General features: G+C 45.7%; 4 protein-coding genes and 2 non-coding genes across 7 annotated transcripts; 3 read left to right on the top strand and 3 right to left on the bottom strand.

Annotated features, from left to right (window-relative positions):
- The first annotated feature begins 16,102 nt into the window (after window positions 1-16,102).
- Window positions 16,103-16,209, top strand: LOC126013038 (U6 spliceosomal RNA). The gene has a single exon (XR_007497374.1). It is a non-coding gene; the product is annotated as a U6 spliceosomal RNA (small nuclear RNA).
- Window positions 16,210-20,564: 4,355 nt separating this feature from the next.
- On the bottom strand, window positions 20,565-68,591 carry PAFAH2 (platelet activating factor acetylhydrolase 2). Of its 2 annotated transcripts, XM_049774890.1 has the most exons (11): window positions 68,504-68,591; window positions 56,525-56,662; window positions 54,536-54,689; window positions 53,104-53,200; window positions 42,491-42,559; window positions 41,782-41,920; window positions 40,564-40,677; window positions 31,576-31,667; window positions 29,416-29,586; window positions 27,772-27,926; window positions 20,565-21,039 (listed from the first exon to the last, which is right to left on the bottom strand). In XM_049774890.1, the coding sequence occupies exons 2-11, from the start codon at window positions 56,612-56,614 to the stop codon at window positions 20,945-20,947; spliced, it is 1,176 nt and encodes a 391-aa protein (XP_049630847.1). In that variant the 5' UTR covers window positions 56,615-56,662; window positions 68,504-68,591; the 3' UTR covers window positions 20,565-20,944. The 2 variants fall into 2 exon arrangements, with proteins under 2 accessions (XP_049630847.1, XP_049630848.1); XM_049774891.1 differs by lacking the exon at window positions 40,564-40,677.
- On the top strand, window positions 36,940-37,046 carry LOC126012977 (U6 spliceosomal RNA). The gene has a single exon (XR_007497317.1). It is a non-coding gene; the product is annotated as a U6 spliceosomal RNA (small nuclear RNA).
- A 16,794-nt stretch (window positions 68,592-85,385) lies between the features above and the next one.
- On the top strand, window positions 85,386-101,334 carry EXTL1 (exostosin like glycosyltransferase 1). The gene is made up of 11 exons (XM_049774728.1): window positions 85,386-86,406; window positions 93,828-93,918; window positions 94,184-94,291; window positions 95,299-95,418; window positions 95,931-96,063; window positions 96,255-96,361; window positions 98,324-98,413; window positions 99,004-99,090; window positions 99,337-99,497; window positions 100,751-100,922; window positions 101,064-101,334. The coding sequence occupies exons 1-11, from the start codon at window positions 85,637-85,639 to the stop codon at window positions 101,220-101,222; spliced, it is 1,998 nt and encodes a 665-aa protein (XP_049630685.1). The 5' UTR covers window positions 85,386-85,636; the 3' UTR covers window positions 101,223-101,334.
- Window positions 101,335-104,319: 2,985 nt separating this feature from the next.
- SLC30A2 (solute carrier family 30 member 2) lies at window positions 104,320-110,222 on the bottom strand. The gene is made up of 7 exons (XM_049775553.1): window positions 109,871-110,222; window positions 108,895-109,041; window positions 107,341-107,494; window positions 106,288-106,447; window positions 105,510-105,615; window positions 104,906-105,040; window positions 104,320-104,465 (listed from the first exon to the last, which is right to left on the bottom strand). The coding sequence occupies exons 1-7, from the start codon at window positions 110,220-110,222 to the stop codon at window positions 104,320-104,322; spliced, it is 1,200 nt and encodes a 399-aa protein (XP_049631510.1).
- A 1,326-nt stretch (window positions 110,223-111,548) lies between these two features.
- TRIM63 (tripartite motif containing 63) lies at window positions 111,549-139,528 on the bottom strand. Its single transcript, XM_049775552.1, has 9 exons — window positions 139,351-139,528; window positions 138,119-138,291; window positions 133,823-133,991; window positions 133,123-133,218; window positions 130,846-131,079; window positions 130,041-130,063; window positions 129,458-129,582; window positions 125,778-125,849; window positions 111,549-111,685 (listed from the first exon to the last, which is right to left on the bottom strand). The coding sequence occupies exons 1-9, from the start codon at window positions 139,507-139,509 to the stop codon at window positions 111,549-111,551; spliced, it is 1,188 nt and encodes a 395-aa protein (XP_049631509.1). The 5' UTR covers window positions 139,510-139,528.
- Between the last annotated feature and the right edge of the window lie 1,644 nt (window positions 139,529-141,172).

The raw sequence follows: 141,172 nt of genomic DNA, 5'->3' as shown, positions 1-141,172 counted from the left end.
GGGTCACACCCGGTGGTGCTCAGGGGTTACTCCTGGCTGTCTGCTCAGAAATAGCTCCTGGCAGGCACGGGGGACCATATGGGACACCGGGATTCGAACCAACCACCTTTGGTCCTGGATTGGCTGCTTGCAAGGCAAGCGCCGCTGTGCTATCTCTCCGGGCCCTAACAGTTACTTTTAATTTATTTTTGTTTTATCTATTTATTTTTTTGTCTCTGGGAGGGACACCTTGTGGCGCTGAGGGCTTGCTTTTGCCTCTCTGGTCAGGGATCACTTTTTGTTTTTTTGGTTTATCGGCCACACCCGATGGCGCTCAGGGGTAACTCCTGTCTCTGCGCTCAGAAATTGCTCCTGGCGGGGCCAGTGGTGACGCTAGAGGTAAAGTGCTTGCCTTGCCTGCGCTAGCCTTGGACGGACCCCGGTTCGATCCCCCGGCATCCCATATGGTCCCCCAAGCCAGGAGAGACGTCTGAGCACATAGCCAGGAGTAACCCCTGAGCGTCACCGGGTGTGGCACAAAAACAAAAACAAAAAAAAAAAAAAAAAAAAGAAAGAAAAAAAAAAGAAATTGCTCCTGGGGGCTGGAGAGATAACATTGAGGTAAGGCGTTTGCCTTACCTGCAGAAGGTCATTGGTTAGAATCCTGGCATCCCATATGTTCCCCCGAGCCTGCCAGGAGCAATTTCTGAGCATGGAGCCAGGAGTAAGCCCTGAGCACTGCTGGGTGTGACCCAAAAACAAAACAAAACAAAAAGAAAAGAAAAGAAAAGAAATTGCTCCTGGCTAGCTCAAGGGACCCTATGCAATGCCAGGGATCAAACCCAGGTCCGATGTGGGTCAGCAGGATGCAAGGCAAACACCTTACTGCTGTGCTATTGCTCTGGCCCTCAGAGATCACTTCTTTTTCTTTTTTCTTTTTAAATATAAATCTTTATTTAAGCACCATGATTACAGTCGTAAACAGAATACCCCCTTCACCAGTGCAATATTCCCACCACCAATGCTCCCCCCACCCCTGCCTGTATTCACAACAGACATTCTACTTCTCTCATTCTTTTAACATTGTCATGCTAGCTGTTAGTGTAGTTATTTCCCTAACAGTGTTCACCACTCTTTGTGGTGAGCTTCAAATTGTGAGCCAGTCCTTAACTCTATTGTTTCTGGGCCTTATTACAGTAATGTCTTTAATTTTTCCTAAAACCCATAGATGAGGGGCCGGAGAGATAGCACTGCGGTAGGGTGTTTGCCTTGTAAGCGGCTGACCCAGGACCGATGTTGGTTCGAATCCCGGCATCCCATATAGTCCCCTGTGCCTGCCAGGAGTGATTTCTGAGCAGAGAGCCAGGAGTAACCTCTGAGTGCCACCGGGTGTGGCCCCAAAACCAAAAAAACAACAAACAAACAAACAAACAAAAAAGCCCATAGATGAGTGAGACTATTCGGTGTCTATCTCTTTCCCTCTGACTTATTTCACTCAACATAATAGATTGCATGTACATTCACCTATAGAAAAATTTCATGACTTTATATCTCCTGACCGCTGCATAATATTTCATCGTGTATATGTACCACAATTTCTTTAGCCATTCATCTGTTTTGGTTTTTTTTTTTTATTTTTATTTTTTTTTTATTTTTGGGTCACACCCAGCGATGCTCAGGGGTTTCTCCTGGCTGTCTGCTCAGAAATAGCTCCTGGCAGGCACGGGGGACCATATGGGACACCGGGATTCGAACCAACCACCTTTGGTCCTGGATCTGCTGCTTGCAAGGCAAACACCGCTGTGCTATCTCTCCGGGCCCAGCCATTCATCTGTTGAAGGGCATCTTGGTTGTTTCCAGAGTCTGGCTATTGTAAATAGCACTACAGTGAATATTGGTATGGGGAAGGGATTTTCTAATTGTATTTTTTTTTTTTTTTTGGTTTTTAGGTCAGACCTGGCAGCACTCAGGGGTTACTCCTGGTTCTATGCTCAGAAATTGCTCCTGGCAGGCTCGGGAGACCATATGGGATGCTGGGATTCAAACCACCGTCCTTCTGCATGCAAGGCAAATGCCCTACCTCCATGCTATCTTTCCAGCCCCTTGAATTGTATTTTTGTGTTCCTAGGGTATATCCCTAGGAGTGAAATAGCTGGATCATATGGGAATTTAATTTCCAGTTTTTTGAAGAATCTCCATATTGTTTTCCATAAAGGCTGGACTAGACGGCATTCCCACCAGCAGTGAATAAGAGTTCTTTTCTCCCCACACATCCTGCCAGTACTGATTGTTCTTGTTCTTTGTGATGTGTGCCAATCTGTGTGGTGTGAGATGGTACTTTATTGTAATTTTGATTTGCATCTCCCTCTCTGATGATTAGTGATATGGAGCATTTTTTCATGTGTCTTTTAGCCATTTGTATTTTTTTTTTGAGGAAGTATCTGTTCATTTCTCCTCCCCCCCCCCTTTTTTTTTTTTTTTTTTTTTGGTTTTTGGGTCACCCGGCAGTGCTCAGGAGTTACTCCTGGCTACCTGCTCAGAAATAGCTCCTGGCAGGCACGGTGGACCATGTGGGATGCCGGGATTCAAAACAACCACCTTACGTCCTGGGTCAGCTGCTTGCAAGGCAAAAATCACTGTGTTATCTCCAGCCCCTCTTCCCCATTTTTTGATTGGGTACAGGGATCACTGCTGAGGACTAGAGGACAATATGTAGTGCTGGAGACTGAACCCGGGTCAGTTATGTGCAAGGCAAGCATCTTATCTTCTATACTATCTCTTTAGCTCCTGTTATATTATAACTTGCTTTATCCAAAACAAATAACTTCCCTGGCTTCTTATAAGGTACAGGCAAGAAGCCAGGGAAGCACTTTGCTTTGAATAAAACAAGTTGTAATCCAACAAGCTCCTACTTTTATTAAAGTCCCACTCACACTTCATGAATTCATTAACAAATCTTTCAAAAACCTTATGGGGGATAAAATGCAATTTCTGGCTTCTGTGACATTTTACAACATCTCCTTGGGAAATGATTGGCCTTATTCATCTAAGTATTTTCAGTGACCCACACAAAAGGCTGACATATTTAGGCATTTAATAACTACAACTGTTTATTCCACACTGTGCTATGTACTTCCTTAAACATTGGCTCATGTTCTACAACAACTTACTAGGTAATAATAGTATATTACGGGGCCAGCTCGGTGGCACTAGAGGTAAGGTGCCTGCCTTGCCAACGCTAGCCTAGGACGGACCGCGGTTCGATCCCCCGGCATCCCATATGGTCCCTCAAGCCAGGAGCAACTTCTGAGCGCATAGCCAGGAGTAACCCCTGAGCATCACCGGGTGTGGCCCGAAAACTAACAAACAAACAAAAATAGTATATTAGTAGGACTGGAGCAATGGTAGAGTGGTAGAGCTTTTGCCATGAATGTGGCCAACCCATGTTTGATTCCCAGAACCCCATATGGTGCCCAAGCCCTGCCAAAAATAATTCTTAAAACTGAGTGAAGAGGGGCCAGAGAGATAGCACAGCAGTAGGGCATTTGCCTTGCAAGTGGCCAAATCAGGACCAATGGTGGTTTGAATCCTGGTGTTCCATATGGTCCCCTGAGCCTGTCAGAGGTAATTCTGAGCGAAGAGCCAGTAGTAACCCCTGAGCCAGGTGTGACCCAAAAACAAACAAAAAAAAACAACCAAAAACAAACAAACAAACAAACAAAAAAAATCCCTGAGTGAAGAAGAGTAAGCCCTGAGCACTGGCCTGGTGTTGTTCAGACATTATTATAATAAATAATTTCCATTTTTATAGATAAGGAAGTGAGATTCTGGAAGACAACATAATTTGTCCAGGGTAACAGGACTGATAAATAGCAGATTTGGGGTTCTACGCTCAGAAATCACTCCTGGCAGGCTTGGGGAACCATATGGGATGCCAGGATTCGAACCACCATCCTTCTGCATGCAAGGCATAGCTCTACCTCCATGCTATCTCTCCGGCCCAAAGTCAAATTTTAGTCTGTTTTGTTGCCTGGCAGGTTCTGTGATTGGCTGATAGTCACCATCCTCCCTCACTGGTGAGGCCTTGCCTGCTTAGAGTTGTTTCTCTTTTGAACCATACTTGACTTTGCCCAGGATTTAACTCCTGGCTCTGTACTCACAGGCTACTCCTTCAGGACTCAGTGCCCATATGGGGTGCCATGATCAAACTCAGGCTGGCCGTGCAATAGGCAAGTTCCTTACCTGCTGTACTATCACTCAGATCCCTAGAGAGCCATTTCTTTTTTTTTCTTTTCTTTTCTTTTCTTTTTTTTTTTTTTTGGTTTTTGGGCCACACCACTGTGCTATCTCTCCGGGCCCTAGAGAGGCATTTCTAAGTAGAGACAGAGGCCATCTTTTCCTCTCTCATGTGTTTCTCTTTCTGGAGTCCTTTGTCCTTGGTTTTCCCAGTTGCTCTCAATTTCTCCAACAGCAGAACAGTGCACCTACTCTTCTCCCTGGTACCTTCTCTGTAAACCAGAAGTCTGCAAGGACAAGTGACAGGATTTCTTGTCAGTGTGTGGGAATGTGTGGGAAGGACTGAAGAGATAATCTGTACATTGGTTAAGATGCTTGCCTTGTGGGGCCGGAGAGATAGCATGGAGGTAAGGTGTTTGCCTTTCATACAGGAGGTCAATCCCGGTTTGAATCCCGGCATCCCATATGGTCCTCCCGTGCCTGCCAGGAGCAATTTCTGAGCCTGGAGCCAGGAATAACCCCTGAGCACTGCTGGGTGTGACCAAAAACCACAAAAAAAAAAAAAAAAAAAAGATGCTTGCCTTGCAGGCAGTCAAACTGGGTTCAATCTCAGCACCCCATGTGGTTCCTGAGCCATGTTGGAAGTGATTCCTCAGTATGAAGCCAGATGTGAACTGTGAGTACTGCCAAGTGTGGCCCTGAAACAAAACAAATGCATGGGGAAAATTCATAATCTTTAAAAATAACAGGCTATGGGCCTGGAGAGATAGCACGGTGGTGCTATCTTAGGTCTAGGACCTAAGGTGGTTGGTTCGAATCCCGGTGTCCCATTTGGTCCCCCGTGCCTGCCAGGAGCTATTTCTGAGCAAACAGCCAGGAGTAACCCCTGAGCAACGCCGGGTGTGGCCCAAAAACCAAAAATAAATAAATAAATAAATAAATAATAAAAGGCTATGAAAAAAGTAACAGGCTATGTATGAAGACTGAGGTCAGTCTCTGATTTACCTTCAGGATAGCCTCCTACATTAATCTGAACTGTACCTCCAAATCCTTCCCCATCATGAAATGGTGACACAAATGCTGCCCTTTCTTGGGAGGAGGAGAGGCAGAAATGGTGGGGACAGAGAGGAAAAAGCATTCAGGCAGGACTAGAGATGCTGTCATTCCCCAAGGAGTCAAGTCTCTTTTAATTGATGTTTATCACACTGTTTCTCTGGAGTTTCTGAAGTTTCCATTTTACTTATTTTCTTCCTTCTGTAATAAAAGCCAAAAAAGGGGTGATTCAAGTCCAGAAGGTGCATATGTCAAGTTTTTTTTTTCTTTTCCCTATTTGTGGATTGGGACCATCCACAGTACTCGGGGTTATTCTTGGGTCTGTGCATCAGATACTCAAACTGTGATGGCAGCACACAAGGCAAATTATTTGAACCCCTACACTATCTCCCTGGTACATTTTTGTTTTTGTTTTTGTTTTTTGTTTTTGGGCCACACCCAGCATTGCTCAGGGGTTACTCCTGGCTGTCTGCTCAGAAATAGCTCCTGGCAGGCACGGGGGACCATATGGGACACCGGGATTCGAACCAACCACCTTTGGTCCTGGATCGGCTGCTTGCAAGGCAAAGGCCGCTGTGCTATCTCTCCGGGCCCCATTTTTCTTTTTTAAAAATGGGCACCACTCCAGGAGATGCTTGGCTTGAAAAGATTGTGTATTGAGCAAGATATAAGCCTTTGCAAGAGAAACTGGAAATTCAAAGGCTCACCAATCCCCACAAAGGAATGAGGGTTGGTGAAAAATTAGAAGAACCGTGACAGCTTGGGAGGTGGCGTCATCTCACTGCGGGTGTTGGTGATGATTTTCAGAGGGTGACAAACAGGTCGTGGGAGAGAAGCTTGCTCTGAGCAAAGGAGGGTCACTTCATACCTGGTTCTCTTCAGGTCTGGACATGGATTCCAAATCAGACACTCATCTGTGAACCTGTGGGCTTAGCAGAGATCAAAATGGTGTTTATCAGAAGAGAGAAAAATGTATTCAATTCCCAGCCCAGTTATGATTTAGATGCAGCCGTGGGCAGAATAGCAATGAGCTCCTTATTTTAAGTAAGTGGTAGAGAGATGAAAATAGATCAAGTGTGTTGAATCAATCCTGGTTTTTTGCAATCATTGAACTAGATTGAAGACCTACCTACCTTTATCAGATAGGGAGAAGAAAGAAATGTAAGGAAATCAGGAGTGTGTGTGTGTGTGTGTGTGTGTGTGTGTGTGTGAGAGAGAGAGAGAGAGAGAGAGAGGGGGGGGGGAGAGTGGGGGAAAGAGAGAGGGAAAGGGAGAGAGAGAGAGGAGAGAGAGAGAGAAGTTGGGAGAGTGTTGCCAGTGAAGAAACCCTTTATCTTCAGAGAGAGAGAACAATGTTTCTAATGCTACAGAGTGACTTTCCTCCCATCATCTACAGAGAGTTAAATCTCATCTTACTGCTAGATTCAGGGAATTGAGAGACTTCAGTTCTCTTCCTGAGAGCTTTGGATCCAAGAGGGAGTCTTTAAAAGGGAAACTAGACTGGGTAAAAACCTCAAGACAGGGCTGGAGAGATAGCATAGCATTAGGGTGTTTGCCTTGCACGCAGCCGACCAAGGATGAGCCTGCCAGGAGCGATTTCTGAGCATAGAGCCAGGAGTAACCCCTGAGCACCACCAGGTGTGACCCCAAAAACAAACAAAAATAAAAAAACCAAACACCTCAAGTCATCTAGCAAAAATGACTTGTTTACATATTTAGTGCCAGACACTTTGCACATGCCATTTCATTCTAACCTGGCAACATCCTCCTAAGACAATTGCTTTTATTAAATGTTAGTGGAGAAACTAAAGTCAACATCCAGTTCCACAGGTCAAGCAGTAAGAAGTAGAGTCAGGACTGATTGGAGCTTGTCTGTCCCCAAATCCCTTGTCACAGAGGCCTTTGCTCAGTTGTCACTCCTATATAAAGTGTCTGATCACTCTCAGTAGACATCAGTTCTCTCCCAGGCTTTATGCCACACACACACACACACACACACACACACACACACACACACACACACACACACACACACACACACACACACAAACTCCCACTCTCGCCATTCTATTTCTCCTCATAGCACTTCAAAAGCATCCAACTATCTCTGTATGAACTTGCATATTTGTTTTCATGTCTGCTTTCTTCTCTTAAAACCTTGGCTCCACTAGGGCAGAGATTCTTATCTATCTCCTTAGGGCTTAGAACAGTGTTGAAAAATTAATGAGTATTCAGTAAATAAGTGAAAGTTGCAAAACGTCTTGCCTTCTTCTCAGTTGGAAAGCAGACCGAAATGCATAGTGCTTTTAAAAAGCAGCAACCCAGTGATCCTTTAGCAAAGATGAAGGTTCTAGGCTGATGGAGTAAAAGGGAGATAAGCAAGATGACAAGCCAGTATTTTTGGGAAGAAAGGGCATTTATAGCAGAAGATGGAAGCTAGGCTGTCAAAGTGGGTGAGCTGCAGAAATGAGGTGCTAGTTCACAAGTTAATTTGAGTGCATACAGGATCTGTGAATAAGAAAATAGAACAGGTAACTCAAGATGCTGGGACAGACAGGAGAGGCCAGTCTGCAGGAAGAATCAACAAAGCCAGTTCACAGTTTTGTTTGGCAAAGATTGTCTGTGTGTGCTGGTTGCCAATAATGCTTTTTTTTTTTTTTTTTTCATTTAGGGAGGTAAAAGGGGGTGGAGTAAGACTTTCCTGAAGCACAGATACTGAGAGCAAATATCAGAGAGGAGAGCAATGACTGTTACTTTAAAGCTGGGGTTCTTTAACTTGCTCAGATTGATAATTGGGGGCAAATTCCTTGACCTCAGAGGGGATTAAATAGGAATAATGTATGAAAAAGGCTCAGTGTTAAGGCTGGGACATAAAGGACATTTGACATTCTTTATTAAATGGATATTCTTTTATGCAAATCTAGTTAAACCTTACTACTCACTCTCAAGAAAAATGTACATTTGACCATATTCCTAAAACTTGGCGTACAATTTCAGGGGAGAAGGAAAGCTTCTGTAAGTCCTCAGAACCAGAGGCTGAGAACAAATGACTTCAAGAGACAGATGGGGTTCCTTAGCCATTAGCTTTTGGCTCAGTAGCATATTTTTACCTACATGGAGCAGCACTGTGTGGATTGGAACGGGTCAGGAAACCTTAGGCGCACAGAACAGAATTACAAAAGATAGCAGTGCCCATTCTAGCACTGCTAAAGTGGGTGAGATGACTTGGACTAAGACCAATGTCCATGCCAGTGATTCCGACCATGGGGATGTGCACAGTGGCCTGAGCCTGCTATTGTTTATATCCTTTATCCTCCTTGCTCTGACTGCAGTCATATCATCCATCTTCCAATTATAACTTGACTAGACCATTGGCAGGAACTCCATGGAAAGCTCTGGAGGATGGAGGGAGATCTAGTCCCCTCCACTCACATTTTTCATAGCAAGTTAATCACCCACATTTGAGATTTGTAGAACAGTGTGTGACTAAGGCTAATTCCTCTTTCTCTGCTGTCATTCACATTAGTTTTCTCTGCCCAGGAGGCTTCTGGGGGCAATAGCTTGAGCCCTAATATGATGGAATTGAGAGTGCTATTTATTACAGAATTTTCTCTTTTGTTTGTAGTTTTATTTATTTGGTTAAGATTTGGAACCACATCCAGCAGCACTCTGAGCACCATCAGTGCTGGTGATTGAATCCAGGACTTCCTTATGGGAAGCATATGCTCAGCCCATTGAGCTATCTCTGGTCCATTTTACCAGATTTTCTTTTGAATGTTTTCTTTCATAGCCTGTATTAAAAAAGCTCAGAGGTCAGAGAGATTGTATAGTAGGTAGACTGCTTGCCTTGCATACAGTTGACCCTGGTTTCATCCCTTGCCAGGTCTGAGTAGAGTCAGGTATAAGACCTGAATACAACTGGATGTGGCCCAAAAGCCATAAAAAAGAAAAAGAGAAAAAACTTGGCTATCCCTTCTGAGTGTCTTACCCAGAACACTTTATTTATTTATTTATTTATTTATTTAATTTTTGGTTTTTAGGCCACACCCGGCGGTGCTCAGGGGTTACTCCTGGCTGTCTGCTCAGAAATAGCTCCTGGTAGGCACAGGGGACCATATGGGACACCGGGATTTGAACCAGCCACCTTAGGTCCTGGACCGGCTGCTTGCAAGGCAAACACGGCTGTGCTATCTCTCCGGGCCCAGAACACTTTATTTATGATACTTCTGCTCACTAAATACATGGAGGTTTGCCCACACATCAAGCAATTCTAACCCAATCTTTCTGGAGTGCAGGAGACACAGTAGCTGGTTAGCCTTGTTGCGGCTCTGGCCTTACCTTCCTCACCTGCCTTCCAGGAGGGAGAGGAAGTGGGTGTTTGGTGGTGAGACTGAAGAAGTCTCAAAGAACTGGAGAACTGCTGTCAGGCCAACTACTCAGGAGTACCTGAAGGGCAAAAGAGGGCAGAATCTGCATTTGGACTCTGTCTGGCCTGGGCCCTGCCAGGACACTGTGCCCTATCTGATAAAAGTACTGGCCTGCACCTTAGCCCAATTGTGTCTCAAAACAGGGCAGTTTGGCAAAGCCAATTTGATACAGAAGAAATGCTGATATGGGAGACTTTTTTTTTTTCAATTGTTACTGGGAGTTACACCTGGCAATGCTGGTGGGCAGGGAGGTGTGTGTTACTGAACTAGGGAATGAACCCAGTTCTCAAATCTGTAGGTCTTGTCCTGTTCTCGACACCTGAGCCACACCTGGCATGGGAGACATTTTGATAAAATTGAGTCAAATATAAGATTATCATTTAAAAATGACAGAATTGGCTTCTTAACCAGGCCTGGGGTGGGGGGTGCGGGACTTGTAACCACAGCACCCCTCTACCGCCTTGCTCCAGATCTCCAGGGCTTCCCCGGGCCACATGCCTGGGCAAGCCAGCGAGTTGGGTCCCTTGGCGGAGCTTGAAGGTACCCTAGGCTTTCCCCCATTAGGCTCCTTAGGGAGGGTCTGGGTGGGGCTCTGAGCACAAAACAAAAACAAAAACAAACAAGATCCAGGTGGATTTTTTACATATCAAAGGGCTAGATGGAAAAAAAAAAAAAGGAAGATGGAGTAAGCCTTTGTTTTGGGTTAACAGCTAGGTGTCATCTTACAATATCCTACATGGCTGTGGACAGAGACATGGCTCAGGCCTGGCCATCTTCAGAACCGATTTCCTGCCCACCGTGTCCAGTCTGAGATGTTGACATGCCACATGCAGTGCCTATCTCTCTCTGTGAAGTCTATGACATAGTCTCTGGGAGCAAGCAAGTCTGAGATCTTCCATAGGAGTGTAGAACACAAAGATAGTGTGAGTTGGGAGTTGCTGCTACTTCCTATACCAAAAGTTATCTTTCTGCTTCAGCAGCATCATGCTTTCTCTCAGTTGCAGAGTGAATATAAATAAAAATACCCTTATTTATATAACAGAGGTGAGGTTAACAATTGTGCTGTTTATTAATTAAGCTCTACTACCCAGGAAGGAGATTTGATAAACACAGCATTCCAAGTAAGATGTGGGGTATGTTTGCATCAGACAGGATCTACATCCCCTTCTGAATGAACTATGGAACCAACAGAGATCCATGGCGCCTAGAGATGAGTCCAGATCTCCAAAGCATTAGTCACCATCTGCTCCCACTTCCCAGGGGGCCAGCAGGGCTTCGGCTCCAATTACACGGGATTGATGAGGGACCTCTAGGATGATGAAAGGAGGGAGAGAAGATGTCAGGGTATGATAAATCATCCAGCCTAAGGAAGACAGAGCCAGTCTCTGGCCCCTAGGGAGGTGGAACTGGGTGGGGCAGGGGAAAATAACACAAGGTCAATGGCTGGGAGATAACAGGGGTTATGGGGCTTGCCTTGTATGTAGTAAACCTCATTTCAATCTCCAGCACTACATTAGGTATACTGAGAACCATTTGGAAGATGTCCCTGAGCACAGAGCTAGAAATACTGCTAAGAACAACCAAGTGTGGCCTAGAACCAAGAAAAAAATTTTGGTTTTTTGTTTTGGTTTTTGGGCCACACCTGGTGGCACTGGGGAAGTGGAGGCTACTACTGGCTCTGTGCTCAGAAATCGCTCCTGACAGGTACAGGGAACCATATGGGATGCCGGGATTCAAACCACCATGGATCCTGGGTCAGCCACTTGCAAGGCCTATTGCTGTTCTATCTCTCCCCTCCCCAATTTTTTTTTTTTTTTTTTTTTTTGGTTTTTGGGTCACACCTAGCAGGGGTTACTCCTGGCTCTACGCTCAGAAATTGCTCCTGGCAGGCTTGGAGGACCATATGGGATGCAGGGATTCTAACCACTGTCCTTCTGCATGCATGGCAAACACACTACCTCCATACTATCTCCGCCCCCTCTCAATATTTTTAGTTAAAAAAATAATCTCAGGGACTCACCCTTAGCCCCTCACCTTTGCCTTCATTTGTGCCACCCCCTTGTCTCTCCCATGTCCTCCTCTCCGGGTGCTTCAAAAAAACAAAAACAAAAACAAAAACAAAACAGAAAAAATAATCTGGACCTGAGGCTGGCTGGAGTGGTGGCACAGGGCTTTGCACATGCTAGCCTAAGACGGACGGTGGTTCGATACCCCCGCGTTCCATATGGTTTTCCAAGCCAGTAGTGACTTCTGAGCACACAGCCAGGCATAACCCCTGAGCGTCACCGGGTGTGGCCCCCCCCCAAAAAAAATCTAAGTTCAAAACTTAGAGCATTTGGGACGTAGACCCTAGTCCTGGCTCTGTCATTAGCCAGCAGTGAGAAAAACATTTTTTATTTTTGGCTATACCAGGAGTGTTAAGGACTTACTCCTGGCTTTGTGCTCAAGGATCACTCCTGGAGGGGTGAAGAGGAAGGCACTGTGTTGGCCATGCTCAGGGCTTACTCCTGCCTCTGCACTCAACCATTAATCCTAGTGGTACTTGGGGATCATATGGGATGCCAGTGATTGAACTCGGGTTGGCAGCATGCAAGGTAAGCACTCTACCTGTCGTACTATCACTCTGATCCGAGTTTATTTTTAAAGGCCTTATAAGCTTCTCCAACAAATGGCTGCTGAAAATTATGGAGAGTAATAGTGGATAAAGTCTGAGGATTTTCTTTAATAACCTTTCAAAATTCTAACTTTCATGCATATATCTAAAACACTAAACCAGAAGTCAAAAGATGGAGATCTAAAGCCTGTAAACTTGCTGATGCCCTTTTAGCGAGCTCTGGTTTCCTCAAGGAATAGCTCAAGGTTATCTTCCAATTTCAATTTTTAGTTAAGCTATGTATTTTTCAGCTAGCAATAACTTTTTTTTTCTTTCTTTCTAAGCCCTACCTGGCAGCGCTGAGGGGCTTATTCCTGGCTCTGCACTCAGGAACTACTCCTGTCTGGCTTGAGGATGCCAGCAATAAAACTCAGGTCAGCTGATGCAAGGCAAATACCCTACTCATTGTACTATTTCTCTGTTCATTCTACACATACATTTGGACCCTGTACCTTGATTCAGTATCTCTTGATTCAGAATCTAAATCCAGACTTTTTTTTTTTTTTTTTTTTTGGTTTTTGGGCCACACCCGGTAACGCTCAGGGGTTACTCCTGGCTATGCGCTCAGAAGTTGCTTCTGGCTTGGGGGACCATATGGGACACCGGGGGATCGAACCGCGGTCCGTCCAAGGCTAGCGCAGTAAATCCAGACTTTTATACTTCCAAAATGATTATGATGTGCATCTAGATCTGAGAATCACTATAATATATCTGTTAAAACAGGGGGAAGGAAGTTCTACTTGCTGTTTTTGTTCCCTAAATTTGTTAATTTTATGTGGTGGATGGATGTGTGGATAGAAAACTAGCCCATCTCTACAGAGGCAGAAAAGCAAGTCAAGGATGTAATCAGGTCATAATAAAATAAGTATTTGTGAGCCTGGTACATGGCTCAATGATAAAATACCTGCCTTGCCTGTGTTAAGAGCCTCCGTCTGATCCTCTCTTCATCACAACAAAATGAAACTAACAAAACAAAGTGTAGGGCTGAGGAGGTAGGCCAGAGGGTTGGCATGAATGTTTTGCAATGTGGAGGCCTGGAGTCCAGAATCCAGCACTACATACCCCAATCCCCCAAACCTCTAGGTGGTAGCCCTGGAGGCTCACAGCACTGCACTCTTATAGCCAAGTTCTCCCAAGAGTGACTGCTGGTCCTTGTGAACATCACTGAGGACCACTCCCAAAAAAAACCAAAATATTATATGATTCAACTTCTTAGGCCATTCACTGAAATCAAGTTGGGGGTTATTTTAGCCCACCGAGAGTAAAGATCAGCTCCCTTTGTGTGAAGTAGGAATGAACAGGAGTTATGAGCATTGACTTTGGGACCTAACCATTTGAATTCTATTTCTCGTTCCAGTCCTTCTATGATGAGTGAATGTAGCTGCACTAGCAAATCTTTCTAAACCTCTTTTCTGCTCTGCTGTGGGAGGATCACATGCACTACCTTTCAGGAATGCTGTCAGGATTAAATGATACAACATGTGAAACATTTAGCACAGTATCTGGCATGGAACAAGTTCTCATTAAGTAGTAGCACACTAAGGCAAAAACAAAATATGGCACTTTTATTATTAATAGCAACAAAGATTTGTCAAGAGCTTTGTAAATTACAACATACACTTACATCTACTATTGACACCCTGTCCCCTATCCCAAAAATCCTCAAATGGGCAAATCAGTGACCTCATTTTGCAGAAAAAGAAAAGGTCAGAAGGGTCCACTGGCTCCAGATCAAATGGCAAAAAAGTGTCAGAGTCTGAATTCCGCCCTGGATGTAACTGCATGAAGAGTGATTATATATGCACACTTGGCAGCCAAGCATCTAGGGACCATCTGGCTTCGCAAGCCGAGGAGGACTGTATTTCTGAGCAGCTTCTTTTTTTAGATGAAAGCGACATGGGAAAAATAAGCTGGCAAACTGCTTTCCCTCACTTTCAATATTGGTGTGATTTGTGCTCAGTTTTGCTTCATTTTAGCTTGCAAATCCTACATGTCCATGATTCTTGGTTTGTTCTGTCCTTGACTATTAAGTTGCTGGCTCTACCCGAAGACCCCACAGCTGGGATCTGGGAAAACCAAAGGAAAGGAAACAGGGCAGCTGGAGACATCAGAGAGCTGGGCAAACACCAGCTGTTCTTGAGCACAGCCGGGGAAATAAGAAGCCTGCTAAAGGGCCCACAGGGGGTCAGGGGTGAAGGGGAGAGAAGATAGAGATCGCTGTTCCCCGTGTCAGTCATTAGGAGGATACCTTTCCCATCCAACAGATGGATCTTGCCCTGGGATAATATAAAGTTCAATACTAAATATGACACAGGATGCATTTCTCTTTTGGAGCAGGAAGCCAGAGATCAAGTGTTAGTTGAATTTAATCAAGAAGGTTTTCATAGAAGGTTCAAGGAGTGAAAGGAGGACCTGCAGGATTAGCAGTATTTGCGTGGAGAGGAAGGGCCTTTAAACAAGAAAATACCTCGCTATGATGAGACAGAATGCAAGAGTCCTAATGAGTTCAGTGTGGTCTCTCCTGTCCTCTCACACTGTAGGCCCAGGGATTAAGGGGGGGGGTGCCCTAGAAGAAAAAGCTCCCTGCCAGAACACCTCATAAAATTAGCAGTGGCCATTCTGTCATGGTGAAAATGAGGAAGATTACCATTAATCTTGAGGAAGCCAAGAGGACAGCTGTGTTAGTATACCCACTAGAAAGGGGATCAGGGACTGCAAGAATTCTATCAGCTTTAGCCTTGTCAGAAGGATAAATAATCTTTCTGTTCTAACTTACCTTTCTTTCTAATTGATTATGCATATTCTGTGCATAGAAACTTCAGTTAGATTACACCTTGTTTTACCCAAAACAAAGATCACCCTGATTTCTTTGTATCTGTTTGTTTACAATGTAGTTTCACCCCAAACAAAGATCATCCCTGGTTCCTTTGTATCTGTTTACAACTTGGTTTTACCCCAAAACAGAGATTGTTTTACATGTAAACCTGGGCAAGACAGGCTCAGGATAGCTGAGCTATCTGCCCTTACTCCCCCACTTGAGGGTGGTCTCAAACAACAGTTCTGGCAAGCAGTTCGCTCTCACTGTCTGTATGAGGTAGAAAATTGCCAGACTACACGTTTCACCCTCAGCCTGGTTTTTTGTTTTTTTTTTTTTTTTTGTCTTTGGCCACACCCAGAGTGGAGCTCAGGGGATACTCCTGGCTGTTATCTGTGCTCAGAAATCGCCCCTGGCAAGCTCAGAGGAGCATAGGGGATGCTGGGAACTGAACCCGGTCTTTCCTGGGTCTGCCGTGTGTAAGGCAAGCACCCTACCGCTGTGCTACCTCTCTGGCCCCATGCCTAATTATTTTTGTTTTGGTTTTTGGGCCACACCCAGCAGTGCTCAGGGGCCACTCCTGGCTCTATGCTCAGAAATCGCTCGTGGCAGACTTGGGGGACCATATGAGATGCCGGGGATAGAACCCAGGTCCGTCCTACTGCAGTGCTATCTCTCTGGCCCTCAGCCTGTTTTGGATTATTCCGAGCAGTGACTGCTTTCAGACCCACTCACCTGGGGCTGGAAATGCGGTGCATGGGGGTAATTTTACACTTCACAACACACCATAAAAAGGCCTTTGTGGATACGAGAAGAAGGAAATAAGAAAATGCAAAAGAGAGCTAGTAAGGCAGATAGGGTGCTTGCCTTGCACACTTCCTGCCATGGTTTGACCCCTGGCACTCCATATTGTCCTCAGACATCAAAAGTAGTGATCTTGTGCTCGCTTCGGCAGCACATATACTAAAATTGGAACGATACAGAGAAGATTAGCATGGGCCCTGCGCAAGGATGACACGCAAATTCGTGAAGTGTTCCATAGTAAAAAAAAAAAAAAAAAAAGTGATCTTAAGCACAGACCAAGCAGTAAGCACTGCTGCATGTGTAGGAATAAATTCTGAGTACTATTAGGTGTAACCCTAATACCCTCTATGCAAGTGCATGCACACACACACACACACACTAAAAGAAATGCAAAAGAAACCCAAGGTGTCTTTGCTTTTGAAAAGAATCACCAAAAGAATCACCGGAATGCAATTTATTAGCACATGCCAGTCAATATGCAGGATTGCCTGGTTTACTGAAAAGTTATTTATCTGGTGACTTCTCTGGAAGTTACGCAAAAATCAAAGGGCTGAAGGTAGTTCTTCTGAGCAGTCAAAGGTAGTCCTAGTACAACAGAGTGCATTTTGGTTAAGATAAACGAGTTTCTAAAGGGGCTAGAGTATTATTTGTCGGGTAGGGCACTTACCGTGCAAGCGGCAAACCCATGTTCAATCACTGGCACCCCACATGGTCCCCCATATCTGCAGGGAGTAATCCCTGAGTACAGAGCCCCGTGTACCAAAAGAAAGGGGTTCTGATTATCTGGTTTTACATAGCTATAAATAACATGACAAGTCATACATTTGAAGGAAGCAGAGATAGCTGCTAGGATTTGACTATTTATTGATTTATTTATCTTTCCGGCCCTGATTGACTGATTTGGTTTTTAAGCCAAATAAATTTCTGTGCTCAGAAATCTCTCCTGGCAGGCGTGGGGGACCATATGGGATGCAGGGATTGAACCTGGGTCAGTCTCTGTCAGCCGCATGCAAGGCTACTACTGTGCTATCGCTCTGGCCCCGGAATTGGCACTGTAAAGGCAATCAATGATTGGCAGCCTGACCATATGAAAGACAACACAGGCTCTGAAAAGCAAACAAAGAACTAAGAGGACAGCTGTGAGAGGGGCACAGAGATGTACAAACAGCTCCCCCATCTTCATAGACCAAAAAAGCACTGCTACTCTGATCTCAGACTTGGGCACAACATTTTGGCTCTCTTAGGATAACACATGATGTTAGTTATGACCGAGTCACTTGCTTAGGCCAATGAAATGGGAACAGAAATAGGTCCTTTCTGGGCAGGAACTTTAAGAGGTAGTAAGTGATTCAGGGCTTCTTCCAGCACTGCCAGTATAACAGCAACACTTCCAGAGTGGCAGTTTTGCCTGTCTGAGTTCTCAAGGGAAGTTTTGCCTGTCTGGGTTCTCAAGGGAAAATTAAAAACAGTACAGGGTCCACAGAAATCATAACCTTTTGTTGCTTTTGGGGACTGCTTGCTATCTATTTCCTCTGACAAAAATAGCCTTAATTTTGGTCAATGAGAAATGAGTGTATTATTGTTTTAGCATTTTGCCAAAACAGTCAATTGTTTTGTGGCTTAAAGGATTGTTATATGAAAGATTCACCTGGATAAATGAATTATCATCAGAACATGAACTGAATAGGAAAGATGGATCCAGTTTCCAAACTTCTTTCTTCAGTGAGGAGCCAGATCTTTACAAAAATACTGCCTTGTTTATGGGTTCAAGGTAGAAAGTGGGTCTCATGTTGCCAGAATTGATCTCTCAGCCAGGGCAGAAGGGCTCTAGTTGCCACTTGGGGGAATGGCTCAGAAGGCCCTATTATACATTTAGTTGTATCCTCAAATAGAAGCAAATCCATAATGTGCCCGAGTCAGAGAGCTAATAATAGTCTTTTTAAGCATATACAATACATTTGCAAATTTGACCTTACACTGAGGGTCAACAAGTCAATTTTAGGGTGCAAATCATTAGGGGTTATTTTTTTCTATGTAAAGTCAATTAGAAAGATTTGCTATGTTTGAAAGTAAAAATACGGGGCCCGGAGAGATAGCATGGAGGTAAGGCGTTTGCCTTTCATGCAGGAGGTCATCGGTTCAAATCCTGGGGTCCCATATGGTCCCCCGTGCCTGCCAGGAGCAATTTCTGAGCCTGGAACCAGAAATGACCCCTGAGCACTGCCGGGTGTGACCCAAAAAAAAAAAAACCCACACACACAAAAAAAAGTAAAAATATACTTTTAAATTGCCTATGAAATGATCTCTTACTTTATTCTCCTAACTATTAATATGCTGATTGTCACTATAGGTGGTCAGAGATAGTTGAGGGTACTTGCATGCTTGGAGGCTCTGGCAAACCCCGACATGGAATGATTCTCTGAATACCAACAGAAATGATCTCCAGTCTCTGGTAACCCTTGAGTACCACTGGAAGTGACCCCCCAAAAGAACATGCAGAAATCAAGAGTAGAAAGAAGAAATAGATCCAGTTAGCAGTGGAGGAACTAGGAAGGACTCACAACCAGGCTGTAGAACTCTATACTCTAGACCGAGTTTATGTCTGTATGGCTGGAATTGTCCATATTATCATAGGATGTGATGTGTCACCTCTGAGAAGGAAAAGTTGCTAAGGCCTAGTCCCAGCTACCTTTGAAGTCAAGATCGACTATTAATTGTATAGAGATGCATTTCCTTTCTGCTCTCACTGTCTCAGTTCTCTAACTTGGAATGAGGTGAAAGTTTAAAGTAGCGGAGAGAGCATTTCAAATGAAATTTCCCTTTCAGCTCTAGGTCCCTAGGAAGACTTTCTTCTAAAGTTTTTCTGTTTTGTTTTTAAATTTTTCTTCCACTTGGGTACAAGAGATAAGTGAACAAAGAAAGACAGAAGAAATTTTAGATGATTCTCTACATCTTGTACTAATGCAGATAGACTATTTTGACATATCATTGGACAGATTATTTGGGAAGGTCCAGGAGGAGGGTGTTGGCCACACCCAGCTGTGCTTAGGGCTTACTTCTTGCTGAGCTCAGAGAATATTCCTGGCAAGACTTGGGGTGCAAGGGATCAAACCCAGGTCAGCCTGATACAAGGCAAGTGCCAATAATACCCACTGTATTATTTCTCCAGCCCATAACAATTATTAATATTATGCACACTTATGAATAGGACTGAATGGAAATTCAGTCTGTGTCTTGACTTCAATTTTGGGGGTCTCTAAACCAGAAATCAGAATAAGGGAGGTGAATTGACTACATAGCAAGCAAACTGCAGGATCATGACATCTGAGGTAAGAAGCAAAACCAAAGCTTTTCTCATTCTTCCGTGCAGAGTGTCTCCTAAGCACTAAATGACAAAACTACACTTCACTACTAACCACTAAGTGACCACACTCATACCCTCTCTACTTAACACCCTAGGATGTTTCCTTTCTTAGTGTATTTTTAGCAAAATTCCAAGACATTCAGAGCTTTTCGGCTACCTCCTTTGTAACCCCATTTCCCTATGCTAAGAGGACAATGCTGTCTGCCTCTCCATAAGCTCACATGTGTACTAGTCTTAATTCCCTACCCAGAACTATGTGTCATGCTATAAGAAAGTTTAATAATGGGGCCGGGCGGTGGCGCTGGAGGTAAGGTGCCTGCCTTGCCTGCGCTAGCCTAGGACGGACCTCGGTTCGATCCCCCGGTGCCCCATATGGTCCCCCAAGAAGCCAGGAGCAACTTCTGAGCGCATAGCCAGGAGTAACCCCTGAGCGTCACAGGGTGTGGCCCAAAAACCAAAAAAAAAAAAAAAGAAAGTTTAATAAAACAGTAAATCTGATGGGGGTCCAGATGTAAGAAAGTCAAAGTGTTGGGCAGGAGTGATAGTACAGTATGTAGGGTGCTTGCTTTGCACATGGCCAGCCCAGGCTCAACCCCTGGCATTCCATATAGCCCCCCAAGCTCACAAAGAAATGACTTCTAAAGTGCAGAGCCATGGTAGCCCCTGGCACTGCTGGGTTTGGCAAAAAAAGAAAAAGAATAAAGAAAGTAAAAGTGTTCAGAACTCACCAAGAATTTCTGGTAATAAAGAAGGCAGAGTGGTAGGAAGAAAGAGTGCTAAATTGGGTGAGAGGTCAAGAAGGTAGAAATTTCTCTCTCTCTCTCTCTCTCTTTTTTTTTTTTTTTTGGTTTTTGGGTCACACCCAGCAGCGCTCAGGAGTTACTTCTGGCTCTATGCTCAGAAATTGCTCTTGGCAGGTTCAGGGACCATATGGGAAGTCAGGATTCGAACCACCGTCCTTCTGCATGAAAGGCAAACGCCCTATCTTCATGCCACCTCTCCAGCCTGAAGAAGGTAGAAATTTCACTTCTTTCAACTTCTTTTTTTTTTTTTTTTTGTTTAATTTTTTTTTTTTGGGGGGGTCACACCCGGCAGTGCTCAGGGGTTACTCCTGGCTTTATGCTCAGAAATTGCCTCTGGTGGCTCGGGGAACTATATAGGATGCCAGGATTTAAACCACTACCCTGCATGCAAAGCAAATGCCCTACCTTCATGCTATCTCTGTGGCCCCTTCTTTCAACTTTTTTCTTTCACTGCAGAAGCCATATTGAACTCAAGTGAGGGAGTAGTGGTCTGAGGTAACAGAGTTCAGTTTAGAGATTGATTTGTCCCCAGGTTCCATCCTCCTGCTTGTTCCCTTACACTATCAGAATTCAGACACCCAGCAAATCATTTTGGCAATCAGTAAGTGATCCAAGTCCCAAGCAACATATCAACATGTGTTTAAAATAAACAAGTCTAAGATCAAAGTCCATAAACCAATCAGCAGTGTGAGAACAACCTCTCAATCTGTGAAAAAAAGTCATTTGACCACTTCCTGAGAGGAGACTATGGGTGTCCATGGGAAGGTCCCAAATAGAACTCGATGACCTTTCATAAGTGGCCAGTGATGCCTACAGACTGGAAAGACAGTGTGGGGCCCCTGGGATAAGTGATGGTCCAATGCCTTCAATAAGGCTATTCCACTGGTCAAAGTTCTCTTCCAGACCTAAATGGGAAAAAAAAAAGGAAGATATGTAAATTGTTGTAACATTAGATCACAGACTACATACAGTGAGATCACAGCAGATAGTGCAGGGGGTAGGGAGCTTGGCACACAGCTTTTTTTTTTTTTTTTTTTTTTTTTTTTTTTTTTTTTACAGCTGACTCTTGTTCTGTCTTTGATCCACATATGGTCCCCAGCCCAAGCACCACTGAAAGTAATCCCTGAACACAGAACCAGGAGTACAATTGGGTGTGGCCAAAAAGACCCAAAACCTTTAAATTTAACCTATATATGTCTTAAATGTCTTGCTTCATTCAAAGAACTCAATAATGATATTAACAGAAGATAAAATTTATTTCTTCAGGAAAATTCATTCATTCTAAGCATGCAATAAATTTATTTGTTTTTGTTTGGGGCTACATTCAGGAGTGCTCAGGGCTCACTCCTGACTCTGCATTCAGGATTTATTCCTGACTGAGCTTGGGGGCCATTTGGGATTCCATGGATTAAATATGGCTTGGACGTGTGCAAGGCAAAAGTCTTCCCAACTGTACTATCATTCCAGTCCCAACATGCATGGTATTTTATTGAATTTTTCAAATATCCCTGTGACCTCAGTTCTATTTTGTGTGTGTGTGTGTGTGTGTGTGTGTGTGTGTGTGTGTGTGTGTGTGCTCAGGGGATACTCCTGGCTCCATGCTCAGAAATTGCTCCTCGCAGGCACGGGGGACCATATGGAATGCCGGGATTCAAATCGATGACCTTCTGCATGAAAGGCAAACGCCTTACCTCCATGCTATCTCTCCGGCGCCTGATCTCAGTTCTATTATAAGTTCTGACTTATTGCTGAGGAAACTGAGGCTGAAAAAGTTATCCACGGCAATTACAGCTAGAAAGTGATAAAGACAGAATTCAAGCTCTCATCTCTTCCTTATTGTTTCTAAAGGAGTGAGAAAATTGCAAGCCTACTTCCAGGCTCAGGGATGTTGTTGAACAAGAAAAGGTCCCTCACCTAATAACCAGTGGACACAAAGGAGGGCCAAGAGAGGAACAGGACAGCAACACCAGGCAGCAGCATGACCCTGAGTATGATTCAATGGATGGTTGAGAATCAGAACCAGACAGATGATTCTAACTACATGGCCAGAACAGTAGGAAAGGTCCATCTCAGGCTATAGAGTGGAGGACAGACAATGATGTCCCTGCTCAAATCAAACAGTACAGAAGGCAGAGACCCTCCTATCAGCTTCAAATCCCTAGTACCCTCTTTGGAATGGAATAGATCTCTATCTCACATGTCAGTGCTTACATGTTCATGAACTCCAAAAACTACTGAGCACACCCTAATGTTCCAATCTGTTCATGTGTTCATGGTGCTTAAACACATCCACAGACAAAAACTCTCATTCGTATCAAGCTCACCATGCAGCAGGCAGAGATAACAAAAGAATTCATCACAGGGAGTGTGAAAGGCTGTGGTGCTATCCTGTCAGAGACCAGGGAGGGAGGAAGGGTGTTTAGAAAAGGGCATTGAGGGTAGGTCTGGCTAGGAAGATGAGATAGGAGCAGAGGTGGAGAAGGCAAAGTCAGGTGACTGCAGGCCTGCCTCATGTTAGTGGACTTCACTGGGTTTCACTGACTATACCCCACTTCCTTGAAACTCAAAGATATTTTTGTTTTTATTTTCACAAAAGACAGCTCTATGACAATTCTTTGTCCAGCAAGTCACCTCCTGTCATTTTTCTAATATTATATGCTCACTTCATGCTCACCTTTGCTTACACTGGATTATTTTGGGGTTTGGGACTACATATAGGGCTTACTCATATGACCATTAGCCTCATTAGACCATACTCAGGGCTTACTCCTGGTTCTTTGTTTAGAGATTACCCCTGGTGGTGTTCAGGGGTGCTGGGGATCAAATCTGGGTCGGCCTATGCAAGGCAAACACCCTACTTACTATACTATTACTCTGGCCCCTACACTGAAAATTTTTTTTGGGGGGTGTCACACCCAGCAGTGCTCAGGGGTCACTCCTGGCTCTCCGCTCAGATATTGCTCCTGACAGGCACAGGAGACCATATGGGATGCCAGGATTCGAACCACCACCTGTCCTGGATAGACTATGTGCAAGGCAAATACCCTACCTCTGTGCTATCTCTCCAACCCTACACTGGATTTTTTTTTTTTTAGATATAATGCTTTTGCATACTTTATATCTATAACAAAATAATATAAACACAAATTTATAATGCTTGGGAAACCAAAACTTCAGGAATTTTTTTTTGGGGGGGTGAGGTTAGTAGGGTCACACCTGGTGATGTTCAGGGTTTGAGACCATATGGGACACTGGAAATCGAATCCAGGTTAGCTGCACGCATGGCTAGTGCCCTATTCATTATACTATCTCTCTGGCTCTCTGACTTTAGCTGGCTCTATAAATCTGGTGCTCATTGAAGTGATTAAATGACACACAAGCTGGGAAGCTGTTCACAGAGGGATGCTATTTCAAGTTGTGAGACTAAATGACTTTAGGGAATAGAAATACTGAAGAGGTCCCTGCAATAGTCCTGGGAGCAGCAAAGGCCAATGATGACAGTCACTGACAAAGAGCCAAGATGTGGTGTCTGGAAGGCAGACAGGAAGAACAAGGAACTTCGATTTTGTCAGAAGTTACTGACAGTTTCTGCGAGATGAGGAATGAGATGTGACTGCTGGACTTGCAATTGTATTGTTTTTCTTTTGTCTTCTGTTTATTTGCTTAGGGGGTCACACCGGGTGGAGCTCAGGGGTTCCTCCTGGTTCTGCACTCAGAAGTTGCTCCTGGCAGGCTCAGGGGATCATAGAGGTCGTCAGGATTTGAACTGTGGTCTGTTTGGGTTAACTGCAGACAAGAAAGGCGCCTTACCCTTTAGACCATTTCCACTCTGTTGGACTTGGAATTGTGGAGGTTGCTGGCTACCTTGGCAAAAGTAGTTTTCAGAAAGCCTGGGATGAAAAAGCTTGATTGGGGTTGATTTTTCCCTTTGTTTTGTTTTGAGGGTCACACCTGGTGTGAATTACTACTAGCTCTCTGCTAAATGATCACTCATGGTAGGATATCAGGGGACCATATATGATGCTGGGAATTTAACCGTTCAGCTGTCTATGCAAGGCAAGCATCTTGCCCACTGTACTATCTTTCTGGCCTATGACTGGGATGGTTTAAGAGAGCATGGGAAAAGAAAAATCAGAAAAATTCAGGACAGACATATTCAGGATAAACCCAAACAGGTTCCCATTCATAGGTTCTGGGCGATTTAAGTAACTGAACATTTGGGGGTTACTTTCACTTAACATTTTCTATTTCTTCTGGCATCACATCACCAATAGTGAGTTCAGGAAACCTAAGGCCACTACACTCACACCAATAAAATAAACAAACTTCAATTACAATGGAACAATAAAATAAAAGCAAAAGACCAGGCCCATGTAAGGTCCCTTGTCAGTAATAAACCTCTATTGTTTCCAACTTTGCTGATAGCAATTGCTGAAGGGCATCTTTTAATCATAATTAGAAATCCAGGACCCACCTGTATTATTATTCTGGTCCCTGAAAGGCATCTTTCTAAAGGAGAGATTTCATCATGAAATGACTGTCAGGGAAGAAAAAAACTAATGACCTAAGACAAAAAGGGAAAAGTTGCTGGCATAACTGATATTGAGTAGAGAATGAAAACTAGATAACACTCTTGTATAAGTGAAGGAATTAGTGAAGGCAGGAAACTGAGGGGGACTAATGACCGGCAGGAGAGTTTACAGATAAAGTGTGAAGAAAGGCAGGAGGCTGCAGGCTGGGCTCCAGAGGGGTGTTTCCATTTTCATAGTAGGAGGCAAAGTGAATCATCTGAGAGACAGACAGGATAAAAGCAGAGGCGTCAGAGGTTTGAGAAGGGGAAACAGTCTTAGGAGAGTGGGTGTAGGAGAAACAGGGAGACAGAAGCCGCTGCTGTTACTGCGCTAGCAGCCCTGAGGCAGCAGGACAGGGGAGGGATTTCTTTAGAAGCAATGAGAGGTTCAGCCATGCCACCGGTTTTAGTTTCCAACTTAGTACTGTGGCCAAAAAGGACCCAGAGCTATAGTACAGAGGATGGGGTGCTTGCCTTACAGGTTCAATCCCTGATCCCATATGGTTCCCCCCTCCCCCGGCCAGGAGTGATTCCTGAGTGCAGAGCCAGAAGTAACATTGCCAGGTGTGGCCTAAAAACAAAAACAAAAACAAAATCAAAAACAAAACAAACTGCACAAACTGCGGTGGCCATCAAAAGGATCTTTTCTCTTTGTGAAGTAAAATTGAGTTAGAAGCTGTGCTTTTTATCACACTGTCTTATCTTTCATCACTTGTTCATACTGTGAGATTCCTCCCCGCTTCCCCACCTCACACACACACCCTCCCCACTGAGCATGATGAAAATCCAAGATTGGTCATGAAACTCCTACTAATAACCCACTCAGGGCTCCACAATCACACACTCTGTCCTTAGAAAACACATGAAGGGGCCGGAGAGCTAGCATGGAGATAAGGCATTGGCCTTGCATGCAGAAGAATGGTGGTTGGAATCTCAGCATCCCATATGGTCCCCCAAGCCTGCTAGGAGCGATTTCTGAGCATAGAGCCAGGAGTTACTCCTAAGTGCTCCTGGGTGTGACCCAAAAACCAAAAAAAAAAAAAAAAAAAACAAAAAAACAAACAAACAAACAAACAAAAAAACCCAAAACACATGGACTTCTAAAAGTGGTTACTGCTTACTTTTCCATCACTGATTTTCAAATATTCTCTATCCAGAGATCCAATCACAATAAATACACAATAAATAAACTGCCTAATCGCACCTAAACTTTTGTGCTTTCCACCCCTTTCCCATCTGGTCAACATTATTTCTCTTAAGGGTCTAATTAATTATGGGTATCACGGTCAATAATGAATGAGCCTCATACAGAAAACAAAGCTTGCAGAACTCCTACTGGATTAGGAAAGGACAACCAATCAGGAGAGGCCCTGGTCCAGGCTGGAGAAGAGCTCCAATAGGTAGTGGCAGGTAAAGATGAGTGGTACTTAACCAATGGCCACTCTTAAGAGTTAGGAAATATGGCAGTGGGGCCGGGCGGTGGCGCTGGAGGTAAGGTGCCTGCCTTGCCTGCGCTAACCTAGGACGGACCTCGGTTCGATCCCCTGGCGTCCCATATGGTCCCCCAAGCCAGGAGCGACTTCTGAGCGCATAGCCAGGAGTAACCCCTGAGCGTCACCGGGTGTGGCCCAAAAACCAAAAAAAAAAAAAAAAAAAAAAAAAAAATATGGCAGTGAGCATCTGATGCTGAAGATGAAAATTTGCTATGAGGAGAGAACAAGCAGCAAGAGGTTGAAATCAATCAAAATGATGAGGAAACATATGTTATTAAGAGGGAAAAAAATACAGAAAAGCAGCATGCAATGTACATGAGAGGTAGAGATGAACAAAGAGAAATGAAGACTCCTTAGAGGAAGACTTAAAGCTGAGCCCAGGAGTTAGAAACCAGGGATTCGGGCCCGGAGAGATAGCACAGTGGCGTTTGCCTTGCAAGCAGCCGATCCAGGACCAAAGGTGGTTGGTTCGAATCCCGGTGTCCCATATGGTCCCCCATGCCTGCCAGGAGCTATTTCTGAGCAGACAGCCAGGAGTAACCCCTGAGCACTGCCGGGTGTGGCCCAAAAACAACAACAACAACAAAAAAAGAAACCAGGGATTCCTACACACTAGCTTGGTTACTGTGCTTTTCATTTCCCATACAACTTGAAGTCTTTTCAAAACAAACCCCATTTTCTTGGTGTGGTAATTTAGGGAATCTCTATTGCTAGAAATCAAAGAAAGTTTGACTAGAAGAACAGAATTCTGCAGCAGAGTATTCTAGTCAGTGCTGCTTGGATGGGGAGGTTGGTCCATGAACTTCCAAAGGCTTTGCCATTTAGTGGTTCTATGATTTCTCATAGGTATTTACCAGGCTGTGTCTTTTGTTTGTTGGTTTGGTTTGGTTTGGCTTTGGGGCCACAGTTGGTGATGCTCAGTGCTTACTCTTGGCTCTATGCTCAGGGATCACTCCTGGCAGCTTTGGGGGAACATACAGGGTGTCGAGGATTGAATCTAGGTCAGTCAAGTGCAAGGCAAATGCCCATTCTACTGTATTATAAGATCTGGCCCCATGGGGCCAGAGAGATAGCATGGAGGTAAGATGTTTGCCTTTCATGCAGGAGGTCATTGGTTCGAATCCCGGCATCCCATATGGTCCCCCGTGCCTGCCAGGAGCAATTTCTGAGCCTGGAGCCAGGAATAACCCCTGAGCACTGCCGGGTGTGACCCAAAAACCACACACACACACACACACACACACACAAAGATCTGGCCCCTAGGATGTGTTTTTTGAAAGCACTCTCCAAGCTTAACTTACCATCACAACCTCCTCTACAACACTTCTATGATGAGTGATAATGAGTTGAATTAGGGGAGAGATAGCAATACAAAATTAAATAACTAGACCAAAGTCAGAGAGCTAGACAGAGTCAGGATCACCAGCATTTCAACTGAAATTGTTCTATGATTCTATGTAACTTTCTCTTCCACTCAAATTTTCCTTATGCTGTACATCTTGCTAATCCTGAATATGTCAGTATAGGCAGGAAATCTAAGGGGCCCCAGAGCTGCCCATCAACCCACTTCTTACCAAGGTGCTTCTGCAGGAAGGCCAAAATGGCCTTCACCATAGTGTCCTGTCCTTTGTAGGGGTCTAAGCTTCCAGAGGATTGATTGGAGAAAAATTTACCAATCCAGTTACTACTCACAAAGGCAAAATCCGTTTGACTTCGATGAACAGAACCACTGCAGAAAAAGGAAAGCAAATAACTGGTAGGGGTCTGGAGGCTGGGGCACAAGGATAGTTGTGAAGCACCTACTATGAGTATTAGCAACAATCTTGTAAGGAAAGTATCTGTCCCTATGACAGGATCATAGGAGAGAAATGATCTGCCCAAGCAAGTAAAAGATAATTAACAAATATGAATGCAGGAGGGTCTGACTTAAAAGTTGTCTCCACCCCTAGACTACAATGCCCAGGGGTGCAGGGAAAATGCTAAATTAGTCGGAGTAGAGACTTGGGCAAGAAGGCAAGGTCTTAAGTACCTGCCACTTCTCTGCCAGAAACGATTATCCTGATTTCTGAGCACTCATACAACAAATTCATTCCTTCTTCAGAACTGTACCACAAAGTTAACAAGAAAAGGGATTGCTTGCCTTTATTAAGACGTTTCGGATTTGAAGGTAAAATTCTCAAATGGTTCATGGTGAGCTAAGTACTTAGGCATAAACTCACTACTTGTACCATGAGAAAAGAAAAATTATACATGCTAAACTTGGATACCATGGCCAAGGAAGGAAGGAAGGAAGAAAGGAAGGGAGGGAGGGAGGGACAGAGGGAGGGAGGAGGGAGAGAGAAAGGGAAGAAGGAAGAGAAGGAAGGAAGGAGAAAGAAAGGAAGGGAAGGAGGAGGGAGGAAGGAAGGGAAGGAGAAAGGGAGGAAGAATGGAAGGAAGGAGGGAGGGAGGGAGGAAGGAAGGGAAGTAGGGAGGGAGAAAGAAAGAAAGAAAGAAAGAAAGAAAGAAAGAAAGAAAGAAAGAAAGAAAGAAAGAAAGAAAGAAAGAAAGAAAGAAAGAAAGAAAGAAAGAAAGAAAGAAAGAAAGAAAGAAAGAAAGAAAGAGAGAAAGAGAAAGAGGGAGGGAGAAGGAAGAGAAAGAGGGAGAGAGGAAGGAAGGAAGAGAAAGAGGGAGGGAGGGAGGAAGGAAGAGAAAGAAGGAGGAAGGAAGACAAGGAGGGAAGAAGAAAGGGAAGGAGGGAGGAAGGAAGGAAGGAATGTAGGAAGGTAGGAAGGGAAGGAGGGAGGTAGGAAGGAAGGTAGGAAGGCAGGAAGGGAAGGAAGGAGAGAGGGAGGAAGGAAGGTAGGAAGGCAGGAAGGGAAGGAAGGAGAGAGGGAGGAAGGAAGGAAGGAAGGGAAGGAGGGAGGGAGGGAGGGAGGAAGGAAGGTAGGAAGGGAAGGAGGGAGGGAAGAAGGAAGGAAGGGAAGGAGGGAGGGAAGAAGGAAGGAAGGGTGGTATAAAGGGAAGGAGAGAGGGAAGAAGAAAGGGAAAGAGGGAGGGAGAAAGGAAGGGAGGAAGAAAGGAAGGAAGGGAAGGAGATAGAAAAGAAAGATGGAAGGAAGGAAGGAAGAAATTCAGGTCGTATCTAGACAGTTCTAAAAGATTCAGAAGAAACTAAGGGAGCTTCAAGCTGCCTAGGAAATGAAGGATGCCAGCAATCATCAACTGGGTCTACTCACAGAACAGTTATGATCCTGGATTGTTCATGCTGGGTACACAGTTTTTTCATTAAGTTGATGCTCTCTGTTGTTTGAAAGTTCTCGGCATTGATGAAGAACACAGGGCCTCGGGCCTTGGGGTAAAAGTCACGTTCCAGAGGAAACATCCAAGCATCCAGAGCCACAGCACACCTGGAACAGGACCAAATTTCTGGAACGGCCATGCAGAAAGCCAGGCAAGCACAGGGTAGGGTTATGGTAAAGGGATATATTTTCACCTCAGTGGAATGAAAGTCAGGAACTGCAAGGCCCATACTTTTTGATAAGGACCTTGAAAAATTGAGAATACTTTTACTTTTTACCAAGATCCTTCTTGATTTTAAATTCATTGAGAGGCAAAAACCAGACCTTCTCTTCCTGGTCCTACTCTTAGGTAGTTAACCTGAGTTACACAGAATGACACTTCATTTAATCATTCATGCATTCATTCATATTGAGTACCTACTATGTGTATAACCTGTGTCGAAAGCCAGTTTTTGCTCTAACGAGCTCCCAATCTAGAACAAACTAGCTAAGTAAGGATAACTTAATGGCTTGATTGTAAAAGGTGCTATTTAAACCCAAGGTGTGAGTGCTGTGTATTGTCAAGCAGGAATCTCTGTTGTCACCCAGGGCAAAATCAAAGTTTTAAGTTTACTAACATCCTGGGGCCAGACTGATAGCACAGCAGTAAGGCATCTGCCTTGCTGGCTGACCCAGGACAGATCTGGGTTCAATCCCCATCATCCCTTAGGCTCCCCTGAGCCTACAAGGAGCAATTTCTGATCACAGAGCCAAGAGTAACCTTGAGTATTGCTGGGTGTGCCCCCCAAAACCCAAAACAAACAAAAAAATTACTAACACCCCCTATATACCAAGTCTTCTCCATCTCATAAGGACAGTAAAGGTGAGCACAAATACACAACTAAAAAACTTTGCTTCCTCTATTTGCTTCTCAGACATTATCAAGCCCTGAAATTCTGAAACATCTGATTCCAAGCATTTCTCTCCATCTAGGACTGCTATTCTAATTTAAAACTCTCACCTAGAGACTGAAACAGCTTCTCAGGAGTCTCCTGGTTTGGTTTTTTGGTTCTGTCTTGCTAAACTTCACTCTTCACATACATATCTTTTTTGAAATAAGCAAAATTTCTTTTTTCTTCTTAAAATCCTTCAAGTAATTTTCCAACATCCTTATAATAAAGCTGATTTTCCACTCTGGCCAAAAGCTCCTGTAATTTGGTCCCTGATTGTTTTAGCTCTCTGATCACTCCTTTTTTCCCTTGTTTATATTTTTGTTTTTGGACTACACCTGGCAGTGTTCAGGGGTTACTCCTGGATCTGCGCTCAGAAATAGCTCCTGGCAGGCTTGGAGGACCATATGCGATGCCGGGAATCAGACTGGGGGAATCAAAACGGGGTCCATCCTGGGTTGGCCTGTGCAAGGCAAAATCTCTACTATCAGTGCTATCATTCTGGCCCTGCTTATTATCACAGCTGCTTACTAAGTAGCTCAGTAAATCTCTCAAGGCCCTGCTGTCTAAACCTTGAATCCTTGTTATTTTTAGCTGCTTTTATTTTTATTTGTTTATTTGTGGTTTGGGGGCCACACTCAGCAGTTCTCAGGAGTTACTCCTGACTCTGTAGTCAGGAATTATTCCTGACAATCTCAGGGAACTATATGGGGTGCCAGGGATTGAATTGGGTCAGCTACATACAAGGCACATATCACTCTTGTCCCAATGATTTTGTTCTTAATTGTCATATAAACTCTAAACCTTATGCACTATGCTACTCCCACAATGACACAGCAAGCTGCACCCTCTGAGCTGGAATGAGCTTCCTCAGTCTAGATCTTCCTATGCTGGTTTCTTTGCCTTCTGAGTCTTGGTTTATGTCAGTTTCTCAGAGGAGCCTCTAATACTCTAGAAGGTCTTATTTTCTTCATTGCACTTGATTTCTGGGGATTTGATTATTTGTTATCTTGATTCGGTGAGATCAGAGTTCTTAGAGTTCATGCTAATCACTGGCTTCCCGGTCACTCAGCAGAGAGCCTAGTTATTATATAATACTCATGTAACAAGTATTTGCAGGAAAAATGAATGTATGTGGGGCTAACAGCAGCATCACTGGGAAACTCACCGAAACTGGGTCTCCGTGGCCAAAGCCAAAATAGCTGTGGCCCCTCCAAATGAATGTCCCATTACAGCCACATGATCCATGTCAATGCCACCCTGAAGAAAGCAGATAACTTAGCCAAGTCAAAACTACAAGACTGCCGTTTAAGAATGTTTTCAGGGCAAGAGGAAGAAAAACTGAAGAAAATGTACAATACCGTGGATCACCCCCCCCCCAAACCTCCTGCCCATTAAGAGCAACCAAGCTGGTAATTGATTGGTTGACCAGCGTTTCACAGGCAGAAAATTCTGAAAGAAAGCTTATCTACCCTCTACCTCCTTACTGTGCTAACTGCACAACAAGATGCCACCTGGACCAAAGTGAGGACTGAAAGGGAATCCTATTGATCATCGACTTTGCTCTGAAGCAAGGCCTGCTATAGTATAAGAACCTAATTCAGGTTTTACTTCATCTGGATATCTGTCCTTATTTTTATACAGCACAGGGAGTTGGTCGATTCTCACTTGCTCGGCAAGTAACTATTTTTGGTTGTTCCTCTTTAAGGCATGGTTATATAAAGTCAAGGCAGCTAAAAAGCTCAGGAAAGCTCTGTAGGCCTTGTTGCCTAACCTCTACCTCAAATCCTTGCTCTCATTGTTTTTTTGTTTGTTTGTTTGTTTGTTTTGTTTTGTTTTAAAGGCTGATATAGTCATAGAAACTCTTAGATCCAGATATATAGACTTTTTTTGGGGGGGGGGCCACACCCGGTGATGCTCAGGTATTACTCCTAGCTATGCGCTCAGAAATCGCTCTTGGCTTAGGGCACCATATGGGACACCAAAGATCAAATCAAGGTCTGTCTTGGGTCAGCCGAATGCAAGGGCAAACATGCTATCGCTCCGGCCCAAGATATATAGACTTTTCCTATGCCATTTCATTTCTAGGTAGTTGCTCACTTACCTTACCCAAACAAGTAAATTTACAATGCTTTCCTTATAGAGCATTCTTTAACAAACACAAAGGTTACTGCATCTAGTTTTTTGAAAAACAATATTAGTAAATAGCTTCCTTATCTTTTTCGGGGTGGATTGGCAATTCCCAACAGTTTTTCCTGGCTCTGTGCTCAAGGATCATTTGTGACATTGCTCAAGGGACAATATGTGGTGTTGGGATTGAATCAGGTCAACAGTGCAAGGCAAGTGCTTGACTCTTTCTTTCCTTTTCTTTTACAGATTTATTTTATTTCACCATGGTAAACATTGTTAGTGATCATTAAATTCATTCTGATTTCTCCTGGACACACAGCTAGTCTGGTTTTCTCCCTAATTTGATATGAACTGTGCTAGTTCTAATCATCAGGATCTAAATGAAAGCGGTACCTGCACTTCCAGGGATTGTCTATCTAACTCCTTAGTGCAAATCTCCAAGCCCTTCTCATTCTTCTGCCTTAATGTACACAGAGCAATTGGGTTTCACAAGTGGAGGAAAGTAGAATAATAAGATGGAGGGAATTTAAATCTCTGAGGTACCCTTTGTATAAGAGCATCCATTTTTAATTTTTTGTTTTGGTTTGGTTTTGGACCACACTTGGTGACACTCAGAGGTTATTCTGGCTATGTGCTCAGAAATTTCTCCTGTCTCGGGAGACCATATGGGATGCCGGGATCGAATCCAGGTCAGTCCTGGGTCAGCTGCGTGCAAGACAAATGCCCTACCGCTGTGCTATCGCTCCAGACCCAGATCACCCATTTTTTTGGACTTTAAAGATGAGAAAAAAATTTCATTGTATTAAACCACTGGGTTTGTTTGTTTGTTTGTTTGTTTTGGGGTTTTTTGGCCACACCCGGTGACGCTCAGGGTTACTCCTGGCTATGTGCTCAGAAGTTGCTCCTGGCTTGGGGGACCGACCATATGGGAGGCCGGGGGATCTAACTGCGGTCCATCCTAGGCTAGCGCTGGCAAGGCAGACACCTTACCTCTAGCGCCACTGCACCAGCCCCAAACCACTGGGTTTTTAACCTTTTTATAAATGTCCATAAACAGCAGCAGTTTATGGACCCCATGATTGAAATATTTTTATATTCCACAAATAAGTGCAATCATTCTATGTCTGTTCCTCTCTTCCTGACTCATTTCAGGCAGCATATTACTCTCCATATCCATCCATGTATAAGCAAATTTCATGACTTTATTTTTCCTAATAGTTGAATAGAATTCCACTGTGGAAATGTACCACAGTTTCTTTATCCAATCACCTGTTCTCAGGTACTTGGATTGTTCTGGTTATTGTGAATAGTGCTGCACTGAATAAGGGAGTGCTCAGAGCTTTTCTACATTGTGGTATTGGGGCCCCTCGGGTATATTCCTAGAAATTACAAAGAGCTTCCTTACTGATGAACATTTGGACACTATCCATCTTTTGCTGTGGCAAATAGCACTGGACTGAATATTCTTAGATACTCATGTTGCATATATCTGTACAATAAATTCCCAGAACTGGAAATAGTTCGGGTAAAGAATATGGACATTTACACTACTGATAGTTATTACCAAAGTGCCCTGCATGGGGCAGTCTGCAATTGTGCTGGCAATGTAGGAAAAGTGTTTATGACTTAGGCCCCTACAGTTTTGCCAAGAGTGAGCCTTCAACTTCTGCATCTTACCCAATCAGAGAGGTAAACTTAGCCTGTTCTATTTCTATTTTCTCTGAAAGGTTGCTTCATGGGGCTGGAGAGATAGCGTAGCGGTAGGGCATTTGCCTGGCAAGCGGCTGATTCAGGACCAACAGTGGTTCGAATCCCGACATCCCATATGGTCCCCTATGCCTACCAGGAGTGATTTCTGAGCAGAGAGCCAGGAGTAACCCCTGATAGCCGCTGGGTGTGACCCCCCCCCCCAAAAAAAAAGGTTGTTTCTTTTTGTTTTGTAGTTTTTGGGCCACACCCAGTGGCACTCAGAGGTTACTTCTAGCTTTGCACTCAGAAATCGCTTCTGGCAGGACCATATGGGATGCCAGGGCTTGAACCCGGGTCCATCCCAGTTGGCAGCATGCAAGGCAAATCCCCGCTGTGCTATCACTTGGGCCCCGAAAGGTTGCTCCTTAATGAACCCAACAAACTATAGCCTGCATTCTCCAATGCTTGCTTTGGGCTTCTAGGCAAGTAATGTCCATCCAGTGTCAGGACCCTGCTTGTTTGGCAAGGGTGAAAATAAAGCAAACAGTGGGTAAAGCACTTTTGGCTTCAGGTTCCGCCTTCCCTACTGGCTGTCCAGAGAAAATGCTTCTCCCTGGGATGTTTTATTAGTGCCTTTATTTATTTATTTATTTTGATTATTGGGTCACATCTGGCAGTATTCAGGACTTACTTCTAGCTCTGGGCTCAGGTATAGGACCATGAGCAGTGCCAGTGATAGGACTGAGTTGGCTGTCTGCAAGCAATGTCTCTGGTCCTTACCAGAGCCTTTAAAACAGTGGTCTCAAACTCAATTTACCTGGGGGCCGCAGGAGGTAAAATCGGGGTGAGGCAGGGCCGCATAAGGGATTTCACAAAAAAAAGTCCTCAAATGTCATTATTAACAGTTTTAATTATTTCTTCTGAACTTGAATAGAACATTGAGTGAAGACTGCATTAGTAAAAAAAAGTATCACAAAAAATTGCATCAAACATTTGCATACCCTGGACGGAACTGCTCGGGGTATGCGAATGTTTAATGTGATTTTTTTTTTTTTTTTGTTTTTTGGGCCACACCCAGTAACGCTCAGGGGTTACTCCTGGTTATGCACTCAGAAGTTGCTCCTGGCTTGGGGGACCATATGGGACACCGGGGGATCGAACCGCTGTCCGTCCAAGGCTAGCGCAGGCAAGGCAGGCACCTTACCTTTAGCGCCACCGCCCGGCCCGATTTTTTTTTCTTACTAATGCGATTTTTATTGCGATTATTCGGTAAGCGAATAATCGAGAATACTGCGATATTTGAAGGCCGGCCTCGGGCCACAAAATGTTGTACGAAGGGCTGCAAACGGCCTGTGGGCTGCGAGTTTGAGACCCCTGCTTTAAAAGGTATTATCTTTTTGTTTTGTTTTGTTTTGTTTTGGGGGTGGGTCATATCCAGCGGCACTCAGGGAATACTCCTGGCTCTGCGCTCAGAAATCGCTTTGGCAGTCACAGGGATGCCAGGATTGTGTGCAAGGCAAACACCCTACCACTGTGCTATCTCCGGCCCCTAAAAGGTATTTTCATTAAAAGCATAGGCACGGGGCCGGGCGGTGGCGCTAAAGGTAAGGTGCCTGCCTTGCCTGCGCTAGCCTTGGACGGACCTCGGTTCGATCCCCCGGTGTCCCATATGGTCCCCCAAGCCAGGAGCAACTTCTGAGCGCATAGCCAGGAGTAACCCCTGAGCATTACCGGGTGTGGCCCAAAAAAAAAAACAAAAAAAAAGCATAGGCACATATCATATAGATTTCAGGATCAAAAAGTCCCAAGTAAAAATCTCACTCTAGGGCTAGAGTACAGTGGGTAGAGTTTGTCTTGCGCATGGCCAATCTGTTTTCTTTTTTTTGGTTTTTGGTTCACACCTGGCAGTGCACAGGGGTTACTCCTGGCTCTATGCTCAGAAATTGCCCCTGGCAGGCACAGGGGACCATATGTGATGCCTGGATTCGAACCACCGTCCTTCTGTATGAAAGGCAAATGCCTTACCTCCATGCTATCTCTCAAGCCCCAGACAATCCTTTGTATCCTATATGGTTCCCCAGCCCTACAGGAGTGATTCCTGAGTACAGAGCAAGAAATAACTCCTAGGCCCGGAGAGATAGCACAGCGGCATTTGCCTTGCAAGCAGCCGATCCAGGACCAAAGGTGGTTAATTCGAATCCCAGTGTCCCATATGGTCCCCCGTGCCTGCCAGAGCTATTTCTGAACAGACAGCCAGGAGTAACCCCTGAGTACTGCTGGGTGTGGCCCAAAAACAAAAAACAAAAAAAAACAAAACAAACAAAAAAAATAAATAACTCCTGAGTAAAACTGAATATGGCCCCAAAATCAAAATAGCTCTCTCATTATGACTCTACCACTAAACTCTACCACTAAATTTGGATATTTAGCCTTTTTGAACTTTGGTTTCTTTTGATGTAAATAGATAATAATTCTACATACTAGGCCTGGTGAGGTAGTATAGAAATTTAGGTGCCTTTTACATAGCTGACCTAGGTCATATAAATAGTATAGGAGATAAAAGGTATTTTCTTTACTTGAAGCTAACCTCACCTTTATTCTGACACTGCAAATGGTACTCCAAGTACCACCAAAGGTGAATTCTGAGCATAAAGCCAGTAATAGCCTCTAAATAATACCAGGTACAGTCCCCAAATCCCTCAAAAAATATCCCATGCTTGCTTCGGTAGCACATATACTAAAATTGGAATGATACAGAGAAAATTAGCATGGCCCCTGCGCAAGGATGACACACAAATTCGTGAAGCATTTCATATTTTTTTTAGGGCCCGGAGAGATAGCACAGCGGCGTTTGCCTTGCAAGCAGCTGATCCAGGACCAAAGGTGGTTGGTTTGAATCCCGCTGTCCCATATGGTCCCCCGTGCCTGCCAGGAGCTATTTCTGAGCAGACAGCCAGGAGTAACCCCTGAGCACCGCTGGGTGTGGCCCAAAAAACAAACAAACAAACAAAATCCTAAAATGATGGCTATAAAAATCATGCCACAACCAAAAAAAAAAAGTGGGGGGGGGCAGAGAGATAGCATGGAGGTAAGGCATTTGCCTTGCATGCAGAAGGATGGCGGTTCAAATCCCAGCATCCCATATGGTCCCCTGTGCCTGCCAGGGGCGATTTCTGAGCATAGAGCCAGGAGTGAACCCTGAGCGCTGCTGGGTGTGACCCAAAAACAAAAACAAAACAAAACAAAACAAAACAAAAAAATCATGCCATAGGGAATAGAGAGATAACTCAATGCTCAATGGACGGAAGGCATACTTTGTATGGAGAAGGCCCAGATTCAATGCCTGGCATCATAAGGCCTTCTCCCACTCCAGAACTATAGGTAGCAATTTCCAAGAAAAGAGCTGGGAGTAGACCCCCACCATCAACCGAGCAAAGGCTAGGTGTGGCTGTAAAAAAAAAAAAAAAAAAGGTGGATTCAGAAAGATAGCATAGTGGTAAGGTGTTTGCCTTGCAAGGTGTTTTGCCTGGCCAACCCAGGACCAATGGTGGTTTGAATCCCGGCATCCCATATGGTCCTCCATGCCCGCCAGGAGCAATTTCTGAGCAGAAAGCCAAGAGTAACCCCTGAACACTGCTGGGTGTGGCCCCAAAACAAAACAAAAGGCAAAGCAAAACAAACAAAAACCATAGAACAGGCCTAAGGAGAGCCAGAGAGATAATACAATAGGGTGCAATATGATTGTAGTAGACTTACCTTGCAAACTGCTGAGCCAGGTTCAATCCCTAGCACCTCATATGGTCCTTCAAGCCTCAGGATTAATCCCTGATTGTAAAGTCAGAAGAAAGTACTGGGGGCTGGAGAGATGGCATGGAGGTAGGGCGTTTGCCTTTCATGCAGAAGGAAGGTGGTTCAAATCCCGGCATCCCATATGGTCCCCCGAGCCTACCAGGAGCAAGCCAGGAGTAACCCCTGAGCACTGCTAGGTGTGACCCCAAAACAAACAAACAAACAAACAAAAAAAAAAAAAACAAAAAAAAAAAAAAAGAAGAAAGTACTGAACACTGTAGTGCAGTGGTCCTCAAACTATGGCCTGCGGGCCACATATTGTATTTATATCTGTTTTGTTTCTTCATTGCAAAATAAGATATATGCAGTATGCATAAGAATTCGTTCATAAGTTTTGTTTTTACTATAGTCAGACCCTCCAATGGTCTGAGGGACAGTGAACTGGCCCCCTGTTTAAAAAGTTTGAGGACCCCTGCTAGTGTATCAAAAAAGTTTTTAACAGGGCCCAGAGTGGTAGCACAGTGGTAGAGTGCTTGCCTTGCATGAGGCTGACCCTGGACAGATCTGGGTTCCATTCCTAGCATCCCATATGGTCCCCCAAGCTTGCCAGAGTGATTTCTGAGTGCAGAGCCAGGAGTAACACCCTGCTGGGTGTGGCCCAAAAACAAAAAAAAAAATTTTTTTTAACAGTAATAACTTAAAAAATAAAAGTAATCAGATGTCAATTTCTTTTTTTTTTTTTTTTTGGTTTTTGGGCCACACCTGTTTGACGCTCAGGGGTTACTCCTGGCTATGTGCTCAGAAATCGCCCCTGGCTTGGGGGGACCATATGGGACGCCGGGGAATCGAACCACGGTCCGTTCCTTGGCTAGCGCTTGTAAGGCAGACACCTTACCTCTAGCGCCACCTTCCCGGCCCCAATTTCTTTTTTTTTCATTTTTGGGCCACACACCAGTTGCACTCAGTGCTTATTCCTGGTTCTGTGTTCAGCAATTACTCCTGGCAGGCTCGGGAGACCATATGGGATGCCGGGGATTGAACCTGGGTTGACCACGTACGTGCAAGGCAAATGTCCTATCTACTGTGCTATCACTCCCCCAATTCTTTCTATTTTTTTCTTCATTCTTCTGTGTAATTTATTGATTCTTTGAATAGACCCTGAACTACCTTTAAAATTAGGGGTGTAGACCAGAGAGCTAGTACAGGTGGGTAAGGTGTTTGCCTTGTATGCAGCCAACCTTGCATGGGGATGAACCCAGTTCAGTCTGTAGCTTCACATGATTCCCCTGAACACTGCAGGGAGAAATCCCTGAGCAGAAGGCTGATAGTAACCACAATGCTACCCCAGTACCCCTGAGTGTGGCCTCCAAGCCCCAAGATAAATAAATTAATAAAATAAAATTAGGGGAAAGAGAACTGGAGAGGGGGTGACTCTAACAGCACCTATTTTGTGTGAAGACATGAGTTGAAGACCCAGTGCCCCTCACATGTATAGACAGACTCCTATCCTGGTGGTTCTGCTGTCTGAGACACCTGGCACCACAACAGAATGCAACCTCTAATGCAGAGTCAAGTGCTGAAGACATCAAGATCAGATTGTGGCTGCACCACGTCAGGTATGTGAGTTACTACAATCAAATGTGTGTGACCCCTGATCATCACAACACAGTGACAAATGGAGGGAAGGGTGAAAAATAATTAAGTTGGGGAGAGTTCTCAAAGGGCTAGAGTACAGGCGATGTATGCAGCAGGCCCAGGTTCAATCCACAGCTCAATCTTCCTAGATTAGTGGGAGTAAACGATCTCTTTTCTCTTTAAATCAGGAGCAGAGGGACAAGAGGGGTAGTTTAGCAGAGAAAGAACTTGCCTTGCATGTGGCCAACCCATGTTTAGTTCCCAGCATTCCAAATGTTTCTGGCTCCGCCACCCCCCCCACCCCCACCTCCATGATCCCTGAGTGTAGAGCCAGGCCAGAGCTCAAGAGTAAACTCTGGGGCCCGGAGAGATAGCACAGCGGCGTTTGCCTTGCAAGCAGCCGATCCAGGACCAAAGGTGGTTGGTTCGAATCCCGGTGTCCCATATGGTCCCCCGTGCCTGCCAGGAGCTATTTCTGAGCAGACAGCCAGGAGTAACCCCTGAGCACCGCCGGGTGTAAACCCCCCCCCCCAAAAAAAAAAAAGAGTAAACTCTGAGCAATGCTAGATGGTGCCCCAAAGCCAAAATCAATCAATCAATCAATCAATCAGTCAGAGCAGAGCTGAGATGTAGGATTGGGATGTCAGCAACCAACTTTCTTATCTAATAAGTGTAATGAGAATGAAGCCCACATAGAAAGTGAAACAGAGATGGGTGAAGAGCAGGAGAGTGTCAAGGCTTTGATGACCATGTTTGAGACCCTAGATCTAGCCCCAGGGGCACTATCCTGATCTCCTAGTTATGTGAGTTAATAAATTCTCTCTAGGCCAAGGAATTTGGTTTCCATTACTTGAAACGGAGGATGTATGAGGAGGAATACACGAGCCCCAGATACCACCAACTGTTGCCATACCTTCAAAGTCATCAGATTTAACCCATCTGGGAAGATGTTGAGGATGGGGTGCCCATCATTGGCCTCTTGCAGAATCTTCAACACCTTTATACACTCAGAAACCCTCTGATGTACCTGCAACAGAGACAGTCTCAGTGGGAGTTGGAACATTTACAGTTTTGTTTTTTTTTTTGTTTTTGGGCCACACCCGGTGACGCTCAGGGGTTACTCCTGGCTATGCGCTCAGAAGTCGCTCCTGGCTTGGGGGACCATATGGGACTCCGGGGGATCGAACCGCGGTCCATCCTAGGCTAGCGCAGGTAAGACAGGCACCTTACCTCCAGCGCCACCGCCCGGCCCAACATTTACAGTTTAACCACCCCAGGAGAATCTCCCCTACAGGGCCAAGGAAGAATAAATACACAAACAGCAAGAACTAACACCCCTAAACAGCAGCTCTCAGAATCATCACCTAGTGACACAAAGGAGCAGCCCCAATGCTTAGACTATTTCTACTTACCCTTGGATCATCAGGAGGACCATATAAGACCAAGTACATGAAAGCATTTGGAAGAAGGGAAAAAAAGAAAAAGAAAATAATAGTTCTCTTATTATATGTCTAATACTGGAGTACACCTCTCTACTGGCCCATTAGTAGCACATACCTATTGCTTGCATCTGCCTAACACTCACTCCCACCTTCTCCTTTTAACTCAGACATTTCGGAATACCCCTAATGTAAACTTCCCTTTTTTTATATTTTATTTTTATTTATTTTATTTTTTTTAAAACTTCCCATTTTTGGTACTTTCTCTCCAGAACTTTTCATATTGCAGCTTAGGGCAGGAATGGGAGACTGGGTAGCAATCTCAAGACAGTCCCATTTCTTCAGAGGTTAAAGGCGAACATAAAAGTATGCTCGAAGTAGCATAAGCTGTGTTTCTAACCTCAGAAAGGACATCAGGTTGCAAGACACTCATCAATAGAGAAGGAGACAAGTCCTGGAGGCATGAGTCTGCTTTCTGGGGCTTGCCAGTTAATTCTTCGTTTTGCCTAACAAGCTTAAGCTGGGTTTCTGTCGCTTGCAATTATAAATCTTGATTAAGACTTCATTTCTCCCACTGAGGTGGCAAGCTCAGATTTACCGTGACTAGGATTTCAAGAAAGAAAGTTCACTAAAACTCTTAGTGAGTGCAGTATAGAGGACAGAAAATCCCACCCATACGGGCACAAGCCTACCTGGAAATTCCGAACATGGAATTCCTTTTCCCCTTCTGCAAGTTTCTGGTGAGGGATCCATTCCTCTTCTAGGGACTCATTAGAGGGCTTCTCCTCAGAGGACTTCTTGAAGAACCAGGTGGCTGCAGCTGAACCATCCCTGAAACACATGCCACCGGAAAGAAACCAGGAGACCGAGAGCTTATTTCTCCTCTTTCTCAGCCAAGATTCTCTGGATCATCCTTTGGCTAATAAGGAAAAAGATCTGGGAGCATGCATAGGATAGTGGAAAAAAAAAAAAAAAAAGGTGGAGACTGTCTTGAACTTGCATCCCAATTCAGTTGTTACTGATAGGTAACATTTAAAAAATTCTTGATTTCTTTACCTTTCAACTGGGTATATAGGGGACCAGAGGAATAATATAGTGGGTAGTTGACCCCTGGCATCCTATATGGTCCCCCAAACCACCAATAAGGAGTAATTACTGAGTGCAGAAATTGCTACCCAAAAAACAAACAAAACCCAAAAAGTATGGCAAATCCACTTCCCCACCCCCCCACTCCCATTACTACAGCCCAGTGTCTGAGGCTTGTAAATTGCAACAACCAAAATAACAACAAAAAGGGTGAAGGGGGAAATATATTTTAACAACAGCCCATGCATGAGGCCAATATAATTGAACAATATACGACTAGCCTTAACCCAGCCCATTATGACCGCTATCCCTCACCTGTGCTCTGGTACAGCAACCACAAAGCCTCGGGAGGCCAGCTCCATGCAGAAAGCAGAATATAAAGTCCTAGAAATTCAGGAGGAATAGGAAGAAGAAATCAAAAGAACAGCCCACCTAACTCCCTGAATTCCAGCCAGATTCTGTTAGTAGCCATCTTAAAATATTGCATAGGAGGAACTTTCATTTGTTAAGGTTTTTTGTTGTATTTATAAATAATTTAATTGAATCAGCATGAGATACATATTTAGAAAGTTGTTCATGATTGATTTTCAGGCATACAATGTCCAACATTCATTCCTTCACCAGTGTACATTTTCCATCACCAATGTCCCCAGTTTCCCACCTGCCCTTCCCACCTCCCCTTGCTATCTGTGGCAGACATTTTTCTTCTCTCCCTCTCTCTTTTTTTTTCCTAAACAACTGTGGTTTGCAATATTGTGACTAAAGGAGTATCATGCATATCATTTTATCACCTTTCAGCACCCCGTTCTTGTTCAGAGTGATCATTTCCGGGGCCGGAGAGATAGCATGGAGGCAATGCGTTTGCTTTGCATGCAGAAGGACGGTGGTTCGAAATCACAGAATTGTGTTTGGCTCCAAACAAGACACTTTGGGTCATGGTCCCCCGAGCCTGCCAGGAGCAATTTCTGAGCATAGAGCCAGGAGTAACCCCTGAGCACTGCCGGGTGTGACCCAAAAACAAAACAAACAAACAAACAAAAAACCAAACAGAGTGATCATTTCCAATTTAGATCATTGTCCTACTGGTTCCTTCATACATAGCAGCCCATCTCAAAGTGTTTCCTCTAGCAGCACCCTATCTTTAACAAAGTTCTAAGCATCCTCTCTCTTGAAGCTCTAGCAAATTCTTCCATTTTCTAATCCAGAATCCAATCCATTCATCTCCTCCTTCCAAACACAGATGGGTTAGAGGAATAATTGCATTGGCATGACAAGTTGGTGAGCTTCTTGAGAAAAGGAACTGCTTATTTTAAAATCCACCTAGTGGGGGGGGGGGAGTGATAGTAAAGCAAATAGTGAGCTTGCCTTGCACACATCAAACCTGGGTTTGATCCCCAGCATCCCATATGACCCCCAGAGCACAGCCAGGAATGATCTCTGGTTGTAGAGCCAGGATTGAGCCCTGAGCACAGCCCGATGTGACCCCTCCACTGATCCCTGCTCCAAAAAAGTTTATTTGGGAACTGGAGAAATAGAAAAAGGGACCAGATTTGAAGCCCAGATTTGATCCTGGAGATGCACCAACCCAAAATTAATTAAAATGCAAATATGTACTTGTAGTTTGACATATAAAATGTTTTTGTCCTCACACTAGAAAAAAATGGAACTTGATAGACACTGTTAATTACCTACTCCAGACACTTATTTTTCCCTTTATCATTAAAACAAAATCTCTTTTCAGCAGAAGACATTGTCAGGTCATCAATATATAATATTTTCTAGCCTCCCCTGAAGTCAGGTTTGTCCATGTGATTAAGTTCTAATTCAGCCATAAAAATATGTCAGGGCCAGAGAGATAGCTCAATGGCTTACGCTCATGCTTTGCATATAGAAATGTAAACCATGATCCCCGCACCATGTGGTTCTCTGAACAACCTGGGAAGTGACCCCTTAACAGAACAGAGAGTAGCTTCTCGGCATTTCTGGGTGTGGAACCAAAATAAAATGATCTGAGGTGAGAGAGATAGTTTAAAGGACTAAGCACAAGCTTTACATGTGGGAAACCTATGATCAATGCCTGGCACAGTCAAATGTGAAAAGGGTTTAAAGAGGTCATATTAATTAATGTTGCTGAGTACATGTATAGGAATTTCAGGGGCTACTCCTGACAATACTTTGGCTCAGGGTATAGGTCTGGGTCAGTGCTGGAACTGGCACTGTGATATTTTGGCCTGTGGGTAGTCTCAGGAGGCTATACTGTGACAGGAGCAAATTCAAGGCCTCTAGTGCTAAGCATAGGTGCTCATTGGTTACTCCTGGGACTCTGCAGAAGGGTCACTCCTGGTGATGCTCAGGGAATCATATTTGATTCTGGGGACTGACGTGGGGTAAGCTGCATGCAAGACAAGCACTTTGGGGGCCGGGCGGTGGTGCTAAAGGTAAGGTGCCTGCCTTGCCTGCGCTAGCCTTGGATGGACCGCGATTCGATCCCCCGGTGTCCCATATGGTCCCCCAAGCCAGGAGCAACTTCTGAGCACATAGCCAGGAGTAACCCCTGAGCGTTACCGGGTGTGTCCCAAAAACAAAAACAAAAAAAAACAAAAAAAAAAAAAGACAAGCACTTTATCCCCTGTACATCTCTCTGATCCCAGTAGATAAATTTTAAAAAGGAAAGAGAGAGACTGGAAAGATAGCTCAATGGGCTGGCACATAGAGAAGGAGGTTCAGTCCTTGATATTGCACAACCAAGAGCAACTCTTGAGCTCCTGAGTACTGCTTTTGGTGTGATCCCAAACCAGCAAAATGTGGCAGAATTTTAAGGTGAAATTTTGGGGGAAGGAAAAGGGAAAATACCCAGAAGTGCCTGGAGTTCATGCCTCAGGGTATTCAAGGAATCATAGGGTACTGAGGATTTTACTGGGACCTCCCATGTCCAAAGTATGCACTGAGCCCTTGAACGATCTTTTTAAGTCCAAAAGGTAGAATTTGAATAATACATTCAATTTAATCCAGTGTAGCTAAAGCATCACTTCAATGTACAATAAAAAATTTAAAATTAATCAAATATCTTATTACATTCTATTTTTACAAGACCAGTGCTTTAACCTCTGTGCTATGACATCAACTGCTATCACATTCTATTTTTAAAAAATGAAATTCAGGCCTGAAGACAGGTGCAAAAGCCTACCAGCAGCCAGGGGTCTATCACCAGCATCCTACCATCCCTAAGGTTAGCCAAGGGCAACACAACTCTCTGTACTGACAGGATATGCCCAAATATTAACAAAAACATAACAGTAGTTTTTGAAATTCAGAGTATGTTCATTTGTTTATTTTTTGTTTTGTTTTGGAACTACACCCAGGAATGTTCAGAGTTAGTACTCTTGGCTCTGCTCTCAGGAATCCCTCTTGGTGGTGCTCAGATGACCAAATGGGGTGCCAGGCAAAAATCTGGGTCAGCTGTGTGCAAGGCATGCATCCTACCTGGTATTCCATTGCTCCAGCCCCAGAGTGTGTTTTATACAAACAGTACATCATACTTTGGAACAGTTATATTGTATTTTATTTTTGTTTTTTGTTTATTTGATTTGGGGCCATACCAGGCAGCACTCAGAAATCACTCCTGGCAGGCTCAGGGGACCATGTGGGATGCCAGAGATCGAACCAAGGTTGGCTCAGTGCAAGGCAAACACCCTACCTACTGTGCTATAGCTCTGGCCCCTGGACCAGTTATATTTTAAATGTTCTATAGCCACATGTAAATAAAGACCACTATATCGGGCAGAATAGCTGAAATCAATGGGATATAAGTAACTGCTACATAGAAAACACAGAAGATGTCCTAACAAGGAGAATGCTCCTTTCCTATAGCATAGATTGTAGATGTAATGCCTGGGGGTAAAGCAACCACACCGGGGCAAAAGATTTTGGCCTTAGGAATGGAAGCCACACATGGAAGACCAAGATTATAAAAGAAGTCTGATTCTCTGAAACTTCATGGAACCACCACGTCAGTCCTGGTTTATTTTTTTCTGAACAAGAAATAATCTTGATCATTTTTAGGCTTGGGATTTTTCTGGGAACCCTTCCCAGCTACTCTTGGTCAACCTGAGAAGGGCATACTGCTCTAGCCTTTCTGCTGGGCATCACCAAGGTCACCTGTGGTACTCAGAGGCCATCAGTGCTGCATCTGGTGATGCCTGGAGGACTCCATAATGCCAAGGATAGAAGGCAGGTACCTTAATTACCATACTATTTTGCAGGCCCCAGAAGGTCAGTTTTTTTAAGCATCTTTTCAGCTTTTTCCACTTTTCTGGGGGCAGGCAGAGAATGGAATTTAACAGCTAGAGAGGTTTCTGATCCTACTCTGATCTACTCAAACTCTAATCTAGGGCAAGTCTGCTTTTCAGAGTTCACTTGCTCACGTGTAAAATACACATTTGTACTTCTTACACATCTCTATTTGTGTGGGAACCAAAGGAGACAAAGGTACATTGAGGGCATTTGGGTTTTCTTTAAACCCACATGCTCCTCCCTGGAATGAGAAATCATAGTCCAGAGAAGGATTTCAGAGTCCAAATTAACCACAGATTCAGCAGAAGAAAACTAGGTCTCCGTCTTGCCCTGCCCTTTACCTTGAAATTTAAGTAACATTTATAAATGATTTACCTGGATCAAATGAAGTGTTAAGTCTCAATACAGATTCTGAGCAAGAGAAACTAAAAGATTATGTTCACTTACTCCTCTATAAAATAACTGTTAACTTAGGATGTTTCTTGCTACTTTTCCCTGGTAGACTAATCTTTCCTAAAAGCATATCCCAAGTATGCATTCTCTTATTTGCTACCAAAGACCTAGTCCAAGTACATGCCCTGGCAGATAGTAGGTACTAACTTGACTGAATAACAAAGCAATAATAGGAGCCATTGGTAGCACAGCAGTAGGGCATTTGACTCATGCGGGTTTGATTCCTGGTATCCCATATGGTCCCCCGAGCCAGGAGCGATTTCTGAGTGCAAAGCCAAGAATAACCCCTGAGAGCCACTGGTGTGGCAAGAGAGAAGGGGCGGGGGTGGGAGGGTGGGGGTGGGGAGGTGGGGGGAGAGGGGGAGGGAGGGAGGGGAGAGAGAGAGAGAGAGAGAGAGAGAGAGAGAGAGAGAGAGAGAGAGAGAGAGAGAGAGAGAGAGCGCAATAATGAAGACCTATGGTGGTGAGTATGGGAGTGGAGACCAGCAACAGTGGCCCCAGCAACAAAGGGGACTGTGGCTTACTCACCCCCACACAGGTGAGAAGCCAAGCAGGTTGAGGCTTATGCAGGCACGAGATAATCTCTCACGCACATAAACTCCTGATATCTCCCTGGAAGTGGAAAAAACTAACCGTGATATAGAAAAGAAACACTTTGAAACCGCAAAGAATCATGGTAAAGCAGCTCAAAACCCTACCATGCATTGTGGATGAAGAATGCAATCCTACAGACCTAATGAGTAATAACCTCCTATTTAACCTCTCTGAAATGGAGTTCAGAGTGGACATGCATAGGATGTTCAACAAGCTCAAACAATGAAATAGACTGCCAATAAAAAAAAAAAACAAAAACAGAAATACATGAGAAAAATACAAATAGAAATGTCACCAGTGAAAAACTTGGCAGGCGAAATAAAAAATTCATTGGAAGGCCTCACCAGCAGAGGAACAGCTGATGAGGACAAAATCAGTGAGCTCGAAGACCAAGTGCAGAAAACTTCCAGACAACAGCAGAAGAGGGAAAAAAGCCTCAAAATAAATGAACAGAAGATAGAAAAATCATCAAAATAAACCAACAGCCAACAATAGAACTTTGGGATAAATTCAACAGAAACAACATAAGAATTAGGGGTCCCAAAGAGCCAGGAAGGAAACCTCTATGAAAAAGCAAGTCAGAGACATGAAAACCATAGAAATAGAATATTGAAAACAGCAAGATCAAAAAGGGAATTACATACAAAGAAGCAACCTTAACATTTACAGCAGATTTACCACAAGTAACCCTCCAACTCTGAAGGCAGTAGTGGAATACAATGAAAAAACTCAATGAAACAAATGCATCACCAAGAATACTTTACCCAGAGGCCAGAGCGATAGCACAGCGGTAGGCCATTTGCCTTGCATGCGGCCAACACAGGATGAACACAGGTTCAATTCCCTGCATCCCATATTGTCCCCCGTGCCTGCCAGGAGCGATTTCTGAGCACAGAACTAGGAGTAACCCCTGAGTAGCGCTGGATGTGACCCAAAAACCAAAAGAAAAAAAAGAAAAAAGAAAAAACTACTCAGCCAGACTCTCTCTTTCAGGTTTGAAAGAAGGATACAAACAACAGCTAAGAATAGACAACAGGGGCCGGAGCAATGGTGTGGAGCAGTAAGGCATCTGCCTTGCTGGCACTCACCTAGGAAGGACTGCGGTTTGATCCCCTGGCGTCCCATATGGTCCCCCAAGGCAGGAGTAATTTCTGAGTGTGTACCCAGGAGTAACCCCTGAGCATCACCAGGTATGGCCCAAAAAAAACCCAAAATAAATAAATAATAGACAACAACTTGGGAACTTTTATGTGGGAGGGGGGCACACCCGGTGATACTCAGGGGTTATTCCTGACTATGCACTCAGAAATCGCTTCTGGCTTGGGGGACCATATCGGATGCCGGGGGATTGAACCGAGGTCCGTCCTAGGTTAGCATGTGTAAGACAAATGCCCTACTGCTTGCGCCACCACTCCAGCCCCAACTTGGGAATTTTAAAGACTCAAAACCAATTTTAATTTTTTATTTATTTAATTAATTAATTAATTTTGGTTTTGGGGTTACACCCAGCAGCTCTCAGAGGTTGGTTACTCCTGGCTCTATGCTCAGAAATTGCTCCATGCAGACTCAGGGGACCATATGGGATGCCGGGATTCGAAACCACCGTCCTTCTGCAAATGCCTTACCTTCATGCTATCTCTCCAGCCTCTCAAAAACCAACTTTAAAGGAAGAACTGAAGGGGGTACTTTAAGGCAAAACAAACCCCACAAATACACCAAACTTCTACCAAAATAATGTCACAAATTCCACAACAACTAGATTTTAATGTCAATGAACTAATCACACCAAATAAGAGACAGAGGGGCTGGAGAGATGGTGTGGCGGTAAGGCGTTTGCCTTGCATGCAGAAGGACAGTGGTTCGAATCCCAGCATCCCATATGGTCACTCGAGCCTGCTGGGAGCGATTTCTGAGTGTAGAGCCAGAAGTGACCCCTGATCGATGCTGGGTGTGACCCCCCCCAAAAAAAAAGAGACAGTGGGGGAGCTGGAGAGATAGCATGAAGGTAAGGCGTTTGCCTCGCATGCAGAAGGACGGTGGTTCAAATCCGGGCATCCTATATGGTCCCCTGAGCCTACCAGGAGTGATTTCTGAGCATAGAGCCAGGAGGAACCCCTGAGCACTGCCAGGTGTGACCCAAAAACCAAAAAAAAAAAAAAAAAAGAGAGAGAGAGAGAGAGAGAGACAGAGTAGGGTCCAGAGAGATAGTGTGGTAGGGACTTTTGCCTTGCACAAAGCAGACCCAGGATGACCAGGATGGACGATGGTCCCAGCACCCCATGCCTGCCAGGAGTGATTTCTGAGTGCAGAGCCAGGAGTAACCCCTGAGCACCACAAGGTGTGACCCCCCCAAAATTAAATAGAGAAAAGACAAGAGTGGCAAAAGGGATCAGAAAATTGAATCCAACATTCTGCTGTCTACAAGAAACACATTTTTTTTTTTGGTTTTTTGGGCCACACTGGTAACCAGGGGTTACTCCTGGTTAAGCCACACTGGTAACCAGGGGTTACTCCTGGTTAAGCGCTCAGAAATTGCCCCTGGCTTGGGGGGACCATATGGGACGTCGGGGGATCGTACCACGGTCCTTCCTTGGCTAGCGCTTGCAAGGCAGACACCTTACCTGTAGCGCCACCTCACCGGCCCCTACGAGAAACACATTTAAATAGTCAGAGTAAACAGAGACTCAAAGCCAAAGGTTGGAAGACTATCCTTCAAACAAAAAAGTCCCTTAAAAAGGCTGAGGAAGGGCCCGGAGAGATAGCACAGCGGCGTTTGCCTTGTAAGCAGCCAATCCAGGACCAAAGGTGGTTGGTTCGAATCCCAGTGTCCCATATGGTCCCCCGTGCCTGCCAGGAGCTAAGCTATTTCTGAGCAGATAGCCAGGAGTAACCCTTGAGCACCACTGGGTGTGGCCCAAAATCAAAAAAAAAAAAAAAAAAAAGGCTGAGGAAGGGGCTGGAGAGATAGCACCGCGGTAGGACGATTGCCTTGCAAGTGGCCAACCTAGGACCAACGGTGGTTCAAATTCAGGCATCCCATATGGTCCCCTGAGTCTGCCAGGAGCGATTTCTGAGTGTAGAGCCAGAATTAATCCCTGAGCACCTCCAGGTGTGACCCAAAAACCAAAAAAAAAAAAAAAGGTTGAGGATACTTTATATATGGACCTTTATGATATTAATATTATACAATGTAGACTTCAGACTTAAAAAGGTTATAACAGACAGAAAAGGTCACCTTTTAATAATCCAAGAGTATAGACATCAGAAAGAAATCACATTCCTAAACATATTTGTACCCAATGAGGGGGCCAAAAAAATACTGTTAATAGACTTGAAGAAAGACATCAATAGTAACACAATAGCAATCAGAGACTTCATCACCACTTTGTCACTTCTTGATCAACCAGGCTAAAATTTAATAAGGATATATTGGTTTTCAATGAAGAAATAGAAAAGGGGTAGTAGTTATATAAAGGACTTTATCCCAAAAAGCCAAATACACATTCTTCTCCAATGTACATAGAACATTCTCCAAGACAGACCAAATGCTGAGCCACAAAACATACCTCCATAAAATCAAGAGGATAGAAATTGTATCAACTATCTTCTCAGACCATGATGCACTGAAAATATTAGTGAATTACAAACAGAAATAGAAAAATAACTTTAACACCTGGAAATTAAACAGCTCACTACTGAACAACCAGTGGGACAGAGAAGAAATTAATGAGGAAATCAAAATATTCCTGGAGCTAGAAACATAGTATAGTGGGTAGGTAGAGTGACTGACTGCCTTGCACACAGTCAATCTGGGTTCTATCCCCTGAGCTCTAACAGGAGTGATCACTGAGCAGAGCCTGAGAAATCGCTCCTGACAGGCTCGGGGGACCTTATGGGATGCCGGGATTCGAACCACTGCCCTCTGCATGCAAGGCAAATGCCTTACCTCCATGCTATCTCTCCGGCCCCTGGAGTGTGTACTAAATACAACTGGTATGCCCCTCCCCCAAAAAACCCCCAACATTTTAGATAAAAAAAAATTAAGGAAGTAGGAGCCAGAGCAATAGCACAGCGGTAGGGCCTTGTATGTGGCCAATCTGGAAAGGACCCCGGTTCAATTCCCGGCATCCCATATGGTCCCTGGAGCCTGCCAGGGGCGACTTCTAAGCACAGAGCCAGGAGTAACCCCTGAGCGTCACTGGGTATGACCCCCCCCCCAAAAAAAAACCGAAAAAAAATTTAAGGAAGTAATTTCCCTTGGCTAAATTGTGGATAATGGTTTGAGAAATGAGGAGTCAAAAATAGATGCCCCTCCCTTTTTTTTGGGAGGGCACACAGGGTGGCACTCAGGGGTTACTCCTGGTTCTGCACTCAGAAATCATTTTTGGCAGGGTTGGGGAATATGGGATGCTGGGGATCAAATCCAGGATGATCCCAGATTATCCATGTGCAAACCAAACGCCCTACCTGCTATGCTATCGCTCCAGTCCCCCAAATAGATACCTTTAAGATGTTTTACAGTCTGGGACATAAGCTAACATAAGCTTAGGTAATATGTGTATGTGTGTGTGTGTGTGTTATTAAGTTAGAATTTTTATTTTTTTATTTATTTTTTGGTTTTGTGTCACACCTGGCAGTGCTTAGGGTTTACCCCTGGCAGGTTCGGGGGATCATATGGGATGCCGGGATTTGAACCACCGACCTTCTGCATGAAAGGCAAATGCCTTACTTCCATGCTATCTCTCTGGGCCAAGTTAGAATTATTAAGCTGATCACACATTAAGGTGTAGAAATCAGAATTCCTGGGAAGAATTTTGAATGAATACTGAATTATAAAACCTAATGTTTCTCAAAATCTGGTAAATGGTCTTGTTTTGGGGTACATGTCTTGGTTACTCCCAGCACTGCACTTGAAGGTTGCTCCTAACTTTGCTCAAGGAATCATGAGGTTCCAGAAATCAAACTGTAGTCAGCTACCTGCTATGTCTTACAGTTCCCCATCCTGTATTGCTCCTCGCCTAGAAGTGGAGAGCCCCATACATGCTCACCCTCAAGATGTTGGAAAAGCTCTAACCACCATGCAGAGGCAGCACCCCACTTGAGTAATGATGAAATCAAAGCAGAGAGACCACTACAGCTGTCCCAAGCTCACATAGGACATCGGTGGCAGTACCAATATTCAGGGATGAGTCTGGGAGTTCTACAGGGGCAGGGAAAGGGTTCATCTTTTTCTCTGCCATACCTGTTCCCCAGCCAGAGTCAACCCTCCAAACTTACGGAATGAATCCCTACATGTGGGGAATGAATCGCTCTTTGATAACCAAGTTTAAGCTCCTTCTAGTACTTCTGAACAGGAAGAAAGCTCATAGTGTCTTTATATATGATGGAACATGAAAAGAAAAGATGCAAAACCTGCTGCAAAGCTCCACCAGGTGACAGGGGATGGGAAAGGCATTCTAGAGAAGCTGGCCCCGTGCTATGGAATGAGACAGATAGTGGCTATTTCTATGCTTTTGTCAGTAAGTTAAAATTTTAGCAGCTGTCATCAGACAAGGGCTTATACAAGGCCTGGAGAGAGATGCTCTTACCTGAAGGCTCCCAGGCCATGGGAGAAGATGATCAAGGGATATCCAGAGTCCTTTGGCTTAAAGGAGCCATTCCAACTAATAGGCAGACGACAAGATCCTGTGGAGACATGACTTGTAGAATCTCTGGCTGTCCCCATACTATAATCCCAGGGGCAATCTGAACATAGGCTTGAGTGGGGGTACCTCTGTCCCTCACTTCTGCAGACCACCATTATTTGTTACCCTGACCAGCTACTCTTTTCTTCCTTAGGGAGCATCAAAAAATTAAAAAAGGGAAAATAAATATAAAGGGAAGTACTGAATAGGTGCAGACAAATTCCTAAACTGCCAAGATGGTAGGTAGAAATCTCAATAGTGGGAACTTTAGAGGAAGTAAATGGTTCAGTGTAACCCTACCCAAAAAAGGGGAGTAACAGAGGGAATTTTTGTTTGTTTTTTGGGCCACACCCAGTGGTGCTGGGGTGGGGACCTTACTCCTGGCTCTGAGCTCAGAAATTGCTCCTGGCAGGCTCCAAGGACCATACAGGACACCAGAAATTGAACCCGGGTCCGTCCTGGCTCAGCCACGTACAAGGCAAAAGTCCTATCACTATGCTATCTCTCTAGCCCCTCAGGGTGCAGGGGAATCACAGAAGACTACTCCTTGGTAGTTCAAACATTTCTTTTTTTGTTTGTTTTTTTTGGGTCACATCTGGCAGTGCTCAGGAGTTACTCCTGGCTCTACGCTCAGAAATTGCTCCTGGCAGGCTCAGGGGACCATATGGGATGCTGGGATTCGAACCACCGTCCTTCACATGCAAGGCAAACACCCTACCTCCATGCTATCCCTCCAGCCCCATATTTCTTTGATCTGTATTGGTATTTCTCATTGTAGGAGATACAATCCCCAGCAGGGTACTAGATCATAAAGGGGAAGGGGAAAACAATTGCAACCCCTGGTACAAATGTGTGTGGGGTGGGATTGGGGCTTTCTTTTTGTTTGCTTAAGAAGGTAAGTGATTTTTTTTTCTGAAAAGGGGTAACTATGATTGTAAGACTGATCTGCACAAAAGCTGGCCCAGAGTAGGAATTAATCGAAGCTGAATAAATGTATAATAGTCACAGTTTATGGAACAGTATATCTCAAGTACTGCACTTGAGGCTTTACATATAGCTCTCATCATAATCCTCCAAAGGGAAGTATTCAGATAGGTTAAGGAATTCAACCTAAGCCCCACCTGCATAAATACTAAGTCAAAATTGCAAGCCAAGGTAATACTCACATGAATATATAACTGTCTCCCACTCTCTCCACTCCTCTGGCTATAGGTTGCCCCATGACAAAAGGATTAAACAATATAAACTAGAAGGTTCCTTTTTGGTTCATTTTTGTTTGAGGACTGCCTAGAAGCAAGAAACTGGGAAAGTATCTGGGAATCAGGCCAGCTCTTACCCACAGCCAGGTTGAACAGCAAAGCCCCCCAGCGTTTATTAAACTGCAAGTAATCAGCCAGGCCACTGTAATACTCATAGCGGGGTATCCACAAGGGCTGCTCTGTGGTCTCCACCGCATCTTGGCAGGGGTAGAAGAGTCGAAAGAAGCTCCCCTGTAGGAAAAAGAACAGCTGCTCAGAGCAAGGAGCCCATGCCCTACAGATTTCCCAACAGCCACTTAGTGGGTATATGGGGCACTAGCAAGGCAGGGCATTAAACAGGGAAACATAGCTTTGATTCATAAATCTAAACTCTACACTTAGAAAGTCCAATTAAAAAGATTTTACAGCTTGCCTTACATTATTTCAAAATGTAAAAAATATAGCCACTCTACTTAAAATTTGTTGTTGTTGTTGTTGTTGTTTTTGGTCCTAATCCAACAATATTCAGGGGTTACTCCTGGCTCTGAACTCAGGAATCACTCCTGGTTGGGCTCAGGGGATCATCTAGGATTCTGGGATTGAATCTGAGGCAGCCTTGTGCAAGGCAATTGCCCTACCTACTGAACCACCACTCCAGCCTCACCAGCTGTATTTTTTTTTTTTTACCTGATTTTTGTTTAGGAGAAATGGTCACCAGCAGTGGGGGCTACTTCAATAGTACATGTAGCAGTACTGGGGGTTGTATCCGGGGTCCTGTACATATCAGGCAAATAGTCTAGCCCATTGAGTCATTACCCCAGCATGCCAATTGAATTTTGAATTATACTTGAGTGGCACCAAAACCTTTTCAGAGTTTGGCAGAGAGAAAGATTTAAACCTGGCCCTATGAGCAAGGGATTAATGCGTGTGCTGAAGGGGGATAACTCAGCCCCCTCCTCCAGGCTAGCCCCTGGGATGTACTAGCACACTCATTAAAATGGGATGAGAATTTCAAGGAAGTGTAGGCTTCTCATTGTGGAAGCACAATGAGAGGGAAAACAAAAGAGAGGAGAAAGGAAACTGCTTCCTTGAGGTGGAGAGTCAAAAGCCAATGACACAGAAGCCCTTCCTCACTGAGAAGGTGGTAAAATATCTTTTTTTTTTTTTTTTTTGTGATTTTGGGTCACACTCGGCAGTGCTCAGGGGTTACTCTTGGTTCCATGCTTAGAAATTGCTCCTGGCAGACACAGGGGACCATATGGGACACCGGGATTTGAACCGATGACCTTCTGCATGAAAGGCAAACACCTTACCTCCATGCTATCTCTCTGGCCTTGTAAAATATCTTTTTTTTTTTTTTTTTTTAGTTTTTGGGTCACACCCGGCAGTGCTCAAGGGTTACTCCTGGCTGTCTGCTCAGAAATAACTTCTGGCAGGCATGGGGGAACGATATGGGACACCGGGATTCGAACCAACCACCTTTGGTCCTGGATCAGCTGCTTGCAAGGCAAACACCGCTGTGCTATCTATCTCTCCGGGCCCGTAAAATATATTTTTTCTTTTTTTGGTGTGTGTATTTGGGGGTGGGGGGGTTACTCTTGGCTCTACACTCAGGAATCATTCCTAGTAGTGCTTAGGGGACCATATGAGATGCTGGGGATGGAACCCTGGTCAACCAAGTGCAAAGCAATCATCTTCCTTGCTATACTATCTTACTGCCCTGTGGAGCCCCTTTCTAGACCTGATTCCTACTCTCAAGACAGGTGAGCTAAAACTTTCTAGGTGGGTACAGGATTCACCAGAGAGGAGGGAAGAAAGGGAAGGCACTTGCCCTATCCACATAGTTCCCTAGGCACTGCCAGAGGTAAACAGCCACTGAGCAACCCCCTCTCCCATCCCCCTAAGAATTCACCATCTTCATCTATTTCAATATTATTCATTACAAAAAAGAAAATGTCAGGAGAGACATGACTCAGGGCTCTATAACCAAATGCAGATCAGTGCTCAATTTCTACCACCCAGGACTGCACTGACCCCGTGAGTCAGACAGAGGCAGAGGCTGCAGGCACAAAGATGGAGACACTCACCTCGGAACTCGTCCCCTCCATCACATCCCCGCAGCCTACATGGTGGGGTCCTGTGACAGGTGGAAAGCCCACAGACTGGTTGATCCCCATTTCATTACCAATGAAACTGAACTGCTTGAGCAGGGCTGATCTTGATAGCTGGAAGCAGAACACAGAAGAATCTCTTAATGGTTTCCTCTTAGCTTCCCGTGCCTTACACATGATCTGTCATCATATCTTATCAACCTTATCTCCCTGACAGTGACTTGTTCATTACACAAAGGCAGATTTTTTGGCTATTAGTCTGATCTTTGGTACCCCATCTGGTCTCCAAAGCCCAGTCAGGAGTGATTTTTGAGAACTGTTGGGTGTACCACCCTAAAAAATGACTAGGTAAGACTCTGCCTAAAACCTGACCTGTTCCTAGCTACAGAAGTGATTAACTCCCCTTTTCTGTTTAAACTCACTAAGTTCAGATTTTTCTTTTGAAGGAGATTGGGGATCTATACACAGTAGTCAGAACCTACTCCTGGCTCTGTGCTCAGGCTCATTTCCAAAGTGCTTAGGAGACCATATTTGGTACTGAGGGTTGAACAGGATCCGCTGTGTACAAAGCAAGTGTCTTGACCCCTGTATCATCTCTCTGGCTCCAGATTTAGATTACTATTGCTTGAATAAAAACCATCTAAATGGTTCTGACTGATTTCTAGGCCTGCATTTTAAATCATTGCATTATTCTGCTTCTTCAGGATGCTTAGGGATGATATATCAAAGTGAAAGCATGTCTGGGCAAGAAGACACTTTTGAGCTCATCTGTTAACTGTCTCCCAACTGCTCATCCCAATATATGCATGTGATTCATGGATGACAAAATCAAGGTCCTCAGAGGTTAAGTGAGCTGTTCAAAGTCATAAGCAGAACTAATTATTGTAGCACTTACATGTTCTAATTGTCAACTTCTAGTTGTTTGGTTCAGTGGAAAATCTAAACCCCCAAATCTTAATATCAATTTAATTTTAGGTACCTAGGATCTGGATATTGAAATCTTCCATTTTATTTAATATTTTATTGCGGGGGTGGATCACAACTGGCTGTGTTTCAGGTATGACCATCCCACTCCCCAGAGTGTGAGGGTAACTGTATATAATGTGGGAGATGTCCACATACAAGGTAAGAGCCTTAACTCCTGTAGTATCTCCCCAGCCCCTAAATTTTCGATTTTAGATCATTTTAAATATATTTAGATTTCCTTATCACTACAGACTTGCACTACACATGACTGCCTGGATTCAGTTTCCAGGACCCCATATGGTCCCCTAAGCCTGCCCCATGTGATCCCTGAGCACAGAGCCAGAAATCAGCCCTGAGCATAGCTGGGTATAGCCCCAAAACAAACAAGTAAACCCAAAGGAACCCGAGAGATAGTACAGTGGGTAATGCAAATGCCTTGCTTGTGGCCAATCCATGTTTGACCACTGGCACCTCTTACTAGTCTCCAGAGTTCTAGCAGGAGTGATCCCTGAACACATAGGAGAAAGCCCTGAGCACTGCTGGTTGTGCCCCTTCCTCCCCCTCCCAAAAAAAACCCAAATCCTTTTAAAGAAGAAGCTACATTCCTGGTACTGTCTATGGACCACTTAACCAGAGTAAGTTGGCATAATGCAGCTTCAAATCAGATGTTGAGCTTCCTGTCTTATCACTGAGGGCCCATATGGAAGATTATAGTAGAGAAGCACAAGTCAGATCACTCACATGACAATGAAACAGCTACAAGTTCTAACTCACTAAAAAAAGGGCAGATAAAATACTGCTAAAATTCTGAAAAGAACTAGAATCCTGTAGCATGAAAGTGGATAAAGAGAATGGGAAAAGTTGACTTTCAAGCATAAGAGTGAGCAAAGGTACAGCGGTAAGAAAGCACATGAAAATATAAGTGGCCGGGGCCGGGCGGTGGCGCTAGAAGTAAGGTGCCTGCCTTGCCTGCGCTAGCCTTGGACGGACCGCGGTTCGATCCCTGGGCGTCCCATATGGTCCCCCAAGCCAGGAGCAACTTCTGAGCGCATAGCCAGGAGTAACCCCTGAGCGTCACCGGGTGTGGCCCAAAAACAAACAAACAAAAAAACAAAACAATCGGGCCGGAGAGATAGCACAGTGGGCGTTTGCCTTGCAAGCAGCCGATCCAGGACCAAAGGTGGTTGGTTCGAATCCCGGTGTCCCATATGGTCCCCCGTGCCTGCCAGGAGCTATTTCTGAGCAGACAGCCAGGAGTAACCCCTGAGCACTGCCGGGTGTGGCCCAAAAACCAAAAAAAAAAAAAAAAAAAAAAAAAGAAAATATAAGTGGCCTGTGATGGGCACCAACGAGAAAAGAATGTAAGCAGGTGGGCCCAGAGAGATAGCACAGCAGCGTTTGCCTTACAAGCAGCCGATCCAGGACCAAAGGTGGTTGGTTCGAATCCCGGTGTCCCATATGGTCCCTCGTGCCTGCCAGGAGCTATTTCTGAGCAGACAGCCAGGAGTAACCCCTGAGCATCGCCGGGGTGTGGCCCCCCCAAAAAAAGAATGTAAGCAGGTGTGGAGAAATTGGAACCTTCACTACTCAGTTTTCTTTTATGTATCTATGTATTTTTATTTTGTTCTGTTTTTTTTTGGGGGGGCCACATTCAGTACTACTCTGGGCTTACTCCTGGCTATGCACTCGAGGTCACTCCTGGTGGACTTGAGAGACTATACAGGGCACCAGAGATTGAATCCTACCCACTGTACTATCAATCACTCTAGCCCTATCTAGCCTCCTTACCTTGGCCAAGTTATCTGATCTCTGAGTCTGATTTCCCATCACACAAAGGAAAATATATAGGAGAATAATGGAGATAAAATGTAATAATACTCTTAAAGCACTTGAGAAGTACGTATCCAGGAAATATCTGTTGACTGGAGGACAGAGAGACAGTACAGTAAGGCACTAGCTTGCTTTTCATTGCAGGCAACTTAGGATAAGCCCCCAGTACTGCATATGGTCCCTGAGTTCTGCCAGGAATGATCCCTGAGTGATCCCTAAGGGCAAAACTAGGAGTAAATCCTGGGCATTTCTAGATGTGACTCCCTCAAAGAAACACCCCAAAACAAACAAACAAAAAATATCAGCCAGGGGCTGGAGAAATAAGAATGTGAGTAGAGCATCTGCCTTGTGCAAGGCCAACCCATGTTTGATCTCTAACACCCTATAAGGCACCCAGAGTTCCCCCCATCCCCGCCCAAATAAAACCAAACAAAACCAACAATCATATTCAAATGGAAAAACAGAGCCCTCTGGTGGTGCTGGAAAATTTCTGGAAGGGTGAAGTAAATTCTGTTTGAAAAGAGATACAAACCAAAGTGAAATGGCCTGTGTGGTTAACCAGAAATCAATCTGCATTCCCTGAGCTCATACAAACTGTTGGAGAGGTGGAAAAATTCAAACTAACCTGAGGATTCTTTCAAGAAATATCCATTTAGGACATTCAAAATCCAGTGTCATTTCTAATAATTGCATAGAATTTTTCAAGATCAGTCCATGTGCCTCTTTTTTTCCTCACAATTCATGACAATACCTCTCTGGAAGTCTTTCTACCCACACAAACATGTCCTATCCATTAAGAACCAGTGAAATCTCTGGTTCTCTTTGGAGCTTTCCCAATACTTCCAATCTTTCCTCTTTTCAAATATGAATGCTAGTAATAACCATTCATTTCAATTGGTAATCATAGGCTGTGATTATTATATCCTAATAGTTATCAATTAGTTCTTTTTTTTAATATATATTTTTTATTTAATCACCTTGATTACATACATGATTGTGTTTGGGTTTCAGTCATGTAAAGAACACCCCCCATCACCAGTGCAACATTCCCATCACCAATGTCCCATGTCTCCCTCCTCCCCACCCGACCCCCGCCTGTACTCTAAACAGGCATCAATTAGTTCTTTACCTACAAGTGGTTCAAGTAAAAATGAGATTAGAAATTCTTGATCCTATTATCACAATCACCAAAATTTTTTTTCTTTTTTGTTTTTGTTTTTTTTTTTTTTTTTTTTTTTTTGGTTTTTGGGCCACACCCGTTTGATGCTCAGGGGTTACTCCTGGCTATGTGCTCAGAAATGCCCCTGGTTTGGGGGGACCATATGGGACGCCGGGGGATCGAACCGAGGTCCTTCCTTGGCTAGCGCTTGCAAGGCAGTCACCTTACCTCCAGCGCCACCTACCCGGCCCCTTGTTTTTGTTTTTGAGCCACACTCAATGATGGCACTCAGGGGTTACTCCTGGCTCTGCGCTCAGAAATCACTCCTAGTGGGCCGGAGAGATAGCATGGAGGTAAGGCATTTGCCTTGCATGCAGAAGGATGGTGGTTCGAATCCCAGCATCCCATATGGTCCCCCGTGCCTGCCAGAAGCGATTTTTGAGTGTGGAGCCAGGAGTGACCCCTGAGCGCTGCCGGGTGTGACCCCCCCCCAAAAAAAATTACTCCTGCCAGGTCGGGGGACCTATAGGATGCCAGGAATCGAATCAGGGTCCATTCTGTGTTGGCCACATGCAAGGCAAATGCCCTACTGCTGTGCTCTCTCCAGCCCACTAAAATTTTTTTCAAAAATAAAGATTTTAGGGGCCGGGCGGTGGCGCAAGAGGTAAGGTGCCTGCCTTACCTGCGCTAGCCTTGGACAGGACCGCGGTTCGATCCCCCGGCGTCCCATATGGTCCCCCAAGCCAGGAGCGACTTCTGAGCACATAGCCAGGAGTAACCCCTGAGCGTCACCGGGTGTGGCCCAAAAACCAAAAAAAAATAAAAATAAAAAATAAAGATTTTAGGGCTGGAGCACAGCAGGTAGGACATTTATTTGCCTTGCAGGTGGCTGACCAAGGTTTGATTCCTAGCATCCCATATGGTCTCCCAAGCCTACCAGAATTAATTTTTTTTCTTTATTTTCCCGCCTCCCCTCCCAGAAGTAATTTCTAGGAGTCAGAAAGATAGTACACCAGTAGAGCATTTGCCTTGCATGTAGCCATCCCAGGCAGACCCAAGTTCGATCCCCTGTATCCTAAATGATCCCCTGAGCCTGCCACGAGCAATTTCTGAGCACAGAACAGGAGTAACCCTTAAGTGATGGTGGGTATGGCCCCCAAACAAAACAACAGCAACAATAACAATAATAGAAATTTTAGGGTGCCATTCCCAAACATTTTTGTTATTGAGCCCTACCATGTGGTGCTGAGAACCATACAATGCCAGGAACTGAACCCAGGTCTTCTGCATGCAAAACTCAGTCCATATAATCATCTCTCTGTCCCCCAAATACTTAATTTTTTTCTATGTTTTTTTTATGGGGAAGGGAGAACTTCCCAGGTAGCCTGGCAGCAGTGGTGCTGGAGATTATGTGGGTCACCTCTCTAGATTTGGGAAGCTCTAGATGCACATCCAGTCGTGTTCAGGGATCTCAAAGGCTGCAAGAGACAATGCTTAAGGGATGATGTGGTACCTGACATCAAATAAGGACACTCAAACGAGGACCAGCTGGGTGGATAGCATATCCCTTACCCCCTCTACTCTCTAAGGCACCAAAAGACTTGTTTTTAAAGTGCTGTGATGTTTCCGATTAGCAGAGTTTGAGAATATCTAATCTGGATGGTACACAAAACTTTTTAAGACATGCATGCAACAAAACATGCTACTGAGTGCATACATATAACATTCCAGTCAAATGACAGTGATCATTTTTTTTTATCTGTTTAGATTTGGAGCCACATGCAGTGATGCTGGGGACCTGTTGTGGTCTCTGGATATAAGCCAAGGTTGAGGCCACAGCTTCATGCTAAGCAAGAGCTGAGCCTTAATCTTCCTACTATCTCTCTAGCTCTTGACTATTGACTATATAATGACTCTAACTTAATTATGTGACTACCAGAGCAGGTTCCCTTAAGTCACTAGACTCGATGTAGTACCCTGCAACATAAATAGTCTCACATTTTATATCATTCAACCGACAAAAGTTTTTTTGAGGTTTTGCACACTTTATAGAAGTAAAAAAATGTGATTCATAGGACAAAAGAGACTGTACAGGAGTTGCTCAGCATGAAATTGACTCAAGTTCATTCCTAGTACCTGATTCCAAGTATAGAGCCAGGAGTAGCCCCTCAATAGTGCCGTACATGGCTCCCTAACTCGCAAAAAGGATGTTTTATGCTTCTTTGTAGGCCAAACCATAGCCCCATAATTTCCCCACAATAAATGTTCTTATTTGGCTTTGATTTAAGTTTGATCTATTTTTTAAAGCTCTTTTGTTTGTTGGTTTGGTTTATGGGCCACACCCAGTGGTGCTTAGGAGTCACTCCTGATTCTGTGCTTAGGAATCAATCTTAGTGGTACTCTGAAGAGCTCTGGAGTAGAATCTGAGTCAGCCATGTGCAAGGCAGGCCCACAATTTTTTTTTGTTTGTTTGTTTTTGGTTTTTGGCCACACTTGATGACATTCAGGAGTTACTCCTGGCTATGCACTCAGAAATCAATCGTGCCTGGCTTGGGGGGACCATATGGGACACAGAGGATGGAACCCAGGTCCATCCTGGGTCAGCCGCATGCAAGGCAAACTCTATCGCAAGCTCTACCACAGTGCTATCACTCTGGCCCCAGTCCCTACAATTTTTAGTCTTTTTGATCCAAAATAAAGAAATACGGTCTCTAGAAGGAAAGTCTCAGTAACAATCTGAATTCTACCTTCATAATTTTAACTGGCTGAATAATCTTAAATTAAGTTCAAGTCTCTAATAATTTTGTTTGTTTGTTTTTTAGCCACACCCAGTGGCACTCAGGGTCTACTTCTGGCTCCGTGCTCAGAAATCTCTCCTAGATCTCCTAAGGGGACCGCTGGGGATCAATCCCTGGTGTGTCTCGGGTCTGCAGTGTGCAAAACAAATGCCCTACCACTGTGCTGTCACTCCGGCCCCATAAGACTCTAATAATTTATACACATAATAGAAATAATAGTGATCACTTATGAAGTTGTTGATTGGGAATAAATAATATGACATACAAAGGCAGAACTACTCTAACTGCTCTAACTATAACTTATTAAAACTATAACTTATTAAAACTAAATGACCAGTAAGTCAGAGGGAGAGAGAGAGACACAGAATAGTCTCACTCATCTATGGATTTTAAGAAAAATTAAGGACATTATTGTAATAATGCCCAAAGATAATAATGATGAGGGCCGGAAGAACCAGCTCACAATATGAAGCTCACCACAAAGAGTGGTGTGTGCAGTTAGGGAAATAACTACACTAACAACTATCATGACTATCTTTTTTATTTGGGGGAGGGTCACACCTGGCAGTGCTCGGGGGTTACTCCTGGCTCTAAGCTCAGAAACCTTTCCTGGCAGGCTCGGGGGACCATATGGAATGCCAGGATTTGAACCACCATCCTTCTGCATGCAAGGCAAACGCCTTATCTCCATGCTATCTCTCCAGCCCTAGGGTGTTGTTCTTCTTTATATATATATATATATATATATAAAAAACTGAAACCTAATTACACATGTTTGTAATACCTGGATTACATGGATGATACCTGGATTCAACTCCCAACATTACAAATAAAAAACATGATAAAAAAAAAAAAACATGATGGGCCGGCGAGGTGGTGCTAGAGGTGCTAGAGGTAGCCTTGCAAGCGCTAGCCAAGGAAGGACCGCGGTTCGATCTCCCAGTGTCCCATATGGTCCCTGCAAGCCAGGGGCGATTTCTGAGTGCTTAGCCAGGAGTAACCCCTGAGCATCAAACGGGTGTGACCTGAACCCCCCCCCTAAAGAAAAAGAAAAGAAAAGAAAACATATGATTTCTGATATAGTTGGCTGACTTTGAGAATCACTGACAGAATAAATTGACGTGTGATTAAAAATAAATAAATAAAACTATATGACCTTAAGTTCCTTATAAAAATGGGAACAATCAGGCCTGGAGAGATAGCACAGTGGAGTTTGCCTTGCAAACAGCCGATCCAGGACCAAAGGTGGTTGGTTAGAATCCTGGTGTCCCATATGGTCCCCCGTGCCTGCCAGGAGCTATTTCTGAGCAGATAGCCAGGAGTAGCCCCTGAGCACCGCCGGGTGTGGCCCAAAAACCAAAAATAAATAAATAAATAAATAAAAATAACAATCGGGGCCGGGAACGTGGCACTAGAGGTAAGGTGTCTGCCTTGCAAGTGCTAGCGTAGGATGGACCCCGGCGTCCCATATGGTCCCCCCAAGCCAGGGGCGATTTCTGAGTGCATAGCCAGGAGTAACCCCTGAGTGTCAAACGGGTGTGGCCCAAACCCCCCCCTCAAAAATGGGAACACTCAGGGCCAGAGAGATTGCACAGTGGTAGGGCATTTGCCTTGCACGCAGCCAACACAGAATAACCCCGGGTTGGATTCCTGACATTCCATATAGCCCCGAAGCCTGCCAGGTGCAATTCCTGAGTGCAGAGCCAGGAGTAACCCAAGTGCCACAGGGTATGGCCCAAAAACCAAGGAGGAATAAAAGGGGAACAGTAAGCAGATACTCAAAAAGTTGAACTACATGCTTTGTATGCAGGAGGCAAGATCTGGTCGCCAGCACTGCATGATCACCCAAGCACTGCTGGGAGCAATCTGGAGCAATGAGCCAGAAATACTTTCTAACAACCCACAATGTGGTTCCAAAAAAAAAAAGAAAGGCAGAAGCATTTCATAAGTACAATTTAAATAAAAAGATTGATATTGCACTCCTAGGGATATACCCTAGGAACACAAAAATGCCTTCCACACACCTATATTCTTTGCAGCATTACTTACAATAGCCAGAATCTGAAAACAATCCAGATGCCTGACTGTGGTACAAAACACAATGGAATACTATGCAGCTGTCAGAAGAGATAAGGACCTGAAATTTTCCTATACATGGATGAACATAGAATCTATTTTGCTAAGTGAAATAAGTCAGAAGGAGAGAGATAGACACAGAATAGTCTCTCTCATCTATGGATTTTAAGAAAAGTGAAAAACATTATTGTAAAAATACACAGAGAAAATAGAGATGAGGGGCTGGAGAGATAGCATGGAGGTAAGGCATTTGCCTTTCATGCAGAAGGATGGTGGTTCAAATCCCGACATCCCATGGTCCCCTGTGCCTGCCAGGGGCGATTTCTGAGTCTAGAGCCAGGAAAAAAGAAAGAAAATAGAGATGAGGGCTGGAAGGGAAGGTCCAGCCCACTATATGAAGCTGGCCACAAAGAGAAATGACATATACTAACAGGGAGTGAGAGAAATAAAATGCCTGTCTTGAATACAGGCAAGGGGAAGGGATGGGGTATAATATATATATATATATATATATATATATATATATATATATATATATATATATATAACTGAAACCCAATTACAAGCATGTTTGTAATCATGGTTCTTAAATAAAGATATGTATTTTTAAAAAGACTGATTATTACCTGGGACCTAGTACATTGATTTATTTTAGATTTTTGGGTTTTCTTGTTTTGTTTTGTTTTGGAGGGGTCACACCCAGAAGCACTCAGGGGTTACTCCTGGCAGGCTCAGGGATGGGGTGTGTGTGGGGAGACTATATGGAACGCTGGGATTCGAACCACCGTCCGTCCTGAATCAACTGCGTGCAAGACGAATGCCCTACCGCTGTGCTATCTCTCTGGCCTCTGTTTAGATTTTTAGAGTAGAATAACGTTTACTTAGGAAATAGAGGAGAGTTATGTATTCAAAAAAACAAGGATATAGGTTTCTCCAGAAGAAGAGAACCTAGAATAGCATCTCAGGTTGAGACACAAGCCAATTTCAAACTAGGGAACACATTTTTTGTTGTTTTTTTGGGGGGGGGGCCACACCTGTTTGATGCTCAGGGGTTACTCCTGGCTAAGCGCTCAGAAATTGCCCCTGGCTTGGGGGGACCATATGGGACGCCCAGGGATCGAACCGCAGTCTTTCCTTGGCTAGTGCTTGCAAGGCAGACACCTTACCTCTAGCGCCACTTCGCCAGCCCCTGGGGAACACATTTTAAGGGTTCATCAAATGCTAGGATTTGTTGAGCCAAAAGATAGCACAGGGTTAGGGCATTTGCCTTGTATGCGGCCAACACAGAACAGACCCCGATTTGAATCCCGGCATCCCATATGGTCCTCCGAGCCTGCCAAGAGCCCCCCAAGCCTTCCAGGAGCGACTCCTGAGCACTGAGCCAGGAATAACTTTTGAGCTCCGCTGAGTGTGACCCCCCACCACCAATAAGACATAATATGCTAATTAACAAACCCTAGTTTTTTTGTTTTGGGGGGTTTTTTGTTTGTTTTGGGGCCACACCCAGCTGCGCTCAGGGGTTGCACCTGGCAGGCAGGCTTGGGGACCGACCATATGGGATGCCGGGATTCGAACTGGGGGTCTGTCCTGTCTGTGTTGGCCGCGTGCAAGGCAAATGCCTTACCACTGTGCTGTCACTCGGGCCCATGTTATGTCTTTTTTTCATCTGATCTAATACAAGTCTCATTTGCCCTGGACTGAACTCTGACAAAATAGATTCTTTTTCCTCCAGCAACTTTGGAACCTAAGACACCCCTACTCAAATCAGAGAAACTGTAGGCCCAAGGAGGGTGTGTGTGGGGGGGGGGGGTTGCCCATTGCAGAACACTGTACAGCACATAGGGTGGAACCTCCATCTAAAGAACAGGAACCACCCTTCTGCCAACTACATGGTCTTTTATTTCAGGACAGAGTCTCCATGAGCACTTCTCAGGATTCCCTTTAGACAAAGTTCACTGAACTCTGTACTGCCTTTTGCTTTTTGGAGGAAATGAGGAAATATCCTCCTACTCTTAGAGAATACAGGCACCAAAGTTCAAACGGTGAACTTGAGCAATGGAAGGATAGGGGAGGTGCCAGAGGAAGAGGCAATTAGTAAAGGAGCCAAAATAAAATTGTTCCAGGGGGTCTTGATTATAATAATAATAATATAATTTCTGAGTCAGGAAGTCTTAATTATTTATAAAGGGCTTTCTGAAGTATTCATTTATTGGTTTCACAACACACCTTCACCCTAAGGCAGGTGAGAGCAATTGTCACCTGCCTATAATATTTGGTTTGGGGGGCACACCTAGTGGGGCTCAAGGCTTAACTCCTAGCAAGGCTCAGAAAATCAAGTTTGGTGCCTGGAATCAAACCCGGATCGTTTGTGTGCAAGGCAAGTGCCTTTACCTGCTGCACTACTACATGGCACTGGCCCCGGCCAGCTGCCCTTTATAGTGAGAAGTAAACCTCAGAGAGGTTGTCCACCTACCCAAAGTCACCCTCCAAGGAAACTGCGGTCGGGGGTTATAACCAGATCTTCTTCTTCTTCTTTTTTCCCTTTGGTTTTTGGACCACACCCGGTGGCGCTCAGGGGTACTCCTGGCTCTGCGCTCAGAAACTGTTCCTGGCAGGCTCAGGGGACCACATTTAGGATGCCAGGAATCGAACCCGGGTCTATCCCAGGTCAGCCGCGTGCAAGGCAATCACCCTACCGCTGTGCTATCGATTCGGCCCCCAACCAGATCTTCTAAGTGATAGAAGGAAAGTAACCTTCTACCAATGTTAAAAAAAAAAAAAAAAAAAAAAAAAAAAAAAAACAGGAAAGCGATGGGAAGTGTAAGAATAAGGCATGGCACAGGTGTAAAGAAGTCCAGAGATGTGCCAAAGATGCTATGGGCTCATGCTTGGGTTGTAAGTCCCAAGACTAGAGCACAGGGTAGGATTCCAGTGAAAAAGATTAGAAGGGGAAAGTGAAGGGTGCTGGTGAACACTGGGGAATGTCTGCGTAGGAAACAGATTAAACATATGAAAAAGAACGAATGTGGGTCTCCCGGGACTGAGGCGAGAAAACCCTAGAGCGGGCTGAAATAGGCATGAAGTCTGCAGAAGTCTCTTTAGAATGGCAGTTTTCTCCAAACTTACCCAGCCTAGTGGACCCTCAGGTGCGGCAAACGTTCAACGAGGCGGAAACGAGAAACTAACTAGGACGCGTGGCCCTTCGGTAGTTGTAGTTTCCAGAAGCCAATCTGGGCGTAGTAAAACACTTTCCGCCCCTATGTTCGGAACAATAACTCCCGAGACTCACCGCGCAGGCTGCGCGTTGAGACTGACTACAAATCCCAGAGTGCAACGCGACCCTTTCTGGACAAAACCGCCCTCGGTCCGGGACGCGGTGCGATTGTACCCTCTGGCGGTCAGAGGCTCCTCGCCCACTCTTGCAAAACTGGCACTGATGCTTAAACTGGAGTTAGTAAACAACCCATCGGCTAAACCCCTCAAATAGTTCCCAGATGTGCCTTGTTTTTACTTTATTTTTTATTATTTTATTATTTTTATGAGACTAGGTCAGAGCTTGTTTTATGTGTTTTCTTTCTTCCCCCCACTTTGTTTTCTTTGACCCATCGTTCTTATTAAGTAAGGGTACATTTCCTACTCACATTTCCTACTTGACAGCTGTAATAACCACTGCCCTCTAATGAGTCACTGACCCTAACACAAGGGGAACCCCAACAGATGTTGCAAAGTACTTCTATTCCCACTCTTTTCTCTGCCCACCATCCCACTCTCCCTCCAGCCTTACTGTCCTTTTTTTTTTTTTTCCCCTTTTTTTCTTTTTGGTTCACACCCAGCGTGCTCAGGAGTTACTCCTGGCTCTGTGCTCAGAAATTGCTCCTGGCAGGCACGGGGGACTACATAGGATGCCAGGGATCAAACCTGGGTCTATCCTGGGTCAGCCACTTGCAAGGTAAACTCCCTACCACTGTGCTATCTCTCCGGCCCCTTTACTGGCCTTTTCAGTGCTGATTGGTCCCACTGGTGAGCAAGATGTTATCTCCAGTTCTGCAGATCTTACAGTCTATTAGAGGATTTTGACAAACAAGTAATTATATCATAGTGATATGTAATCTAATATGGGTAACAGGAGATTGTGAGAGGCTGGAAAGGGGCACCAGCCCAGGTTTGTGCAGCAAGAGTGGCCTCAACAAGGCTTCCATATTAGCACAGAGAACTGAGGAATAGAACTTGCCAAGAGTACAGGGAGTGTGAAAAAGGTTTAACACTGAGGGATGCAATGGAGACAGTGGGACCTAGACAGGTAGACAGAGCCCTGTCCTCAACCATCCCAAAAATTTCCTTAAGGAAATTAAATGATAGAAACCAGAGAGATAGTACAGTAGGTGTTTGTGAGGGCCGACCAAGTGTGAGTCCAGTACTTCATATGGACCCCCCAAGCACACCAAGAGTAAGCCTTGAGCACTGTCTGGTGTGGTCCAAAACTAGGAAAAAAGAGACATAGAAAATTAGATTTTTGTTAACAATTCAAAAGATTTAATAAAAGTTCAAGAATTTATGTGACAAATCACCCAAGACTTTGAGTTCATATTTTGCCTTTTCTTCCATTGATCTTATCGTGCCATTACCCAAATGTTTTTGTCAATCTCCCAACCCCCAACATTTTCTAGTCTATGTTACATGAACAGATAGATCCCACAGTGGTTTAGGAAACTTATTTCTACACAATCTACTGCCAATTTTTTTAATATACCCTTTTTTTGTTTGTTTGTTTTTGGGTCACACCCGGCAACGCTCAGGGGTTACTCCTGGCCCTATGCTCAGAAATCGCCCCGGCAGGCTCAGGGGACCATATGGGATGCCTGGATTCGAACCACCGTCCTTCTGCATGGAAGGCAAATGCCTTACCTCCATGCTATCTTGCCAGCCCCATTAATATACCCTTAACCTGGACCAATATCTGCTCCATCTATGATCCTTCCCTCCAAGAGCTTAAGCTTTTAACTTGTCCATTGCTCTAAAGAGGTATTTTTCTAGTTTCCCTTGTTTAATATGGGAGTGGAAGGGAAACAAACTTATGTGTTGTATTCAGGGTCACTCTGAATTGATAAAGTATATTCTCCAGAAACTCTTTTTTTTGTTTGTTTTTTGGGCCACACCCCGTGATGCTCAGGGGTTATTCCTGGCTCTGCACTCAGAAATTGCTCCTGGCTTGGGGGACCATATGGGACACTGGGGGATCAAACCGAGGTTTATCCTAGGTTAGTGTGTGCAAGGCAAATGCCCTACTGCTTGCGCCACTGATCCGGCCCCTCCAGTAACTTTTTTAAGGAGGGGAGGCAAAAAATAAAATCATTGAATTCTTCAATATCAAAAATATCTTTGTTTTGCCTTCAAAATTGAATGCCAGTTTGGAGGGGTAGAGGATTCTAGGCTTAAAGCCTTCTTCCTGTAGAACTCGGACAATGTTGGCCCATTTACTTCTAACATCCAGAATGCCCAGTGATAAGTTGGCTTTTAGCCAGATTCTTGTCCCTCTATAAGTTATTTCTTCTTCTTCTTCTTCTTCTTCTTCTTCTTCTTCTTCTTCTTCTTCTTCTTCTTCTTCTTCTTCTTCTTCTTCTTCTTCTTCTTCTTCTTCTTCTTCTTCTTCTCTCTCTCTCTCTCTCTCTCTCTCTCTCTCTCTCTCTCTCTCTCTCTCTCTCTCTCTCTCTCTCTCTCTCTCTCTCTCTCAAGATTTTTTTCTTTGTCATGAGAATTCCAAAACTTCACTAAGATGTGTGTCTGGGTGAGCCTAGAAAATTATATTATTAAGGCAGCTCACAAACTTAACTTCAAATCCACTACTTCAACAATTTCTTATGACCGACCAAATGAGGTCTCAATTTAAGCTTACTATTCAAAGTTCTCCCTTTCAGGGAACCCACCCCGTATCCCCAGAAGTATTGTTCATGCTTTCCTCTGACAGAAATCCCCTCTCCTCTGATTCCAGCTGGATCTTCAGTTTGTAGTACACTCTCCTTTTCACCTCCATACTTCACTTATCTTCTATCCAGGAGGAACAGTGCCCTACATGGTATATGGCTTAAACCTGATCTTTATTTAAAATCCCCCTCAAGTCTTCCTTATATAGAGTCCCTGATCTTTCCTATTCTAAGGGACATCTGCTTCTTCCCTGTTGTTGAAATTTTTGTGTGCACTTCATATGCCTTAGACCACCTTCCCAGAGGAAAATACCTTTTTTAATTCAAGTTGAAACTCTTTACAAACATAATTATTTACAAAGTAGCTCATAATACAGTCATTTCAGGTATTCAATATTCCAACACTAATCCTACCATTGGTGTGACCTCTCAACGTCCCAAGTTACTCACCTACCCCCAAGACTTCCCCCTTCGCAGGCATGACATAACTTGCTTTATATTCCTTGTTACAATATATATCTCAATGGTATTACAGAAGTTATCATCTGATGATTTGTTGAGCTGTTAGGGAATATTTGAGTCTTCTCTGCTATAGTTTTTGCTAGTTAAACTTGAATGGGACTCTACTCAATTTTTCTATCTAGTTTTTCAGTGTTCCTATTGGGTTGTCTGTACTGTGAACTTCGGAATTCACTACATACATACTCTGCCATGTATATGGCCACCTACCACAGCTGTATCACTAGGATGATTAAGCATAATGGCATTTTGGATCTACCAGTTTCAGTGTAGAAGTGGCTTATCTCTGAAATTGGTCATAGGGATAAGCCATTTAAATTCAGGTGAAGCGCAGAGATGGGCACACATAAAAAAGAACAAGAACAACCAGTGCCAGCATGTAGCCGATTGCGAAAAGGACCTTCCTTCACTAGTGGTGGTGGTGTTGACTCGTCCAACCCTTTTTTTTTGGGGGGGGGGAACAATATGGATATTACTAAAAAAAAAAAAAAAAAAAAAAAAAAAAAGACCTACAGGGGCCGGAGAGAGAGCATGGAGGTAGGGCGTTTGCCTTTCATGCAAAAGGACGGTGGTTCGAATCCGGCATCCCATACGGTCCCCTGAGCTTGCCAGGATCGATTTCTGAGTGCAGAGCCAGGAGTAACCCCTGAGCGCTGCTGGGGTTAAAAACCAAAAACAAACAAACAAACAAACAAAAACCTACAAATTGAGCTTCCATATGATCCAGCAATACCACTCTGAGGAATATACCCAAAGGGCCCCAAAACACACTGTTGAAAAGCCCTCTGAACAACTATGGTCACTGCAGCACTATTCACAATAGCTAGAATCTAGAAACAACCTAAGTGCCCGAGAACAGATAAGTGGATAAAGAAACTATAGTACATCTACACAATGGAATACTATGCAGCTATTAAAAATAGAGTTATGGGTGATTGTCTTCCCACTGTAACGTTACTTTGTCCTCTTTCTTTGCATCTTTGATATCATAATAAAAAAAAGAAATGAAGTCATGAAATCTGCTTATACATGGATGGATATGGAGAGTATTATGCTGAGCAAAATGAGTCAGAAAGAGGATAGACATTAAATGATCGCACTCATTTATGGATATAAGAAAGATAGCATGGTATTAATATCCAACAAGAACAGAGACAAGGGCCAAGAGGACCAGTCCATGGTAGGAAGCTTGCCACAAAAAGTAGGGGAGTACAGGTAGGGCAGAGAAAAGACCACTATGACAATACTAATTGAAAATGATCATGTGGGCCCAGAGAGATAGCACAGCGGCGTTTGCCTTGCAAGCAGCCGATCCAGGACCAAAGGTGGTTGGTTCAAATCCCGGTGTCCCATATGGTCCCCCGTGCCTGCCAGGAGCTATTTCTAAGCAGACAGCCAGGAGTAATCCCTGAGCAACGCCGGGTGTGGCCCAAAAACCAAAAAAAAAAAAAAAAAAAAAAAAAAAAAAAAAGAACTGGGAGCTAAAAAGAGATAAAGTGATATGCATGATATCCCTTCAGTAACTGTATTGCAAACCTCAGTGTCTAAATGGAAAAAAGGAAAAGAAAGGGTGAGAGAGAGAGAGAGAGAGAGAGAGAGAGAGAGAGAGAGAGAGAGAGAGAGAAGAAAATGTCTGCCATAGAGACAGGCAATGGGGATACCAGGGGAGTGCGGGAAGTAAATTGGGGACATTGGTAGTGGGAAATGTGCACTGATGAAGGGTGTTGGATAATGTATGATTGAAATTCAATCATGAGCAATTTTGTAACTCTGTATTTCAAGGTGATTCAAATAAATTATTTATAAAAATATTTAAAGATAGGGGGCCGGAGAGATAGCATGGAGATAGGGTGTTTACCTTGCATGCAGAAGGTTGGTGGTTCGAAACCCAGCATCCCATATGGTCCCCTGAGCCTACCAGGAACTATTTCTGAGCATAGAGCCAGGAGTAACTCCTGAACGCTGCTGGTGTGACCTAAAAACCAAATTAATAAATAAATAAAAGTAACAAAATCTAGGGCCAGAGTGATAGCTCAGTGGTAGGGTGCTTGCCTCGCACACGGGACAGGCTCGAGTTCAATCCCTGGCATCCCATATAGAACCCTGAGTCTGCCAGGAGCTATTTCTGAGAACTGCCAAATACAAAAAACAAAACAAAACCAAAAAAAAAAACTCAGATGGAAGTACATGTGGTTGGATGAAACACTGGACCCTCCAACAAGGCAGGTACTGGCCTCTCCCATCTCGAGAAGGATCCAGTAATCTAGACCCAGATACTTACTGGCCCTATTAGGTGTGGCACAGCAGGGACTTCCCTCCTCTTATTGAGAAGTCTTAACTCTGCTAACTCTCCAATAAACTGTCAGATCCTTGAGTTTCCTCAGCTGAGCTACCCACCCACCCAGGTACCCTCACATCACCAAGTCTATGTTTTAGGCTTCTGCCAATTCTGGCAGTTACAACTGCTAGGAGTCAAGATAAAGTCATCAGAAGAGAAGGCAGTACAGTGTGCTGTGGTAATTAAGCTCTGAATTTAATTAAAGTTGTGGTTGGTGGTAGTGGAGACCACAGATCATTACAGGGCTTAGCACAAATCAGAGTGGCTCTTTCTGGCTAATTAATCAGTGATCTGTGTTGGCTCAGATCTAACTGGATTCGTGGTCATGAAAGGGACAGCTAGTGGTTGCCAGACGAGGTCAAACCAGGGCACACTGGGAATATTTGAGGGCCATCCAAGCTTTAAACTTGCCAAAAGAGAGCCTCTTTTACCTCCACCATCAGTGTTTAAAAAAACCCACCCAAAAATTCACTTATTACAAAAGAAAATGTTCTTGTTCCATTTAATTTGGGATGTGTGGGGTAGGGAGCAACCTTGGTGGTACTCAGGACTTACTCCTGGCATGTTCAAGCGACCATATGTGGTGCCAGGCAAGAAACTCGGTTGGCCACGTGCAAGGAAAGCACCCTGCCCTCTATGCTATCTCTCTGGTTCCATTTCATTTCCTTTCTAGTGTTTTTGCTTTTGGTTTGTGTGTATGTGTGTGATAAACCCCTAAAGCACTTTAAGTTTTCAGCAACCAATTGATTTTCCATGTTTTTTTATCATCTCATCTACTAGTGGTCCTTTCCTCTTGACAACCTTCCCGCTCTAGCCTTTATCTTAATCCATAGTTACTTTAGGTATTTAAGAAATTGCTTTGGGGGGAAAAATAAAGAAATTGCTTTGGAGATTTTTTTTTTCTTCCTTTCACTAGCTAAGTGGGTGGATAATTCTTTTTTCAAAAGGCATGAATAATTCAAGAAATAAGAACAACATAGGCGTTGACTTGACTTGTTATCCAGCGTCCTCCTAGTTTGCTGGCCTTCAATCATAAGAAGAAAAAAGAAAAAAACCCTGCACTAGCCCCATTTCCTGCATTTTGCACCCTGATGGTGGCATTGGCCTTTGACCTCTGTTTTTTTCCTTACCTGTTCAAATACTACCACTCTCAGCAGTCAAAGGATCTTGTCCACACAAGACTTCTATTCTAGGCTTATATTCTTGTCACAAAGACTACTAAAAAGTTGTGATTTCATTCTAATATATATTTAGCATCCGTGTTGAGAGACCAACAGATCTCAGTTTTGTTTGCTGTAATTCTATAATTGAGCCACACCCCACTTCACTTTTCCGATGAAAAACTCTAGGAGGTGATACTTCATAAAGATTTTTAGGAGGTGATACTTCCATATTAAAGAATGGTTACAGGGGGGCCAGAGAGATAGCATGGAGGTAGGGCATTTGCCTTGCATGCAGAAGGACGGTGGTTCCAATCCAGGCATCCCATATGGTTTCCTCCCCCCTCCCCCTGCCCCAGCCTGTTAGGAGAGATTTCTGAGTGTAGAGCCAGGAGAAACCCCTGAGCGTTGCCGGGTGTGACCCAAAAACAAAAACAAAACAAAACAAAGCAAAAAAAGAAACGGTACAGGGAAACTCAAATAATTCATAAATAAAAAACATTTTACCCCACTAAAAAGAAAAAAGAATGCAGGCACAGCAGGTAGGGTGCTTGCCTTACATAGGGTTGACTCAGGTTTGATCCCCAGCATCCCATATGGTCTCCCCCAAGCACCACAAGGAATGACCCCTGAGCGCAGAGTCAGAAGTAACCCCTGAATACTGTGGCCCAAAATATAAACAAACAAACAAGAATGAATCATAGACACTCAATAAACAGTAGACTTTTCTTCCAAAAGGGAGAACCAAAGGTCTAGCTGGTCAGAAGTGAGACAGAATTCATTCTGGCCCCTATTCTGCCACCTCGGAGCAGAGCAACCCTGTATTACTCGTCTCTCCTCTATCTTTCTTCTCTAGTCTGGAATCAGAGGTAAGGACACCTCTTGCTTTTCTGGAAGTGAGAGAACTAAATAAGGAGGTGGATAGTGGTGGGGAGGGGTTCCCACAATTAGAGTAACCATTATCATCATGTCTTAGGGAACCTGATTCTGGGCCAGGCTCTGGAGGTGGAGCCAAGAAATAGGCCTGATTCGCCTTCAGCTCTTCCTCAAAACCCACCTCTGGGCTTGATTCCTCCCAATACGAATAACTCCTCCGCCGGGCAGCTTCTCAAGAGTGAAACGAAGCTGTGTTTACTCTGCCTAGTAGAGGCTTCCCAGGGGAGAGGGAGGGAAGAACAAATCTTGCTCAGACTTGGGAAAGCAGGCTGTTAATTATCTGGAGTTAGAGGCAGTCCTCCTGCTAGGTAAACATTTGCTTAGTGGGCCCCATTGGTTAACCCTTTGGCACCCAGGGTTATTGTGACAGTGTCTGTGTCTGGCTAATCTGAGAAGGCTCTGGAACTTGGGGGAGGGTGGTCATGGCTTCTGGAGCCCATCTGGGCCTGATTCAGAGGAAACATTTTAAAAAATGGAACAGATGGGACCGGAGAGATAGCATGGAAATAAGGCGTCTGTCTGCCTTTCATGCAGAAGGCCCATGGTTCGAATTCTGGCATCCCTTATGGTCCCCTGTGCCTGCCAGGGGCGATTTCTGAGCATAGAGCCAGGACTATCCCCTGAGCGCTGCCGGGTATAACCCCCCCCCCCCAAATGGAACAGATGGGGCTGGAGAGATAGCATGGAGGTAAGGCGTTTGCCTTGCATGCAGAAAGACGGAGGCTCGAATACCGGCATCCCATATGGTCTTTAGAGCCTGCCAGGAGCGATTTCTGAGTGTAGAGCCAGGAGTAACTCCTGAGCGCTCTCAGGTGTGACACCCCCCACCCCACCCCCCCAAAAAAAAGAACAGAATGCCTGGGCTTGAAATGTATTTTACTTGACCTATCTAGTCCTTCTCTCCCCAAGTCTTAGTAGCAGGGATAGAAACTCAGGCTGCAGTTTCAGGTAGAGAAAGTATAGAAGAGGCTGGCCCAAATGCCTGCCCACCTCAATTCTGTCTGGCTTTCTCTGAATAGTAGGATCATCCTCCCATTTGCTGATAGCAGAAATCATCAACCTCTCCCAAGAAGGGAGCCCAGGGCCTGGGCTTGTCTGACTAGGTGTGGCCCGTTAGGAGGGAGCCTTGGGCTGCCTGTAATTATTCACATGTGTGCATACCTGTGTGGCAGAGGAAAAATCTTTCTCCTACTCTCTTATGTTCTTTGGCTGTTCCAATAATTTATATAAGACAGAGCAACAGGAGCAAAACAAACTTGTTTTGCTACAAAATATGAGGGTTAAGGCCAAGCTGGGTTCATGAAGCATATTTGCTATGCAGAGTTAAAAGATGAAAGTGTGGGTTTGTTTTCTTATTTTCCTTTTAGGGCTGCACCTGGTGGGGCATGGGATCATCAAATGCAAGTACAGAATCAAGCCTCCTCTAAGGCCTCCCACATGCAAAAGACCTGGTCACAAAGAGGAGGGCCATTCACCGAAAGGGAAGAAGAAAGGAAGTTCGGTAATTGATGTTTGCTCTGCCAGTACAGATAGATAGGTCATGTGGATTGAATAACTTATCTCTGACTACATCTCTCTTTCTGGGTCAGGCTTTCATTACTAATCCTGTTAGGTAATTAAGGAAGAGATAAGAGTTTCTGCTGCATCTTTATTGCCTTTGGGTCAAAATAATCCACATACCAAAGGACCTTTTCTGTTTCTCTTCACCTATCCAATTCCTCTTCTCTCCTCCCCTCCCCTCCTCTCCCCTCCCCTCCCTTCCAGGGAGAGAAAGAAGCAGAATGCCTGTCTCAAAGACCAGGGGATTGGGGGGGTGTGAAGAAATGGGGGACATCGGTGGTAGGAAAGTTGCAATGATGAGGGGCAGTGTACATTCTATCACTGAAACCCAACTAGAAACATTTCTCTAACAGTGCTTAAAGAAGAAGAAAAAAACTAGGCCTGCTTGAGTGACAATATAGTAGGTAGAAAATTTGCCTTTCATGTGGTCGACCCAGGCTTGATTTCTGGAACACTATATGGTGGTTTGAAGGTTTGAACCCTGCCATTAGTGATCTCAGAGGAATCAGAGAGCTGAGCGAGGAGTACCGTATTTTTTGCTTTATAAGACACATCTGACAATAAGACACACAGTTTTTAGATGAGGAAAACAAGAACAAAAATATTCTAAATTTGGGGCCGGAGAGATAGCATGGAGGTAGGTATTTGCCTTCTATGCAGAAGGACGGTGGTTCGAATCCTGACATCCCATATGGATGGTCTCCTGAGCTGACCAGGAGGTATTTCTGAGCTATATCTGAGCCAGGAGTAACCCCTGAGCACTGCTGGGTGTAACCCAAAACACCAAAAAAAAAAAATCTAAATCAAATAGTGCACTAAAATATTTAATAAACAAAACACGGGATGCTGTTAGGAGACAGTGGCTAGGAACAACCAGCCTACAAAGCCAAAGTATATTTACAATACCCCAGTCCAGGGGCCAGAGAGATAGCATAGTGGTAGGGCGTTTGCCTTGCATGCAGCCGACCTAGGATGGTCGGTGGTTCGAATCCCGGCATCCCATATAGTCCCCGTGACTGCCAGGGGCGATTTCTGAGCACAGAACTGGAAGTAACCCCTGAGCACCAGCGGGTGTGAACCAAAAAAAAAAACAAAAAAACAAAAACAAAAACAAAAAAAACCAAGGCAAAAAACCAATACCCAAGTCCACAGCTGGTTAAATACAATAACTCTTTTTTTGTTTGTTTGTTTTGTTTTTGGGTCACACCCTGCAGCGCTCAAGGGCTACTTCCTGGCTTGAGGGACCACATGGGATGCTGGAATTCGAACCTTCGTCCTTCTGCATGCAAAGCAAATGCCCTACCTCCATGCTATCTCTCTGCCTCCCCTTTATTTTTTTATTTTTTATTTTATTTATTTATTTATTTTTGTTTTTTTTTTTTTTGGGGCCACACCCGGCGATGCTCAGGTTACTCCTGGCTGTCTGCTCAGAAATAGCTCCTGGCAGGCATGGGGAACCATATGGGATACCGGGATTCGAACCAACCACCTTTGGTCTTGGATCAGCTGCTTGCAAGGCAAACGCCACTGTGCTATCTCTCCGGGCCCATCCCCTTTATTTTTTAACATCAGAAAATCAACGAAATGAGCCGGAATGATAGAGATCCTTTTTATTTATTTTTATTTTTGGTTTTGGGGTCATACCCAGCGGCACTCAGGTTATTCCTGGCTCTGAGCTCAGAAATCACTCTTGGCAGGCTCAGGAGACCATATGGGATGCTGGGATTCGAACCACCATCCGTCCTGGGTTGGCCCTGTGCAAGACAAAGGCCCCTCTGTGCTATCTCTCTGGCCCCCCCAAAAAAACATTTTTGTTTTGTTTTGTTTTATCGGCCACACCTGGTGATGCTCAGGGGTTCCTCCTGTCTATGCGCTCAGAAATCGCTCCTGATTGGGGGAACCATATGGGACGATAGGGGATCGAACTGCGGTCCATCCTAGGCTAGAGCGTGCAAGGCTTGTGCCTTATGACTTGTGCCACTGCTCCAGCCCCCCAAAAGAACATTTTAAAAATACTTTTTAGTTAATATAAAAAAAAGCCGTAGCAGCAATCAACTAATCTTAAATGAAAGCTCTATATGTGATGGTGAAATTGTGTTAACCTGATCGTTCATACTATGCGGTATGTCTGCGCAATAAAGGGGCGTAGCACTGTGGAGGTCAAGTGGTTAGTAAATGCTTTCCTCAGGCTTCAACTCCAGGAGGCATTCGCTCCATAAGACGCACAGACATTTTCCTCCATAATTTTTGGGGAATAAAGTATGTCTTATGGTATGAAAAATACAATAAGCACTGAACACTGCTGGGTGTGGCCCTAAAACAAAATAATGAAAAATAAAAATAAACAACAACCCCACCCCTATCATATATCTAAGCTGTTAGCACTGGCTGTGTGATTTGGGGCTATCACAACCTCACTAACTTTACCTATGAAATGGAAAAAGACCTGCTCCTCACAACAGCAGCTTTACTGTGAGGCTAACAGAAAATCAGGCAAATAGCTCATTAGTGCCAGGCCTCATGGTCATCAAGTTTGCTGACCTTTCTTGTAGATTTTCCATTTTCAGAAGGGGAAACTCAGGTTTATTGGACTCTCAAGTTCGGTTCTTCTAAATGTTAGAATAATCATCAATCAGCTACAGAGCAAGCACACATCAAAGTTGAATATTTTTTATTCAACAGGAAACTCAGGATGATAAAGCTAAGTTAGAGGACAACCACCCCATCTCTATGGTCAAGGAAGCACTGAGAATGCTAGAATAAGATTGCTAACCAGATTACTGGTGGGCATGATCTTTGTGATTTCTTTTTTTTTTTTGAGGGAGGGTTGGGCCACACCTGGTGACGCTCAGGGGTTACCCCTGGCAATGTGCTCAGAAATATCTCCTGGTCCATATGGGACTCTGGCAGATCGAATCACAGTCCGTCCTAGGCTAGCGCAGGCAAGGCAGACGCCTTCCACATGCGCCATTGCTCCTGCCCCGATTTTTGTGATTTCTACTGGTCAGAAATCATTGTAAACAAGAAGTTTCAGCTCCACTGTGACTGAGGTCAATCAAACAAGAGATGCAGTGACAGGCAAGGAGAAAGAACTGCATTGACAACATGCAGCAGGTTGGAAAATGGTGGACACAGGGCTTGAAAACAGATATCTTTTTTTGGGGGGGGGTTCACACCTGGCAGCACTCAGGGGTTACTCCTGGCTCTATGCTCAGAAACCACTCTTTGCAGGCTCAGGGGACCATATGGGATGCCAGGATTCAAACCACTGACCTTCTGCGTGTAAGGCAAACGCCTTACCCTCCATGCTATCTCTCTGGACCCGAAAACAGATATCTTGTCTGCATGATCACAAGAAGAAGGGTTTTATTTTGTTTTGTTTTGTTTTTTTGGTTAACACCCGGAGGCGCTCAGGGGTTACTCCTGACTATCTGCTCAGAAATAGCTTCTGGCAGGCACGGGGAACCACATGGGAAGCCAGGATTCAAATCAACCACCTTAGGTCCTGGATCAGCTGCTTGCAAGGCAAATGCCGCTATGCTACCTCTCCGGCCCCAAGAAGAAGGTTTTATATAGAAAGAGACTGTTGAAGTAGACTGGTGGGCTCTGGATGAATAACTCTCCTCATAGACTGACCCCAAGGCATGCTTCTTATATGATGACAAATAAAAACTATGACTAAAATTTCTGTTCTCTTATACTTTAGAACAAGAGAAGAGGATATTTTTTATATTTTCAACCATTTCTGGTTTCTAATACTGAATTCAACTCCTAAGTTCTTTTTTTCTTTCTCTTTTTCTTTTTTGGTTTTTGGGCCATACCTGGCAGCAGTCAGGGTTAACTCCTGGCTCAGTAACTCTTAGATTCACATTCCTTCACCAGGCAGTGAAGCCAGGTAGCCCTTTAACTATAAATCATCTTCCTCCCTGTGTGAACCCCCAATCCCCCCCCCCCAACTCAGTTCTGAAGAGCAGCCAGATGCTGGCAATCACATAGAGAGAGGAGGAAAGGGAACCAAAGGCCTGCACCAGGCTACCCAATCTAAGAAACCAGTGATTTTCCAGTCAGTGACCCCCACACACACCCTGTGACTCAAGGATGAGAAGATATAATTTATAAAAATCACTATGGAAGCTTGTGTGGCAACAGTTGGTGGAAGACAGTTTTTGAGTTTGTCACCCTCTCATGTTACTCCTGAGCTCTTTCTGTTTAATAAAGCTGCCACTGGATGGCCAAGTGGGGTTTAAGTCCACAACCAGAGTCCATCCAGGAAGGGGAAATGTCATGAAACAAACAAATGAAAGATCTTCTGTGTACATGTGCCAACCTCCACCATTTTCATAGTACAGAAGGTCTTGGGGTGAGAGTGATAGTATAGTGGATGACAGACCCACATTCCATATGGTTCCAGGAGTAATCCCTGAATACAGGGCCAGGAGTAAATTCTGGGCACAACTGGGAGTGGCCCCAAAAATAAAAGCAAGAACAAGAAAGCTCTTTGAATAAGTTATTTTGGTCCACATCACTTTGAGGAGGTAATTAGGGGTGAGGGAGTTGGTTGGCTGCATACAAGGTAAATATCTTTTATGTACTCTCTCCAGACTTCCACATCAATTCTCCTATTGTTGATGAGAGAGGAATAAAACATCCGAGGAGCCAAAGATATTGTACAGTAAGCAGGGAGCTTTCTGACCCAGGTTTTTGACCTTTGCTTCCTATATGGCCCCAGGAGCCTTTCAGGAGTGATTTCTGAGTGCAGAGCCAGGAGTAACCCCTGAGCACTGCTGGACGTGACCCAAAAATGAAAAAAAAAAAAAAATCTCAGCCAACACTGAACAAAAGGACATTATACAAAGACATGGTTCTCTTAAAGTCAGCTTTTTTTTTTTTTTTTTTTTTTTTTTTTTTTGGGTCACACCTAGCAGCGCTCAGGGGTTACTACTGGCTCTATGCTCAGAAATCGCTCCTGGCAGGCTCAGGGGACCATATGGGATTCAAACTGCTGACCTTCTGCATGAAAGGCAAACACCTTATCTCCATGCTATTTTTCTGGTCCCTTAAAGTCAGTTTTAAATGCTGGTCAATAACTTCAAGTATGACTTATATATCTCCTGACACCTCCATGACACCTCCACAGATCAATGAACATAGACCTATACTGGGCAGAGTTAAGGGGGATGTGGGTGACAGTTCTTCCTGCTCTTCAGCACTGTATCCCAGTGTCTGCCACAAAACTGGCCCACTTTGAATTTTCAGTATGTGTTCCTTGAATGAGTGCAGGGAGAGAAGGAAGAAGAGGCATTTGAAGTGAGAGAAAGGCCCTAACCTGGCCTGAGGAGACTCAGGGAGACTTCCTGTGGGCAGAAAAATGTTCAGCTGGTTCCTGTGTGGTCAGGGGAATAGGCTGGATAGGACAAAGGAAGCCTGCAGGCAAGAACAGCCACCAGCAAGCACAAAGACCTTTTCATCCTCACTTCACATAATTCCAGGGGACAAAGCAGTTAATTCCTTAGTAATGGATCCTTTTTTGGGGGGAGGGTGTCACATCCAGTAGCGCTCAGGGGTTACTCCTGGCTCTACGTTCAGAAATCGCTCCTGGCAGGCTCGGGGAACCATATGGGATGCTAGGATTCGAGCCACCGTCCTTTTGCATGCAAGGCAGATGCCCTACCTCCATGCTATCTCTCCAGCCCCCATAGTGATGGATCTTATAGGCAAAGAGGACAGGAGGACATTGGCCATTTTGAGATGACCTGTGCCCCACCCTCAGACTGGGCACAGGGACAAAGCATCCCTATGATATCTCCCACCTCATTCAGAGGGTGGGGCTGACACCTATGGAACTCTGCAAGGGATTTAATCATCTCTTGGCAGACTCATTATCCTATTCTAGAAAGATACCTAGAAAGATAAAGGACAGAGGTCCACGTCACCCAGTCAGTGAGGAGAATCAGGGTCACCTCCAGCTTCTTGTGGCCTCCCTCATCACATTGGGGCTTCCTCCCACTAGTTCTATAATTTCTCATTGGGTGACATTACCCAGAATATAGTAGACCAACGAAGAGGCCAGGAGAACCCTTCCATAGACTGTTAGAAAGCTAGATGCATCCCAAGAAGAACTTCCTTGGAAGTGCTTGGAACAAGATTGAAAATTGATCATCGGCTGACCCAGGACGGATCCAGGTTCCTTCCCCAGCATCCCATATGGTCCCCCAAGCCAGGAGAGATTTCTTTTTTTTTTTTTTTTTTGTTTTTTGTTTTGGTTTTTGGGCCACACCCGGCGGTGCTCAGGGGTTACTCCTGGCTGTCTGCTCAGAAATAGCTCCTGGCAGGCACGGGGGACCATATGGGACACTGGGATTCGAACCAACCACCTTTGGTCCTGGATCGGCTGCTTGCAAGGCAAACGCCGCTGTGCTATCTCTCCGGGCCCATCCAGGAGAGATTTCTGAGCGCAAAACCAGGAGTAACCCCTGAGTGCCTCCGAGTGTGACCCAAAAACCAAAAACAAACAAACAAACAAAAAGAAAGAAAGAAAAGAAAAGAAAAGAAAAGAAAAAATGGAAGAACCAATGCTAGAAATAGTGTGGAACATCATAGTCGATACCACCAAACCCCGCAGCTTCTCTGTGTCTATTTCCCGAATGTTCCTTTGTAGATTTTCAAGACACTCAGCTTCAGCTTCCTGGGGGAAGTTTTAAAGATTAAGGTCCAGTTGGGGCCCACTGAGAAAATTGAGGATTTGAGTGCAGAGCTCAGGCCTCAGCTCCCCTGACACTAGCTGAGACTCTGTAGGAAGATACTATCCCTGCTCTGAGCTTCACTTTCCTCATTTGTAAAAGACAAACGTTGCGACACTACAGAGTTTGTCACAGGTGTGGTCCCTGCGGGTTGCTATCTTTATCAATCGAGGAAAGTGGTTTGGAAGGGGTTAAGTAGAGACCTCGCCTCCCGGGTAGGAACGAATCGGAGCAGGCATGGGCGGGGAGAGGCTGCCGCTCAGAAAGTGATCCGAAAAGGCCAGAACCGTGCCTGGAGAGGAAACCAAGACTGGGGGCTACCGGGGCGCCTCGGTCCGTGGCTTTTGCACCGTGACCGACAGCGCCAAGAGGAGGGTGTAGGGCCAGGAGAGAAGGCGAGGAGTCCAGCTATCTGGGCCCAGGACAGGGTGGGAAAGGACCAGGTGGGACCCCCTTCCCGCCCACCCCAGCCCACAGGCAAGGGGTACTGAATGTGACCTCAGAGGACCCCAAGAGTCCACTAGGGACACAGGGGCTAATTTTAGCTCCAGCCACAAGGCCTGTAGCCCTGGAGCCCTGCCAGGCTCTGGGGCAGCAAGGCTGTCCAGGGTCTGTCTGATAGAGATTTGGGGACACCAAACCAGCTTCCTTCCAGCGTGGAAGTCCTTCCAAGCCTCCTTCTGCTGGCAGCCCAATGAGCCCTCCAGGACCTGGCGGATGGCCCTCCTCTCTCCTCTCCAGTGAGGGTAAGATCAGGAGGTGCTGCCAGGAAGGCAGGACCCAGCCTTACCATGCCGATAGGGGTTGCAGCAGCCTGAGAAGAACGGGGGCCAGGAGTGGGGGGGCTCTTGCTGGGGGCAAAGGTCGCCCTGTAGTCCAAAGGGTTTGAATGCTGGTAGCCAAGGCCAGCAGGCTGGGCGCTCCCTGGCCTCCTTGTGTTTGGCTGGTGACTGCTCTTGGACCTACACAAGAGCCTCTTCTCCAGGACCCCCGTTTCTTCCTGTGGCGCCATGTGGGTGCTGAACTAGAAGTTTGCTACCAGACTCCGTAGCCCACTTTGCCTGCAACCCTGTGGGGGTAGCCACATGTGCTGGCGGAGAACCAAGTCCCTCTGGCTGGTGCTGTTCATCTCCTGGCTCATCGTCGTCCTGGGAGTCTTTCCTCTCCTGCGCCTGGTGGTGCCTGGTGGACCTCAGCAGGGGCCACCCCGAGGCTGGCCCCGTTGGCTTGACACAGCTTTCCTGCCTGGTTTCTCCCTACCTGAGGAATCTCTGGGAAATGCCCCCAGACGTCCTCTCGCACGCCATCACGACAGCTGCAACTGGGGAACTTGTTTTGACACATCCAAATGCAGGAGTGGCCTCAAGGTATATGTGCACCCCCCTGCTGGCCCCATCTCTGAGACTCACCGCGGGATCCTGGCCTCCATAGAGGGCTCCCGCTATCATACGGGGAGCCCGGCTGAGGCCTGTCTGCACCTCCTCCTCAGCCTGGATGTCCGTGCTGGAGAGGGCAATAGGGTGCCCCCACAATGGAATGGGGGCAGGAACCACTTGGTCCTTAGGCTGCATCCAGAGCCCTATCCCTGGACTGTCCAGCTTGGACAAGCGATGGTGGCGCAGGCCAGCCCCACCCTGGACACCTTCCGGCCTGGCTTTGACGTGGCTCTTCCGCTCCTGCCCGAAACCCACCCGTTGCGTGGTGGGTTTCCTGGCCAGTTGAAGCAGCACAGCCCCCAGCCGGGGCTGGCCCTGCTGGCCGTGGCAGAGGAGGGGGGCGGGTGGCATCCTGCAGGCACCAACTTTTCTGCCTGCCCCAGGGAGGTGTGCTATCAACAGGACTCTGGATTGGAGCTGTAAGTGGATGCTTCCTCTGGGGGTCCTTTGGGAAGGGTCTGGGAGACGGGGAGAGCTCAAAGGCCAGAGTGGAGGGCAAGATGGACATGGGAAAACCTGTTGGTTGTGGCACACACAGGCTGCAGCTGCAGGAGTGAGGTTAGATAGAAGAGAACTTTAGCTCTAGCATAAGATGGTTTGCCTCAAGGGGTATTCAAGGCTCTCTTTGGCAGTCTCCCTTGGGGATCTTTAGAAATATGAACCATGACTCACTCTTTTTCTCTGATTCTGATCCCTCCTTCTCAAATTCTATTTTTGGGGGGAGGGGGGAGAGGAAACACCTGATGGTGATCAGGGGTTAATCTTTTTTTTTTTTTTTTTTTTGGTTTTTGGGCCACACCCAGTAACGCTCAGGGGTTACTCCTGGCTACGCGCTCAGAAGTTGCTCCTGGCTTGGGGGACCATATGGGACACCGGGGGATCGAACCGCGGTCCATCCAAGGCTAGCGCAGGCAAGGCAGGCACCTTACCTTTAGCGCCACTGCCCGGCCCCTAGGGGTTAATCTTGGCTCTGCACACAGGAGTCACTCCTGGTGGGCTCAGGGACCATATGGAATGCCAGGCATCGAACCTAAGTTGGCTGCATGAAAAGCAAACACCAACTGCTAAAATGTTGTAGGTTTTGTTTTTTTTTGTTTTGTTTTCCCTTTTTTTGGCCACACCTGGCAGCATTCGAGTTACTTCTGACTACACTCAGAAATCACTGCTGGCAGGCTTGGGGGACCATATGGGATGCCAGAGATCGAACCCAGGTTGGCTATGGCATACAAGGCAAACAACCTACCTGCATTTGCTATTGCTTTGGCCCCCCTTCTCTAATATTTTAACTCACTCTCCAAGAGAGACTACTCTGGGCTGTGTACTTTTTTTGGGGTCGGGGCACACCCAGTGACACTCTAGGGTTACTCCTGGCTATGCACTCAGAAATTGCTCCTGGCTTGGGGGACCATATGGGACGCTGGAGGATTGAACTGTGATCCATTCTAGGCTAGCATGCGCAAGGCAGATGCCTTACCGCTTGCACCACCACTCTGGCCCCTGGGTTGTGTACTTTTTAAAATAATCACTAACAGAATAATACTAATGACTCACAGTTAAGTGCCTATGTACTGGGCACCGAAAGTTAAAACAGAGATTCAGGAACTTATTTGAGGCCACCCAGTCAGCATTTGAATCCAGAGTGCCTGCAGCAGGAGACTGCTTAGAGTTTGAAGCTAGAGTTTGAACCCATCAAACATCGCAGAGTCAGTAGGAGCCATGCTACAGGTCACAGAGAGAAGCTGTTCCCACATCTGTCTTGGAGGGGCAGCAAGAGACTTTCAAGGAAGTAGCCCATGGTCATAGTCACTAGTTATCAAATCAGATCCAGGAAAAGGGCCCAGTAAGATTCCCATGGGGTGAATCTGTACAAGGGAGGGATCTGATATCGAGGGTTCTCAGAGAACTATCTCCCTGACACCCTCGGGTGATAAAGCACTTCCTCTATGAGCCCCCAAAATCTCTATATCCCCAGGAAGCCAGTAGTAGCCCAAGTCTCCTGGCTGGGCAGACAAGAAGAAATCCTCTGGAGGCTGTCCTGGCCACCTCACTCCAACCAGACAGTTCTTTTTCCATCTTCGGGTCGACCTGAGCTGGGAGTTGCCAATCTGGAATCCTCATCTGAATCTCTCCCTCCCTTGGGCATTTCTCTCTGCTTTGCTAGAACACCCCAAGGCTATTCTGAGCTCTACTTTCCTCCTAGGAGCTCTTCTCAGGGACCAGCTCCATTTTTGCCTCTGCTTGGGCCTTCTGTGGCTTCTCAGCTCCTGTGGGGACAGAATCTACTCTTTTCAGAAAGAAGATGTTCTCTAGGTAGCCTTGAGGCAACCGCTGTACACCCTGTGGCATTCTTAGCAGTCACTTAAAAACCTGGGGATCTCCTCAGGCACCTCAAGTTTAGAGCTCAGAACTCATTTTTGGTGACAAGGTACTCCAGTCACCATGCCATCTTACTTTGCTGTTGGTTTTTTTTTGTTGTTCTTGTTCTTGTTTTCTTGGCACATTGGCAATGCTCAGAGCTTCATCCTGGATCTATACTCAGATCACTTCTGTCAGTACAGGGCTGGGGATTTAACCCAGGTTGCATGTAAGGCAGTCGCTTTAACTCCTGTACATTTCTCCAGTCTCCTATTGTTGTTTTATTTGGAGTGGAGAGCCCACACATGTTTGTTTGTGGGAGACCACGCAGTGATTAGGGGTTGAACCTGGACTTTGCGCATGCAAAATCCTTTGGGCCACTTCCTTTCCTGCTTGATCACTTGTCTGATAAGATACCCTTGCTTCCAACAAGTTCTTTCAGTTGTTATCAGTTACAGACAAATGTACTTGGTTATGGACAAATTGGGAATTATTTCAGCCTGAACTTCCTGAGAAGCTGAAAATAGGGGGATAGGACATATTAAATAAGGGCTCATTGTGTTTACTGCTTGGTTCAAAATGACCCAGAACTGGAAGAGTTTTCTAGCCTTCCTTCTCCGCTCTCTGGGGGACATTTTTATTGGGGACCACATCTGGCAATGATCAGGAGTTATTCCTGGCTTTATACTCAAGAATTATTCCTGGCAGTGCCTGGGGGACCATATATGATGCTGGGGATTCAACCCTAGTCAGCCACATGCAAGGCAAATGACCTACCTGCTACATTATCTCACTAGTCCCTTAGGGGTTATATTTTTAGTATGTTTATTTCCCAACTGTGACACTTGACAGCCTCTAACTGTCCCCCTGATCTTCAGAAGTTCTGACCTTGGCCTCTGCCCACCACTATTCCTGGACTTATCAGTACTGAGGGAGTTTTAGCCTCAGTTTCCCTCAGGTTGGAGTCTGAGCCTGCCAGCTGGTAAAGGAATGGATAGGGAGGGCCAGCCCCAAAGGTGACCTGAATAAACAAGGCCTGGCCAAAGAAAAGGGTGATTCACAGTCCCTACCTCTGCCCCACATTCATTCCATTGGCTAGAGTGGGGGACGAGCCAAGCCACCATTGGGGAGAGCTTGACCAGGGCCTGGTGCTATGTAGTCACTTCACATAAGGCCCGGTTCAATCTTCTCAAATGTCCTGCAAGGAAGAACACCCATTTCAGGGAACATGAAGCAGGCTCAAAGGATGGAGAGAGCCTGCCCATGACCTTCTGTGACCAGCTCCTAATTCACCCAGGCCCCCCAGTACTTCTTATCCAGACTGGGAGGCGGGGAAAAGAGGAGTGGGGCTCAAAGGCCTCCAAGCTGGCTCCAAAGCTCATATTTTCCCACCTTGGTTGAATAGTCTCCTGTTGCTTTGGAATAAGTCTCCACCCCCTTAAATAGGTATTTATTTATTTTTATGAATGGAGAATTCATTCATTGGGTACCCAGTTCCAAAGGTACAAAGGGGTCTACAGTTAAGTCTCCCTCCTGCTTGCTTCCTGGAGCCCAGCTCCTCTGTTCTTGCTCTCAGGGCAGGGGAGGGCTCTGTCTCCCCAACCCCACTCTGCTCTAGGCTTGGCAGGTTTTAAAGTCCTTGGCCTGACTCCTCTGGGCCCATGACAATGTTTTCTTTGACAATTAGAAGAACAAAGAAGCTTTAGGTAAAGCAAACTGCTTCCATAAGTAGCATTAATGTATGCTTTTATATCAAGTTATCAAATATGACTACATGCACTATCAAACGTTTTATTGGGGAGAGGGTGCCTTTGACATAGGGAGCTTGTCCAGTACAGCTCTGGGCCATGGGTGCAACCACACTGACTCCCTGAGATAGCCACTTTCTCCCCCTTCAGAATCTGTGGGAAGTACCTTACATGCTCATCAGCCCTAAGACATCAGCAGCAGGGCTGGATAGATAGTACAGTGGGTAAGGTGCTTGTCTTGCTTGCAGCCAACCGGGTTCAATCTCTAGCATCCCATGTGGTCTCTTGAGCACTGCCAAAACTAATTCCTGAGAGCAGAGTCAGGAGTAATTCTTGAGTACTGCCAGGAGTGGCCCCCAAAAAAACAAACAAAAATACCTTATCATCAATGACCTCAATATCTTATATCTTCTCTCTCTTCCTCTCTCTGTCTCTGTATCTCTTTGTCTCTATCTGTCTGTCTGTCTGTCTGTCTGTCTGTCTCTCTCTCTCTCTCTCTCTCTCTCTCTCTCTCTCTCTCTCTCTCTTATTTACGCCAAGGATGGGGAACTTACCGCCAGCCAAGATTCACCTCAACCAGCTCCATGCTCAGATTTGTGCAGCAGTCTCAGTCTGTCCTTTTACTGCTCATGGAACAAGCACTCTGGGGGCTTTAACACACTCTATTTTGTTATTTTGAAGACACACTGTGAAGTAGGGAGAGGCTGTGCAAACTGTCTTCCCATATCTTTGCTTTAGAGTTGTGTGTCCTCTTTTTTTTTAAACTTTAAACATTTTTTTGTTTTGTTTTGGGACCACACCGAGCAGTGCTCAGAACTTATTCCTGGCTCTGCATCCAGGGATCATCCCTTGGCAAGCTCGAGGGACCATCTAGGGTGCCAGGATTGAACCTGGGTCCACCACATGCAGGATTTAGCCCTCCCTGCTGCACTATTGCTCACCCCTGTGTGCCCTCTTTACACCTCAGTTTCCTTGTCTATGAAGCAGGATTCTCCCCAAGCATGCCTCCTGTCTCTAGCGTTGCTGTGAGAAGGAAGTGGATTGATGCATAAAAAACACTTAGAATCGTGTTTATTTGTACCACACTGCACAAGATCTGGGAGCAGGGAGGAGGGAGCCATCTCTAGAGAGATCAAGGAGGGCTTCCCAGAGAAGGGAGTATTTGGTTCAGACTTTAACAGTAAAGAGGAGGAGTTCCTCAGGCTGTAGGGCAGGAAGGAGTGATCCAGGCAGAGGGAGAAAGATTTCAAAGGCTAGAGAAAGGAACAGTGTAATGAGGGTTGGAGGGAAGATATTCAGCAACTGCCTCTTGTTTCTCTGGAATCTTAAAATGTAGTTGGTTTCAATTCCTCAAAGCTTATTACTGGGAACAGACAGCTGGAACTATGGTTGTGCCTTCTAGAAAGGTGTAGGGTGTCCTGTTGTTTTACTTCCAGGAAAAAGCTGGTGACAAAAAAAAGACAGGGTCCTCTGGGACCTAGATTACACTGGGCTCCTGGGTTATGACCTCTCATTGGGGTCACATACCTTTAATCATTATGGTCTATTATCAGTAAATGTTTAGATATATGTATATAGATATATGTGTATATATATAGATATATAGATATATAGATATATATATATTATAAATCTATATACATAGGGCCACTAAAACTTCTTGGGTGAGGGGCCAGAGCAATAGTACAGTGATAGGGTGTTTGCCTTACATGTGGCCACCCCAGGACGGACCCCGGTTTGATTCCTGGCATCCCATAAGGTCACCCAAGCCTGCCAGGAGTGATTTCTGAGTGCAGAGCCAGGAGTAACCCCTGAGTGCCACTGGGTATGACCCAAAAACAAGCAAACAAACAAAAATTTCTAGGGTGAAAGGAGTTGCAAAAAAAAAAAGAAGAAGAAGAAGAAAAAGAAAAGGAGTTGCAGTTGGAAAAGGTTTGAATAGCCAGCTTCACAAACCTTCCCATTGTGTCTCCTCCTTTTTCTTTTTTCCTTTTTGCTTCTTGCCCAAGAATGCAACCTGGTATGTGTGTATGAATCGACAGAAATGCCTTCAATTCATCTTGCACTTGAATTTGAATTCAACTCTGGTTGTTGCATCAGAAATCTTTTATTATTGTCAAGTTCTCTATGACCCCTACATTCAGTTAACATACCCACCATTTAAGAAATCGGGGGCAAAAAAAAAACAAAACAAAACCGGGGCTTAGGAGGTCTCTTAATGCATCTCCTGGGCTCTACTTCCAGTGCTACCAAACCTCATCTATGACCTGGATCAGCACATGGGTCTCTTGGAGCCTCATTCCCCCCTTCTGTTCATGGGGTTGCTCTAGAGGTCAACTCAGCAAGCCTAGGTCTGCTTTGCTTTCTGAAGGCTCCAACTCAGAACTAGAGGTTGTAGTCGAGAAGCATCCTGGGACCCTGCGAGTTCCACTGTGAGCAGGCCTGTGACCTGGATCCAGGTGGGTGGAGGGTTTTAAGGAGGTGGCTCTGAGGAGGCTGTGATTCCTGCCAAGACCAGGCACACACAGTCTGGGGCCTGGATTGGAAAGGGAGGAACAGAGGAGGCCTGTCCTGTGGCTGAGGGGCTCTGGCAGCAACTCGCAGCCTGGTTTCAGGCTGGGGCCCAGCCCACCTCAGACAGGGAAGCCTTTCTTGGGCCACTGCTCTGAGGCTAGATGAGAGCAGGACACTGCAGGCTGTCCAGGTGAGGAGGCCAGTCTGTGTGTGGTAGCAGGCAGCATGGTGGGGGGATGAGGGCTAAGCAGCCTGTCCAAGTCAAGCTGGCCCAAACACCTCAGGCTCTAAAGCCTCCATTTTGCAAATAAGGAAACTGAGATCTAAAGAATGGAAGGGAGAGGGGCCGGAGCGCAGTGGTAGGGCCTTTGTCTTGAATGTGGCTGACCCAAGATAGACCTTGGTTTGATCCCCGGCATCCCATATGGTCCCCTAAGCCAGAAGCAACTTCTGAGCGCATAGCTAGGAGTAACCTTTGAGTGTCACCAAGTATGCCCTCCCCCCAAAAAAAGACCAAAAAAAAAAGAAAGATAAAAGAAAAAATAATGGAAGGGAGGCTTCTATGACCTCCACAGGCAGCCACAAACCTTGAATCCAGGGGTGCTGCTCCTGTGTGAGAGCACTGGGAGACTTATTTTTTGTTTGTTTTTGAGCCACACCTAGGGGTGCTCAGGGGTTATTCCTGGCTCTGTGCTCAGGGATGAGTCTGGCAATGCTCAGAAGATATAATGCAGTTCTAGGAATCAAATCAAGGTCCATCAAAGTCACAGTGTGCAAAGCAGGAGCCTTACCTCCTGTGCCCATTCTCCTGCCTAAGGCTTATTTGCATATGTGTGTATGTCTGTGTGTCTGTATATGTGTATATCATGTACATCAGTTTGTGTGTTGGGATATGAGTATGTGGGTGTATGTCGGTCTGTATCAGGATGTATCTATGGGTGGTGTTGGGGTATATGTGTCAATGTATGTGTCAGTCTGTGTCATGGGGTGCACATGGGTGTGTTAGGGTGTGTTGGTGTGTGTTGTGCATAGGTTGGATGTGCTAATGTATGTGTCGGGGCATGTGAGGGTGTCCATGGGTGTGTGTGGCTTTGTCAGGGCATAAGTATTGTCAACATGAGCACATCGTGAATTTAGGATTGTTGGTGTGGTGCTGAGAGCCAGGGATGAGGGGCAGTTATCCCTGACTTCAAGCATGTGGATTCCCTTCCTATGTCTCCTAGGACTCACACTGGGGCTGTGCTGCCCAATGCCACCTTCTGCCTCATTCCTGGCCACCGTACTGCTGCCTTGCACTTCCTCCATGCCCTGCAGGTACACCCACACTTATAGATATCTCCTCCAAGTCCCCGCAGCTGACAGGGTACACTGAGCTCTGGCAGGGACACAGTAAGCCCCTCAGTAAGATCCTCAGGAGGATCTCAGGTGTATCTGTGGCCATGTTCCCTGCCTCCTCTGCGGAACCCTCACCATCCCCAAGCAATGTCAGTTTTACTCATTGCCTCCAGTAGTTGTTGGTGGCTTGGAATTTGGGGAAAGTGTGCAGTGTGCTCTCTACTGATGCCTGTCTCACTATTAGGCTGGCTGCATCCCTGTGCTGCTCAGCCCTAGCTGGGAGCTGCCCTTCTCTGAAGTCATCGATTGGACCAAAGCGGCCATTGTAGCTGATGAGAGACTCTCACTTCAGGTAGCTCAGGCCTGCCTTGGGGTAGGGGTGGATCCAGAAAATGGAGAGCCGGTGGAATCCCAGCCCTGGGCTGTTTCAATTCTCATTCCCATTCTCATTTATGTATGAGAAGGATTTGCCCCCATTCCTTAGTCTTCCCTCTGTAACTCACAGAAGATCAGATCTGGAGACAGATATCCCTGTAGGTTCTAAGAGCAAGTTCAGAGGCTTTTTTCAGCCTCAGTTTTCACATCTATATAATGGAAGTGTCAGACCTTATGATATCCTTGGGCCCAGGTCCCTGGCTATTTAAAAACCTATAGGATCTGGGGAGACATGTCCAAATACTGGAGGCCATGCTGGAGGCCCAGGTTTGATCCTTGGCACCTCAAGGTCCCCTGAAGTGGCCTGGATTTATAGAAGTGACCCCCAAGCCCTGTAAGGTATGACCCCTGAATAATAAGCCAGGAGTAGCTCTCAGCACCAGCAGGTATTGCCCCATACAAACATAACGCAATTTAAAGGATAGCCACAGAACATCCAGTTTTACCAACCTAACATCCAGCCTCCTTGGGGATTGAACTGGGCAAAATTCAGAGTAATTTTCCATCTGATGAATTTATTTTCCCCAGATCTGGGAAACATCTGTAGGAGTCTGATTCCTCTGAGAAGGGAAAATAAAGTAGTGAGTTAACTACTTGTATTTTCTGAGACTAGAATGTGCAAAGCACTTCATTGGCATTTGACCTTTATAACCACTCTCCCACACTGGTCATTTCACAGATACCAAACCTGAGTCAGAGGTTCAGTAACCTCTCACACAATTATCAAGAGGTTTAAAAACCCAGTTTTATGTGACAATTAAGCTCTTGGCTGTTCTGTGACTTGGGCTTGGGCGAGGTTGGGTGCTGCTTATCCTGAAGAGAACCGTAAGCTGGGGGCTTCTGGCTCCTAGACTTCAGCTTCAGGATTGTCCCCACTCTGACAAAGACCCGTCCGTGCCTTCCCTTTCTCTCTCTGCCCCTCAGGTCATGGTCGCCCTCCGGGAGATGCCTCCCACCCGAGTTCTCTCGCTGCGCCAGCAGACCCAGCTTCTGTGGGATGCCTACTTCTCTTCAATCGAGAAAGTCATCTATACCACCCTGGAGGTGGGTCGGCACCTGTGGGGGCCCTGGCCTTTGCCTTCCACATCATGTCCATTTTCTCTCCACACCCCATGCAGGACCCCTTCCTGCTTTGGTTTTGGGCCTCCCCCTTAGAAAGACTTCCAGGTTAAAACTGAGGCTCAGCTCTGACTCTCAGGCAAGTTCCTTCTCTAGTTTTGGCCTCAGTTCCCCTACCTGTGAGGAGACAGCTGTGTCAAAGTGATTTCAAAGGACATGCCACCTACAGTTGAGGCTCAGTGACTGCCTGGGGCACAGTTGGGAAGGATTCAGTGTCTGGAGGAATGGCATGACTGGTAATGATGCTTGTGTGAGTGAGGAAGGACAGGGGAGCCAGACTCCTCCTCCACCACAGAAGGTATGCACACACTTTTGCAGTATTCTCATGTCAGCATTCTGTAGCCTGAGGAGGTGGTGTAGGCCACTCTAGGAACCCCCTTGGTCTCCCCTGGCCTGGTGCCAGTGGCACTCCCACTGCAAAGCCCTCTCTTCCACAGATTCTTCAAGACCGGATCTTGGGTGCCTCTGCTCACCCCTCACTGCTTTGGAACAGTCCTCCAGGGGCACTCCTGGCCTTACCCATCTTTTCTACAAGTCCTTTGGACTACCCATTCTACCATCTACAACAGGGTATGTCCTGAAAAGAAACAGCTTGAAGTTACTTCATTCACTCTTTCCCAGTCTGTTCCAGTCTCCACCCTATAGCCCCTCCAAGACCATCCAGTACACCCTATAACACTCTTGGCTCCCAGAGTCCCCAACTCATCTTTCTACAGGGGGTTCTGTACTATTCCACCTAATATTTTGTGTTATTCCTCTAGGCTCTCATACTGCAGACAGATTCAATGCCCTGATCTGGGTTGGGGCTCTAAGCCAAGCCCCCCTGAAGCTCATCCAGGCTGTGGCAGACTCCAAGCACTGTGCCCAGGTCTGTCCTCTTGTCATCTAGGGTCCTGCAATTCAGGTTGGGGACAAGGGATATGATGTGGAGGGGTATGTTTATTTTATTTAAATTTAATCACCATAAATTACAACATTCATGATTGGGTTTTAGGCACACAATGTTTCAATATTGATCCTTTCATCAGTGTGTAAGATTCCTTGATGGCATCTAAATACCAAGCATAGCCAGACATTGGAGGGGGAGTGGGTTAAAAAGGTGTTTTTTTTTTTTTTTTTTGGTTTTTGGGTCACACCCAGCAGCGCTCAGGGGTTACTCCTGGCTCTACGCTCAGAAAACACTCCTGGCAGGCTCAGGGGACCATACAGAATGTTGGGATTCAAACCACCGTCCTTCTGCATGCAAGGCAAACACCCTACCTCCATGCTATCTCTCCGGCCTCTAAAAAGGGTAGTTTTTTTCTGTTTTTTGTTTGTTTTTGGGTCCCACCCAGCAGCACTCAGGGGTTACTCCTGGCCCTATGCTCAGAAATAGCTCCTGGCAGGCTCAGGGGACCATATGGGATGCCAGGATTCGGACCACCGTCCTTCTGCATGCAAGGCAAATGCCTTACCTCCATGTTATCTCTCTGGCAACTAACAAGGTTTTTTTTTTTTCTTCTGTTTTTGTTTGTTTGTTTGGGTCATACCCAGCAGCACTCAGGGGTTACTCCTGGCTCTATACTCAGAAATCGCTCCTGGCAGGCTCAGGGGACCATATGGGATGCCAGGATTTGAACCACTAACCTTCTGCATGCAAGGCAAATACCCTACCTCCATGCTATCTCTCTGGCCCCTAAAAAGGGTTGTTTTTTGTTTGTTTGTTTTTTGTTTTTGCTGTGTCTTCCCATTTTTGGGGGGCCACACCCAAAGTAGTTCATGGCCTGCTCTCAGCTCTATGCTCAGGAATCATTTCTGGTAGGGCTTGAGTGCTGGGGATGGAACCTGAGTTGCTGCTCATAAGGTAAATATCTTACCCACTGCACTATCTCTCCAGCCCTTTCTTCCTTTTAACTCCTATTTCTTACTCCTATCCCTCCATTCAGGGAAATGATGAAGCCACCTAATAAACAGATGCACCTTGGGCTGGAGAGATAGCATAGCAGGTAGAGCACTTGCCTTACTCATGGCCAACCTGAGTTTGATTGTCAGAATCCTATTTGGTCCCCTAAGCACACCAGGAATGTAGAACTAGGAGTAACCTGAACATCACTTGGTATAGCCTGAAAACCAACCAAACAAAAACCAGGTGCAGGGCCCGAAGAGATAGCACATCGGTGTTTGCCTTGCAAGCAGCCGATCCAGGACCAAAGGTAGTTGGTTCGAATCCCGGTGTCCCATATGGTCCCCCGTGCCTGCCAGGAGCTATTTCTGAGTAGACAGCCAGGAGTAACCCCTGAGCAATGCGGGGTGTGGCCCAAAAACAAAACAAAACAAAAACAAAAACAAAAAAAAAAAAAAACCAGGTGCATCTTGATGAGGTGTTTCCCAGAAGCCATTTCCTGAGCACCTAGTCCTGGGCTTGAGGAAGAGGAACAGAGGAAAAACAAGGTTTCTGCCCTTGGGATTCAGAGCCAATGGATATTTCCTGGCACACAGATTATCAACTCTAAGAAATTACTGGCATGGAACAGCTCCAAAGATGAGATAGCTAAACTGGACCATGAATGCTAAAAGATCAGGAGGAAGAGAATATAAATCTTCATAAGAAGCTGGGGATAGAGCATGGAGCTAGGGTCCAGGCTAGTGACTAGCATAACAAATTCTTTGGATATAGCTTTTATCACTTATGGTCCTCTAGCACCCAATGGCATGAACAGGGCCACATTGGGAAGCTCTAGCAAAACCCTCCAGTCATTTAACCCCAAGCCAGATGCTTTTACTACTTCTTCCACTTATCCCAGTTCTACTCTGACCAAAGGAACACTTGTCCTCTGCCTCTTCCTCCTAGATTTTGGTTCTTTGGAGCAGTGAGAGGCCACCTCCACTCAGATGGCCAGAGACAGGTGTGCCCTTGATTGTCATTAATGGACCAAGGAAGGTGAGGTTTAGGAGAGTGAGGGTGGGCTCATCCTTGATTGCTGGGAACTGGGGAGGGGACCATGGGATACTAAGTCCTGTGGAGCTGAGCTAAAGCTGGACATCAATTTGACCTTAACAAAATCAGTGGTGTTGGCTGCAAGCCTCCTAGAAATGCTGCTCTTTCATCAAGGTGCTAGAGATTGGGGTATTTGCTTAGACAGCCAGATTGGAAACCTGAGAACTTGAGGAAACAGGTAGCCATGTACTGGGCCAGAGGGCTGACCTTGGGGAACCAGGTAGGTTTGAGTTCCCATGGGCTACGGGTTCTGGACTAGCCCCACTTTCACTCTGGACCGGTTTCTTTCAAACAATGGATATAAATACCAACACCCAGGGTTGATATGACCATTTAATGTGACATCAGATACACCTGAGATACCCAGACTGGAAGAGGCAACTGCCCCTATCTTACCCAAAGGGAAACTGAAGTCCTGAGAAGTGATGGGAGTGCTCAGGTCCTTGCTGGGGGCCAGGGTCCCAGGGTAGTCAGCTGTGAACTGATGGCCTGAGGGTTGGTACAACTGACTTGCCCTCACTGTCTTCCTGCAGGTCAGTGAGCGCTTCCTCCCCTACAATGCCATCAGCACTGACGCCATCCTCAGCCTTGATGCCCACAGTGCTCTCTCCACAAGTGAGGTGAGAGGTGGGCCCTGGTCATTCTCAGCAGCCTCCTGATTTTGAAACTGCCCAGAGTCAGCTCTTTTCCTCAGCAGTGAAGAAGCAGCCTTGGGCTCTTTTGTATCTACGGTTCTAGTGACTCCAAGATGGAAAAGTCCCACTGTACACCCCTGGAAACTGTCCTGCTTCCTTCTCCTCTCTCCTGGCCATCCTCTTGATATTTCTGGATGTTTCTCCTCACATCTCAGTTAAATACCTTCCCAGGTGGACTTCGCTTTCAGGGTATGGCAGAGTTTTCCAGAACGGCTAGTGGGCTTTCTGACATGGAGCCACTTCTGGAATGAGGCCCGGGGTGTTTGGGACTACACAACTGAGAAGACCAATGAATTCTCCATGGTGTGCACCTCAGCTGCTTTCTACCACAGGTATAGCTGGTAGCCAGGACACTGAGAACAGGGTCTGGCAAAACCCTCTTCATTCTAGGTGTAACTGGTCTGGGAGTAAACAAAGCAGTAACCCTAGAGTTGAGAGCCAGGGTCAAGCCCCTGATCAGCCATTATATGACGATAAGCCTCCTCCCCTCACTCATTTCAATTTCCTCTGTGAAATACACTCACCTTGTAAGGTTGGTGTGATCATCAATAAGACAATGACATAAGTCCCAGCCTAAAGATGACGGACAAGGGGGACTAGTAGTTGATTTTTGTTTTGTTGGTTTGGTTTGTGGACATACCCAGCAATGCTCAGGTAAGTTCAGGGTTTACTCATATAGCTTTGCATTCAGGAATCACTCCTGGCAGGCTTATGGAACCAAAGGGGGTACCAGAGACCCACATGCAAGGCAAATACCCTCTTTCCAGTTTTTTTTTTTTTTTTTTTTTTTTTGGTTTTTGGTTTTTGGGCCACACCCGGCGTTGCTCAGGGGTTCCTCCTGGCTATCTGCTCAGAAATAGCTCCTGGCAGGCACGGGGGACCATATGGGACACCGGGATTCGAACCAACCACCTTTGGTCCTGGATCGGCTGCTTGCAAGGCAAACGCCGCTGTGCTATCTCTCCGGGCCCCTCTTTCCAGTTTTAAGACTGGATGGTTTAAGTAGCAGAAAATATGGAGGGTATTTGGGTTTGTTGGTAGAGAAAAGAGAACTGTGTTGATGCTTCATAGGTGTGGGAAAATATGGACCAGGGTGTGACTCAGGCCTCCAGAAGCTACCTGAGATGCCAGTCTTGAGGCACGACTGAATTCTGAAGACAGTTTAATATAGGTGTAACTAGAGGCCTCTTTTGCAGTTACTTAGAAACAAGCAAGACATTTGGTGGGGAGACAGGAATACTCCTAATGCTTACAGAGTGGGCCCAGGCTCTTCTGAGGAATGGGAACATGTATGAGGTAAAAGGTCTGTGGTGCGTCATCCACAGTCTCCCTGAAGCAAGGAAGATCTAGAAGTCAGCAGATCCCCTCAGTCTGGCTCAAAATCCAGTGGTGGGGAACAGAGTGTGAGGGAGATGGAAGTAGTAGTGTCTGGCACAAATGAGGTACAGAAAAGTGGAGAGTACTTGGGCTCAGTGAGGCAGCTGGGATCCCAGGAGCTAGGTTTCTGGTATGGAGATTGGAGTTCACAGGAATAAGGTCAGGAGAGGTGAATTCTAATGCAGCCCCTCCCTCCTCATTTTCCCAGGTATTATCACACCCTTTTCACCTACTCCTTGTCCAAGGCTCTGAGGACCCTGGCCGACCAGGAACCCTCCTGCATAGACATCCTAATGAACTTCCTGGTGGCAGCAGCCACCAAGCTGCCCCCTATCAAGGTGCCCTACAGGAAGCAGCTCCAGGAAGCAAGACCTCTGGTGGTGAGGATGGACAGGATAGGTGACACTGGTTTGGGACCAGTCAGGAAGGATTTCCTTACTATTTAATCCAAATCCTTTTTATCTGGGGGATAGAATGGAGGGTGAGTGCCCATTTATCATCCTCCTCCTCCTCCCTCTTAGGAGCCTGGACTGGAGCTACAGCAGGAGTGCATCAACCAGGTGGTGGCAGGGTTTGGTTACATGCCCCTTGTGGCTTCCCGCCTTCGTCTGGAACCAGTGCTCTTCAAGGATCCAGTGTCCGTACTGCGGAAGAAATATCGCAACCTGGAGAAGCCCTAGAAGGAACTGATGAAGACCTTTTGCTCTCACCGGGTCACCACTGGTCTGAGGTGGAATACTCGGACACTAGGGACATCTGGCGAGCCAATCAGACCAATATGCCACATCCCCATTAACCCAGCGAGACATAACACAGAGGGAAGCCAGTTTCTTGACTTGCTTTGTGCCTAGGATCCAGTAGTGACAAGATAGGAGTTGAAGACCCCAGACCCAGCATTTGGGTGTCGCTACAACACTGCATTTCCATTCTACACCACTAGAGGTCAGCGCAGTGCCGCACTCTCACCTCCAGAAAAGCGAATCGAATCCTTAATTCTGGTATGGGTCTAATGGCAAGCTGGGCTCTGCCCTTAAAGTTTGAGAACCAGAGACGGGGGATCTACACGCACAATTACGCTTCTTTGATCGACACACTCAGGCCTAGAAAGGCACCAATTTTAGACGAACTAGCAGGGAGGAGGAGTTGTCCTGTATACCCTGGTAGTGAGTCTAGTGGGGGAGGGGACGCTGTGTTACCTGGATTCAACTACCTGGAACTAGATTATCAATCCCAAATAAAGCTGTGTCCTTGCCCTCTCATGCTCAGGTTATAAATATCCCAACAGCAGCTGTGGGGAGAAGGGCCCGGTTGAGGATAGGAGTAGTGGGTCCAGTCCACGGACAGGTAGGTAGTGAGAGGTTTCTGTGCTTTTCATTTTGAAGTCACACCCTGCGGTGTTGGGAGCTATAGCTGGTTTAGTACTCTGGGGTCCTGCTGTATGGGGAATTGAACCTTGACCTCCTGTATGCAAAACATGTTCTGTGCACTGAACTAGCTCCCCCAGCCTGTCTTCCTGCTTCGATGATCTGGCAGCTTCGGAAACTCCTGTGACTACTGGCAGGACATGCAGTCCACCAAGAACTCTTCCAGACACCCCAACTTGACTTCTGGCTCCTAGATGACGCAGGGCCTCTCTGGGGTCAGTCACAGCTGGGGTTAGAGAGGGCTTTCCCTTGGAAAGTATATCTTCTCATGGGCTAGAAAGACACTCCCAAATGCCTGGGGTGGAGGTGGGGAGTGGGTATGAGAGGAGAGGGGAGGCAACTGGCCCACAGTCAAGAACAGTGGAAGGCAAGTGAGGAAGCTCACAGCTGTGGCCCAGGCACCTTTCCCAGTGTGGGCAGAGCCTGGGTGCCAGGTCCAGCCAGGGAAAAGAGACACCTTTTCCTCCCCCAGTCACAGTTATGCACTCAGAACATTGAACTGCCTTGACATGACCATGGCATAACCTAGCCAAATACAACCCTATACCAAGTGAAACTGAGCAGAACCCCAACCCTACTCTATGCTTTAGAAATGAGGCAGAAATCTTAGCTGCCTCACACTAGCTTTGTGACTTAAAGCGAGTATAATTCAGCTTTTCTGAGCACGTTTTCTCATCTGTAAAGATGAAACACCATAGTGAGCATTTCATGAGAGGGGTATAGATAGGGTAAAAGTCAGGATCCAGGTTCCTGGGATCTACCACAAGATGGAGGAATTGGGTGTTTGATTCCCCTAAGACTGGATTAAGGTGGAACACAGCCACCACAAGTTTCATGTCCCCCACACCCCCAGACATAGCACACTCTATGCCAATATAAATGACTTCCCACAACTTTTAAGTGGCTGAAGAATTCATTGGCATAGTTCATAAGCAACTCTAGCCACCAGTGCTGAAAGGCACAATGAGGTCTTTTCATAGATGGGTAGAGGGATTCAGGGAGGCAAGTGACCAACCCTTCCTCTCGCCATAGGGCAGGGCACAATCAGAAACAACCTAGTGCTGCTCCAGGGGGCTGAGAAGCCTTCCTGGCTCCTGCGCAGGCAGCCCCAGGCCACTTCACTCCAGTTTGCTTCAGGTGCTTCACATTTGGCTCGGTTTACACAGTAAGATTGTTAGGTGGTATACGGGAGCAGCTGCTAGAAATGGCAGAGACTGACCACTCGGGCCAGGGGCTGGTTTTCACTCTTCAAATTGTTGAATCACCACCTCTTATTGAGGAATCTACACTTGTCACAAAAGCCAGCATCTCCTGTCCTTGGCCGCTCTGCTTTGTCCTGTCTCCCAGTTCTGGAGTTAGGCCATACTAGCAACAGTACTGTCCAGTAACCTCTAACTTCAAGTGTCAATATCCCTGAGACATTACAGACCAAGAGAAGTAGAACAGCCTATGAAGCATTTAGGAAATGCCCCGATGCCCAAATGCCCTGGAATTTGCTCTGACCCAGTATTGGCATGGCTTGGTTTAAGAAAGAGGGAAGGTGGGGCCAGGGAGATAGCATGGAGGTAGGGTGTTTGCCTTACATGCAGAAGGACGGTGGTTCGAATCCCGGTATCCCATATGGTCCCCTGAGCTTGCCAAGAGCAATTTCTGAGTGTAGAGCCAGAAGTAACCCCTGAGCACTGCTGTGTGTGACCCAAAAACAAAAATAAAAAGAGGGAAACAGGTTCCTCCTGGTCAGTCACCTTCTCCCTCCAGGAAAACAAAACATATGGCTCCCAGTTAAAGTGACAAAAGCCAAAATGGGCCTGGATACCCCTGCCATTCATTGCAGGGAGACATGTGGGAATCCAGGGTTCTGCCCAACCATCCAAACCTCAGGGCTCTTTAAGTCACACTGCGGGAGGCAAGGGAGGGCATCTGTTCCCAGCTGCTTCCTGGGTGTGTAAGGCAAAGGCCATATCAGACATGGACATGTGAAACAGCCTAGTAGGCAAGGAAATGTGAAGCAACCCAGTAAGTAGGCAAGGGAATGCTGAGGCTGTTTACCTGTCACCTCACACCCTGCCTCATTGTCCTTGAGGCTGGTAGTAAAAGCATCAACTGAGGATCAGACCCCACCCCCAAACCCAGGAGTAGACACAGGAAATGATGAGGGGGTTCACACTAGCTTTACACCTGTCAGGACCTCCCTGGAGTGGAGCAAGGTTTCCTTTGGAAGGACCCTGGGGCAGACAGAGAAGTCTTGAGGTTTCTAACTGCTGAGTAGGGTGAATGCTGGCTGGGCCTGGTGAGCAGCAGCCTGACCAGAAGCAGAGCCTATCTGTGTCCTAGTTGGTTCCCAGCTGGGCAGTCAGTCCGAGGGGCCTTGGCAGGCCTGACAGTCCTTCATGTCCTCCGAATAGACTTCGATCTGGATGGTCATGGTGTGAAAGTGGAACTTGCCCCGCAGGAGTGTACTGGCCGCCTTCAGCACAGCCTGGGCATCTGCACTCTGAGCTGGGGTACAGAGGGGACAGTGGGGAGGCTCCAGAGGACCTGTTACTCAGGAGTTCAGGTCTCAGACCCCACCCCTAGCAGACCAGGATAGGGGGCGCCAAGAATCCCCAGCTTCTTCCCACTCCTGTACTATCCCACTATTGGGGATCCCATACTGGCCCAACACTGAAAGAGCAAAAAAGCCCCAGCCTCCAAGGCAGCCAGCCATCAGCTTTTTGCTGTCGCTGTGAAAACCCAGGCCAAGTGGCTTCACCAGAACACTCTCCCCGGCCTTGATTTCTTTGTCTATACATGAGGCTGTGCTGATCACTTCAATACTGTAAGTGAGAACCCGTGTGTGGGGCCAGGTAGTATGAAGGCACTGCAGGCATCTGGGATCACCTAGAACGATGGGATGCCCAGCAGCCTCTCCTACTTGACCATGTTCCCCGGGGGCTCACCAATGGCGATGTGGACGGAGAGCACAGGCTGGGCCACAGTGAGAGCCCAGATGTGCAGGCTGTGCAAGGCCTCCACCCCCTCCACTGAAAGCAGCAGATCCCGCACTGCTGTGAAGTCCACACCCTTCGGGGTCCCTGGGAACAGCAAGGACAAAGGCTATAGGAAACTGCTCCCTCCTTCCCGTGCTGAGGGCACCCTGCCACTCAAATGTCATATCTTCAGAGAAGACCCTGTTGGTGAGCAGAGCTGATATTTACCCCTATGAGGCCAATATATCTAGCACCATGTCTTTTCCTGCACCCCAGTCTCTCCACATGCTATGGAAGCCCAGTCTGTGCCCCTCTGCCTGAAAGCATGTGGGAAGAGTCAGGGGACACAGACCCCTTCTGGTACCTCCCTACTGGGGTTTGCTTGGGGATCTGGGGATGGAAGGTGCAATCTAGAAACATCTCCAGGGATGGCCATACTTGAGGACCTGCTCTTGGCCAAGACCTGTATCAGGTTCAAGACCATGGCTCCCCACCACTGTGAGGGATCCTGACCCCCCACTTGGATTAGAGCTAGAGAGTTCCAAGCACTAAGGGAGTTCCAGGTTTGAGTTACCTTCCATCAGCACCAGGATCACATCTCTCAAGATGGTCAAGGTGGTCCCCAGCACCAGAATGGAGAACAAGAAGGTGCAAATAGGGTCTACAAACTTGTACTCTGGCTGCAAGAAAAAGAGGTATGGAGCTGGGGGTTACCATTCAAAGCCCAGTTTCCCTTCTCCCTTCCTACTAGCACTGAGGGGAGGCAGAGAGAGAGGGGCTGTCCACAGAACAGGACTGCACATGGCCCACCTCCCAGATCTGTGCCCAACAGGACAGGGAAGACATGCCAGACAGGGAAATCCCTTCCCACCCTTTCTTGTCCCAGGCACAGACCTAAAAGGAATCTTAAATACCATCCAGTTAAGGTCCGGTATAGATGGGGAAACTGAGGCTCAATTAGAGCAGGTACTACACATCACATGACAAGCAGGGGGTAGAGCCAGGTTCCAGACGCAACATCTGCTGCTTTCCTCTACCAAACACGGCAATGCCAAGACTTAAGCAGCACAGACCTGGGAGTGACTCAGGCTCCATAGCTTACTAGCTGGATAACACTGAGCAGATCACTAAACCTATTTGAGCAGAAAACACCACCTATCCCTTGAGGTCAGTGTGAACACCAGAAGTGATGACACTTGGCAGTTGTTGGATAAATGCTCCTTCCTCTCCCCACCCTCTGCTTAGAGCTGGGAGGGAACCAGAATCTAGAGAGTCCCGTGTAAAGAGTAATCCTCAAATAATCTACACAACCCTCTTCCCCTCCCCAGTTTCTCTCTGCCCCCAGCTCTAACCTTGAAGTATAGAATATAAGCTGCCACCAGGACACCCACGCTCTGCAGAAAGTCTCCGATCACATGGATAAAGGCTGCTCGGACACTGGGGTTCTGCTCCTGGCTGCTGTCATGACCGTGGCTGTGCCCATGACCGCACTGATGAAGCGTCAACCCCATTCTGCAGAAGCAGAGACAAAGCTATGGTTCACCAGCCAAGGAAAAGTACCCGTGCAGGCAAGCTGGCTTCCCTGTAGGGCCAAAGTCCAGCAGCCCAAATTGCATGATCCTTTTGGGGGCATGAGGCCCATGTAGCCTTGATTCAAAGTGCCCAAGCACTTTTAAACAAAAATGGTTGGCTTAATTTGGGCCCCAAGATTCCCAAATATCAACTCTTCAGAGCAGAAGAGTCAAAGATGGAAGGCTACGCCTGGAGAAGTTTGCCTAAGACCCTGAGGAAGAGGTATGCAGATATGACCACCAAGGTCTACAGACCCTACCTCTTCCTGAGCTCAAATTTAGGACACTTACTTGGAATTACTCCTACAAAAAAAAACTTCTGCTCCTATAAGGAACAAACTTCTGGGGCCGAATTATAGCACAGTAGGGCATTTGCCTTGCATGCTGCCAAACCGGGATGGACCCTCGTTCAATCCCGGCATCCCATGTGGTTCCCAGAGCCGTCGAGGAGTGATTTCTAATCCCAGAGCCAGGAATAATCCCTGAGCACCACTGGGTGTGGCCCCAAACCAAAAGAACAAACAAACAAACAAAAAGGAACAAACTTCTGCTCCGACAAGAAACAAAGGAAGAACAAACTTCCCATGCTGGGCTTAAAATCTTCCAGGTCATTCCCTGGCATGAATGGGGGTTGTGCTGGTGGTCTGACTCTGTCCCCAAATTATAGCTCCTAAGAGCCTGGGCTTGACCCAGGTGTGCCAGTCCCTGAGTACAGGCATTTGGAAAGTTCAGTCTCTAAGGTGTATACTGGACCCCAAGCATGGCCTCTTGCTGAGAGTAGCAGATGGCAAGAGGGAGGAAGGAGGATCCTTAGGGAAGCAAGTCCACACTCACATGATGTTTGCAGCCACTGCACAGCCTGATGTGATGAGCATGGTCCTTCCATGAATCTCATAGTCTCCAGAGATCAGCCGCTCCACTGCCAGGTACACCAGGACCCCAGTCACAACCCAGATGGATAGCACTGAGAGTAGGGCGCCCAGGATCTCTGAGGAAAAGAAAGCCACAAACAAATTAGCCGGGGTCCTTGAGGCTCCCCACTCTCCAGGAGATCCCCCAGCAAAGTCAGGTCTTGGGCCGGAGAGGTGGCACTAGAGGTAAAGTGTCTGCCTTGCAAACACTAGCCTAGGATGGATCGCTGTTCTGTTTGATCCCCTGGTATCATATGTGGTTCCCCCAAGCCAGGGTCGATTTCTGAGCACATACCCAGGAGTAACCCCTGAGCATCAATTGGGTGTGGCCTAAATAAATAACAACAACAACAAAAACAAAAAGCAAAATCAGGCCTTGTTCCCAACAGCTCTGTGGAAGGTGTGGCTGGCCTCATTGCATCTTCCCTCAGCCAGAGGTAAGATGTCAGAGTGACAGAGCTAGAACACATTGAAGAAGCCATCTGTGTTAGCCCTTTGTTTTATATGTAAAGAAACGGACATATTAAAAATATACACATTTTTTTGGGCCGGAGAGATAGCATGGAGTCAGGGCATTTGCCTTGCATGCAGAAGGACGGTGGTTCAAATCCCGGCATCCTATATGGTCCCCTGAGCCTGCCAGGAGTGGTTTCTGAGCATAGAGCCAGGAGTAACCCTGAGGGCTGCTGAGTGTGACCCAAAAACCAAAAACAGGGGCTGGAGAAATAGCATGGAGGTAAGGTGTTTGCCTTTCATGCAGAAGGTCTTCAGTTCGAATCTGACTTCCCATATGGTCCCCCGTGCCTGCCAGGAGCAATTTCTGAGCATGGAGCCAGGAGTTTCCCCTGAGCACTGCCAGGTGTGACACAAAAACCACAAAAAAATAATAATAAAAAAAAAACATTTTTGGGGAAGAAGAGTGGGGACAACTATTACCAAGAGGAAAAGAACAATGTAGCCTAAGAAATAATAATTTTAAAAAAAGGTGTAAACCCTTCAGAAGACTTTGCTAGCCTTTCCCCATTATCTATTCCACCTACCCCACCCTCATGGCTGGTCCATGAAATTTTAGGTTTTTGTTGGGGTTTTTTTCTGGGGGAGGAGCACACCCAGTGGTATTCAGGGCTAACTCCTGGCTCTTAGCTCAGGGATAGGATCACTCCTGGCAGGCTTGGGAGACCATATAGGATTCCAGGGATCAAACCCAGCATGGCTGCATACAAGGCAAATGCCCTATCCATTGAACTATTGCCCTGATCCCTAGCCCATAGGTATTATGAGCTCCATTACTGCTACATTCATTTGTACTGGAAGTTTGGCCATTTTATTTTTTACTCTCCCTCTCTGTAGGTCAGATGTACAGAGCACAGAAGCTCACATCACCCTCTCAGCTTCAAGCAGGGATTCAGCCATTGCAGCCCCCTAAGAACCCATGTGTCTCTCTCTACTCCAGCCCCATCCTAACCAGCACTCTCACCAGCTCGCTGCCAGCCGAAGTTCATGGTTTTGGTGGCTGGCCGGGAGGACATCCAGAGGGAGAAGAGGCTGATGAGCATGCTGGCAAAGTCAGTGAGCAGGTGGGCTGCATCGGTCATGATTGCCAGGCTATGTGCTAGGTACCCACCTGTAGGAACAGAACCAGGATGGATGATGCTTATTGACTCTCCAAGGAGCCAACTTTTCAAACTCCATGTGCAGCAGGCAACTGTGGCCTTGGGAGTAAAACACTGGATTCAGGATCTCTCTTCTCACTGGCTGTGTAACTATGAGCCAGTAAGATTATCTTCTGTTCTCTGTGAACAAAAGTTCACAGAGTTATTCACAAGACTTACTTAGAATGAGGAGGTGAAAACCAAGTTCAAACAGGACCTGGCAAGACACTCAGGAAACGCTCTTTCTAGGTATTCAGGCTTTTCCTTTCCTAAGAGCTCTATGTAATTTTGGGCAAATTACTTAACCTTAATGAGCCTCAGTGGCATCATCTATATATACACTCAAAGCAGCAGCTATATGACAGTGCAGGGATGCTACAAGGGTTGTATGCAAGAGCAGGAATAGCAGTTACCCCCCCCTTTACACAGGATTTTCATTTCAAGACCTTTAGAGGATGCCTTAAACTGGGAATTGTACTGAATGCTGTATATTTTTATATATAAACTATTAATCCTATGCATATTTACCTATGATCAAGTTAACTAGGCACAGTAAGAGATTGAAAGCAATAGAACAATCATCACAATAAAGGTTATACCAAAAGCACACGTCATATTTTCAGCCTGTATTTGTTCACGAGTTACTGTAATCCTGGAAACCAAATGATGGCTAAACAAGTATGTGAAAACACTCAGCACTGCAAACGTTCCATTCATTGGGGTACTCAGAATATACAAAAAGAAAAATTGGGGGAGGGGGAAATCATCCCACCATCATTTGTGGAGTAGAAAGTTCCTTACCAATGATTTCCCCCGTCATGAACAACAGGCAGATGGCAGAGGCCACATACAGCTGGCGGCGGGCCCGCACATTCCGGTCGTAGTCGCTGCCGGGACCCTTCTGGGCATGGCAGTAATGATTGTTCTGAGCGGCCAGTTCAAAGGTTTGCAGGTTCAGGCCAGGCTGGGGCATCGGGACCCAGCCGGCCCCATCTGGGCCCAGAGACTCCGAGTAGGACCTGCTGGAGGAGGAGAGGTTGGGAGAAGGGCTGCTGCTGCTCAGCTCTTGGAAGGGGCAAGGTGGCTGCCTCCAGGCCCATCTCGGGGGGGTCGGCAACCCCTTTCGTCCAAACGGAAGGACACTCGAGGACATTCCAAGTGCTGAAGAGTGCTCGACAGGAGGGTGCCGGCCGGAACGTTCCGCAGGAGTCGGAGGCGGCCAAGACCTTGGGAATGGCTCAAGGGGCGGGGAAGGCAGGGGCGGAGGGACGGGACGGGACGGGGCGGCCCGGCGGAGCGGACAGAGCCGGGCTGGGCCACCGGAAAGACAGAGACCTAGACCTGAGGTACTTGGGGGGTCACGGGACCTCCCCGGGCGGGGCTGCTTGGGGGCAAAGTGCGGGGAGGGGCGGGGCTCAGGCGCCAGGCTCCCACAGGTGGACCTGGGGTTCGCCTCGGCTCTCCAGGCCGGGTGCCCACGCCTCAGCTCGCCTCAGCTCTCCGCACCCGTCGTGTGTGAGCCCAAACCAGCCCAAACCAGTCCAAACCAGCCCAAACCAGCCCAAGCCAGCCCAAACCAGCCCAAACCAACCCAAACCAGCCCAAACCAGCCCAAACCAATCCAAACCAGCCCAAACCAGTCCAAGCCAGATGGCACCTCGAAGGCGCCACACCGTTGCCGCCGCTCATCTTCCCGCCCCACTCTGGGCTCTCTCTCTTGCTTTTACCTCCCTCCGACCTCGGCATCCAACAGGTGCTTCTTCTCCATGACTTCCCGCCCGGTCGGTCGAGGGCGCCCTGCTGGCTAGCGGCCCTCAGGAAGCTCTCGGCTGTGAGGAGGAGCCCGCGCGCCTCTCCTCTCCCCTCTTCCCCTCTCCTCTCCCCACTTCCCCTCTCCTCTCCCGCCGCCTCCGCTCAGCGCGTGCGCCCCTCGTGCTCCGGCCTCGCCACCCTCGCGCGCTCAAGCCCTCGGGGCGCAGCGTCTCGGCCGGTCGCCGCCGCAGCCCGAGCTCCGCGCGCGCTCCTGCGGGACTCCCGCCCGGCGTTGTCCGCTTGCGCCCGCGCCCGCCCGCTTTATCCGCCGATCGCCGCCCCGTGTGAAGCGGCCCCGCTGCTGCGTCGTGCGCAAAAGCCCGCCGCTGACGGGGAGGAGGAGGAGTGGCCGCTGCAGAGGGCGCCCGGCCGCGGCTGCCCCCCTGTGTGCGTGCGCGTGTGTCCCCGAGGCCCGCCGCGAGGGCCGTCCTGCGCTGGGTTAGAATTCCACCCTGGATCTCACTGCTTTGGGGAGCCACCTAGAACCAGAGGTGGCCCCTCGATTCACAACGGGACGCCCTGAGGCTCGATCCGGTTGCACCCGCCTGGAGGCTGGAGGGTGGTGGCACTTTCTCTGCCTTGGGACTCGGACCCAGCTTGGTCTCAGAAATCGCATCATGGATCAGACTCCGGAAAGCCAGCTTTGTCTCATTCCCAATGCAGTGTCTCAGCCCCCGCTCACAACAGCACCACGCCACAGGTGCTGGTTGGTGGCGTCCACCGGCTGGGAAAGAAGCCTCCCCTTGGGACTTTGGGCTGCCAGGGCGCCCCACCCATTCAAGCTGCTCCCTCCCGAGATGGTTGCTGAGGGTCAAGGGTCTGTGCACCCAATGCACCCCTCAGATAAATGCTCTCTAAGAGGGAGAAGGTTGGGCTGGTCACCTGTCACACCAGCCGCCTACTGTCCTCCGAGCCCTTGTTGGTGCTAAAGACCGTGTTTGGGTATCACTTAGAAAGAGATGGGGGGGGGGGGCGGAGAGATAGCATGGAGGTAAGGCATTTATTTGCCTTGCATGCAGAAGGATGGTGGTTCAAATCCCGGCATCCCATATGCCCCCCCCCCCCTGCCAGGAGCGATTTCTGAGCGTAGAGCCAGGTGTGACTAGCCTGAGGCTTGTTATTTGGAGGGCGTGGCGCTCTCTCTCTCTCTCTCTCTCTCTCTCTCTCTCTCTCTCTCTCTCTCTCTCTCTCTCTCTCTCTCTCTCTCTCTCTCTCCTCCCCCCCTCTGGAAGAAGCTGCTTTATTGCATTCTAGTAGCTCCGACTTGGACCAAAACAGAATCTGAAGAATGCTAAGAATGCTTGCTTTACTGACTAGTATTCCAGTTCCCTTACTGGACCTTATCAGTCTAGTAAGGACTAGTAGAGAATGAATGTACACAAAATCCAGTTCACCCTCTAGCATCCTTAGCCTTAATCATGCTAAAATATACATTCCTGCCATTTTCTGTACTTTTGATGTATGTTCTTTGTGTATTCCTGACTTGCACCTGCTCTCAGCTATCCCTCATAGGCATGTCTAAGTTTCCTGAAAAACAACAACAACAGCAACAAAACAACTAGAATCTGTATAAGTGATTAGGTCAGTCCATCTTTGCTGGACATTAAACCAGTCTCCCTACTTCCTCTCTTTGAAACTCTTCTCCAGCCCAAGGTGGTGGATGTCTTTCCAAGCTCTTATTTCGCTCTGGTAAAGGTCCTCTTTTCTATTTGTTCCTGTGCTTTTCTAGGATAACAGGTGCCAGCCTCTTGCATGCACTGTTGGAGACAAGAAGTAGTTCCTCAGTCTCTTCTTCCATCAAAACTCAGTGTAAGGGTGAGGGTGAATGCTGCCTGCCTGCATTGACTGAGTCCCACTGAATTTCTCATCCTTCCCTGGATTCTGAGTGAAAACACCTTTTTCTTGGGCTTTTTGGCTTTTTTTTTTTTAAATAAAAATTTAGAGGGGGGCCGGAGAGATAGCACAGCAGTAGGGCATTTGCCTTGTAAGCAGCCGGTACAGGATGGACAGTGGTTCAAATCCCGGCATCCCATATGGACCCCCATGCCTGCCAAAAAAGATTTCTGAGTGCAGAGCCAGGAGTAACTCCTGACTGCCGTCAGGTGTGACCCACCCACCCCCCAAAAAAGAATTTAGAAGGTCTGCATTATCAGGGTCAAGGTCTGAGAAGAACTGAATTAGAATCTCTGCATAGTTAAGGGATTCTTGGGGTATGGGAAAGTTCTGCACAGTAAATTTAAAGTAAATTTCAGTAAATTTCAAATCTTTACAGAATGATCTAACAAATATCACAGATATGTGATGGGCCTGATCTTCCCACTTGATTATAAAATCTTTGACAGGAGTCACGGGTTATTTGTGGGTTGGATTGAAGAAATAGTCACCTCTAGGATTGGCTTCTTCATTAGATGAGAGAAGTGAGTGAAATTCACAGACATTTCTGTTTCTTGGGTTGGGGGAGTACACTTGGTACTACTCAGGCCTTATTCCTGGCTCTGTGCTTAGGGAACACTCCTGGCAGGCTCAGGTGTCCTTACAGGGTTCCAAGAATTGAATATGAATGAGCTGAGTATTCTATCCACTGTACTATCTCTCTGGTCCATACCAGCATTTCTTGGCCATATCATCTTCGTTCTGTTGATTCAAACTGTCGTGTGCCCAAATTACTAAGATTTTTATTTGATTTTGTTTTTATTTTGGGGCCTCACCTGGCAGTGTTCAGGAATTACTTCTGGTTCTGCACTCAGAAATCACTCCTTGCAGGCTCAGGAGACCATATGGGATACTGAGGGTCAAACCCAGGTTAGCTGCATGTAAGACAAGTAAGTGCCTTACCTGCTGTACTATCTTTCTGGTCCCCAAATTAGTGAAATTGTAATTTCATTTGAGTTCAAACAATTTTGCTTTTAAAAAGGGTATCCTTTATTATTAGGGTTTGATATGAATTTGCGTGTAGAAATATCTTTTGAGATCCAGCCTCCAAAAAGACACACAGAAAGAAGAAAGAGAGAAAAAACAAAGAAACAAAGAAAAGGTGTGTTCTTTAAATTATCACAACTCAGAAACGGGAGCAGTGGCACAGCAGTAGGGTGTCTGCCTTGCATGTGCTAATCTAGGACGGACCTCTGTTTGATCCCCTGGTGTCACATATTGTCCTCCAAGCCAGGAGCAATTTCTGAGCGTATAGTCAGGAGTAATCCCTCAGCATCACTGGGTGTGGCCCCCCCCAAAAAAAATTATCACAATTCCTTTGCTTTTTGACATTTTCTACGATACTTTTTCAGGTGTGAATAAAAAGCTGTGAAATTATTCAACCTATTTCTTTTTTTCTGATTAATATATATATATAAGCACTATGATTACAAATATGTTTGGAGTTGGGTTTTATTCATAAAAAAGGACACCCCCCTTCACCAGTGCAATATTCCCACCATCAATGCCCCCATTTCCCTCCTCTTCCACCCACTGCCTATATTTGAGACAGGCATTCTATTTCTCTCACTCACTACCATTATCATGATAGTTGTCAGTGCAGTTATTTCTCTAACTGAAATCACCAATCTTTATGGTAAGCTTCATACTGTGGGCCGGTCCTTTCTGCCCTCATCTCTATTGTCTCTGTGTTTTATTACAATAATGTCTTTTTTTTTTTTTTTTTGAGGAGGCACACCCGGTGAGGCTTAGGAGTTATTCCTGGTTATGCACTCAGAAATCGCTCCTGGCTTGGGGGACCATATGGGACACTGGGGATAGAACCAAGGTTCATCCTGGTTCAGCTGCATGAAAGGCAAATGCCCTACTGGTGTACTATTGTTCATGCCCCACAATAATGTCTTTTATTTTTCTTAAATCCCATTGATGAGTGAGACTATTCTGTCTTTCTCCTTCTGACTTATTTTACTCAGCATAAAAGTTTCCATGTCCATTCATGTATAGGAAAATTTCATGACTTCCATTTTCCTGATGGCTGCATAGTATTCCATTGTGTATATGTACCATAGTTTCTTTAACCCCTCATCTGTTGTTTGGCATTTGGGTTGTTTCCAGATTCTGGCTATTGTAAATAGCACTTCAATGAATATAGGTGTGCAAAAGGCATTTTTGTATTGTGTTTTCGTGTTCCTAGGGTATATCCCTGGATGTGGTATAGCTGGATCATATGGGAGCTCAATTTTCAGTTTTCTTGAGGAATTTTCATATTGTTTTCCATAAAGGCTGGACTAGATATCATTCCCACCAGCAGTGAATGAGAGTTCCTTGCCAGCACTGATTGTGTTTATTCTTGTGATGTGTGTTTAACCTATTTCTTTACTTTTATTTTATTTTATTTTATTTTTGGTTTTTGGGCCACACCCGGTGATGCTCAGGGGTTACTCCTGGCTATACGCTCAGAAATCACTCCTGGCTTGGGGGACCATATGGGATGCCAGGGGATCGAACAGTGGTCCATCCTAGGCTAGTGCACACAAGGTATAGCCTTACACCCTGCGCCACCACTCCAGCCCCTGTTTAACCTCTTTTTAACCAAAAAAGCAAAACTATACAATGGAGGTTGTTGTTGTTGTTTTTGAATAATACACTTATTTTTCATGTTGTCTGTTTTTTTGGACCACACTGAGTGGTGCTCAGGGATTACTCCTCATGGGGATTGGGGGACCATATGGAATTCTGCAGATCAAACCCAGGTCAGTTGCATGTAAGATAAGTGCCTTACCCACTGTATTATCACTCCAGTCCCTCTTTTTGTATTTTTTTTTTATGTTTTTTTCTTTGTCATAGTTTTCTATGTAGCATGTTTTGTGTATTTTTGTTTGTTTGTTTTTGGCCCACACCCAGAAGTCCTGGCAGACTTAGGGACCATATGGGGTGCTGGAGGTTGAACCTACATCAGCCTCATGCAAGGTAAGCATCCTCCCTGCTGTACTATCACTCTGACTACTTAGTATGAACTTCAGGATCATTGAAGAATTTTCATACCTCATGTTATTTTTTTGTTGTTGTTGTTTGTTTTTTTTGGGGGGCCACACCCATTGACAATCAGGGGCTACTCCTGGCTATGCACTCAGAAATCGCTCCTGGCCTGGGGGAACCTATGGGACGCCAGAGGATCGAATCACAGTTCATCCTAGGCTAGTGCACGCAAGGCAGACACCTTACGGCCCCACATGTTATTATTTCTGTCTCACTCAATTGTTTCTAGAATTTACTACTAGTTCTGTACTCAGGAATCATGCCTAGAATTTCTTGGAGGAACATATGTGGTCTAAGTGCTCTCCCATTGTACTATCTCTATCTCTTTTTTGGGGGGTCACACCTGGCAGTGCTCAGGGTTACTCCTGGCTCTATGCTCAGAAATCACTCCTGGCAGGCTTGGGGGACCATATGGGATGCTGGGATTTGAACTGCATTCCTTCTGCATGCAAGGCAAGTGCCTTATCTCCATGCTATCTCTCCAGCCCCTGTACTATCTCTCTTGCCCCTAAAAATTGTATTGTAAATTTTAATTTGCTAAATTAAGATTTTAAGGTATTGAATAAATGCAACTGTAGAATTTAATGTATTTTATGCTTTTTTTAATGCAAGACCCATGCTAAATTCTTAATTTAAATTCAAGCTTACAAATTGGATACAGATACATGTATTTTATTATATATAATGTGTAGAATAGATAATGTATATAATTTATATAATGTATTTTATAATTTTATAAAATATTTTTATATTATTAAAAATTATGCCTGGGGGGCCATTTGCCTTTCATGCAGGAGGTCATCGGTTCGAATCCTGGTGCCCCATATGGTCCCCCGTGCCTGCCAGGAGCAATTTCTGAGCCTGGAGTCAGGAATAACCCTTGAGCACTGCCAAGTGTGACCCAAAAACCACAAAAAAAAATGTAAAAAAAAATTATGTCTGGGATTGGAGTGATAGCACAACAGGTAGGGCACTTGCCTTGTACACAGCTGACCTGGGTTTGATATCCAGACTTTTTATGGTCCCCTTAGCCTGCTGGAGTGATTTCTCAGTGCAGAACCAGTAATGACCCCGAGGGCCACTGGATCTGGCCCAAAACTCCAAAAAAATTTTATGCCAATTTTCTTTTAAATCAATACTTTTTCTTTTTCTTTTTCTTTTCTTTTCTTTTTTCTTTTCTTTTTTTCTTTTTTTTTTTTTTTTGGTCACACCCAGCAGCACTCAGGGGTTACTCCTGGCTCTATGCTCAGAAATCGCCCCTGGCAGGCTCAGGGGACCATATGGGATGCCAGGATTCGAACCACCGTCCTTCTGCATGAAAGGCAAATGCCTTACCTCCATGCTATCTCTTCAGCCCCTAAATCAATATTTTATATAATGCATTTTAATTGAATTTCAAGAGTTTGATATACTAAAATGTATGCGGTCAACTTGTATTATTTATCTTGTTACTTCAATGATTCTCTAGGTGCCACAAAACTAAGTTAATTCTCAGACCTCAATATTAATGAAGAATTTATTTAGAAAAAATATAGAGAGATTTCTTGGGTCCATAGAACTTGGAACAACTAAGGTGCTTTCCTTTCATGTGACTGACCTAATTTGATCTCAGGTACTGCATATGGTCCCCTGAACACTGCCATGAGTGATCCCTAAATAGTCAGGATTAAGCCTTGGACAGTGCCAGGTGAGGTCCAAATCTGAAGAGAGAAATAAAATATATAGATTCTGATATTCACTCTATAGCCAGAATCTGATTCTGGTGGTGAGGGATCTGCAAATCTATATATTTATATTTTCTGTATCTACTGCTATTGTAGAGTTAGTATTTCGTTTTGATACTAGGGATGAACCTCAAAGCCTCATTTACACAGGCAATGTACACCATACTGATCTACATCCTTGGCCTTTTTTTGTTTTTTTTGGGTCACACCCGGCAGCACTCAGGAGTCACTCCTGGTTCTATACTCAGAAATCATCCCTGGCAGGCTCGGGGGACCATATGGGATGCCTGTCCTTCTGTGTCTAAGGCAAATACCCTACCGCTGTGCTATCTCTCCGGCTCCCTTGGTCATCTTTTATGGTGATATGCACATGAAGTTTTTTCATTTATTTTCCTTTATTTGGCTCAAACGATCATATGCAGTGCCAGGAAACAAATCAGGGTTCAGTCACATGCAAAGGAAGTTCTTTATCCCTTGTCCTATCTCTCCAACTTGGGAGATGGTAGGAATTGGGTTACATCTGGCAGTACTCAAGGCTTACTCCTAACTCTATACTCAGACATCATGCTTGGTGGGACTCAGGGGATCATATGGGGTACAGGGGATTGAACTGTGTTCGACATGTTCAAGGCAAGTGCCCTATTTGCTGTACTGTCTCTCTGGCCCATCTTCCTGGAATCTAAATGAACTGATAACACAACCTGCATTGCCTTCCCTCCTTCCTCTGATAAATGACAAGAGAGTGGATTGACAAGTCTTGACCATGTAATCAGTAACCTGAAGAAGAAAATGTGGCAACAGTTTGTACACTGACTCATGTTACTTCAAGATGATGAAAGTCTCAAATTCCTGTAGTCATCTATGGAGAGATACTTTAGAAAATAAAACTGTAAAAGAAAACAAAAAAAGAAAAGGAAAAAAAAGAAAACAAGTATGTGATTTTTTTTTTTAAAGGAGAGGGCAGAGAGATAGCACAGCAGGTAAGGCAATTGTCTTGCACCTGGCTGACTAGGTTTCTTTCCCCAGCATCTCATGTGGCCCTAGAATACCAACAGGAATGGTTTCTGAGTACAGAGTCAGGAGTAATACCTGAGCTGCTGGGTGTGGCCCAAAATACCAATTAAAAATAGACATTAAATTAGAAAGTTTTGGGGCCAGAGTGATAGTCCAGCAGGTAGGGCACTTGCTTTGCAGCAGCCGACCCAGGTTCAATCCCTGGCATCCTATCTGATCCCCGGAGCCTACCAGAAGTAATTCCTGAGTGCAGAGCCAGGAGTAACCCTGAGCACCTCTGGATATGACCTAACCCCCTCATCCCCACACACAAAAGAAAACAAGGAGAAGCTTCTGTACCTCAAGGAAACAAAAACCACTCACAGAATGGAAGAGATTATTCATGCAATACCTATTTGATAATATATGTGGCACTGGTAGCTTTTAACAAGAGAAAAATGTCCAACCCTATTTAAAAAATGGGAAGAGGGGCCGGGCGGTGGCGCTAAAGGTAAGGTGTCTGCCTTGCCAGCGCTAGCCTAGGACGGACCATGGTTCGATCCCCCGGTGTCCCATATGGTCCCCCAAGCCAGGAGTAACCCCTGAGCGTCAAACGGGTGTGGCCCAAAAACCAAACCCCCCCCCCAAAAATGGGAAGAATTATACTGGAGCAATAGCACAGCAAATAGAGCATTTGTCTTGCAGGCAGCTGACCCGACTTCAATCCCAGGCATCTCTTATGGTCCTCTGAGCCTGCCAGAGCTCAGAGCCAGAAGTAACCCCTGAGCACCTGAGTATGGTTCTCTCTTAAATTATACCTTGTTTTTTCCCAAAGCAAAGCTCATCCCTGTTTTCTTTGTATCTGTTTGTTTACAATTTGGTTTTACCTCAAAACAGAGATTATTTTATATACAAAACTGGGTCGAACTAGGTTAGGATAACCTGAGCTATCTCTCCTTACTCTGTCCTACTTCCCCTACCCAGGGTTGATTTCTGTACTCCATAAAAATGACAGTTCTGGCAGACAGCTTGCTTTTGATCCTAGGTAGAAGATTACCAGACTACATGCATTTCACCTTCAGCCTGGCCTGGATTATTTCATGCATCAACTCTACTTCAGATTTGTTCACCAAGGGTTGGATATATGGCGCTTGGGTGATTTTACAGTTCCTCCAAATAAAAGGGAGAAGAATTAAACAGAAATTTTCTCAAAGCAAAAATATAGATGCCCAAGAGGCACATAAAAATTGATTCATATCATGGTGCCAGAGAGATAGCACAGCAGTAGGGCGTTTGCCTTACATGCAGCCTATTCAGGATGGATGGTGGTCTGAATCCCGGCATCCCAAATGGTTCCCCATGCCTGCCAGGAGTAATTTCTGAGCACAGATTCTGACTGCCGCTGGATGTGACCCCAAAACGAAACAAAATTGCTCCACATTATTAATCACCAGGGAGATGCAAATCAAAACAAAACAATGTGATGTCACTTCACTTCACAGTCTCTTGACTGGCACATATCAAGAAAACAAAAACGGGACAGGAACAGTACAGTGGGTAGAGTGCTGCTGGATATGGCCTAAAAAGCCAAAACAACAACAACAACAACCAGTGCTGGCACAGATTCGAGGAGAAAAGAACTCTCTTATTTACTGTTGGTGGAACTGTTGACTGGTACCACATTTTTGAAAAACAGTATGGACATTTCTTAAAAAACTAGAAATTGTTCTAGTCCTAGACAACTATGCTTCTTAAATAACTAAAAACAAAAAAACAAAAACAAAACAAACAAACAAAAAAACAACTAGAAATTGAGCTTTATTGACCTAGCAATAATGCTCATTGGAATGTGCTTTAGGGGCCCAAAAACACAATGCAAAAAAAAGGCATTTGAACTCCTGTATTCATTGCAGCCCTATTCATAATAGCCAGAATCTGGAAACAACTGGAGTCCAACAACATCTGAGGAGATAAAAAACTGTGGTATATCTACCACAATGGAACACTTCACAGTTCTTATGAAAAATTAAGTCATTGGGGCCGAGACAGTGGTAGGGCATTTGGACCCAGGTTTGGATCCCGGCATCCCATATAGTCACTCCAGTCTGCCAGTGGCAATTTTTGAGCACAGAGCTAGGAGTAACCCCTGAGCGGCACCAGGTGTGACCCAAAAACAAAACAAAAAAATTAAGTAATGAAATTTTTTTTTTTTTTTTTTTTTTTTGGTTTTTGGGCCACACCCGGTAACGCTCAGGGGTTACTCCTGGCTATGCGCTCAGAAGTTGCTCCTGGCTTGGGGGACCATATGGGACACCGGGGAATCAAACCACGGTCCGTCCAAGGCTAGCGCAGGCAAGGCAGGCACCTTACCTGTAGCGCCACTGCCCGGCCCCATGAAATTTTTTTTTTTGGGGCCACACCCAGTGGTGCTCAGGGGTTACTCCTGGCTATCTGCTCAGAAATAGCTCCTGGCAGGCACGGGGGACCATATGGGACACCGGGATTCGAACCAACCACCTTTGGTCTTGGATTGGCTGCTTGCAAGGCAAACGCCGCTGTGCTATCTCTCCGGGCCCGAAATTTTTTATACATGGACAGACATAGAGAGTATCATGCTGAATGAAATGATTTGGAGGGAAAGGGACAGACAGCATAATCACACTTATCTGCAAAAAATTAAATGAAGATATTAAGACTAATGCCCAATGACAATAGAAATGATGGTGGGAAGTACAGTTAAAGGACCACTTTGACAATAATAGTTGAAAATGAAAATGATTGCTCTGAACAAGATCTGGGAATTGAAAGATAGTAAAATGATATACATAACACTCCTTCAGTACCAGTATTGCAAAGCACAGTGCCTAAGATAAGGAAAAGAAAAAGTGTCTGCCATAGAGGCAGCTGGGTGCAAGTGTGGGGTTGGAATATCCCCAGGGATATTGGGGAAATTGGTGGCTGGATGGATACTGAAACTTTGTATGACAAAAACTCACATATCAACAACTTTTTTGTTTGTTTGTTTTTGGGTCACACCCAGTGATGTTTAGGGATTACTCCTGGCTATGCACTCAGAAATTGCTCCTGGTTTGGGAGACCATATGGGATGCTGGAGATCGAACCCAGGTCCCTCCTGAGTCAGCCATGTGCAAGACAAATGCCCCACCACTGTGCTATTGCTCCGGCCTCATATATCAACAACTTTTTAACTCTATGTCTAATGATAATTTAATTAAAAATGTTTTAATTAAAAATCAGACAGGGGAAACTTGAAAAAAGAAAAAGATAATACAGGGTTATCTCTAGGGGACTAGCAGTCCCTTTCCCTTGACCTCTGTGGTAGCAATGCAAAATTTTATTTTACGGGCTCGGAGAGATAGCACAGCGGCGTTTACCTTGTAAGCAGCCGATCCAAGGACCAAAGGTGGTTGGTTCGAATCCCGGTGTCCCATATGGTCCCCCGTGCCTGCCAGGAACTATTACTGAGCAGACAGCCAGGAGGAACCCCTGAGCACCGCCGGGTGTGGCCCAAAAACCAAAAAAAAAAAAAAAAAAAAAAAATTTTATTTTACAATGCTTTAATGAACAGTATTTTACATGTATACATATATATGATGTATAGATTTCATATTTACGATGATTTATGCACAAATATGTGTAATATATTATCATTTTAATTTAAAAAAGCTTTAGGGACCAAAGAGATAGTACAGTAAGGAGGGTGCTTATCTGGTATGTGGTCAACTGGGGTTTGATCCCTAGAACTATATAGTGTCCCCTAAACTCTGTTGAAGAACAGGGCTGCCAATTCCTATGTTGAATTAGCAATGTTGAAGAATAGCCTGGCAAAGAGAAGATACATAAAGACACACACTGGGAAAAATAAGAAACAAACCCAGTTTATTCAGCACTAGTGTGGGCCCAGTGGAGTCACCTCCAAAGGCTGAGCACTGGTTGATTTTGGTTACTCTTATCATATAGGGATCTACATTTGTACAGGTCAGGATTACATACTATGGAGTGAATGATATTGACACAATCATGTCAAGGTACGATAGTACATAAATATAACAAAAGTAGGACCGGAAGTCAGGCTCCTCTGCTATGGTAATGAACAGAAAGAGAATCAGACCTCCCTTCACATAAAATCAGGCTTGCATTTGCATTGGAACCAAACTTCTCTTTGTACTAAAAGTGATCCCTGAGCACAGATTCAGAAGTAAGCCTTAAGTACAGTTGGGTGTGTTTCCCATCCACCCACTCCAACAACCCAACAACAACAAAAAATCTTCAGCTCTTAAATGTAGATTAGAACTGAGAGTAAACTCTAATTCCCTGAAATTCAAAATTAAGGACAGAGTTAATCATGGAAAAACTCCCAGAAGTGAAAATGAGCAAAGATGTGAGCATTTTCTTTCTGTGACATCCACAGAGCACTGATTTTGGAGAATGTTTTATGAATAAGTAAACTAGGAGGTGCTGGGATAAATGCTCAATCCACAAGAAAACTTGGGCCTTAAAGATCAAGCAGTATCCCAAACACCATGAACTCGATGGCTTAGTCATTGTCTAATGCTGAGTAGCTTTCTGAAGAGCAGAACTGCTCAGAACCCTTACAGTCCTCTTTACATGGAAGAGGCTTTGGACAGGCTCCACCGTGTTCCTTGAATGTGTAGGTCTGCAGGATGCCAGACCAGTTAATTCATCGTTTCCAATTCCTTCAGCTTCTCCACTCTCCCAGCATCTTGGCCCTTGCTCATGGACTCTCTTTGGCCTTGGTTCTCACCTTATAGCCTAGCCCTAGTGGTTGATTTAGCCTTGCCTGGTCTAAAATTGGGATCTTGCAGAGCTTGCCAGTACCCACTGATGTGGGGGTATGGAAGCTCTAGTACCCATGTCCAGCCCAGCTGGACTGAGATTCTGTAACTCTCCCAGCTGCAAATCCACTGAATCCCCACTCCTGATGGGTAGCAACTCGCTTCCTAAGGGCCAATGTAGATATGATCTGAAGCAGAGCAAACTAAGAGATAGGAGATAGATAAAAGGAGTACACAGGCCCCACTATCTCCCTTTTCCTCCAGAAATTGCTCAGAGTCCTGTTGTTCTCTGTAAGCTTCAGAAATAGTTCACACGATCCACTGAGCACACACTGGGTGCAGCTCTCTTGTAGAAGCTGTGGCTAGCTCAGGAAGACAACCTGTATTTCTCCCCTACTTTCCTGCCTTACTTTCATTTGTCCTTTACAGTCTGCTTTGGGATATTCTCTCTCTTTCTCTTTTTTTCTCTCTCTCTCATATTCTTGCCTCAGGCTGTTTCCTGGAGAATCAGAGAATAGGGCATTGTGCCCATTTCTTGGGATCCTCTCAGGGTCAGCTTTTCATGGAGCTCTCATGGGGAAGTGCAGGGTTAAAGGACTCCTTCTTGATGCAATGAAGTCTCACATTGACATTAGTGTTTCCTTCCCACTGCAAACTTTTTATCATTCTGAATTATCTCAAGGAAATAAAAGACTGAAGGAAAGAAATTCCAGCTCCTTTGGTAATAACAAATAGAGTGCTTTGCATTTATTAAAACAACATATAACACAAATTGAGTTACTCATCTGTCTGGACCGGACACTGAAATACAGTGCTTAGCTTGTGGACACTCGCTAGCACTCAGCCAAGAGAAAACAACGTTCTATCCTTCTGCCTTTCTTCTGTCTATTGCTCACACAGAATGACTAGGCTTTATCATACAAAAGTTCCTTTACAAAAAGCACCAAATTGGCATTCATATACAGGTATATACAAAAATCACATTTAAAAAATGTACAAAATATTCCATTTTGCACCAATGTATAAAAGTGTCCTGTGTATCGTTTTTTCCAGCACATTTTCAATTCTGATTCAACGGCTGCCAGACACAGTGGTGGGGTCCTATGCCTAGTTCCTGCTCTCAGAGCAAAGAGGAAACACACCAGGGGCCCCAACCCCTCCCACCCTGTGGCCATCCCCACCCTCCCCAGTCTCTCCATCTTAAGGATCTTTCCCTCCTCATCCGGCTTCTTACTGATGGCCTGAAAAGAAAAGATGAAGAAACACCAGGTAAGACACAGCTCAGAGAATCCAAGGCTTACAAAGCTGCAGAGACTAAAGGACCAAATCCAGCTGCTGCCCAGCCTCTTCCATTTTATTTCTTTATTCTTTCTTTATTCACTTTATGTTTCATTCTTTGTATTTTGGTTGAATCCAGTCTCTCACATAAGGTAGCTCTCTACCACTAAGGTACATCTTGGCTTCATATCTTTTATGAATCACTCCCAGTTCTTCCACCCCCATTTTTTTTTTAATTTTATGGAACCACAGCTGGCATTTCTCAGGTGTTTAAGGGTTGATTCCAATGATACTCTGGGGAACCATGTGGTACTTGGGATCAGATCTGGGACACCCACGTGCATAGCATATCCTTAGCCTGTTTAGCCACTTCCCCAGTTACAAATATAACACAAGCTAGAGGAGAAAGGATTCTTTGTTGTTGTTGATGCTGTTGTTGAAGAGAGGTCACACCCAGTAGGAATTTACCCTTAATTGTTCAAAACACAGACAGAGAGGAGGCAGAGTACCAGGCCATAGTACAGGACTCTGCTTGGGGGAATCTTCTAGAGCAGGGGTCTCAAACTCAATTTACCTGGGGGCCGCAGGAGGCAAAGTCGGGGTGAGGCAGGGCCGCAAAAGGGATTTCGCTTACCGAATATTCGCAATAAAAAATCGCATTAGTAAGAAAAAATTGCAGGGGCTGGAGAGATAGCATGGAGGTAAGGCGTTTGCCTTTCATGCAAGAGGTCATCGGTTCGAATCCCAGCGTCCCATATGGTCCACCGTGCCTGCCAGGAGCAATTTCTGAGCATGGAGCCAGGAGTAACCCCTGAGCACTGCCGGGTGTGACCCAAAAACCACAGAAAAAAAAAAAAAAAGAAAAAATTGCAAAAACTCGCATTAAACATTTGCATACCTCGAACGGAACTGCTTGGGGTATGCGAATGTTTAATGCAATTTTTTTCTTACTAATGTGGTTTTTATTATCGCGAATACTGCGATATTTGAAGGCCAGCGCGGACCACAAAATGTTGTACGGAGGGCCACAAACGGCCTGTGGGCTGCGAGTTTGAGACCCCTGTTCTAGAGTATTGACAGAAAGAGTTCTCAATGAATGGAAGGAAACCTCACCTTCCTCCTTTCCCTCCGTGGGCTCTTCCTCTTCCTGATCCTCTTCTTCAATGAACTCTTCCTCTTCCTCTTCTGTGTGTGAGAAAGAACCATTGGGTAGAGATGGGGCCGCTGGAAACCAGTCCAAAGGGATAACTTCTCCTACCTCTTCCCTCTCCTGGCTGATTTTAGAGCACCAAGCAGAGCCCCACAGACCAGACTTCCTCTTTCTCTGCCTGCCCCTTCCCTCAGCAGCACCTCCTATTCTACAAGGTTTTATTGGGGTTCTGCCTGTGATTAGAAGGATTTTGAGGAACACTTTGTGCTTCTAAACATTGCTGTGATGGATGATAAACATCAACTAAGGAGAGGCCGGGTGATAGCACAGCAGTAGGGCATTTTGCCTTACACATGGCCGACCTAGGACAGACCCAGGTTTGGTCCCCAGCATTCCATATGGTCTTCTGAGACTACCAGGAGCAATTTCTGAGCACAGAGCCAGGAGTAATCCCTGAGCACTGCCAAATATGCAGCCCCCCAACAAAACAAAATTAAAAAGCATCCACTAAGGAGTTTGGGGTGAGAATTTTTTGATTCTCAGGGATTAGAGTCCTTGTACTCCAGGAGTTTCTGTCTTTGAAATCCTCTGGCCTACCTTACTCTGTCAGCTCTCCTAACTTCTTGGCCTCCAGAAGGAGGAAAATCTGCGGTTGAAGTTTTCCTTAAGGAATGGGTATTTACTTGTTAGCTCTCAGAAGCTGAGCCCTGCACAGACTAATTGAAACTTGTGACCTCACTTACTTATCCTGGAATATCACTTTTAATTTCTATTCCTAGAAAATGTGACCCAGAGTTAAGAGTATTGATGCAATGTCAGAGAGAAGTTTGAAATGCCTTTAAAAGAGTAGCTCAAAAATAAATACTCAGAGTGAATGGGGTCTATGCATCTGAAGTGTATGTGGCTACTTAGTTTTGTCCTGCTGTTATTTTTTCTTTGTTTTGAGATGTCATGACTGAAACCAGGGGCTCACAGAAGTGAGGTATATCTTATCCCATCAGCCATATGCCAGACCCTAGAGTCCCACTACTGTTACATCATTGTCATAATTACTACTGTTTGGGGCTGGAATGATAATAGAGCAGGTAGGGCAGGTAGGGTATTTATCTTGCATGCAGTCAATCCAGAGTCCCCGGCATCCTACATGGTTCATCAAGCCTGCAAGAAGTGATCCCTGAGAGCAGAGGCAGGAGACACCCCTGAGCATTGCCAGGTATGACCCACAAATAAAAACTAAAACCTTATACTATCCATGACTCCTTATAGTCTTTGCTGAAGGGTCAGTGTGCCCCCTGAGTATGCTGGACCAGTGCTGAATCTGTGGGTCTTTTAACCCTGGATCACCGACTGGTTGCATAGCTTTGAGCAGTCACACAATTCCTTTGGCTTTATTTTTGGACAGGAGGCTTGGAGATGAAGCCATAATTCATTATGTCTAGGTCTCAGTGTTGGGCAGGAAAGACAACAACTACTCCCCTCTGAACAGAGGAGGCTTTGAGACAGAAGGCAAGATGGGTCCCCTGGGCCCATCTCCTTTCAGATATGGGAACTTAAATGAGACAGCAGAATCTGTAGCTACAGGTGTCTCTATGTTCAGTAGCATTTCAGATTTGGGATTCATTTTGGCCTTACCTACAAATGGGGTATACCTCATGCCTAATTTTCTCTTTCAGGTTTCTGGGCCACACTCAGCAGCACTCAGGAATTACTCTTGGCTTTGCATTCAGAAACCACTCCTGTCAGACCCAGGAACATAAAGGATGCCAGGGATCAAACCTGGGTCAGCAGCATGCAAGGCAAACACCCTACCCGCTGTGCTATGACTTTGGCTTCCATCTGAGACATATTTAACCCCAGTTTCTGAAATTTTGCAGGGGAGTCAACACAAGGGTTGTTAAGACCTTGTTCTTATGCCAGACTATTCTTCCCTGTTCCTGTAATCACCCTCCCCACTGTCTGCCTATCTCTTTCTCTTTCTTTCTCTGAAGTTCCCCTTACTGCCTCATCAGAACACTCCCTCTCAGTCCAAGGTAACAGCAGCAAATGTGGATTGTCCCCACTCTCTCTGTTGCTCAATATTGCCTTTCTGCCATGTGAACGTAGCCAAATTAATAGCACCTTTGTCTTCTTCATATGACTTCCTCATGTCCCTTATTAACTCCTCCTGATTATTGCTAGGGTTACCTTGTTACAATCATTATAGGTACTTATAAAAGAGTAACTGTGATCAGGTGTAGGAACATAATATAGATAAGTTAAGGTTACCAAGTATCACAGGTACTAGAACGTAGAAGCTGAAATCACAACTAGCTTTATTAATACCTTGTGTGTGTCTCAGTGCTGGGTAAGAAGGACAAAAGCTACTCTCCTCTGAACTGTGGAGGCTTCGACGACTGTGAAGGTAGTGTGGGTCCTTACAAACTTTACTGTAGTACTATTTTATTGGTGGCAGCAGCACCATGAAATGGCTGTTATTAGCATATCCCCCTTTGGGGGGTACACACCTGGGATGCTCAGGGGTTACTCCTGGCTCTGTATTCAAGAATCACTCCTAGAAGGCTCAGGGGACCATATGGGATGCTAGAGACTGAACCCAGGTTAATCGTGTGCAAGGCAAGCACTCTACCCACTATACTTTGGTCCAGCAAATACCTTTTCATTTTTGTTTTTGTTTTGGGGCTACACCAAGTGATACTCAGTGGTTACTCCTGGCTATGCGCTCAGAAATGGTGCACCAGGGATCAAACCCAAATCCATCCTAGGTCAGCTGCACGCTAGGCAAACACCTTACTGCTACACTATCACTTGGGCTAGTGCCCAAGGATGTGGTACTGCTCATGCCCTGCAGTGCTCCGGGTTTTCAACAGGCCTAAACCCAGTAGTGCCCAGGATAGGTGTTGAACTGAGTTAGGCACTGTAAGTCTTGTACTATCTTCCCAGATTCCTATAATTTTAGGGGGGTACATCTAGTTGTGTTCAGGACTTACTCTTGGTGTTCTGCTCAAGGATCACTCCTGAGGAAGTTGGGGGATCATATTAAGTGATGTGGAATGAAGCCAGGTCAGCTGTAGGGCAGGTAAATCTATTAACCTAATGTAACCTTGACCTTCTATCTCCTAGAATATTAGTTAGGAAATGAAGTTCAGAGCCCAGAGAGATAGCACAGAGGTGTTTGCCTTGCAAGCAGCCGATCCGGGACCTAGGTTGGTTCAAATCCCGGTGTCCCATATGGTCTCCCGTGCCTGCCAGGAGCTTTTTCTGAGCAGACAGCCAGGAGTAACCCCTGAGCACCGCCACCGGGTGTAACCCAAAAACCAAAAAAAAAAAAAAAAAAGGAAATGAAGTTCAGAATGGTTAAAGTATTTGCTAGAGGTCACACAGATACCAAGAAGCAGACTGGGATTTGAACTTAGGCCTGCCTGATTCAGGTGTCAGACTTTTCTTTCTGTCCTAAGATGTCTCTGTACAATGGATCCATACACAGCTAAGTCAGGGACAATTATGTCCTAGGCATCTAAATATAGAATACATAAGTTTGACTGGTAGGTAGGTAATCTTGGCTATCTTAGCATTGGCATCCAAGTAGGCCTTAGTGGGAAGGGTCCTGTAGAGAAAAAGACAAGTGTTCCCATCACCTCTTTACCTGTCCCAAAGTTGATGGCTCTCAGGGTGTCTGCTATGTGATCTAAATCCAAAGTAAAGTAATCCATGTTTTCAAAGCCCTGCTCTGTCTTGCCCAGTTGACAACCCTTGGATGCTTCCACAATACTGAAAGGAGGAGAGAGAAAGACAGCCAGAGTGAGCAGTGTAGTGAGTGGGGTGATCATAGCTTCACACCCATGAGTATACATGCTAATGTTCAGGACCAGGTCCAGAAACTCCCCATAAAGCAAGGATGGGAAAATGTTTCTGTCAAAGGCCATTAGAAAGTTTGTAATGTCATTTATAACACAGGAGGTACAAGACAGGCAGACAGGAAGTAGATACAGACTGATGAGAAACATACATGTCTGTCTCTCATGTACTGTCAGATTACAGGATTTCATGGGCCTTATATGGCCAACAGAATGGATGTTCCATCCCCTCTCACACGATGATGTCTGTCAGAAGCAGAATAGGATCTGACAGATCTGACAGAATTAATGCAAAGGGGAGCCCATTGACAAGAAGATAGAAGCCCAGGTAAGAGCCATAGCTTGAATCACAGCCCCAAGGGAGACACTAACCTTTTGATGAGCTGCTTTGCACTCTGCAGGGGAAGAGTGGAAGAAAGTGGAAGAAAGGAGAAGGTTAGGAGAGCAGAAGGGGTAGCCCCAAGAAATTTAAAAAAAAAAAGAGGTTGGGGGTTTAGCTGGGCTGTTCCCTGGCCTGGTGGTGACCTGTTTGCCACCCTGAGCTGAGGTGAACAGAACTTGCATCTTTTCACTCTATGTCTGCACAGATCCTGGTCGTCTTTCTGGAACCTGTCACTGTCCTGGCAGAAAGCTCAGGTTCGAGTATTGATCCATCATGTTTCAATCATGAAATCAAAATCACCAAGCTGAGAAGCATATCGTAGTCACCTTTCTGTTTATTTGTTTTGGGGCCACCTACCTGGTAGTGCTCAGCGGTTATTCTGGTCTCTTCTCTTATAAATTACTCCTGACAGTTCTCATAGGACTGTATGGGATCCCAGGAATTGAATCTAGGTCGGCTGCATGCAAGACAAGCACCCTACCTGCTATATTATTTCTCCAGCCCCCCAGCCACTTTTTATACTTTATGCCAAGCACAAAGCCCATACTACATGCTTAGGAAATTTTAACTGAACTTAAGTATGTAGTTTTAGAGTTAATCTTTTTCAGCTTCCCCCCAACAAGCTCTTCTAGGCCCAGACTATGTCTCCATGTTTGCCTAAAGTACATTAAGACTCTAGGGGCTGCGAGGAATTGTTGCACACATATTTTACAGATCAGGAAACAAAGGCTCAAAAAGTTCTAAGTGGGCAAGTGGTTGAAAGTGGCCCCATCATACCCTCCCATTCCTGCTCACCAAGAGGAAGGTGGCCCCTCCAGGCTCATCTAGGGACTGGATAGCCATCTCCACCAGCTTGGTGGACTTCTCCAGCTGCTCCCGATACTGCTGGATGAGGGCCTCAATAAAGTTGAGCTTCTCCTCCTGCTCCTGAGTAATCTGCTGCAGCAACTCACTCTTCTTCTCATCCAGGATGGCATACAGGGCATCAAACTTCTGACTTAACTCTTCCTTTACATGGTGGCTATTCTCCTGGGGATAGAAATCATGGCATCACATTCTCTGAGTCCTACTCCCTATCTCCAATACTACCTTCCTGAGTGAGGCAACTAGGAAAAGACAATCTGAAACTCAAAGAGATCTTATATTTCTTCTGTATCGTCTTTATTTTCCAGGAGACAAGTGAAAGTTTATCCAGAAAAAGTATCTAGGACTTTTCAGCACACCGGCAACCTTTGGCAAGGTTGGTGTCAGAGAGACAGTCATCCTCTTTCTGAGAAATACAAGATGTGTGTGTGTGGGTTTGTGTGTGTGTGTGTGTGTGTGTGTGTGTGTGTGTGTGAGAGAGAGAGAGAGAGAGAGAGAGAGAGAGAGAGAGAGAGAGAAACAGAGACAGAGAGAGAGAGAGATTAACAAGCTAAGCACACATTTTACACATGGCAGGCCTGGGTTTCATCCCAGGCACCACATGGTCCTTCAGGAACTGCCAGGAGAGATAGCATAGCAGAGAACCAGAAGCCTCTGAATACCCTGGGCATGCCCACTCCCAAAAATACATTCTTGGATGACTTGGGATGATGTAGTCATACTACTTCTCCATGTCATAAGACTGCTTCCATTAGTCCTAGGCTAGGTGGAAAAGCAGTTTTCCCTGTATTGACCTCCCCCTCTGAGGCACTGATGCAGGTTCTACATCCGTGTCTCCTTAGCCACACAATGAGTGAGTAACAGCATTCCCAAACTAAGTGCTCTAGCATCATCCTACAGACTGGGAGTCTCTTATGGGTAGTACCAATGTCCCTCCCCCTTCTTCCTTTGAGTCCCTTCTTTATACAACTCTTCTTTCCCCACTCTTCCCCACAATGAACCTCTAAGTTCCTATCCTAAGAGGAGAGAGAAAATTATGTATACACCTGCAGGAAGAGATGGTTCCTTCTGCCTCTACAGTCTTGATATTTAAAATCATCAGTGGGCCAACAAACAGGACAAAGCCCAGGATACTGGTAGAAGTGGAGAACTTCATGGCTGATATTAGACCTGCTGCATCACTCTTGAATTTTTTTATGTTGACAGGGATTGAACCCAGAGCCTCCAACTTGTGTTCTACAGATAAGTCACATCCCCTACTCACAATGAATTTTTTTCTTTCTGTCTTCCTATTTTGTTTTGGAGCCATTGGCAGTGATCAGGGATTACTCCTGATTCTGCACTCATGACTGGCATGGGGGGCTATATGGGATGCTGGGGATCAAACCCAGGTCAGCTGGATGCAAGGCAAGTGCCCTACCTGCTGTAATATCACTCCAGCCTCTTAAACAAAAAGAATTTAATAAACTTTAAAAATTAAGTTTGAGAAGTCGGGGCTGGAGAGATAGCATGGAGGTAAGGCGTTTGCCTTTCATGCAGGAGGTCATCGGTTTGAAGCCCGGCGTCCCATATGGTCCCCTGTGCCTGCCAGGAGCAATTTCTGAGCCTGGAGCCAGAAATAACCTTTGAGCACTGCCGGTGTGACCCAAAAACCACAAAAAAAAAAGTTTGAGAAGTCTTGGTCTATAAAATTATAGGAAATAATACCTCAAGAACAACTGATATTTAAATACAATAATTATTTGCTATGAGCTGGAGGTAGGGTGCTTGTTTTGCATGCAGCCTACCTAGTGTCCTAGAGATAGCTCAAAAGGTTGGACATCATGGTTTGCATGGGAGAACACTGCACCATATATCACCTTGATTACTATCAGGAATAATCTCTGAGCACAGATTCTGGAGAAAGCCTGACTACAGTTGGATGTGGCCAGAAAGTCTAATAAAAAGAGATTTATAGACTGGACACTCTGAGGTGAAGGACTGGTCTGTCCTGTTTCCTCAGATAAGGCCTAGAACACAGCCCTGCTGACTAAACATTTTTTGAATGAGATGAATGAATGAATGAATGAATGAATGGACCAGTTAGTCCCTTCCAGGCTATTCCTGCCTGACTACCCCAGGTCACCACCCATGGGTCCACCATCACCCCAGGAACTAGGTTCTACTGGAAGGCTTCCCATCTGCTGGTAAAGCTGTTGATCCCCTCACCTTGGTCACTCGACAGGAGTCCTCTAACTGGGTGATGATGGTCTGTACTCGATCATTCCCTGCCACCAGCATGGAGATACAGTTACTCAGCTCCGTCTAGATGGGAGGTGGGCAAAGAGTCAGGAAGAGAGACAGAAACATTTTGGGGCCTGCCTTCTCCAGAGTGAGAGTAAATGTGCATCCTTGCTCCCCCCCTCCCCATAGGAAAGGGGGCCTGGCCTCTCTTGCTGAAGTGCAGCTCAGGCCCAGAGCAGATTCTATCTGAGAAATACTCGATCTCTTAATTAACTGACATGGCCGAGAGATGTGAAGTGAGCTGCTCAAAGTACACAGCAGAGAAGGGAATTATTTCTAGGAAAGAAGCAACAAAGACAGAATGGGAGGCTTCTAGAAAAGGGAGATCAAGAGAATAGGGGTAGGGATGGTGGAGCTTCCTTGGGTTCAGGGGCCTGGAAGAGGGTTATAAACTTCCCCCTGCTGAGAGGAGAGGTGGTTGGCACAGGAGAAGATGTGTGGGGTCCACAGCACAATGAAGCAGATGGTGGGACTAGACAGTGCACGCAGGGCTCAGTCTGAGCTCAGCCACCTCCCTGGGAAGGCCCTGGCTGGTCCTTCAGAGAGGCTATTCTCAAAAGGCCAGCCTAGCACATCTGCAGGAATTGAGTAGACACCCCTATTAGGGATGTGGTCTGGCAGTTACCTTTTGTCCCTGGAAGACATTCTGTAGTGGGGCCACCTCACAGGCCTGGTGCGCCCCAAACACCTTGCACATGGAACATGTAGGCACTTCACATGTGAGACAGTAAATGTTGATTTTTTCATCTTCGTGCTCCTTGCACATGGGGTGGCTGCCCTTCTGCAGGGGCCGGCTGAGGAAGACAGGAGCCAGTCAAAGGTGGCAGCACCTGGTCCTTTCTCCACCCCTGCTCCCCCACAGGAAGCTGTCCCAGATCTATGACATGAGCTTCCTATAGTCATGTCCCAAACTTTTTCTTTGCTGACCCAGGTTGATTCACTTCACTTTAGGCAAATTGAGCTCCGTATCTTTGCTTTCCAAGTAGCCTACACTGCAGGTGCACATTAACATCCTCCAATTCTTTCCTTTTCGTTCTCTGGGAAACTGGGATCAGAGGGACTAATGAAAAAAAAAGTTTCTCCATTCTTCTGGAGGCAAATTCTATTGATGGAGGTAGCATTAGGCTTATTTGACTCAGAAGTCCCTGAGTTGGGTCAGAGTCCCCAGACAAAGAGATATCTTCCTTCCTTCCTTCCTTCCTTCCTTCCTTCCTTCCTTCCTTCCTTCCTTCCTTCCTTCCTATCCTTCCTATCCTTCCTTTCTTTCTCTTTTAGGGTGTTAATTTAATTTAATTTGATTATATTTTTGAGAGGTACATCTGGCAGTTCTTGGGAATTATTCCAAGTTTCACAAGGCACTCCTAGTGATGCTGAGGATTACATAATACCAGAGATTGAACCCAGACTTCCTGCATATAAAGCATACATTCATTCTGTTTGAGCTATCTCTAGAGATATTCAAGAAGGAGATAGTAGTTCAATGCTAGAGCTCCCTAACTTGAACAGTAAAACCCCAGGTTGTATTCTTGTGGATTAAAAAAAAAAAAATAGGGTTGCGGGGAGAGGGTTTGTGGTGCTCAGGGCTTATTCCTGTGTTCAGGAGCCACTGTATTCAGGGATCACTTAAGGAGGGCTCTTGGAGCCATATTCTATGCGAGAGATCAAACTGGGGTTTGATCAAGAAATAATATATGCATTAAGACATTTGCCTTAAAAAAATTGCTTTACAAAGAAAGGGGAAACTGGAAGCTAGAAAGATAAACTGACTTACCCAAGTTGTCCAGCTAGTCAGCTGGGAAAGTTAGAGGTTATTGACTCTAATTATAGTCCTCACCACTGCCTTGGTTCCTGCAGGTCAGATGCTGCATGAAGCAATTTATACTCATAGCCTCATTCAATTCTATATTTAATCCACCAGACTGTAATCTCCATCAAAACAGGGAAATGTGCCATTTCTCTCTACCTGAATCTACAGTGCTCAATGCCTTGCATGAGTAAGAGTGATTAAATCAGGTGAGTATATGCCATGCCCAGCACATGTGTTAACATCCCTTCCTGGACTAAGCGATCCCTCTTTTTCTTGCTTCCCAAGTGCATCTCTCCCCATCTCTCTTTTAAGGCCCTTGTTTTTTTTTTGTTGTTGTTGTTGTTTTTTGTTTTTTGGTTTTTCATCCGGCTGCTTTCAGGGGTTACTCCTGGCTCTACGCTCAGAAATTGCTCCTGGCAGGCTCAGGGGACCATATGGAATGCCGGGATTCGAACCACTGTCCTTCTGCATGCAGGGCAAATGCTCTACCTCCATGCTATCTCTCCAGCCCCAAGGCTCTTGTTCTTAGTGCTTCTCTCAGGGCCTCAACCACTTGAGTAAGGGAGGGGGTATGTCCAGATTTTATATCCCCAGAAAGTCAATGCATTTAGGGCCAAATCCTGGCTACGCCCACTCTAATCCTTCCATCCCTAGCATAGTAAATATCTCATGAATGTAAAACCATGATTGTCTCCATCAGACAGTGCCTCACCTCTGTTCTTACACTGATCACATCTCAGGCTTGATACCTTCAAGTTCTTTTCTTTTTTCTTTTTTTCTTTTTTCTTTTTTTTTTTTTTTGGTTTTTTCGGGCCACATCAGTTTGATGCTCAAGGGGTTATTCCTGGCTAAGGGCTTAGAAATTGCCCCTGGCTTGGGGGGACCATGTGGGACACTGGGGGATTGAACCGCGATCCTTCCTTGGCTAGCGCTTGTAAGCAGACACCTTACCTCTAGCCCACCTCGCATGCCCTACCTTCAAGTTCTTAACCCAGCGCCTTCCAGGCATCTATTTTTGAAGCTTTAGCCCCACTCTCCCCATGTTGCAGAGTCATTTCTCTATCCCAGGGTAATAGGTAAACAAGAGCTTGATGGTCTGGTGCCCATGGCCCTCCCACAGTTTCCTTTCTAAGTTCAGGCTTCTGCATTTGTTTTCAAATTCAGATTGTTCTGTGACTATGCAAAGTGTGACTGCCCTCTGGCCTACAGAATGACTGGGGTGATGGAGGAAGTTGTCTGTGATGAATATGTAGCTGCTGGTGTAGCAGATTCTCAATAAAGGGAACTAGGATTCCACAATGTGGAAAAGCCTCAAGACTCAAACCCAATGTGTACTTCAAGTACCACAAGGGCAAGCTGATGTTTGAGTGCAAGATTTATTCCTTGACAATGTTAGTGATCACTCATATTTGCATTTTTAGAGTATTGAGTTCCCACAACTACCACAAGAATCAATAGCAGTGAGGAAAATTCCCCATGCGGTCAGCTTCTTCTCAGCTTCACTGCTTGAGAGCTGAGTGAATAAACCTTTGACCCATTCTGAGCCTTCATTTCCTCATTTTTGGTGAGGGTCAAAATACCCTATAGCATGACTGTGATAATTAATTAGGGCTGGCACTAGAGAATGACTTGCACCAAGACAATGTACATGGAAGGTGTGCAATCAATATTTGATCTATCTAAGATTTTCCACCAAAATTCTATTTGACCAGCACAATAACATATTATACTATCTCTTTTATATATATACTATCTCCTTTCTTTTTATACTATCTCCTTTGAAGTCAAGGAGAGTGAAGGTCCAGAGACAAACCCAATGGGCCAGAGAGATAGTACAGCAGGTAAGGTATTTGCTTGCACACAACCAACATATCCCAGATAATCCCCCAAGTACCAAGTACTGGCAGAAGTGATACCTGGTGTGAAGAGCCAAGAGTAAGCCCTGAGCACAGTGAGGTATGGCCCAAAAACCAAAACCAAAGCAAAGCAAAGCAAAACAGAGATGAATCCAACATGTCACAAATTAACATAAGTTAGATTATCCAACTTTTTTCTCTGAGCCTGCACTTTTTTACTCACAAGGTCTGGCTGGTCTCCTTTGTTTTTGTATTTTGTTTGTTTTTTTGTTTGAGATTCAATCGAGAAGGTGCTCAGGTGTTACACCTGGTTCTGTTCAAGAGTTATTCAAAGTTCTGCACTCAAAAATCACCGCTGGCAGGCTCAGGGAATGGTATGGAATGTGGGGATCAAACCGGGGTCCACCCAGGTCAGCTGCATGCAAGGCAAATGCCCTACCACTATGCTATCACTCTGGCCCCTGTTTTACTTTTCTTGAACCACCTAAAGGCAGATACTTACTGCCCCCTTACAATCATAAAGGCTGTGAGGATAAGGTCAGTGCCTGGATGTCTTGACAAGAGGGTCTCATTAGATAAAGTGTCCCTAATCTCTAGCTTCTTTGCAGACAGCGTTCATTATTGTGCAGCCTCTACCACCCCCAAATTCTCCCTGTGACTGAGCAGATACTTTACAGACAGGAAGACTTGGAGCTAGATCACATCATGTTTCAGCCCTAATCATTCCAGTTCCTGGCCAGGGAAACCTGAAATTATTGACATTTTTTGAACTTCAACTTCCTCATGTGTGAAATTAGGACAATCAAAGTTACATTTGTATAATCCACAGGGTTGTACAGCACCAGAACAAAGCATTCCCCCCGCTTCATGGGGCCTCCTAGTAGGAGATGAAAGGTCTTACTCTTGTTACAGACAAGCACACAACGTTCTCACCAGTTGCTTTCTCTGCTTAGCAGGACCACAGAGCCTGCCCCAGTACCCTATTCCTACTGCCACCTAATCACTGGCCTAGTTTCAGTATCTACCTGGAGGGAGGGCAGGCTAATGTCTGAACCCCTTCCCATTCATTGAGTGTCAACAAGAGCCATGATTGGGGGGGGGGGGGGGAGGGAAACAAATGAGTCCCAAACCCTGCCAGAGGCAGAAGGGACCAGCTCTTTGAGCTGAAGAGACTGGCTGTCTCGATTGTGGGACCAAATCACAAGCTGATCAAGGAGGAAAGAGCCTAAAACTTGGCGTGGGAAGCAGGCACACTCACCCGGAGCACTCCTGCTTGTAGATGTCGATGATATTCTCCACCAGCAGATTCCTCTGCAGCCCGTACACCCCATGGCGGTCCATAATCACCTCGTGGCGGCAGGAGGGACATCGAAAGCGGCCTCCAGACATAGATACCGAGCCGCCCCGGTTAGTCCAGTAGGGATTCGCAGCCTGTGTTGGGGAGGGTCATGTCAGAAGTAAGGCCCCAGCATTCTCTCAGCCCCTTCCCTCTCTCGTCTCTTTCTGGCCTTCCTTCCCCTGCTTCCACCAGCCCCTCTTGACAGACCATTGGACTGGGAGCTCTAGCTCAGAACACTGGGAGCTCCTGAGAAACAGCTGAGCAGTCAACAAAACAGACCTGTGGATTCAAGTCACGGTTATTCTCCGAATGACTTGGGGCCAGCAATGCACTTCTTGAGGCCCCATTTTGCTTGTTCATAAAAAATTATCATGAGTGCCAGCACTTAGGGTTGCAACTTTAAAGAGAAAATTATGCCTCTGGGAAACCTTAAGGACCCCTTCCTAGCCAGGACATCCATTCCTTTCCCAAGGATATGGAGCCCCACCAACCTTTCTTGGGAGCAGCTTCAGAGGGAAGATGCCCCTTGCTACTTGCTGCTCCCCCTTCCCCAGAGCTACCGGCCCCTGCCACAGGAGCTTGGCTCCAGGCAGGCTCTGGTTTTTCTCTCTTCTCAGCCTGCCTCTCACACACATAGCCCTTATCGCTTGAGGCATTTGACTCCTGATCAGAGAGTCAACTGAGGTACTCAAGGCAGGGTGGGGAGGAGAAACATGAGCTATGGAGCAGGAAAAGCAGCCAGAGAGCCTTTCCCTACCCACCTCAATCCATTCTTTCCTTTTTTTTTTCTTTTTCTTTTTTTTTTTTTTTTTTTTTTTTTTTTTGGTTTTTGGTTTTTGGGTCACATCCAGCGGCGCTCAAGAGTTATTCCTGGCTCTCTGCCCAGTAATCAATCCTGGCAGGCACGGGGGTACCATATGGGATGCCGGGATTCAAACCACCATTGGTCCTGGTTCGACCACTTCCAAGGCAAACGTCCTACCATTGTACTATCTCTCCAGCCCCCATCCAGAGGTTTCTGTGGGGCCTCCAGTCAGATGGAAGCCAGGGCTAGGTTGGAAGCCCTGGGCTATGAAAGAAAGGCCTTTGTACTGAGGAGCTGAGGAGCACCCACTGCCAGACCCCAGCCTTCAGCTAAGCCTCATACTGACCTGGAAGATGTCGTTGGCACACTTCCTACAGAGGTTGTGCTGGCAGGGCAGAATGACCACAGGCTTGGTGAACATCTCCAGGCAGATGGGACAGATTAACTGCTTCTCCAGGTTCTCCATGGGGTTTCCATCCTGGATCAGGTTGGGTTTATAATCCATCTGTACAGGATGTACAGGAGCCCAGCTGGCTGTCTCCTTCACTGCTTTAAGAGACTTGGGCTATCACTTTTGTCACAAAACCCCTGCCTAGAGCCTCTTCACCTTCTCCTGGCACTGGATATCTGTCTTGGGCTGAGGCCCCTCTGATATTTATAGCAGGGCCCCTGGTCACATGAGCCCCAGGCGGGGACCAGCTGAACATTCCGAGGCCAAGTGGCTGGCAAGGCTTGAGTTTCCTCCAGGCCTGAGAGACCAGCCTCTCACATCACATGTGGGCATGAGCAATTGCTGTTCCCCAGGACTGAGACGGGGGTCGTAAACAAGAACAGCCTGTACATGGGCTGGCCTGGAAAAAAACAGACCCAGGTTTTCTCCAGAAATGAATCTTTTCCTACACCAGGCTGGGAGCTCAGGTGGAACCAGCAGTAAGACCCCTGAGATTTGTAGGATTAACCACCCCTTTATCCCCAGTGACTTCAGTCAGGTTCATCTCCTATTCTGGAGTCCTGGGAAATGGCCATATTGAGGTCCAGGAGAGTCTCTGATTCTTTTTCTGACCATCCTGAGCATGGCATGATATTGGTGACGGTGACCCAAACTTCCTGGTTATTCTGTCCCTCCATCTTTATCACTGAGAGGACTTCCTTGATAAGAAGTCCAGTTCCCTCATTTTGCAGATACTGACATTGAGATATAGAAAAGGAAGACTTCCCTGAAAGTCATTTAGAAAGTAAGTAGCAATGAGGTTGGGAGATAGTACAATAGTTGTCTAGCATGTGCCTGTCCTGGGTCCCATTCCCAGCACCGCATGGTCCCCCCCACATCACCAAGTACATACTTGGGACCGCTGAAAACATCACTAGGGTGCCCCGGCAATTAAAAGCACCACAAAGACTAAAAAGAAACTCATTCTGGGGGCTAAAGAGAGTACAGTAGGTAGGAAGATTGCCTTGCAGCAGGTCAACCTCATAACAGGCACTGAGCCTTCTAGGAGTGATCCCTGAGCACAGAGCCAGACTAAGTCCTTAGCACCAATAGATGTATACCTAAAACAAAACTAAACGAAAAACAAACAAACAAACAAACTACAGAATTAGTCAGGCACTTGCATTGAACGTTCAGCCAGTTAGAGAATTGTGAGGACAGTGTGGCCGAAAAGAAAGGAAGGAAAGAAGGATGAAAGAATGGAAGGAAGGAAGAAAGGATGGAAGGAGGGAGAGAGGGAAGGAAAAGAGAAAAAAGGAAAGAGAAGGAAAGAAGGATAGAAAGCAGAAAAGAAAGAAGAAAGAGAAAGGAAGGAAGGAAGGAAGGAAGGAAGGAAGGAAGGAAGGAAGGAAGGAAGGAAGGAAGGAAGGAAGGAAGGAAGGAAGAAAAAGAATGGCAAAGCTGTGAATCTTAGTCATCCGTGAGACATTTTTCTGAGTACTAATTGCATCCAGTACCAAGGTGACAGACAAAATGAGTAACCTTTTTCCCTGTGCCAAGTTGTTTAGAGTCTAGCACTAAGAGATCAATCCTTTACAAGCCTCAAAGCCTTATCCATACCAGAGAGGCCAAGGCCTCACAGAAGAGGCAGGCAGGAGAAAAGGTTTAGCCTGGACTGGGATTGGTGGTGGTAGTGGACAAGTTTAGTGAGTGAGCATGGAGGGTAAAAGAGCCGGGA

This window comes from Suncus etruscus, chromosome 6 (genome assembly GCF_024139225.1).
Source record: "Suncus etruscus isolate mSunEtr1 chromosome 6, mSunEtr1.pri.cur, whole genome shotgun sequence".
In the NCBI taxonomy this organism is placed as follows: domain Eukaryota; kingdom Metazoa; phylum Chordata; class Mammalia; order Eulipotyphla; family Soricidae; genus Suncus; species Suncus etruscus.
This window is presented reverse-complemented; position numbering and strand designations above follow the sequence as displayed.

What these genes read in the sequence shown, in the direction of transcription:
- PAFAH2 (XM_049774890.1), bottom strand. Translation starts at nt 56,614, where the DNA reads ATGGGGATCAACCAGTCTGTGGGCTTTCCACCTGTCACAGGACCCCAC. An exon ending in TGGAGGGGACGAGTTCCGAG is followed by an intron (nt 54,690 to 56,524) that starts GTGAGTGTCTCC and finishes TTTTTCCTACAG; the next exon opens with GGGAGCTTCTTTCGACTCTT. An exon ending in GCTGTTCAACCTGGCTGTGG is followed by an intron (nt 53,201 to 54,535) that starts GTAAGAGCTGGC and finishes ATGTCTCCACAG; the next exon opens with GATCTTGTCGTCTGCCTATT.
- TRIM63 (XM_049775552.1), bottom strand. Translation starts at nt 139,509, where the DNA reads ATGGATTATAAACCCAACCTGATCCAGGATGGAAACCCCATGGAGAAC. An exon ending in ACTCCTGTCGAGTGACCAAG is followed by an intron (nt 131,080 to 133,122) that starts GTGAGGGGATCA and finishes TTCTATCCCCAG; the next exon opens with GAGAATAGCCACCATGTAAA. An exon ending in GCAAAGCAGCTCATCAAAAG is followed by an intron (nt 129,583 to 130,040) that starts GTTAGTGTCTCC and finishes TCCTCCTTTCAG; the next exon opens with TATTGTGGAAGCATCCAAGG.
- SLC30A2 (XM_049775553.1), bottom strand. Translation starts at nt 110,222, where the DNA reads ATGTCCTCGAGTGTCCTTCCGTTTGGACGAAAGGGGTTGCCGACCCCC. An exon ending in CTTCGGCTGGCAGCGAGCTG is followed by an intron (nt 107,495 to 108,894) that starts GTGAGAGTGCTG and finishes TCTTTTCCTCAG; the next exon opens with AGATCCTGGGCGCCCTACTC. An exon ending in CTCCGTCCACATCGCCATTG is followed by an intron (nt 104,466 to 104,905) that starts GTGAGCCCCCGG and finishes TCTGTACCCCAG; the next exon opens with CTCAGAGTGCAGATGCCCAG.
- EXTL1 (XM_049774728.1), top strand. Translation starts at nt 85,637, where the DNA reads ATGTGCTGGCGGAGAACCAAGTCCCTCTGGCTGGTGCTGTTCATCTCC. An exon ending in ATGAGAGACTCTCACTTCAG is followed by an intron (nt 94,292 to 95,298) that starts GTAGCTCAGGCC and finishes TCTGCCCCTCAG; the next exon opens with GTCATGGTCGCCCTCCGGGA. An exon ending in ACTCCAAGCACTGTGCCCAG is followed by an intron (nt 96,362 to 98,323) that starts GTCTGTCCTCTT and finishes TCTTCCTCCTAG; the next exon opens with ATTTTGGTTCTTTGGAGCAG.